Source organism: Oenanthe melanoleuca, chromosome 24, assembly GCF_029582105.1.
Source record: "Oenanthe melanoleuca isolate GR-GAL-2019-014 chromosome 24, OMel1.0, whole genome shotgun sequence".
NCBI classification, from domain to species: domain Eukaryota; kingdom Metazoa; phylum Chordata; class Aves; order Passeriformes; family Muscicapidae; genus Oenanthe; species Oenanthe melanoleuca.
In genome coordinates, this window is record NC_079357.1 from 1,368,830 (window position 1) to 1,512,706 (window position 143,877).

General features: G+C 46.3%; 1 protein-coding gene across 6 annotated transcripts; it reads right to left on the minus strand.

Moving 5' to 3' along the window:
* Positions 1–4,617: 4,617 nt before the first annotated feature.
* Positions 4,618–97,037, minus strand: NCAM1 (neural cell adhesion molecule 1). 6 transcript variants are annotated; one of them, XM_056509646.1, is made up of 20 exons: positions 96,838–97,037; positions 51,166–51,240; positions 50,043–50,261; positions 49,566–49,709; positions 48,199–48,336; positions 47,092–47,209; positions 46,368–46,537; positions 45,453–45,595; positions 41,835–41,864; positions 37,266–37,416; positions 35,977–36,161; positions 35,487–35,583; positions 34,301–34,471; positions 33,584–33,715; positions 20,689–20,813; positions 19,397–19,577; positions 10,366–10,573; positions 9,092–9,208; positions 7,538–8,254; positions 4,618–6,594 (listed from the first exon to the last, which is right to left on the minus strand). In XM_056509646.1, exons 1-20 carry the CDS (start codon positions 96,899–96,901, stop codon positions 6,480–6,482), a joined length of 3,300 nt encoding a protein of 1,099 aa, XP_056365621.1. In that variant the 5' UTR covers positions 96,902–97,037; the 3' UTR covers positions 4,618–6,479. The 6 variants fall into 6 exon arrangements, with proteins under 6 accessions (XP_056365621.1, XP_056365622.1, XP_056365623.1 ...); XM_056509647.1 differs by lacking the exon at positions 41,835–41,864 and having other exon boundaries at positions 96,838–97,020; XM_056509648.1 differs by lacking the exon at positions 7,538–8,254 and having other exon boundaries at positions 96,838–97,005.
* Between the last annotated feature and the right edge of the window lie 46,840 nt (positions 97,038–143,877).

Genomic DNA, 143,877 nt, shown 5'->3' on the forward strand with positions numbered 1-143,877 from the left:
AGAGGGGTGCTGAGCTCCAGGGGCAGCCAGAATCCCCCATCCCTTCACCCCTTGGCTGCAGGAACAGCCAGGAAATCCCTTTTCAGGCACCAAATCCGAACAATTCCCTTCCCTCCATCCCTAAAGGGTTTTTTTGGCTCTAATGAAGACGTTCCCTGCCCAGTGTCCAATTAAAAACACCCACTGGGGCAGTGGGATGTTCAGGAATTTGGGGTTTATTTGTTATCCCACAAAACCTGGGCAATAAAGTGCAGAGGGGAGAGACACCTTTAGTACCTGAAAAATTCAAAAAGCACTTAAAATGCTGCTCTGAAGCTCATGCACGATATTCATATACTGATATCCGACAAAAGGCCAGGTAATTTTGGTTTCTAGAAGGGATAGGAGAAAGAGGCAGCACAAAAATCTTCCTCCACCTCCCTCCAGCCCCCCCTGCCCCGCTCAGACTTACCCCAAATTCAGCCCGGGGGAAAAGGAGCCACACTCAGCCAAGGTGACACTGCCAGTCGGGTGCCACGGCCTTAACAGAGGGAGAGACGAGGGACAATTAAAATTAAATGGAAATTAAAAGGTCTGAGGGGTGAGAAAAGGGCTGGAGCAGCACCGAGATCGAACAGAGGATCCGTCAGTGGTTTTGTCACTGAGCACAGCCCCGGCTCCAGGGGCACGAAAATCCCTTTTTAACTTCTCTGGGAGAAAAGGGAGGAAGCCCAGGGGTGCAGCAGGGAGCCAGGCAAAGGGAACAGGGCACAGCTGGCACAGGGACTGGGGGGATTGAGGCACCCCCGAACCCAGACAGGACAACCCCAGCACCCCCTTCAACCCCAGCCAGGGATTTGGGCCAGCTGATGCTCCCCCCATTGAAAGCACTTGGTGGTTTTTACATCACAAGCTCGGGGAGTGACTTAAAAAGCTCATTTTCAGCTAAATGGAAACTCCTGTGTGAAAATCAATTCTGTTTTGGCAGAATTTGTGAAGATAAGACAGCCCTCCCCTCCCCATAATCCCCAGAGTAAAAAAAAAAAAAAAAAAAAAAATTAAAGTTGGGCATTTGGTCAATTTTTAGCTAGAATTTAGGAAAAAAAAAATCAAGGTTTTAAAATTAATTAATTGAATAAAATTAATTCCATTCTAACCTCATTAAGTTCAGGCAGCCAGTTCAGGCTGGGCAGAGGTCACCTCTTAAACCCAACACCCCAGCCCCACTTCCCACAGCCAGGCAACACAAAAGTGCCTTTTTTTGGGGGGAAAAAGTTTCACAGCAGCTGTGAAACTGCTTTTGGTGTTTGCTATCTCCAGGAAATAAGTAAATAAATATAGAGGGACAAAGAAAGAAACTTTAAAGGGCTTTTAGTGCCACTCAGTGGGGATGAGAGCAGCTAAAGAAGGGCAGACTGCAGGCATCAGCTTTTTTTTTTTTTTTTTTTTTTTTTTTTTTTTTTTTTTTTTTTTTTTTTTTTTTAGTTTTTATTTGAACACAGTATTCTGACAGAATGCAAAGTCAAAATCCTCAGTTAGTATCAGTATTTACACCAGTGAGAATGGGGATAAAGGTGGAGTCGATGTTTCACTCGGTAAAAAGATTTTTTGTTTTTTCGTTTTTTTAACAAGATAGAAGGCCCCCAAAAGTAGGGAATGCTGGGGAAAGATGGCCATGGAGGGGCTGAGAACAACTATCAAAACAGCCTGGTGGTGAAAAACGTGGGGTTTGAAGGCTCCATAGAAAAGTGTGAACAGAAAAGCACTCGGGAAGCCGACGGGCTGATGCACAATTGTCACCGGTACGAATGGTGCAGCACGAGATGGCAGCTCCTGTGGCACTGGGGACGGGCACGGGGGCACGGCAGGGCCACCCAGAGCCACGGCAGGGCCACTGACCTGGGATGGACACCCAGAGCCACGGCAGGGCCACTGACCTGGGATGGACACATGGAATGGCCACAGCAGGGCCACCAACCCAGGGATGGACACACAGAGCCATGGCAGTGTCACCAACCCAGGGATGGACACACAGAGCCATGGCAGTGCCACCAACCCCAGGAATGGGCACATGGAATGGTCACAGCAGTGCCACCAACCCCAGGGATGGACACACAGAGCCACGGCAGTGTCACCAACCCCAGGGATGGACACACAGAGCCACGGCAAAGTCACCAACCCTGGGGATGGACAGATGGAATAATCACAGCAGTGCCACCAACCCAGGGATGGACACATGGAATAGCCACTGTGCCACTAACCCCAGGGATGGACACACAGAGCCATGGCAGTGCCACCAACCCCAGAGCAGTCATGGCAGTGCCACCAACCCCGGGGATGGACACACAGAGCCATGGCAGTGCCACCAACCCAGGGATGGACACACAGAGCCATGGCAGTGCCACCAACCCCAGGAATGGGCACATGGAATGGTCACAGCAGTGCCACCAACCCTGAGGATGGACACACAGAGCCATGGCAGTGTCACCAACCCAGGGATGGACACACAGAGCCATGGCAAAGTCACCAACCCTGGGGATGGACAGATGGAATAATCACAGCAATGCCACCAACCTTGGGATGGACACATGGAATAGCCACTGTGCCACTAACCCCAGGGATGGACACACAGAGCCATGGCAGTGCCACCAACCCCGGGGATGGACACACAGAGCCATGGCAGTGCCACCAACCCTGGGATGGACAGATGGAATGGCCACAGCAGTGTCACCAACCTGGGGATGGACAGATGGAGCAGCCACGGCAGTGCCACCAACCCCAGGGATGGACACAGAGCCATGGCAGTGCCACCAGCCCCAGGCTGGTCCCTCCCCAGGGACAGAAGGGAGCTGTGAGGCTGCAGCTGGCTGGGAACAGGGCATTATAAATCCAATATTAAATATTCACTGTAAAGCCACCCCAGGTGTGGGGAGGGGTCAGTGGGAGCAGCTGCTGGACAGAGCTCAGGGCTCCCTCCTGCCTCGCTCCGTCCATCCCACAGAAGGACCTCAAAGCCCAGGCAGTGCCACCCCAAAATGTGCCTGGGTGCTGGGCTGGGCTCTGAGCTCCTCACCTTTGGGACAAAACCCAATCCAGGTGGGACAGCCCCCCTGTGCTGGTGGAGCTCCCTGGGCAGGTTTTTGGGGATGCTGCTGTGTTTCCTACCAGCTGCTCAGCTTTGGGCTTACAGCACACACAGGTGACAAAACCAGCCAGAAGTGGACACAAAAAGGGACAAACTCTGCTCAGCTGCAGCCACAGCTGCCTTGGATGGAAAACAAATGGGAGCAGGAGCCTGGGGTCCCCAGAGCTCAGGGGCACTGCTGTGACACCCCCAGGTTTGGGCACAAAGCCCCATCCTGCCCCAAACCCCCCCAGGACGGGCAGGGCAGCCCCAGCCTGCACCCCCAGCGCCCTCCCCGTGCACCCCAGGAGCTGAGGAAAACAAAATGCAAGAAACCCCACAGTCAGCAAATGACAAGCCCACTGTTTCTCACAGCTGGAGACGGAGTGATGCCACGGAACACCTGCACCTTCCCACGGAATGCAGGGACACAGCCCCCACACCCTCCTCCTTCACCTCGGGTTGCTCTCCTCATTTAAAGGCTTCTGCTCTTTGTAAGAGTTGTTCTCTTTCTCTTTTTAAATTATTTCAATTCCTGAATATTTACTTTTTTTTTTTTTTTTGTTTGTTTCTTTCTCAAATCTGAACTAGCGCTACACCTTCCACATCCAAACTATGTTGAAGCTTTTATTATTTCAATACTATGACAAAAAACACGGTTCACACTAAAATAGTCACGCACCCACAGTGCACAAGCTTGCAGATCTAAAGTAGAATTAAAAAAAAAAAAAAAAGAAAAAAAAAAAAGAAAAAAAAAAGGGAGAATAAAATTAAAATAAAAAAGAAAAAGAAATAATACCCAAAACCCCAACAGGAGGAACATCTCTATACAATGGGCTGGTCTCTCCCTACACTCCTCTGCCTTCCTTCTGCTCAAAGCTCCTTTTCACCCCCAAATCTCAGTTTTGCTCCACGATTCCTGATGATAAATCCCATTAATCAACTCTCCCACCCCAAATCTCTGTGTTGCTCCACGATTCCTGATGATAAATCCCATTAATCAACTCTCCCACCCCAAATCTCTGTGTTACTCCACAATTCCTGATGATAAATCCCATTAATCAACTCTCCCACCCCAAATCTCTGTGTTGCTCCACGATTCCTGATGATAAATCCCATTACCCCAAATCTCAGTGCTGCTCCACGATTCCTGATAATAAACCCCATTCCTCAGCTCCCCCATCCATAATTTAATTAAACTCTGGTGCTGCCCCAGCTCTGCCCAGGGATGTCCCTGGCACAGAATTCCAGCTCCCAGTTCCAGGGGTTTGGGATGGAGCAGGAGGGTCCCTGGGAGGGATCCCCAAGGATCAGGACCTGCAGGAGGGGTCTGGAATCTGCCCAGCACCTTGGAAAAAAAAAAATCTTTCCTTTTGGTTTTTTTTTTTTTAGGGTCATAGAACATGGTATTTACTAAAATTGGTGTTTACTGGAATTGGAGTTTATTGAAATTGGTATTTACTGGAATTGGTGTTTACTGAAATTGTTTGGGTTTTTTTTTTCTGAAATTGGTATTTTTCTGAAATTGGGATTTACTGAAATTGGAGTTTTCTGAAATGGGGATTTTCTGAAGTTGGAACTTTTTGAAATTGGTGTTTACTGAAATTGATATTTTCTGAAATTGAGATTTACCGAAACTGGTATTTCCCAAACTGGAATCTGCTGAAATTGGTATTTTCTGAAATTGAAATTTATTGAAACTGTTACTTTCTGAAACTGCTATTTTCCCAAACTGGAATTTCTGAAATTGGTGTATTCTGCAACTGATATTTTCTGACATTGGAATTTACTGAAATTGGGATTTTCTGCAACTGGAATTTCCTGCCCTCATCAGGAGGGATCCATTTGGTCACACACCTGAGCCCAGACCAGCCCAACCTGCCCAAGCTCCCTCGAGCTCCCCAGAGCCCAGGGAGGTTCTGTGAAGGAAAGGGGAGAATGTCCTAAAAAAGCAGAGATGATATTTCTCTTATGCAGTCAGGCCCAGGTCCAGCGAGGGACTTCAAACTAAATTTAAGCACTGAAGGATTTTCTCCAGCAAATCCCTCACCCCAAAAAGATTTGGGGATTTGCTGGACAAAGCCCTTGACTGGTGGTGAGTGGTTTGAGCACCCCCACCCCCCAAAAAAAACCCCAAACCGAACCCCAGCATCGCTTTTCTTCTTACTCCAGTAAGAAATAATAATAATAATAATAACAATAATAATAATAATAACAATAATTAAGAAAAGAGAAAAGGGGAAACGACTACTGTAAACATCCATGGTTGAAAATGTCTCCCTTTGCAAAGCAAGCATGCTGCTACCCTAGTGTCTACAGGACTGGATGGACTGAAAAAACAAAACAAAACAAAAATAAAAACAAAAAAAAAGAAAGAAAGAAAGAAAGAAAGAAAGAAAAAGGCAGCTATTTTACACATCCATTTCAACACAACAAAAGTTAAAAAAATATCTGTCAATTGTAAACACTGGAAAGAACCAAAGTTGGCAAAAAAAAAAAAAAAAAAAAAAAAAATTTGAACGTAGGATTGAAAAAGAAATGTAGAGTCTGAATACTGCAAATTGAAATACATCCCCCCAAGCTGCAATTTTGGCATTCTTCCTAAAAACCAGAGAATAATAAACCCCAAATAAAAGGTCTAACAGGGTGAGCAGGATTCAGTCACAAAGAGCTCCAGACACTTTGCATACTGACCAGATACAAGGTGAACAGAAATTATAACTTATTTATGAGGCTTTACATATTTCAAACTCGACTGAAAAGTATAAAAATAAATTGTGGACTTTGTTCTTTAAGCACCAGCTGTGCCCAGCAGCACACTGGTTATCTCTGCTATACTAACAAAGGAAACAACAGGGTCTCTTTGCATTTTTTTTTTGTCTTTTTAGTGATTTTTTTTTTTTTTTTTGTGTCTAGGACTACTTGATTTGGAGCTTCCCAACCACATTGCAACCAGCATTGCAATGTTTGTTTGTCTGAATATACACAGGGCCAGCTGAGCCCTGATTTGGTGATGGGTTTAACCCTGTTTTTAACATGTTTTACTTTTTAAAAGCAAGTGCACGACGAATAGAACTTTTCTAGAAATCTCAAAGAAACCAAAAAACAGAAATCAAAACAAACGAACAAAAAAAAAAAAAAAAAAACAATAAAAAGAGAAGAAGAGGAAATTAAAAAAAAAAAAAAAGAAAATAAAAGGAAAAAAGAGACATTCCCTCCCTCCCCCCATTTATGCATTTTTCTGGTTGGTTGGTTTGTTTGTTTTTTTTTTTCTTTTTTAAAAAAAGGCAACAGACACTAGAGGAATGAGATGGGTGTGTGGGTTGTGATTTCAATGCTCGGGTGAAGGTTTCTCCGCCCCCTCTGCCGGTGCCGATCATGCTTTGCTCTCGCTCCCGTTTGTTTGTGTGGCTTCGTTGGGCACCGTCTTCACTTCTGCCGGGGGGCTCTTCCTGTCCTGCACGGCGCCTTTCTCCTCTGCTGCCGTTTTCCTGGGGAGAAGCACCAGAGGGACACGGTTTAGAGGCACAGAAACGCGGGGAAGGAGCGACTGTCTGCGAATAAATCGCTTTGGGACACCAAAACCAGCCTTTTTCCTGATGCAGGGATAAGGAAAACCGAGCTCAGCTCCCCCACACCCTGGTTCGTTTAGTCCTGCATTAATGGTTTTCTTGGTTTTTCCTGCCCTGGCTTGGCTCAGGGCTCACTGCAAGGTGCAAAAAGCAGCAGCAGCAAGGAAACCTCACGCAGCTGCAGGAGGATTTGGCACCCAAACTCCCTGATAATTTAGCAGCAATCCTGTTTTTTTTTGTGTGTGTTCCTGCAGGAAGCCAGTCCTGAAATCCCCAGGCTGCTGGAGAAAGGGGAACACAGAGGACAGGAATTCTGGCACAGACGTTTTCCCAAGCCAGAGGGAGGTCAGGACCCCCGGCCCAGCCAGAGTCCAACATCTGCAGCACAGCTGGGACCCTCCCCAGCCCCCAGGTGCTGTTTGCTCTCTCCTGCCCAGCTCAGGGCTCTGCTCCAGCTTGGGGACAACTCCAGATGTTCCAGTGCTGCCACCCTGGCCCAGGGCACTGCTGCCCAGCCTGACCCGAGGCTCCCCTGTCCTGCAGGGATCTGCTCACTGCCCTGCAGAACCTCAGCACCAAACTGCACTAATCCTGCTCTTCTTTACCAAAGAACACCCCAAAAGCCTGACCACCGCCACATTTCTGACAAACCCCCAGCCTCCTCTCCTCTGCCTCTCTGGCACAGCCCAACCCTGCTCTCCTGCTGGCCCAAGCCAAGCCCAGCCCCGTGGGCTCTCAGGGGAGTTAGTCGGCCAAGGAAACAGTGAGATCAGTCAAGAGAACACCCAACAGAGGACACAGCACGAGCACCAGGGCACGAGGACACAGCACACAACCAACACAAGAGTAAAGGCGGCCGTACTCGGTCTTTGCGGGGGCAGAGCTGTCTGCAGCAGCAGCCTCGGGGGCCTGCCCAGCAGCAGGAGGAGTGGCAGTGCCAAGAGCTGCAAAAACATCCTTGGCAAGGTCAATGTCTGGTGGCTTGAAGGTCCCTTCGTCCATTTTTAAGTCCTCATTCTGCGAGGGGTTGGCGGCGCCGCCCGAGGCGGCCTCGCTCTTGGCGCCGCTCGGGTTCTTGGGGGTCTCTGCCGGGCTCTTCACCGTGCTGGGCTCCTTCTCGGGGCTCTTGGCCACCTCCTGCTTGGGCTCTGAGGCGGCTGCAGGGCCGGCAGGGCTGGGGGCGGCCGGCTTGCTCCCGGCGTCGGCCGCGGCGGCGCTGGGGCTGAGCACGGCCTGCCCCGGCAGGACGCTGGGAGATAAACCACTGGCGGCCGGAGCAGAGCTGGGGGTGTCGCTGAGATCAACCAGAGGGGCCACTTTGGGGGTGGAGGAGGGTGGCGGTGACGACGCCGAGGCGGTGGCCGCGCCTTTGGCCGGGGTGGCCTGGCCGGCGGCCGCAGCGCTGGCGTCGGCGCTGGCCGCGGCCGGAGGGGCAATGCTGGAGGTCAGCGTGGTGCTCTCGCTGGTGGGGCTGTTCTGGGCAGTGGCAAAGGTTTCAGTGATAGTGTCAGAGTTAGTGGTGCCCGTGGTGACAGAAGGCAGCATGTCCTCCACGGTGGCCGCGGTGTCGGCAGGGTGCCTGCGAGGGGACACGGGGACGAGAGAGAGAGAGAGAAAGAAAGAGAAAGAGAGAGAGAGACAATGAAGCCCCGAAGTGACAGCAAGGAGAGGGGGCACAGAGGGAGAGAGAGGACAGCACACACACGTGACACGGAGCAGAGACGTGCAGAGGTCGGACATGCAAAGGGATGGGGTGGCTGAGGATCACCAGGAAGAGAAATAAAGCCAAGAGGACCTGCAGGAATGGCTTGTTCACGTGAGGCAAGTGGGATCCTGTCAGCTCACACAGACTCTTCTCTCCTGGCCTGAGTCTCTGCTCTCAGCCTCTCTGTGCTGACTGTCTGCCAGCCCCCCGAGCCTGCAGCCCTGTGCCACCTGCCACCAACACAACTCGGTCCCAGCTGGGACCCTGAACCCGGCCCTCGGCAATTCCTCAATTCCTTCTCTCACAGGCACTGCAATGCAGGCTCAGGCCCTGTCAGCTCTCACTCTCTGAGTGCCCAGCCTTGCTGTGATCCACATCCAGGGCCATCCTGGGGATCTCTCTCCTGGCTTCAGGCTCTCACCCAGCACTGCTGGCACATTCTCGCTGCCAGCTTCGCTCTGGATCCTTTGCAGTGAGCCTGGGCAGTGCTGCATCTCCACACTGGCACAGCCTTTCAGGGAACACTGCTTCCTTCCCCTTTCCCTTCCAGGGCTGGGAACAGCAACCACTGAAGCTCGACAGGAGGCACTTCCTCACTGGCACGCGGAGATTTTACCTTTCTTCCTCTCCTCCTAACTCGTGCTGCTGAGGGGCTAGGGCAGCTGAGGGCAGTGCAGTGACCCTGTGCTAGGGCTGCCTAAGGCCACGTACTCAGGCTCAGTCAGCGGGGTGGTCTCGTTGGGCTCCGTGTGCTTCCCCCCGTCGTGGTTGGGGGTCCTCTCCTCCTCGGTGCGCACCTCCACGATGGGCTCCTTGGACTCGTCCTTCCTGTAGGGGGGCAATGGCAGGGCAGTGACACGGGGCACAGGGAGCACAGGCACGGGCTGAGGCTCCTGGGGCCACTCCTGCTGCCAGCACGGCCAGCACAGAGCTCTGGGTGCTGCCACAGCTGGGCTGTCCACAGCTGGGGTGAGTGGAGTGTGCAGCACTGGGATGTCCAGCACTGGGATGTCCAGCACTTGGGATGTCCAGCACTGGGATGACCAGGATGATCAGCACTGGCATGTCCAGGATATCCAGCACTGGGATGTCCGGGATGACCAGGATGTCCAGCACTGGGATGACCAGTACTGGGATGTCCAGCACTGGGATGACCAGGATGTCCAGCACTGAGATGACCAGGATGTCCAGCACATCCAGCACTGGGATGACTGGGATGACCAGCACTTGGATATCCAGCATTGGGATGACTGGCATGTCCAGCACTGGGATGACCAGGATGATCAGCAATGGGAATGTCCAGTACTGGGATGACCAGCACTGGGATGACTGGGATGTCTAGCACTGGGATGAGTGGGATGACCAGCACTGGGATGAGTGGGATGTCTAGCACTGGGATGAGTGGGATAACCAGCACTGGGATGACTGGGCTGTCCAGCACTGGGATGACCAGGATGATCAGCAATGGGATGACTGGGGTGTCCAGCACCGGGCTGTCCAGCACTGGGGCCACCTATCTGATGGCCACCAACAGGAACAAGACAAAAACCCAGACAGAAGAACAACTCCACCAACACCTTTGTGCAAGCACCACCACCACCCCAGCCCCTCCCCAGCACCACGAGGGCCCCCAGCCCCCGGGGCAGCTCCCTGCCTGTGAGCTGGGCACAGAGGGGAGGATCTGGGGGCACAGAGGGGAGGATCTGGGGGCTCAGAGGGCACACAGGGAGGATCTGGGGGCTCAGAGGGAGGATTTGGGGGCACAGAGGGGAGGATTTGGGGGCACAGAGGGAGGATATTTGGGCACAGAGGGGAGGATTTGGGGGCTCAGAGGGAGGCCCTGGGGGCATACAGGGAGGTTCTAGGGGCTCAGAGGGGAGGATTTGGGGCTCAGAGGGGAGGTTTTGGGGGTACAGATGGGAGGTTTTGGGGGCACAGAGGGAGGTTCTAGGGGCTCAGAGGGAGGCCCTGGGGGCAGTACTCACGAGAAGGCCGCCTTGCCCTCCTCCATGTCCTTGCCCTTGGCCCCCGGGCCGGATTTCCCGCACAGGTTGACGGCGATGCACATCAGCAGCCCACACTTGTTCAGGAAGTAGCAGGTGACATCCACGGCCACCAGCAGCGCCACAAACACCACCACCAGGATGCCAATGATGGCAGCAGTGCCCAGGCCCGAGGTAGGGCTGCTGCTGGCTTCAGAGACCGAGGGAGAGAAGAAGAGAAGGCGGTCGGGTTAAAATCTGGGGTTTAGGGCTCAGATTTGGCTGCACTTCAGTTGGATTTTCAGCAAGTCCACCCTGTGTGCCAGCCCCGTGCTCTGTCCTACAGACAGTCTGCCTGAAGGATGGATGGAGCTGCTGGGGCTTCTCCCATCCCTGCTGGGATAGAGCTTGGGAAGCAATCAGCAGAATCCCCTCCTGCTCCCCTCCTCCTCCTCCTCCTCAAGAGGAAGGTCCAGAGTGGCTCTGGCACTGCCCAAGCCTGGCCCAAGGAGCAGTGGAAGCAGAGCCCAGGCTCTGCAGCAGGATTTTTGCTGGTGGGATACAAATCACTGGGCAGTGCTCTGTGCTGGTGAGCCCCGAGGGGATGGAAGTGAGTCAAACCCCTCCCTGGAGCTCTGGGGAGACCCAGCTCTCCAGAACGTGCTCACAGCTCCCCAGCCTCTCACTATCCCTGGAGCCCCAAACCCTTGGAATCTCTGCTCTGCAGAACCCCCAGCAGAGCCCCTTCATCCCCCCAGCCCCATTTCAATCGACTTCAGGTGAGAAAACCCTCCCAGACAGAGCCACGCCCTCTGCCACACCTGTTTGTTTAACAACAGGAGGCACAGAGCTGCTGTTTCATTCTGTGACCCCGAGGTGGATCTAGGAACGCAGATTCCAGCAGGACAGTGCAGAAGAGCCCCTGTGAGGCAGCTGGCTGACACTGGGACCCCAAACCCACTGCCCCCCAGCCCAGCCCCTGCCAAACTGCACAGTTCCATGGACCCATCACCCTCTGGAGCCTGCAGGGCAGGGATTTCCCTGTGCTGGTGTGCTCAGGATCCCTGTGTGCATGATTCAGTAATTCATCTGCTCCTGGGGCTGGTCACACTCCCCATCCTCCCACATCAGACACCCCTGGGTGCCTCCAGAGCTGTAATCTTCCCCTTCTGGCAAACTCCACTCACACCACAGTGCTGCTCTTTGCCTCCTCTCTGCCCCCCTCAGCTTTCCCAGGAGCTGTCACCCCCCAAATTCCTGCTGTGACAGGCACAGACCCCTCTGCTCCCCAAAAACCCCCCTCAGCCCCTGCCCTGCCCCAGCAGGAGGAGGAGGGAGGTGGGGAGAACCAGGGCAAGCCTGCAGAGGAATGTCCCTGTTTTTGTGCTATTCCAGGGTTTTACACCTCAGAGAAACTGGGCCAAGGTAACTGCCTGCAATTTGGGTTTCTAGGCTGGTAAGGGAGCCCTGAAATTTGTAGGAGCTTTCAAACCTTTCCCATTAGCTGTGGTTTCATAAATCCCACGGCAAAAATTTCATAAAGTTTCATAAATTTCATGGCATGAATTGATATTTCAAACCTTCCAGGGACTGGCAGCAAGGAAACATAATAGAAAAATCCTCCACGACCCCATGAACTTGGGAGGCTCTTGGTGCTGCCTTTCTTTGTCCTTGTAAAGGAATTTTGCTGTTCCTATAAAATGCAGGAATCATAGTGGAGATTGTTCTTTTCACAGACTGCCCCATCTGATTCAATTAAATTGATCTACAGATGCTTTCAAGAACCATTCCCTCCACCCTGTAGCTGGATTTATGTTCTATTTAATTAAATGAATATGCAGACATCCCTAAAACAACTCTGTGTACAAAAGAAATGCATAAAGAAATGGGCTGTGGAGCAGCTGCTCACACTGTGTGCATGAAATAAATGTAATAAATTGATGTTGGACACTTCTGACCTGATCCACATCCAACCCTTCCATTAATCCCTTTCAGCCACTCTCAGGACTAAGAGGAATAACATTTCCACCAGTTAAATAAGGAAACACAAACCATTAAAGAACTTCTGGAGTCCTTAATTCTAAAGAAGTGAAGAATTTATTAATTACAAATTATGTTTTCCAATGGAAAATGAGCTTCCTGCAAGACTGGCTTTTTCTAATCCCCCTCATTTTACAGTGCACAGGAAAACCACCCAGCAGCTTTAGTTTCTGTACAAAAACTGCCCTGGCAGAGAGAGCTCAGCTGTGCCTTCCTAAGGGGGTCTCAGAGAATGTCCAGGCACAGGCAAAGAGACAAAAAGGATGGAGAGAAGCAGGTGGGACTCCAGGCATTCCAAAGGCCCTACAGGATTTGGCAAAAGAAAGAAGAATAAAACAAACAAAAATCCATTCTGTGCATCCAGGAACAGAAGCCAGGAGGAAAAGCTCTTTGTTCCCAGTGATGCCACAGCTGCCAGTGGGGAATTTCCTTTGCAGGAGGGAATTTTCCTTCCCAAGATCCCCCCAACCCTGCACTGTGCCAGCTTGAAGCCATTCCCCCTTTTCCTGTCCCTCCATCCCTTGGAAACAATCCCTCTGCACTTCTCCTTTCAGGTTCAAGGGGCAGTTGGGTCACCCCAAAGCTTCTCCTCCCCTGAACACACAGTGACCCCAAAATTTTCTTTCCAGCAGTGAATCAGACCCTGCCCCAACTGCTCCAGCAGCTGCAAGGGTCAGGAGAAGCTGTTTGAAAAACCTTTTAGACAAAACCTTTTAGATAAAACCTTTTAAATAAAACCTTCTAGACAAAACCTTTTAGATAAAACCTTCTAGACAAAACCTGTTTTTTATCCCCCAGAACCTTGCAGGTGCAGACACCTGCACTGCTCCTGGTGGAGCAGGACATTCCCAAACCTTCCTGCCCATGAAAATGCTCTGACAAACAACTCTGAGAACTTTATCAAACCCTGGGAATCCTGCAAGGCTCTCACACATGGGAACTGCAGGTGCCATGAAAATCCCAATGTTTGAGCATCCTCTGCTTCCAGATGTGAATCTCTGCCTCCTCTCTGAGCTGGCTTTTTCTAAAAACTCTTTTAAAATTTTATTTTGCTCACATCAAGACCTTGAACACGACACCTCAAAGGACTGACAGATCTCTGTGTTACAATTCTGCACAAATCAATGCCAAAAAAAACCCAGTTATGGTCCTTATTTTATCAAACAGAAAAAAGCACTTTTTGTCCATTTTCCATGCTGGCTGGTTCCTGATTGCTGCTGAGTTTGGGATTAATTTCAACCACATTAATGATGTCTGTTTGCCCCAGAGAATCCTCCCCTGCCCTAAACCCCAGTCCTGGGACAGAACCCCCTCCACAGGTGCTGCCCTCTCTCCACACCACACAAAGTTAGAGATCATTTTAATAACTGATTATGATTTTAAACTGATGATTTTAATTAACTGGTGATTTTGGTGAGAATCTCAGGCAGTGATCTCCCTCTGTGGGTAAGGGGAAACCACAAAAAGCTGATCCCAGATCTACAGTGAACAGAATTAATCCAGTTAGAGAGGAATTCACACCATTTTTTAGTACCAGGGTTATTTTGCTGCACTCCAGCAAACTCCAAAGCTCTAACAAAGTGTCTACACTCTACAACACTGGAAATGAGGGGGTTTTGTAAAAAAAAAAACAAAAAAAACCAAAAAAAGAAATCCACAGGCTTTGTGTGTGACACCTGCAGCAAGGTTTCATTTACAATCCAGAGAGAAAAGTTCATAACTCATAAAGAACAAGGTGTGAACAAACACAGCAGAGCAGAAAAGGCAGAGTCAGGCATGAGTGAGGGCAGGATTTTGTTTGTCCCTGTGAGAATTTTGTCAGGAAGATGAAACCCACCCAGCTGAGAGGGTTTGAGACATTCTGGACAGACAACTCAGGGGAGAGACCCCTGATTTTAGGAGGGCAGAGGGGATGGATTTTCTATCCCAAAGGATTTTCTATCCCAATGGATTTTTTTATCCCAATGGATTTCCTATCCCAGTATATTTCCTATTCCAGTGGATTTTCTATCCCAATGGATTTTCTATCCCAGTGGATTTTTTATCCCAATGGATTTTTTATCCAAATGGATTTCCTATCCCAGTATATTTCCTATTCCAATGGATTTTCTATCCCAATGAATTTTTCTATCCCAATGGATTCCCTATCACAAAGAATTCCTTGGGGTTGCTGTACTGGATTTTTTGTGATTTTTTTAGTGTGGGTTTGTGTTGTTTTTTTGGGATGAGTGAGTTCTGCTGTTTTTTAAAGAAGCAAAGCAAAAATCTGAATTTTGTTCAAGGAAATTCCCAGGATTTGACAACAAAGCTGGTCCTACTGCAGCAGTTTAGCCCATGGATTAATCCTGTCACACACACAGTTAAGCAGGAATATCAAGGATCAATAACAATAATTCTGCTGCTTGGGAGGCTGGATCCAAGCTAAGATTTTTCTGTTAGAACAGCAAGGAAAGGGATCTCTGTGGAAATCCAGGTGTTAGAGAAGCCCTGGAAATTCCATTCCAAGTGTCCACGGGCTGTGCCCAGGGCTGTGCCCAGGGACAAAGGAAAAGCAGCAGAGCCCCCAGGGGGATCCCAGCAGGTGTTTACAGGCAGAGCAGCACAGCAGGAAAAGCTTCCAGACATCAGAATCCACAGCAAGAACCCCCAGAGACAGCTGGGCACGACGGTCTCTGACAAATCTTCTCTTGCTTTTCTACAGTCTCTGGGCTGGGGGTGTGGGTGGGGCCTCCTTTTCCACAACATCAGCACCAGATGTGCACAGAAATCAGTAAAAAGCAGGATCTTAAAGGCTTTCAACATTGCACCTTCCTTTGATGAAAACAGCAAACAACACAAAAAAAAAAAAAAAAAAATCCTTCTTTACATCCGTTTAAAAGGGCAAATTCATTACAAGTAACAAAAAAAAATGTTAAAGAGAAAAAAAAAACTTGACTTAAACCTTTTTTCCTTGTTACAAAATACTGACTCTTTCAAATTAAACTTTTTTTTTTCAAGTGTTCTGCGTTTGTTTCTTTTCTATTTTTTTGTTTTGTTTTGTTTTTTCTCTGAACTGACACGATCCTCTGGAGCAAAATTATCTCCTTTCACACCTTGGTGGGACCCAAGCCTTCCCAAGCAAATATTGCTTTATTTGACTCTTTTTTTTTTTTTGTTTTGTTGTTTTGCTTTTTTTTTTTTTTTTTTTTTTTTTTAATTTCTAACAGAGCAAAAGCAGAGTCACTGCAGAGAGAAGCAATGAGACAAAGGAGGACGACGTTGATGGACTTCCCAAGGTCGCTGCAGGTGCCAGACAATGGTTCCCAGGAGGGGGGGACATGGTTGTTTTAAAAACAAATTTGGTGCATGTGGCAAGCGTGGATGTTCCCCGTGAGATCCAAGGTGACCATGGATGACAGACAGAGGAAAGGAATTTGGAAGGGGGGAAAAAAAAAAAAGGGAGAGAGAGGAAGGAAAGAAAGGAAGAGAGGAAGGGAAAAAAAAAAAAAAAAAAAAAAAGTAAGAAAGAGAAAGAGAGAGAAAGAGAGAAATAGATAAAAAAAATTAGGTCATAAATACAGAAAACATAAGAATCCAAGGTTTTATTTAATCTTGTAAATTAAAATGGCTCAGGGTTCAAGGAGCAGCACATTCTCCACACGAGGGGCAGAAGCTCAGCAAAGCCCAAAGCTGCAGAGCAGGGTCCAAGGCAGGGTGGGAGGGGTTGGCAAGCAAATGAGATTAAAAATGAGGGGACAGAAGGGGCTCAGCCAGAGACAGGGAGATGGTGTCTGGACTTCAACAGGGAAAAAAAAAGGAAAACAAGAAAAGCTTTGGTGCAGCAGAGAATCCACCTGCCTGTCCAAGCCCTTCCCCAAAGCCTGGGTAAAAAAATCCACATTTTCCTGAAGGGGCACCAAGGAATCTCTGACTTTGCCATTCTTGAACCACTCCAATGCCACTGTGATTATTGTTGTTATTATTCCTGAAAACAACACCCTTATCATCCTTCCAGCCTCCCAGGCCTCTGCACAGGTGAGGGGAACAAAGGACTCCACACAATAAATTCACATTTTCCTGCAGGGAACCCCTGGTTCCTGCTGTCAGCAAATGGCTCTGCCTCCTGCTCAGCTCATTCTGAGATAAAAACACAGAAATGCCACAGAAACAGAAAGGAAAGGAGCACACAGAGCCTCTCCCCAGTCTGGCAACAAAACCTGGGGCAGAGGAAAAACCAGCCCTGGGAATATTTTCCTCAGTGTTTTCAGTCTGAGCACCAGGGAACACCTTGGAAAGCCAAAATGACAAAACCCCAGGAAAAAAAAAGAGTCACAAATAAACATTTCAGTGCACAAGGACACAGCACTTGCTGAGGAAAGCTGAATTCCAGCTCCTGGGGACACCCTGCACACCCAAAAACTGATTTTCCAAGGGCAGCATTTGAGTGGCAGCCTCAGATCCCGGCTCCTCCTGTGCTGCACACCAAGCCAAGCCACGAATAACTGCAGAGAGGTTCCACCTCTGTCACAAACTGCCTTTTCCCTGGTTTTTAGAGGGTTCCTGCATGTGTTACATGGATTTAAAGGGCTCAGGGGAGCAAGGGTTAGAGCTGCTGACAATGAGAATGAAAATTAGAGTGAGTTAATGAGTTACTGAGGGTCCTCCCAGCCAGAGCTACCCCCTGCTCAAGCAGTCTCTCCTTCATCCCATCTCCCTCCTCCTCACTGCCAGCCCAAAGTCACCCATTCCGTGCTCAACAACGTGATTTTGGGGAAAAACTGGAGGAAACTCTCAGGTTTCAAGGCAGAATGAAATGGAGTCAGTCCCTTCAGGATGGGCTTGACTCAGCATCCCTGCCTTTAACCACCACAAATCCAATTTACAGCCACTCCTGCAGTCCCATCCTCAAGTTCTGGTTGCTTTGTGTGGGTTCCCCCCCTCCTTTTTTTTAAATGTCCACGTGTAGAAAAGAAATCCTAACTGTCCTTTCAACAGATTGCCACCAACTGCTCAATTCCAGTTTCCCAGCTGAGAGTTCTGGGTTTTTGCAGTAATTGTCCTTATCCCTCACTTTATGAGCACACAAATAAGTGCAGTCTGTCTTAAGAGCTTCCAGCAGCATCCTAAAGCTTTTGAGTTATTTTTTCCTAATGTCCTCCTCAACACTGAATCGTTGCTGTTTGGAAATTACTGTCATTTGGCAATTTGTATTGAAAAATGCTCAGGGAGAGATTTTCACTGTCTTCTCATCCAACTGCCAGCAAACTCCTGATGCCTTTATTCCTCCAGAGATGGACAAACAAGCAGGGAGGGAGATTTGGGAAATCTGAACTGGGAGAAGCATCACCCTGCAGAGCTGAAGGGAAATCTGAATTGGGAAAAGCAACACCTGAAGGGAAATCTGAATTGGGAGGAAAAACATCACCCTGTTGAGCTAAAGGGAAATCTGAATGGGGAAAAACAACATCTGAAAGGAAATCTGCATTGGGAAAAGCATCACCTGAAGGGAAATCTGAATTGGGAAAAGCATCGCCTGAAGGGAAATCTGAACTGGGAAAAGCATCACCCTGCAGATCTGAAAGGAAATCTGAATGGGGAAAAGCCTCACCCTGCACACCTGAAGGGAAATCTGAATGGGAAAAGCATCACCCTGAAGAGCTAAAGGGAAATATGAATGGGGAAAATCTGCCTGGGAAAAAGCATCACCCTGTACATCTGAAAGGAAATCTGAGTTGGGAAAAACATCATCTGAAAGGAAATCTGCATTGGGAAAAGCCTCACCCTGCACACCTGAAGGGAAATCTGAACTGGGAAAAGCATCATCTGAAGGGAAATCTGCCTGGGAAAATGCATCATCCTGCAAGCCTGAAGGGAAATCTGAATTGGGAAAAGCATCACCCTGCACATCTGAAAGGAAATCTGAACTGGGAAAAGCGTCATCCTGTAGAGCTGAAGGGAAATATGAATGGGGAAAAACATCATCTGAAAGGAAATCTGCATTGGGAGAAGCCTCACCCTGCAAACCTGAAAGAATATATGAATTGGGAAAAGCATCACCTGAAGGGAAATCTGAATGGGGAAAAGCATCACCCTACACACCTGAAGGGAAATCTGAACTGGGAAAAAGCAACACCTGAAGGGAAATCTGAATTGGGAAATGCCTCACCTAAAGGGAAATCTGCCTGGGGAAAAGCATCAATCACCCTGTACACCTGAAGGGAAATCTTTGTGAGAACCATCACCCTGCACACCTGAAGGGAAATCTGAATGGGAAAAGCATCACCCTGAAGAGCTAAAGGGAAATATGAATTGGGAAAATCTGCCTGGGAAAAAGCATCACCCTGTACATCTGAAAGGAAATCTGAACTGGAAAAAGCATCACCCTGCACATCTGAAGGGAAATCTTTGTGAGAACCATCACCCTGCACACCTGAAGGGAAATCTGCATTAGGAATAGCATCACCCTGAAGAGCTAAAGGGAAATATGAATTGGGAAAATCTGCCTGGGAAAAAGCATCACCCTGTACATCTGAAAGGAAATCTGAACTGGAAAAAGCATCACCTGAAGGGAAATCTGAACTGGAAAAAGCATCACCCTGCACAACTGAAGGGAAATCTTTGTGAGAATCATCACCCTGCACACCTGAAGGGAAATCTGCATTGTGAAAATCATCACCCTGCACACCTGAAGGGAAATCTTTGTGAGAACCATCACCCTGCACACCTGAAGGGAAATCTGCATTAGGAACAGCATCACCCTGCCCACCTGCAGGACCCACCTGCTCTCCAAACCCCACCTTCTGCTCCCAGCAAGCTCCCCCTACCCCAGACACGGAGCCAGCATTCCCCGGGGAAGCGCCAGGCAGGGATTTGCCGGGGGGGGAGCACTCCCACATACCTGCCCACAGGTATGCACACAGCCCTCAGCTCCACGGGGGCACCAACCATGAGAGGACGGGCTGCAAGCAAGCGAGCCGGGGTTACCCGCGGCGCTGGGTTACGGCAGCAGCGGTACCTGGGATCACCGTGGGCTGCGCCGACGTGCGGAACGCGTAGTGGGCGGGCTTGGACTTGCCCTGCTGGTTCTCGGCCACCACGTACACCTCGTAGTCGGCGTTCCAGTCCAGGGATTTCAGCATGACGTGGTCGCTGCCCGACGGCAGCCGGATCTCGGGCTTCCACTCCGAGGAGTGCTTCTGCAGCAGGGACAGACAGCCCGGCCTGAGCCCCCTGCTCTGCACACCTGGCCACCAGGGTGGATTCTGGCACAGTGACCCTGGTCTCCTGGCACATATTATCTTTAAACCAGCTGGGCAATCATCTTTATCTTCCCACAGCCCATCTTCCCTCCAGGAGATATCTCCTGTTAATGGGCCATGTGTTAAAAAATCAGCTGGGGCAATCATCTTTATCTTCCCACAGCCCATCCTCCCTCCAGGAGATATCTCCTGTTAATGGCCAGTGAGTCCCAGGGCATGACTGATAAAATTCCATCATCCCACTGGGAGATGCTCCAGCCAGGGGAGAAGCCAAGCCTTTCCTACCCAGATAAAAACTGACATTTTGGACACCAAGGCACCTTCTTTCCACTGGATTCCAGAGGAAAGCCAGACCTTTCCACATCATCCCTGGAGCTTCAGAGGAAACTGCACCTTCTCCAGGAGCACTGCTCCAGCTGAACCACATCTGCCCCTGCAGGAGGATGCAGCCACCATGGAATGGGACTGTGCCAACACCCTGACTGACTGACGGGTGTCAGCTTGGATTCTGACTCTGGCAGGGTTGGGATTGTTCTGTGTAATACTGCATTTCTATTTTAATTTTCCTAGTAAACAACTGTTATTCCTAATTCCCATATTTTTGCCCGAGAGCCCCTTAATTTCAAAATTATAATAATTTGAAGGGAGGGGGTTTCCATTCTCCATTTCCAAGAGAAGCTTCTGCCTTTATTGGCAGACACCTGTCCTTCAAACCAGGACAATCCTGTACTGCCCTAGGACAGAACTCTGAACTTTATTATAAATTCTCTTTGCAGTTTAGTTACCAACCGTTTCCCAGCCCCAGAACCAAAGACACCTCTGCAGCTTCAGCCCCAAAAAGTGTAATTCATACAAAAAAAGTGCAAACAGCAGCGAATTGAGGACAGAATCTGGGAGGGTGGGACTGCAGATCCTGGAATTGGACAATGAACCTCAATATGTAACTGAACAATTAATCCCAATATGTAACTGGACAATGAACCCATCTCACTGACACCGTGGCAGTGACAGAGATTTGTCCCCTCCACTCCCCCTGTGCCACACTCACAGCTTTGTACTTGATCAGGTAGTGCCTGATGGGGGAGCCACCATCGTCCTGCTTGATGACGTTCACCTTGATGGAGTTGCCATCCTCTCCTATGTGTCCTTCCAGCTTGGGGGCACTGGGTTCCCCTGCAACAACGGGGCACTCAGGGTTATTTGTGGGGAGAGAAAACAAAAAGGCATTATCAAGGAAAAAGAGCTCCCAGAAATCGGAAGAATATTAATTATTATCCTGACCCACACTCAGAGGACACTGTGTGTCTCAGGTATTTGCCACACCCAAGTGCTTCTTGCACTTGAAACACCAAATTTCCATTTTTGAGTGTGCTGGAATGGAGACAGAGTGAAAAAAATCCCTCCTCCCCCAGGAAAATCCCAAAGCATTGAGCACCTTGCTGCTGCTGTAAGAATTGCTGTGGAACACCTGCAAACATCAAACCTCTGGGGCTGCTCCTGTGCTGGGATGTGAAGGAACCTGGAAAGGACTTTGTGCCTCTCACACACACCCAGGGCTGCACTCTGGGTTTGCTGAGGGTTTCAGAGTGGCTGGAGCACTTCAATGAGAGTGAGAACCCCGAGCACATCCCCTCACTCAGCCTGGAGAGGAACTCAGAGGAACCCCCTGACCCTTGTGGAATTACCATTTTTAGGGAGAAATGCCATAATTCCCCAAAGTGCATCCCTGCCACAGCAGAGAATGGGAATGTCCCTTCCTCCTGCAGTTACAACCCACAGCTCCCAAACTGCTTTTCCTGCCCAGGAAACTCCTCCAGGCACAGGAGGATCCCAGTCCCACCCTGCAGCTCTGCTAAAAAATCCCAGAAGGTTCCAGATTTACAGCCCTGGGTCTGTGTCCTCCTGAGTCCCACAGGAAGGTTCATCTCCCAGCATCCTTCCCAAGTTCATCTTCAGAAGGAATCTGAAAACCTTTCCCTTCCTCCTCCCTTCCACAGGAATATGAGCACAATTTTTTTTGGTGAAATACCAATGGGAAAACTGCTGAAACTGTGATTTAAGATGAATTCCCTGTTGTTGCACATTTCCAAGAAGGGAATCAATCACACTCCAGCAGTGTGGGACACACACATCTGTGTCTGACACCCCAGCAACTCCTCTGACTGATGCAAAGAGGCAACACTCCTTTTTTCCAGGTCATGTTTTGCTTTTCCAGGTTCTGTTTTGTTTTTCCATGTTCTGCTTTGCTTTTCCAGGTTCTGTTTTGCTTTTCCAGGTTTATGTTTTGCTTTTCCAGATTATTTTTTGCTTTTCCAGATTTTTTTTTTGCTTTTTCTAAGTTATATTTTGCTTTTCCAGGTCATATTTTGCTTTTCCAAACCCTTTCCTCTGCCTCTATCCCCACTGCAAGGCTCCCAAACCCCCTGCAGGCTCCAGATGTGGATTCCACCCTGGGACAGCTTTCTCTCCTGTTCCTTTTGAACATGAAAAAAATTACACAAATGTGGTTTAAGGCACAAATAAACAGGAAAACTCCATCCTCACCTGGCCATGTTGAACAGATCAGCCAAACAATCAATGATTTTTTTTTCCCCCCAATCCCAAAAGGCAAACACCAGCACAAAGACCCTGCTCTGACTGAGGGGCTGCCTGGCAGGAGCTGCTCTGCAGTGATTTCCTGGTTAATAATTCCTGGTTCTGTCTCCCTGGGCTGAGTTTTGCTGTGTTTGTGGCACAGGGACACAAGAGCAGCATCCCCCTGCTCCTCCCCACCCCTCCAGCCTCAGAGAAATCAGAAATGAGAACAGAGCTGCAAGTGCTGCACTGACAGAATCTGACCTTTTATCTAACACAACCTGGGATTTTTTTTTTCCAGTGATTGAGCACCAGGACTAACAGGAACATCCTTTGAAAAGATGCTTATTCTTGATTTTAAATGTCAGAGATGCTGCTGTGCTACACACAGCCATTCCCATGATTAATTACCTGCTCTGCTGAAACTTCTCTTCCTTTTCTTCACTTTGAATTATCTAATTCCTAGCTCCTGATTCACTCCTTCCTCCCCCAGTAATTTAAAATAATTTCTGGTTTGAGAAGCATTTCTCTTCAAAGAGAAGAAAGTGCTGAAAACCAAGAGGTGGAGCAGTGCAAGCCCTGGTAAAACACAGTTTTCTCTCCAGAAATACAAATTAATTTCATTTATCTCAAGCAGGTGGATGCAATCCAGACACAGAGCTGTAAAATGAAAACTGGGTTAGTGTGTCAAACAGAGGAGGAAGAAGTTTAGTGGGGGAAGTTTAGTCCAGCAGAATCAGCAGCCCTACAATGAGTGAAAATGTGAGTAGCTGGAGAGAGAAGGTGGGAGCAGAGAAGGGCCCATGCTCAGACATGCAGGGCTGGTGCTCCATGCCAGGGCAGCAATCAGCCTCCCCCAGCCCCAAAAACAGGGAAACCCTTCAAAGACCCCACTCTGGGTGCTGAGAGCCCAGATTTCCTCTGTTTCATTATCAAATGTTTTATTAAAACCCTCTCTGGCCAGGAGGGATGCAGGACCTTGTGCTGCCCCCACAGGGCACTCAGCTCCCCAAATTTTTAGGTTTGGGGAGCTCAGCCATCCCTCCCTGGGCTCCAAAGGAGCCTGACCAAGGAAATAAAGATTTTTCTCCAAAGCTGATGGTGGCAGGGGAGCTGAGGGCAGTGTTCAGAGCCATCACATCCCCAATTTTTAATTTTTTTACACCCACTCCCTGCTTATCCAGCAGCACACCAATTCTCTGCTGCTGCAGGGAAGCAGGAAATGTTTCCTGCTGCCCTCTCAACACTTTGGTTTCTATTCAGTGCTTCCTTGCCCCAACACTGGTCTGTTGGATTTCAGAAATTCTGGTTTTTATTGTTTTTTTTCAGAGGGTGCCACGAGCACCAGGAGTGGGTGCAATGGGCAAAACAGAGAAAATGAAAACCCAGCACTTTAAACTGAGATTAAATCCTCACCCAGCTGGCAGCAGGGAAAGGTCCTGCACCCTCCCTGTGCTCAGAGAGCAAAAATGGAAAATTCTGCAGCAGAGGAAGGAGGAGAGGGGCTGATTGCTGCAGTCTGAGCACCACACACAGGACAGAGCAAAAACACAGAGCAAGGACAGCCTGGGGGTCGGGGGGCACGTGGGGGCAGCAGGAAAAAGGAACAGAACAGGAGGAGCAGGACGAGACAGGCACAGCTCCTCCCAGCAGGGCTCGGTGTGCATGCACTCACGTGGGGATTACTGGTGTTAGTCTGGTTTTCCTGGCAAACCCCAGCCTAAACCCTGTCCTGGGGGTGGCCCCAGAACTCCTGGATGGTAAAACTGCATTTTTTAAAATTTTTTTTTTAATTGCTTCTCTCAATTCCTCCTCTGGCTGGGGCAGCAGAAAAGCAGGAGCTCCCCCTCCCTCCCCTGGCTGAGACTGTGCACAGAGTGAAGTTGTAAAAATCACAGCAGGAATTGCTTCCTCACCACCCTAGACTCTGCTGCAGGCTGATTCCACCTCCAGCAAGTGCCAGGCTCCATCATTTGCTTCTTCACTTGCAGCTCTGGGAGCTGAGCCTTGCCAGGGAGCAACGAGGGGCTCTGATGAGAATTTTGGAGGTCTGGCTCCCACCACCAACCCTGTGTGTGCTGTTCCACAGGATTTAGATGGAGGATTTTATAGAGAGAGAGGATTTATAACAGCATTTTATAGAGAGTGCTTCATAGCACAGCTCTCATTCTAGCCATGCTTAAGTTTTACTCACAATAAAAAAGGAAATTATTTCTCAGATTGTGACAGACTCCAAATAATCAGATTCCAGAGGAGTCAGGATTATTTTGGAAGGCTACCAAACATGTACAGTGTGGATAATATAAAATGTGTATTTTATAGGCTCAAAATGCTGCTGAAGCAACAAGAGAGAGGGTGCCCCCAAAATCTGAGCCCAAATTCCCCATCAAATTTGGGTCTGAGACACAAAAGGATTTTTGCCTTTGGTGCTCATTCCAGAGGTTTTTTGGCACCTCCCTAGGACAGTTCCATGCTGGACTCTGAGAATGAAGAAGCAAATGACTGAGCCAGGTGATTTTTAGGTTTTTTTTCCTATTTTCCCTTGAAGTTTTTTCCAACTTAAGTTGAGTTCTTCCCATGCAGACAGTGACGAGCAACTCCTCCAAAAGGTGAGATTTTTTTTCTTTCTTTTTTTTTTTTTTTTTTTTTTTTTGGGGGGGGAGGAATTTGGAGATCCCAGAGGGGAATCCTCACCCCCCAAAAAAATCTAGGCAACCAATCAGAACAAAGTGTTTTACCTTCTGTTCACCAGCGAGGACGACATCATCAGCACCATGCAAGCCACATGACAAATTCACATGAGCACGCACATGAGTTGGGTTGAAAGGAAAGTGGAGGAGGTCACATGGAAAATACAAAAAAATTAAAAAACTGATGTGAACAATGGGGCAAGGAAAAGGAAATAAAAAAAAAAAAATCAACAACAGAATTACAGAGTAAATAAAAATAGGAGCAAAATTAAATTAGCCAGCATATATCAGAAACACTGCAGGGGGGAACAGGAAAACTGCCTGGAAAATAAATATATTAAACCACAGCAAGCACTGAGTTATGGCCTTGTGTTAGGCACAGCTGAGTCACTGCTTAGTCATACAAAGAACAAAAGGGACAAAAATCACTGGAGTGGGTGCCAGGACTGCTGGAGGAATCCACAAAACTGCTGGGAAGAAAAAGGGAATATTGTTATTGTGAGGCAAAGGAGGTGAAAGGGTCAAAATCAGCCCCAGATGAGGACAAACCTTGGCACCCACACTGGGGTGTCCTCCCAAAAAACAGTAAGCACTGCAAAGAGAAAATCCTGCTGAGGTCACCATTCCCAAGGACACTTTTCCAACAAAAAGAGAAAAACCTGCTCAGGAAACCATTCCATCAAAGAAAAAAGAGAAAATCCTGCTCAGGTCACCATTCCTAAGGACACTTTTCCATCAAAAACAGAAAATCCTGCTGAGGTCACCATTACCAAGGACACTTTTCCATCAAAAACAGAAAATCCTGCTGAGGTCACCATTCCCAAGGACACTTTTCCATCCAAGTGGTGGCTGGGCTGGGGTGGGTGACAGTGACACTGAGGTTTGGGGGTGCAGGGGGGGCTCTGCCAGCCAGGACAGGGAACCCAGAGGCTGAGGGAGAGGGGGGAGTGCAGGGGGAGAGGCAGGAATGAGGAAAAATCAGCTGCCAGAGCACTGAGCCCAAATTCCCTTCCCAAACCACTCCAGAACTCGTTTCTCACGCTCCTGCCTCTGTCTCATCCTAATGAGGCCACTCCAGAGCTCTGGTAGTTCCCTGTTAATTTGATGTATAGAGAATTAAACCCTTCATCTTTTGGGTGCTTGTCTCTGACAAGATTAAGGACAGGCCATTACTGAGGGAAAAAAGTGATGGCACAAAATGTAAAATCCATTTGTTACTCTCAGTTTGAGCTCTCAAGCCTTTCTCTTTAACCAGGCTCTCAGAACTCTGGGCACTCAACAAGGGAGCTTCAGGAGCTGCTGTGAGATTGCCTGGAAGGAAAATCCAAAATCTTCTGCTCAGGAAGAAACATCTCCCAAATTCCACTGAGCTATATAAGCTGAGATTTCAACCCAGGCAGGAGAGGAGCTTCAGGTAAGGATCAAGAGTTAGCAGCATAAATAGAATAAACTGGTTTGGGTTGGAAGGAAACTTCAAGATTATCCAGCCCCAGGCAGGGGCACTTTCCACTAGACCAGGCTGCTCCAAGCCCCTGAAAACCTGAAACAAAATCCCTTTTTCAGTGAGCTCAACCACTGTGTGGCAAAACAGGTCCCAGAGTGGAGAGAGCTGCAAGAAAAACATCAAATCTGGTAGAGAATGATTTCCTGCAGCAACCTCAGGGGGCTAAACCCAAGGAGGGACATTCCTAAAGCTCCTCCAGGCCCCGTGAGATCTGATCCCAGGGAGCCCCTGTGGGGCTGCATTGTTGGACAGACTCAGGAGCTCTCTATTTTCTGTTCCTCAGGTTTGTAGTTTATTATAAAGGGGTGGGTGTAAGAGAGAGTGCAGAGCATGGAGAGTAAGAGAGTGAGAGATAAGAGATAAGAGCAAGGGGGTGAGAGATTGATTTCCCACTTACAATACAATAATTATTCTTCTATGATGAATATTCTAATTTCCAATAACCAATCTAATACAGTATACTAATCTCCTAATATTTGCATGTAACCTATAGGAACTACTAAATCACCATGTTTTATGGCTTTCTTATCTGTAACCCTTATCTTCAAACCTTCCCTGCCAGCCTTGGGACAGGATGTCTGTTGGTTCTTTGGTGTTTGTGACATTTGGTATCATCTAAACAAAGGGAGAGGCCTCAAACCTTCCCATGGCTGTTTTCAGCCTCTATATCAAAATATGCCAACATCTCTATTTCATCTGTTGTTTCAGAATTACTTGCTGGGCACTCATAAGATTTTTCTATTCCTCCCCAACAAGCCCCAAGGCCAGGGAGGAGAAGCCTGCAGCCCCTCAGGTTTCCATCCCTGCCTCTGGGGAGCCCCAGAGCAGCTCCTGGTTGCTGCTGGTTTCACTCCCTGAGCCCCGGGGTGAGGCCAGGGGAGGCACAGATCATTCCCAGAGCAGGAATTAAATGATAATTTAATGGAGCAGCCTCTGCCCCGTGCATTTCTCATTTTCAGAGCCTGCAGCACAGCCCAGCACACCAATGTGGGCAGCATTTGCATAACTGGAGTGCACACACCAGTCTGAACTCAGTGCAGGTGAAAAGGGACATTTTCACCCTCCTCCTCCTCCACACACAACCCCCTCACCAACAAAACAAAATATTTATCTTTCATTAGCTCTTAGCACCTTTTCTGAGTAATTTTTTTAAATTTTTTTTTTTAAGAACAAGCTGTTCTGTAAAACATGAACATTTTCCCTCCAAGGGGAGCTGTCTCCAGCCCACACATGAACAGAGAAGGGAGTCTCTGCCTGCTAAGGAATACAGGATGAGCAGAGCCTGCCCCTCCAGCCCATCCTCCAAGGCTGATGGGAATGGAAAGGTCCCTTCAGCCCCTGAGTGCAGCAGGGATTGGGGTCTGGGACTCGAGAAATAAAAATTGGGCACTTCAGAAATAAAAATGACTGCACAAGGAACACCCTGCTTGTGGCCACTGACAGGTAAAGGACATCAAAGACCATGAAACGTGCCAGTCATAAATGCAGTATTAATTATAGTTAATTATAAATTCCTCTGACTGGCCATACTCTCCTCTCCCTCCATCCCAACCCCCAAAATCATCCCACACTTCATGCTTTTAGTGTTTTTCCATTCAGCAAACCATTCCTAAGCCACCCCAGTTACCCCCCATTCCCACAACCACACTTTTTATTATTGCAAACCACAACTGGAGCACCTGGCTTTGCAGAGATCAGGAGTAACTCAAAACACACACGTGCACCAGGGAAATCCAAATCTTCACTGAGGGCTTTTCCTCTCCCTTGAGCACCCAACCAACTGCTCTGAACCCAGTTTCATCTGATGTGGGGTTTTTTGGAAGCCTGAGGGCTCTTTTAAGGCAAGCAGGATATTCTACCTCATCACCTGAATCTTCTTCCAGCATCCAACAGCCCTGATTTTAATAGGGATGATTTAAATTGCATCTCTCTAGATTCAAACACAGCAAGGCAAGGCAGCAAGAAAATGATTTAATCCACATTTCCTTGGCAAAGGCAGCTTTCAAACTAAAAAGGTGAAAGGAAAACATTCCTTTGGGAAAGGATAATTTCATTGGGGGGGTTATTCCTCTTTCTCTCCCTCTCCGTGCTTTTCCCAAATCTTTTATTCCCATTGTTCAGCCCGTGCTGGGCAGAAGGAGAGAAGAGTTGGCACCATGCTGGGCTCTGAACATGCTCACACAGCAAAGTGCAGACACAGAAACCCAGCAGGGCCCAGAGCCCTGAATTCCCAGTTACAGGATCCAGAGCCCTGGAATTCCCAGTTACAGGGATCCAGAGCCCTGGAATTCCCAGTTACAGGGATCCAGAGCCCTGGAATTCCCAGTTATAGGGATCCAGAGCCCTGGAATTCCCAGTTACAGGGATCCAGAGCCCTGGAATTCCCAGTTACAGGGATCCAGAGCCCTGGAATTCCCAGTTACAGGATCCAGAGCCCTGGAATTCCCAGTTACAGGGATCCAGAGCCCTGAATTCCCAGTTACAGGGATCCAGAGCCCTGGAATTTCCAGTTACAGGGATCCAGAGCCCTGGAATTTCCAGTTATAGGGATCCAGAGCCCTGAATTCCCAGTTACAGGGATCCAGAGCCATGAATTCCCAGTTACAGGGGTCCAGAGCCATGAATTCCCAGTTACAGGGATCCAGAGCCCTGAATTCCCAGTTACAGGGATCCAGAGCCCTGGAATTTCCAGTTACAGGGATCCAGAGCCCTGGAATTTCCAGTTACAGGGATCCAGAGCCCTGGAATTTCCAGTTATAGGGATCCAGAGCCCTGAATTCCCAGTTACAGGGATCCAGAGCCCTGGAATTCCCAACTCCAGAGATCCAGAGCCCTGGAATTCCCAGCTCCAGCAGTGCCCAGAGCCCTGAATTCCCAGTTCCCTAAAGCCCTGGAATTCCCAGCTCCAGCACTCCCAGAGCCCTGGAATTCCCAGTTCTCTAAAGCCCTGCAATTCCCAGCTCCAGCAGCTCGCAGGCCTGGAATTCCCAGTCACAGTTCCCTAAATCCCTGGAATTCCCAGTTCCCTAAAGTCCTGGAATTCCCAGTTCCCTACAGCCATGCAATTCCCAGTCACAGTTCCCTAAATCCCTGGAATTCCCAGTCACAATTCCCAAAATCCCTGCAATTCCCAGTTCCCTAAATCCCTGGAATTCCCAGTTCCCTAAATCCCTGCAATTCCCAGTTCCCTACAGCCCTGCAATTCCCAGTTCCCTACAGCCCTGCAATTCCCAGTTCCCTACAGCCCTGGAATTCCCAGTTCCCTACAGCCCTGCAATTCCCAGTTCCCTACAGCCCTGGAATTCCCAGTTCCCTAAATCCCTGCAATTCCCAGTTCCCTACAGCCCTGCAATTCCCAGTTCCCTACATCCATGCAATTCCCAGCTCCAGCACTCCCAGTTACTCACTCGGTGCCTCGGAGCTCTGGGATGCAGGAGGAGCCGGGGCTGCCATGGAAACAAGGATGGACAGCACAGTCAGGGTCAGGCACTCCAGGCAAGCAGGGCTGTCCTGCTTTTTTGGCTTTTTTTGGGGTTTTTTTTTTGGCTAATTTACATGGTAGTAGCTTGGTTAAATTGTTAGTGTGCTCCCTAGAATGATTTAGTTTTTGTTGTGAGATAGGGTTATAAACTAGGCTTAAACTTTTAAAGGGATAAAGGAAAACTTTGTGAATAGAAATTAAAAGAGAAAAAAATAGTGAAAATTAGAATAAGACATTCAGAACACTTTTCCGCCCCTCACACTCTCCTCTATTACACTGATAACACAGAGAAACAAATTAGTCTGTTTATTATCTCTAAATTAGTCTTTTTCTAATTAACTCAGGGGGAGGAATCTCTTTTGTTAGTTTAGGAGACTTTTTAATAAGAAAATAGGGGTTTTTTGTGGCTTTAATTTTTATGGATGGCAGTTGTTTGGGAAATTTGTAACTGGGAAGTTTTTGATTTTGTGCACAGGACAAGGAATGGCTTTGCTCCCAAAAATCCTGGAGGGACATGAGCTGGGAGTGATTTCTCTGTAAAACTGTTAAAACCAACCACAAAACATTTTTTTTTTTTTTTTGGGTTTTAAAACCCAAAGAATTCCCATTCCTGAGTTGTTTGGGACCAGCCCCACAGAGTTCAACACTTTGGGGTTCAAACCACCCCCTGGTTCTCTCTGTTTGTCAGGAAAAGGAAAGGAAGAAAAGCAGCAAATGGTTAAAATGAAAATGCAAACCCAGGTCAACTCAGACTTCTCATCTGTGCCACTGTAATCCACAATTATCACTAATTACCTCATGCAGAGGCAGCCTAAGATAGAAAGAAACTTCTTTTTCTTATTGAGGGAAATTAAAAAAAAAATCAAAATGACTTCAGACTTATCCCAGCAGGCATTAAAAACTGTGTCAGCTTTTACATCCAGACAGAAACTTTAAAGAGCAGGGCAAGGAAAACAAGTGGCTTTGATTAATCTGAGCTGTAAAATTCCTGAAATGTCTCTGGGACCTTCAAATCACACCTGAGGGGACAGAAATTCCTCCTGCCCACAGAGAGGTGACTGGAATTCCAGCAGAGATGGGAAAAGGGAATTTTTGTGGTGCCATAGGACTGATCCCAGCAGCAAAGCTTGGAGGAGCAGGATGGATTGGTAAATTAAAAATGGATTTAAGGAGGAAAACTGGAACTGGGGAGCACAGAGGGACTGGCAGCCTACTGCCACATGAAAATTAAAATAAAATAAAACAAAATAAAACAAAATAAAACAAAATAAAGTAAAAATTTTAAAAAAGCAGGAGACTCCAGTGAGAAGTGCTGGAATGTTCTGCAAAGCCACCTGCCTGTCCCCAGGTGATGGATGGGGCTGGGCAGAGCTCTGGGGCTGCACCAGAGCTTTTCCTGTTCCATTTCCTCTGCTCTCAGCTGGTTTTTCCTGTTCCATTTCCTCTGCTTCCAGCTGGCTTTTCCTGTTCTATTTCCTCTGTTTTCAGCTGGTTTTTCCTGTTCCATTTCCTCTGTTTTAAGCTGGTTTTTCCTGTTCTATTTCCTCTGTTTTAAGCTGGTTTTTCCTGTTCCATTTCCTCTGTTTTAAGCTGGTTTTTCCTGTTCTATTTCCTCTGTTTTAAGCTGGTTTTTCCTGTTCCATTTCCTCTGCTCTCAGCTGGTTTTTCCCCCTTTTCCTGCAGCCCTGACCCCCATCCCCCCCATTCCATCACTGCCCCTGGAATTAACCCCCTCACACTGCACAAATGCTCTGGAAGTGCCTCCCTAACTGGTCCTGCTGTCCATCTGTCCATCCATCCCTCCCCTTCCTGCTCCACTAAACCCAAGTTTTTATCCAGTGCAATCTTCCGGGGGAAACGGCGCAAGCGCGGTTCCAAAATTTAAAAAAAAAAAAAAATTGGGTTCAAAACAAAAATATTAAAAATTCCCCTCCTGTTTTATCACTTCAGGAATATCAGAGAATGTTACAGCAGCTTCTTGGAGCTTGTCCTTGTAATCTGGGCAATAAGAGCAGCTCCCCAGGAGGATGCAGGGATAAATGGAATAATGCTCACTGGGATAAAAAGGGATTTTTAGCTCCATTGATCAGTTTTGATTGGAAAGGCACAAAGCTGTGGAGCAATCTCAATATTTCACTCACAATTACACCAACCCATCACATTCCTGACTCATTTGGCACAGGGAAGGGGGGAACATGCCATTATTTTCAGATTTAGTATGAGGTTCATTTATTTCATCACACAATCTACACAAGTGCTGGAAGACTGTCCAGTGGTAAAGATCATTAGTGAGAAGAGGAAAAAAAACTGAATTTTTTTTTTCTTCAATTTTGTGCTTTCAAAATTGTGGAGATATTTAGAATTTTTAAGTTTTTGGTTGGTTCTGGTCTAAACCAGACCTGAAATTTCGTTGAATTGATTTCCCTGAATTATCTCAATATCATTAAAATTGAACAATTTTTAATGGATTCATAAATATGAAGCCTTCCACTACTCCACTCTGAGTCAACAAGCTAACTATTATTATTTTGATTATTATTATTATTAGGTAATCACTACATTAAATATTTCAACTGCATGCTGTAGAGCACAGACAAAGAATTAACCCTAATTCTGTTCTAAAAAAGAGCAGAGTCAGTGTTGTTAGGGAATGGACACTACCAGTTACTCCAATCCTAAAGCCCCTGAGAGGAAAAAGGCACTAAAAATTAAAAGCTGGAATTCCTGGGTGTTAGAGGAACACTCTAAAAACACCAAGAGAGAGTGAAAGAAATGCAGAGAGCACTTACGTGGGTGAGGGATGCCTGCAGTTTATCCATGGATGGGACACAAAAACCAAATAAAAAGAACGGAGATAGACACACACACACAAAAAAAAATAAATGTAGAAGATGAATAAATAAATAAATGAAGAGCAGACAGAGAATGTGGAGCTGGGAAATGGCCATCCCAGGTGTGTCCTGCTCAGCAGGGATGGGCAGAAGGTGGAAAAGTCGAGCCTGGGCAGAGCTCAGGGGCTCCAGACATGCTGGGTCCAGCAGAGAAATTCCAGCAGAGGCTGGGAACAGCAGCCAGGGCTGAATGCAGGGAAAGAACCACAGGGGAAGCAGCTCTCCCTGCCTGCTTTGCTCACACCTCCCCACTTTTTAATTGTCCTCCTCTCCTTCCCACCCTGAAGAGCTCCCTGGGACTGGATTCTTTCCTGGAACAGGATGCAGTGCAGGGTCACAGCAGGACATGGCAATGGCCCAGGCAGAGCAGGAAGAGCCTGAGGAATCCATGGGATCCCCTCAAAGATCTCACAGAGCAGCCCTCCCTCCCTCCCTCCTTCCCTCCACCTTGCCCTGTGCTGAACACTCAGTCTGGAAAGCAAACCAGCCTTGTGACAGTGACATCACACTCTCTGGGACCAAAACCCTCCTCAGCTGCTCCTTCTCATTAAAATTCTCCTTCACACAGCCCCTTCCCTCTGACACCACCAAGGTTAAACTGCAAACACCAACCACAGCAAATAAAACCGCTCCTCTGCCTCCCCCCGCTCCAAAGAAGATTTTTTAATCCTCAACAAAATCCACTCCAAGCCAGAACCACAGAGGGTGCAGCGAGGTCTGTGAGAGAGAAAAGGTGAGATGCATGCGTGGCAGAGATGCCAGGAGTGGGGAGCAGAGGGCAGAGCAGGCTGGGCTCTACTTACGGACTGGCTGGGTCTTGAACTCTGCGGGCAGGCTGAGCTCCCCCACGCCCTTGCCATTGACTGCTGACAGCCTCACTGCATAGGTGGTCTCAGGCCTCAGCCCCGTGATGGTCACCATCCCCTCCACGTTGGCTGGCAGGGGAAAAAAAAGCAAAGGGAAGCTCAGGATTCAAAAAAAAAAAAAAAAAAAAAAAAAGGAATAAAGAAACTTCGTTTTCCCCGCGCTGTGGGAAAAAGGGATAAATAAACCTGACTCCACTCCAGTGGGGAATTAAAATAAGAATTTCAGCTTCACATGGGATTGGTGGTAGAAAATTCAGCTCTGGAGTAAAACTCTCCTTTTCACAGCCCTCCCCAAATCTAAGCTCTTTTGGCTTTATTTGACTCCAAGATGGATTTTTTGCAGTGGGCACTGCTATAGATCACTTCAACAAGACAGGTTTGCTGCTGGAACAGCAGAGTTTATTTTCCAAGGGGTGACAGACGAGGGCTCAAAAGCCTCCTGTGGGAAGCAGCAAGTGAAATCTGTTATTCCAAGGGGGTTCTTCCTCTTGCTCACACAGAGCTCTCAGCAAACTGAAAATTCCAGCAAATGTTAAAAAACTTGTCTGGGCCCCCCAGCCTGAACCCTCCACCCTCCCTGGCGTTTCCCCAGTGGAAAACCAAATTTGTTTTGGTGCTGGGGGGGAAGGAACTGGGTTTTTTTGTCGCTCCTACCTTCCTTGGCATCGTAGAGCCTGGCGTGCCAGTCCCCCTCGCCCAGGGCTCTCCACTCTGCCTTGTACCTGAGGATGGGCACCCCGCCCGTGGCCTCGGGCTCCTCAAACTCCACCTGGGCACTGCTGGAATAGGGCTCCACCCTGCCGATGGAGGGCGAGGAGGGCGTGTCTGGGGACAAGGGACAGCAGCCAGTGAGACACAGCGGCTGGGCAAGGAGCCTGGGGACACCCAGCAGCACAGGGCAGGAAGGGATGGGGCTCTCACAGTGTCCAGGCAGCTTTTAAACAGTCACACATGTGGGGATGTGAACAGAAATGTGGATTCTGTCACAGTGACCCTGATCTCCTGGCACACATTATCTGCTCATGGGCCATCTTTAAACCAGCTGGGCAATCATCTTTATCTTCCCACAGCCCATCCTCCCTCCAGGAGATATCTCCTGTTCATGGCCAGTGAGTCCCAGGGCATGACTGATAAAATTCCATCATCCCACTGGGAGATGCTCCAGCCAGGGGAGGAGCCAAGACTTTCCTACCCAGATAAAAACAGATTTTGAACAGCAGGATACCATCTTTCCACTGGATTCCCGATTTCGTTGCTGTTTAGAACTTTGTTGTTTACTTTTATTTTAGGTTTTCTAATCTTGGTATGCTGTTTTTTTAGTTTTTTTTTTTCTTTTTCAATTTAGCATAGTTTATATTTTAGTAGTTTTGAAGGGTCTTAACAAGTTGCAGAAAAACACTTAAAAATGGCTTATTTAGTGTATTTGTTATAAACATTGGTTTAAACTTAGAAATATGCAGAAAAACAGGCACAGGAAAATACAGCAAAATATGCAGAAAAACAGCTAAATATAGTTTGCTTGGTGCATACAATACAGACCTTGTTCAGGCATGTCACTATGGCCCAGAATTGTTTAGCACTACTACAAGACCATTCCCAAATCTGCCTCTGCAGCCCTCCTGGCAGCTCTGAGGTTTGGATCCTGCAGCACAGCTGCTGTCAGGGGGGTCTGGCAGGTTTGGGGTGCACAAAGCAAAGAGCACAGGAAAGAACAAACCCCTCGAGAAACAAGGGAACAGAGATGCTGAGCAGCTCCCACCCAGCAGGAAACCCAAGAACAGCCTCTCTGGAGCTGCTCTCCTGCCAGCCCAGCAGGGCCCCCCTGTCACCTGCTGCTCACCTGCCTGCACCAGGATGAACTCGGAGGACTCCTGCCCGATGCGGTTCACGGCCGTGCAGTTGTAGTTCCCAAAGTCATTCTCCGAGTCTGGGGTCACCTGTGGGGGGCAAGGAAGGCTCAGGCTGGGATCACAAAACCCTTTTCACTCTGCCAAGGCACCCTGGATCTAGCTGGGGAGAAGCTGCAATAAAATCCAGATCTGCTCCCAGGGCTGTCCGTGGGGGAAGAGAAGTGCAGTGGGCAAAAAGCAGGGGCTGTGTCTTCTGTTACCTGATTTTCTTTATCTTCCATTTCCTGATTTTCTTTATCCTCCATTTCCTGATTTTCTTTATCCTCCATTTCCTTGCTTCCTTTATCTTCTACAAGCTGATTTTCTCATAATTTATATGCCAGAAACACCACCCCAACTTCATTTCTACCGAGAGGACAAGACTGAATTCCCCCAACAGCAATTATTTGAAGGCACTGAGCCCTCCTGGCTTTTGCTCACCTCCAGGTAACTGGCTGAGGGGGTGTTGTAGATCTTGATGTTGCTGTAGTTGGAGCTGGGGAGGAGCTGCCCGTCCCGGAACCAGGAGATGACAGCACTGGGGTAGGCAAACACCTCACAGGTGATGTTCACCTGGTTTCCTTCCCACGTGTACACGGCCACAGGGCCCTGCAGCTTGGGGGCATCTGAAAGACACATTTGGGAAGGCAGTTGGAGCCAGCCAAGCTCCCAGAGCAGCCCAGGCAGCCTCTCTGTGAGGATCCCTTGGCTGGAGTCCACCTCAATGCAGGAAAGGGAATCTAATACTGGAAATGGGAACTGTCCTCTCATCCAGGGGGTGGGGATGGATTCTGCTGAAGGGCACAAAGAGAAAACCTGCTCAGCCCCACAGCTGCTCCTGTGCAGGATGGATCTGGGATATGATGCCAGCAAAGCTGTTCTAGGGGAGAGCTTTGATTCCCAACAAACGGGACTGCAGCAGATCCGTGGTGAGGTGCAAACACCTCATTGGATACTGCTGGGAACCACCCGGGGGGGATCCAAGCCTTTCCTACCCAGATAAAAACTGACATTTTGGACACCAAGGCACCTTCTTCCCACTGGATTCCAGAGGAAAACCAGACCTTTGCACATCATCCCTGGAGCTTCAGAGGAAACTGCACCTTCTCCAGGAGCACTGCTCCAGCTGAACCACATCTGCCACTGCAGGAGGATGCAGCCACCATTGAATGGGACTGTGCCAACACCCTGACTGACTGACGGGTGTCAGCTTGGATTCTGACTCTGGCAGGGTTTGGGATTGTTCTTTGTAATGCTGCATTTCTATTTTAATTTTCCTAGTAAAGAACTGTTATTCCTAATTCCCATATCTTTGCCTGAGAGTCCCTTAATTCCAAAATTATAATAATAATTTGGAGGGAGGGGGTTTACATTCTCCATTTCAAAGAGAATCTTCTGCCTTTCTTGGCAGATACCTGTCCCCAAACCAGGACAGATTTTGGCGCCCAACGTGGGGCATGAATCCACGATTGAGATTTTCATGCTCTTCATGACATGGGACGTTTTCTCCTGTTGCCCAATGAATTGCTATCCTGACTTAGATTCACAAACCCTCCTATAAATATAGGCTGGTTTTGGATAAAGTATTGCTTTAGTGTGTTGCTGTTATTCACCACTCCTAGCAAATAGCGACAAACACCCTTCAACACCTCAGATTTCCTCATCCCCACGCCCATCCTGGCCCGCAGGGAGGGGAACAGGGAGCGAGCCAGGCTCCCCAGGGCACTCACACTGCACTTCCAGGTACATGGCCTGCGAGTCCTGGCCGATGGTGTTGCTGGCCGTGCACACGTACTCGCCCGCGTCCGTGTACTGGATGTCCTTGAGCGTGAGCGAGGAGACGCGCGCGTGGCTGCGCACCACGATGCGCCCGTCCAGCGTCTGCACAGAGCACAGGGCAGTCACACGGGGCACAGGCAGGGCACAGAGCCCGGCCCCAGCCCCCGGGGCAGCCCCCAGGGCCGGCACGGCCCCTGCCTCGCCGCAGCGCCCGCGGGGATCCCCCGGCCCGGCCGCGACTCCTGCCACGCGGGGCTGGGGCAGAACTGGCAAGAGGGACCAGAGGATCAGCTGCTGCACATCAGGAATGCTGAGAACAGAGTCAAGCTCCTCCCCAGCATGGCAACTGCAGAGAGCCAGCTCTGGTTAAAAAGTTTTGCCAGCATGCAAAGAGGAAAAAAAAAGAAAAAAAGGGAATCTCCCCGATAGCTTCCAGTCAGAATCCAGCCCTTCCTGTCCTCTCAGCAATACTGGTCTTATCCCAGCAATACTGGTTTTATTCCAGCAATACTGGTTTTATCCTAATCCTCTCAGCAATACTGGTTTTATCTCAGCAATACTGGTTTTATCCTAATCCTCTCAGCAATACTGGTTTTATCTCAGCAATACTGGTTTTATCCTAATCCTCTCAGCAATACTGGTTTTATCTCAGCAATACTGGTTTTATCCCAATCCTCCCAGCAATACTGGTTTTATCTCAGCAATACTGGTTTTATCCCAATCCTCCCAGCAATACTGGTTTTATCTCAGCAATACTGGTTTTATTCCAGCAATACTGGTTTTAGCCCAGTCCTCTCAGCAATACTGGTCTTATCCCAGCAATACTGGTTTTATTCCAGCAATACTGGTTTTATCCTAATCCTCTCAGCAATACTGGTTTTATCTCAGCAATACTGGTTTTATCCCAATCCTCCCAGCAATACTGGTTTTATCTCAGCAATACTGGTTTTATTCCAGCAATACTGGTTTTAGCCCAGTCCTCTCAGCAATACTGGTCTTATCCTAGCAATACTGGTTTTATCTCAGCCATACTGGTTTTTTCCCAGTCCTCTCAGCCATACTGGTTTTTTCCCAGCAATACTGGTTTTATCCCAGTCCTCTCAGCAATACTGGCTTTATCCCAGTCCTCCCAGCAATACTGGCTTTATCCCAGTGTCCCTGCAGTGGGTAAGGAAGAACAGATCCAGAGCTCAGAGCTGAATGAGGCAAAAAGGAAGCTCAGAACTTCCACCTGAACGTGGCACACGAAGAGAGGGAAGAGCAGTTAAAAGGGCAAGAAACCCTCTAGAGACAGCCCTGCCTCAAGAAAATTCCAGAACCATTTCCCACACACAGGGGAGTGTGGGGATGCCACTGACAGAGAGAAACAAGGGATGTAAAATCCAAGGGGATTGCCAAGTGACTGCTCCCACCCCAGCCCACCCCAAGCTGTTTCTTCCTCCCCAGTTTGTCACCAAAGCTCCCCCAATCCATGAAAACACAAAGCCATGGCCTCCTCTCTCCCTCCTGGTGCTTCTGCCTCACCCTGGCAGCTCCACAGCACAGCTCCCTCCTCTCAATTCTGATTCTGCAGCACAAACACAAGGGAGGAAATTTGGCACCCTCGAGGCTGTGCCTGCTGCTGCTCTCCAGGAGCATCTGTTTTCTTGGAAGGTACAGGACAAGTGCTGATGAATGAGTAAAACCCTGAGGATTTCCAACAGCCAAGTGCACAAAAAACATCTCTGCTATCTCAGGTGCCAGACCTCTGGGCCTGAAGCCTCTCTCTGTGCTGAGATAAAGTCTCAGGCCCTGAGGCTGACAAAGTTTCTGCAAATAAATGTCTTTTGTCACCTCAGTAAGTTCCAGTATCAGTCCACGGGCACCAGGCCAGTTTAAAATGCACAAAAATAGAATCTTCTGATGACACATAAACAACTGTGTGTGTTTTCCTCCTCTCTTCTCCCCTGCTGCAATCCCTGGCCAGTGCCATGAGCTCCAAACTCCATCCCTGCCCTGCCAGGACAGTTATTCCATGGACACGTGGTGCTGTGGCCATCATTTCCTAGAGCCTTACATGGAGCTTCTGTGGCTGTTACCTCCCTCCCCTGGCTGACTGCTCTGCTCTCCTTCTGTCTGGTTCTTTATTTCCCTCCAAACCCCAGCTCACTGCCAGCAGCACCCATGGGTGCCAGGACTCCTCATCTGGGGCAATATTCTCAATATTTGTCTCTGTGACCTCCCCAGAAGAGTGCAAGGGACAAAACAGCAGTGCGGGATCACCACAGGTGATTCCAGAAAAGGCAATTTTACACCCAAATGTCTCCTGCCTTTCTCCCCCACTTCCTCCAGGTCCAACACAAAGGAGAGCCAGGAAATCATGGTCAGTGATGATTTCTTGAGCAGTGCAATTGATTCTGGAGATTAAGCTGTTTTTTAATGCAAAAAGGCACAAGGGAGGAAAAGGAGAGATCAGGAAGAGAAAAACGCCTACCCAAGAAAGCACAGCACAAATTTCCTATGGCTGCTGGAGACAGGACTGGCAGGAATTTGGGAGCCAGATGTTGACATCTGTAACCCTTTTACTCAAATCTCCCTGATTGCAAGGATCTGAGCTAACAAAATGCTTTTCTTAGGGGAGAGCAGCTCAGGGCCATGGGCAGTGAATCATTCCTCAGAACAGAGTAGAATATTCTCTATATTGCCAATTACTGCCATTCATCCTCAGCTGCTGCAGGTGTTTTCCCCCAAATTCTGGCCCTGCCCTGGGGCACAGCCTGTGATCACAGCTGGGCAAGAGCTCAGGAGCTCAGGGGCAAAGGGTAGAGCAGAGACAAATAAAAATGCATTTATCCCCCTTCCCTTCTCCTTCTGGAGCTTTCAGCCTTTCCCAAACAAGCACCCACTAATAATTCTGCACAGTCCTGTCTCCTCCTACCCACATCTCCCCAAATCCCCTGAAAATCCTGACCCCAGGCAGGAATTCCACTGCAGGAAGATGAGGGGTCTCTCCTTGCTCTGTGCTTGCACTGCAGTGTTTGATATTTGTATTTTACTGCAGCTCTAAACCTTTCTAGGGCTGCACCCATTCCCAGTCACCAGCTAGGGGTGTGACTGAGGGTATCCAGAGATGCTGCCAGGACTGACTGCACCTCCTCACCCCAGATTCCTTTAGCAAAAGTGAAATATTTAATACCAAACATTCCCTGACCTTCATCCTGCTACTGGAATCCACTGCTAAAAGCCCCCAGGCAACTTTAAAGCAATTTAAAAGCAATTTTAGAGAGCTATCCTGCACCCCACTGGGGTATTTTAAGACACAGAGGCAGTAAGAAATTTAGAGACAGCAAACTTAATAGTATTAGTGCTCATATTAATGAAAAGCTGGAGAGAGAGAGCACAGAGAAAACAGTGGGGGCAGGGAGGGGACAGCTGTGACAGGAATTCCTGTGAGTCCTGGAGAGATGCAACCACTCAAATTCCAAATTCTTCAATGCAAAGTGCTCTGAGTATCTGATGCCTCCACCTGCCACAATCCAATATATCATTCTGCAGGAAAAATGGGCAGGATCTCCTCAGCCCCCCATGGAACACAGCTGGGGGTGCTCAAGTTACAGCTTCACTTTGCTCAGTCTCTGCCATTTCAGATGGCTTAAAAATAATTTAGAAAATCAGAGCCTCCACAAAGTTGATCCTAAAAATACAAATCCAAGTCACCCAGTTCTGACAGCTCATTTTGTTCTCTACCTGACCCCTGTTATTTGCTTGGGAACTTTCCTTCTGGTCCATTTTGAAGCAAGAGTGCTACAAATCAGCTGCATTATCATCATTATTATTATTATTATTGTTATTATTATTATTAAAGCACAGCACTGAATGTGAAAGAAAATCAAACCCCATTTGCACCAACCCCAGCCACTGCATTATCCCACCTCCCCCTCGCTGACCCTTGCAGATCAAAGACAAATGAAAATAATTGAGCAATTGGGAGCATTTTCTGGAGAAATGCCCCTTGGGAAAGGTTTCTCTGCATTGACTTGGAAATGGAACATGATGCAGTTGTCCTTTAAAGAGAAGGTCAAACTGACAGGGTGCCATGAGCAAACAGGTGAGTTGGCTGGAGCAGAGGAGGCTTTCTTGGGGAAAAAATGACTTTCCCAAAATACAGGTTGGAGTTAATCCTTTCCTCTCTGAAAGAGAGGATGATTCACTCTGGCAGCATAGGAAAAATGGTGAAAACAGCATTTGACATTTGCTTTTAATTTTAATCACCTTTTCTTTAATTTTTCAGCGACAAGCAGAGTTCCTCACTCCCAACACAGCCACTTTGCTCATCCCAAAAAAAATGCATCACTACATGCCAAGCAATTTCTACCTCTAGAAGCTGCTTCTTTTATGTACTGATAATTAACTGGGTCAGATTAATGCTCGTTTAGTTGGTTACTGCACTAGAGATTGGTTAATCTGTGATGCTTAGAAGAGAAACCAAAAAAAAAAACCAACAACCTAAGAAGTTTGCTAAAGGTCTGGTAATCTTATACCTCTTGTTTCTCGGGCCGGGTCCACGAAGCCTGGAGAGAACAGATATAGAACACAACAACAACAACAGAAAAAAAGCAATAAAAGTTTATCAAAGGTTGCTTTCAGGCACCAGTGTTTGCAGCACGTTGAGCTGTGTGCACATGCAGGCTCCAAGCTGAACATCTCCTGTGTGGGGGGGGGTCACAGCTTCCCTTTCCCACCAACTGAGGTTGGCATTCAGCATTTCACAGCCTCTGAGTTGCTCTTTAATGATTGAACAAAGGCTGGGGGCACCTCAAGGCTGACTGATGGCACAGCAGTGACTGTTTCCTTGTCACCTCACCTTTCCTGCACACCCATGCTCAGCAGTGACTCTGGCACTGAATTGCAGAGCACAGAGCTGGTGCTGTGCCCCTGCTCTGCCTGCCACCCCACACCGGTTCATTAACACTGATTAATGTGCTCATCATGCATTTGGAGCCCTGGTTCCATGCAGAGCTGCAGAGGAGCCCCAGCTCCCTGTGCTCAGGGATGGCAGCACTGGGGACAGCCCCACAGCAGTGAAACATGCCCAGCCCTCACTTTAAAGCAAATATTTCCCACTCAGAGAAGGCCACCAGCAGCATGGACCGTGTTCCTGTGCCTCACAGGGAGCCAAGTTGCTGTGCTCCATTTCCCCCCCTAGAATTGATATTTCAGGCATCTCCTGGTCTCTGATATTTCAGCTGATCCCCTTTACTGAGGAGTCAAAAATCACCTGCTGACACAAGAGCCAGGATGGCTCAGTGACACTGTGGGGATGTCACAGCACACAGAGTGACAGGGATGGAGATGGAGGCTCAGGGAATGAGAACCAAAAACAGAGCACTGCTGCCAGTGAACACTGGGAGACTGAAATACCAACAGATGGGACACACACCTCCTCTGACAATGCCTCTGGTGAAAGGAAATGCTCTGTTTGGGACTGCAAGCCTCAGGTGGAGCTCACCAAGCCCTGCAGGGGCTGGGACACTCCCAAAAACTGCTCATTTCTAGGTGGGAATGTCCTGCTGTGCACAGGCAGCCAAATAATTCAGAACAGTCCCTTGCTCAGCCCCAGTTATGCCCAGGGAGCTCCCCTGTGTGTCCACCTGCTCCCTGATCTCTGTAGTGCCAGCACAGGGAGACACTTTTTATCCCTTGGTGTCAAGAGAAGAAGGAGAAAAGCCCATTCCCAAAGCCTCAGAATTTGCTGTTTCTCTGCAATGGCCAGAGAGAGGCAGAGCCACCTTCCCCATCCCAGAGAATTCCAGACTGACTCTTCCTGACAGACAGAGACAGAGCAGCCCCACCCATGAGGGGGGATTCAAGCCTGCTGCACCCTCAGATTCCTGAATCACTCAAAACTCATCCCTTACAGAGCTGGGAGAGGCTGCAGGGCAGCACCAGAACCCAGAAAACGAGGGGGAGGATGGACTGGGCTGTTTGTAGGACAGCACAGGGCAGGGATGGGATTCACCTGTGACACCCAGAAGCTCAGACCCCTGCAGAAATCTGCATTTTCCTGCTCGAGGAACAGCACAGGGTCAGACTGTGCTTGGGAGGCAGCAGCAGAAAGCAGAGCTGGTCCTTTCCTCTGCTCTGTGACTCCTTTGGGGAGAAGCTGCTCCTTTGTTTGCTGCCCTCCAGGGAATGGGGAGAGCAGCTCCCACCTCTGGTAAAGGATCAGGGACCTGCAGAGTGTTTCCCTCCCACCCCCAAACCCAGAAATGTCCCCACAGCTGCTCCATGCCAGGGGGGTTGAGCACCCAGAGACTGGGACACCCCAAAATCTGCCAGGGGACACAGCTGAACTAAAACTTCCTTTTTAGGGGGGTTTGGGGAGGTTTTTCAGAATGGTTTAGGAGTTAAGGGATCTCTACACCTCTAAAAATCTACACTGAGGGATGACTACAAGAGCAAACATGAAGCAAGAGAGAAGCATCCAAGCAGATGGATAATAGAAATATTCAAAGGTAGGTTTGATAATTCTTAAAATAGCATTGTTTGCATCAAAGACCATTCCTGTGCTGTCCCAGAGAAAGAAAGTGGAGAATGAACTGAATATATGCAATTGCAACAGAATATTTAATAGAATTAAATATTCTAGTAGAATTTGTAGTAGAATATTTATGGACCTGTTCTGACCTCAGGATTTTCTGGGCATCTGAAACATTCACCTCAGCTTAGAGCACAAGAGAGAGAATGAGAAAAGTACAAGACAAACCAAAAAAATGCCCACACACACACACAAAATAATCCAGCCTAGAAAGTGCATGGGATGTGATAAATAATGTGTGCCCTGAAGGTTTGAACCAGCCATGAACACATGGCAGTAGCTCAAACCTTGGCTTTTCCCCCATCTCAAAGTGTCAGAGTATGAACATTTCCCTTGCTATTCATCACCAACCTGAGAGCATCAAGCAGAGTCTCAAAAATCAGCAAAAATTAGTTAGCAGTTTTCCCACTGAGCTCTTGATGGTCTAACTGGGCTGCAGGGGGGGGCTCTTCTGCCACTTGGTTTGGATTTTCCATTCTCCTCCCTGCCCATGGCTGTGATCCAAACCCCAGAGCCAGCAGCACTGGAGCCCTTGGCACCTCCCAGGGCTCTACTAACAAAGACAAACCCTTCAATAAACAACCTCAAATCCTGCCCAAACAGGTCCCCCAGTCAGGCTGCAGCTCCTGCAGGCACTGGAAACCTCTCCCTGAACATTGCAGGGATTCACAGCAGCCCTGGGATCCAAAAGATGCTCAGAGAGAACTGAAGCTGGGAAACTTTGGCACCCTGATTAATAAAGTCACACATGAACAACGAGGGGAGGGGCTGACGTCATGGGGGCAATTAAAAAAGCTCATTTAGGAGCTGCAGTGCAGGACAGCAGCTGTGGGGACAAGTGACAGTGGACACCTCTGTTGCTCCAAGACTTTCAGAGTGTCACCTGCTGCCTCCACTCTGAGCCAGAACCTCTGGCATGGCCAAGGCAGCTGAGCCCTGAAGCATCCTGTTATTAGGAGATTATTAATTAGCAACAACTCCTCACTCCTCCTTCTGTCTGAGCATTCTCTGGCTCCAAATTCTGCCTCCTGACCACTTATGAAACATCTCCAGTACAGCAGCACATCCTAACCTCGACTAATTAAAGGAGCTGTCACCAACAACAACACCAGCACTCTTCTCTTTCAAGGAGAAAAAACTGCTAATTATTTTTGCCTTTTAAGAACAAAAATGGTATTGATGGGATCAACAGAACAGGTGAGCACAAAAAGCAGCCAGGCTTTTGTGCTTGAGGGATGTGCAGTGTCAGAGGACAGCACGGGGAAAAATGAACAGGCTCATTTTGGATCCACTGCATCCTGGACAGGGATGGACAGCTCTGGCTCCAGGCTGCTCATTCCACCTGCCAGAAACTCCTCTGGAGAGGGTTCAGGGTCTCTCCCACTGAATTTTCCCCCCAGTGAGTACAGCAGGAATGACAGAGCCTCCCCAGCTGCTCCAAGCCCAGGTGGCTCTTCACAGAAGGGGCAGCAGGAGCTCCACGTGCATCCACATGCAATTCCAGGCCAGGGAGGAGCTGTGCTGACCCCACAACCCCGGGGGGCTTTGGGAGGGGCTGTACCTTCTCCTCATTGCTGATGTTCCTGGTGGAGGTTCTCCAGGTGATGGAGGGGATGGGGTCCCCCGAGGCCTCGCAGGTCAGCGTGATCTGATCCTCCAGCTCCATGGCTGTCTTGTTCTCCACGTAGGTGATTTTGGGTTTGGCTGAGGAGGAGGACAAGAGGGAGCCTTTGCTCAGGTGGGGCTCAGGGTGAAGCCTGCCTGCACCAGCAGTGTCTGGGGAGAACTGGGACCATTAATGCCAGGGGGGGAAGGAGCAGAGTGACTTTTACCAGGGCACCTCCTGGCAGAAGAAAAAACCTGAAAATCCTCTCTGCTCATTCCCAGAGCTGAGGCTCCTGAGAGAGTGCACAAACACTCAGCCCCTTGGATCACCAGCTCTTCCACCTCCCTGGCCCAAATTAACCTTTGCTAAGCAGCTTTGTCAGGTGGCTGCAGGGAGAATCCCATATTCCTCAACCCTTCCAGATTCCTGGGAGGAAGGAAAGTTCCTGATTCCCTCCTGGAATGTAGGAGTGTGACCAACACCCAGCTGGGCTCCAGGGGGTGCTCAGGGGCTGTCTGGTTACTGAAAAAAGGAAAAAAAAAAAAATATCTGCCTTTACAAACAAACTGTAGGTTTGCTGATAAATGAAACCAGATATTGAAAGATGAAAGGAGCAATGGGGAAAAACTGTGAATTCTGTAAGAATTAAAAATTAAAAGGGAGGGTTGTACATTAGAGGGGTGACTTGGGTGACTGGGAAGTCTGTGCCTCTCACATACCTCAACCAATGGGGAAAGAGAGAGACAAATTGGGATTAAAAACTGGAGAGACCCCAGAGGATAACCGCAATTGTAATAAAATAAAGGCCTTGCTCTGTCTCCTTTCCAGCCACGAGCCCTGGTGAGGGGAGCTGGCTCTGCTGGCAGTTACCAAAGACTTTGAGGTGGATGGTGGCGTCGGCCTCGCCCGCCTTGTTCTCGGCGATGCAGATGTACTCGGCCTCGTCGCCCTTGTCCACCCGCCGGATCTGCAGCTCCGACCCGTCGGGGCTCAGCCGGTACTTGTCCTCCTCCTCCTCCTCCTCCACGGGCTCCCCGTCCCTGGGGGCAGAGCACACGGGCTGTGCTGCCAGCAGCCACCCCAGGCTGCCCCATGCAGGCGCCGTCCCCTCTGCCCTGGGCTCCAGGGCTCAGCCTCGCACCCACTCCCAAATTTCCTGCCTCAGGGCAGCTGGAGCTGTCACCCCCCCGGCACAAACCCCACCATACTCCAAGCTGCCATCAGCTCTCCCATGTCAATTTGTGCTCCTAACCTTCACAAAAACTATGGAATTCCAAGAACAGTGTCCCTGGAGAGTGAATCACTGCCTGCCAGGGAAATGCAGGGAGCTGGGAGGGGACACAGCTGACCTGTGGGGAGCACTGAAAGAATTCCTTGATTGCTTTGCTTTTACCTCAGCCAACAGGATTTTCACCCTCCGACTCTCCTCCCTGCGTGGGCTCTGTGCCCCCTGCCTAACCCACAGCACAAGGTGACATCAGCCCCAGCACGAGGCCATTCTTGGGAGAAAAACCAACTCCCTCCCCTCCAGCCTGGCTTTCCAGGCCTGGGGGATCCACCCCAGCCCAGCAGGACCCTGCACACAGCATCTCACTTGGTCCACGTCACGGTGGGCTCGGGAAAGCCGTCGGCGTCGCAGGCCAGGGTGACAGACTGGCTGAGGCTGGCGGTGGCATTCATGGAGCTCTGCCTGGCCCGCACCGAGGGAGGGACTGCGAGAGGAGAGAAACACTCAGTGAGCCTGAGGCATGGCCAAAGTCATCAGCACAGGTGTCTTGGGCTGCAATACAGGATGTGAACAGAAATGTGGATTCTGTCACAGTGCCCCTGATCTCCTGGCACACATTATCTGCTCATGGGCCATCTTTAAACCAGCTGGGCAATCATCTTTATCTTCCCACAGCCCATCCTCCCTCCAGGAGATATCTCCTGTTAATGGCCACTGAGTCCCAGGGCATGACTGATAAAATTCCATCATCCCACTGGGAGATGCTCCAGCCAGGGGAGGAGCCAAGCCTTTCCTACCCAGATAAAAACTGACATTTTGGACACCAAGGCACCTCCTTTCCACTGGATTCCAGAGGAAAGCCAGACCTTTGCACATCATCCCTGGAGCTTCAGAGGAAACTGCACCTTCTCCAGGAGCACTGCTCCAGCTGAACCACATCTGCCACTGCAGGAGGATGCAGCCACCATTGAATGGGACTGTGCCAACACCCTGACTGACTGACGGGTGTCAGCTTGGATTCTGACTCTGGCAGGGTTGGGATTGTTCTGTGTAATACTGCATTGCTATTTTAATTTTCCTAGTAAAGAGCTGTTATTCCTAATTCCCATCTCTTTGCCTGAGAGCCTCTTAATTTCAGAATTATAATAATTTGGAAGGAGGGGGCTTCCATTCTCCATTTCAAAGAGAAGCTTCTGCCCTTATTGGCAGACACCTGTCCTTCAAACCAGGAGAACAGGGGAGAAAGGGCAGTGGGTGGGGAGACACAAAGAAAACCTCAGTGTGGTGGCCCAAACACCTTGTGGGTGCTACCCAGCTCAGCTCCTTGTTCAAGTTTCTCAATGTGTTATCCTGCAGGCAAACACTCACTGCATTCCATGGGCATTTTCATGGGACACAGCAGAGGAAGAGGATGTGAGAAGTGAGGCAGCACCTCCAGAGCAGCCTGGGCTGAGTGCTGCCCTGAGCCCTCACCGTTCACGATGACCTGGATGTCTTTGAAGTTGATCTCCCCACGGGCCAGGATCCTCCCCTCACACCTGTAGGTGCCCTCATCTGTCTTCTTGATGCCCCTGATCTGCAGGTAGTTGTTGGACAGGACGATGAACCGCACTGCAAAGCACAAAAGCAAGGGGAGCTCGCTCCAGCTTCTCCTCTCCTCGCCCCTCCTGGGCTTGGTGGAACAAAATCTCCTTCCCCACCATGAAAAGGAGCTGGATGTGCTGGAAGAAACATCTGTGGAGAGCAGCCACAGCTCTGCTGTGCTGGGCTCAGGGGGATGAACAATATATGCTCCCACAGAGTCGTTTCCATTGAGCAGTTTGGGACTCATCCCCGCTGCCCAAGAGCTCCAGCCCCACCTGTGCCAGGTGGGAAACCTGCTCAGCTGGAGTCAGGGCCTCTGCCAGCCCCTCTGGACACAGCTGGAGTGCTTGGGAAGAAAGGGAAAAGTTCTTGCAAGGAGCTTTCAGCTCCTTTTCCTCTTAAAGGCTGGGGGGTGCCACAACACCCAGCTTTTCTGTCTGATGGCACCATTTTGATCTGTATTTTTTTCCCAGCATTCCTTGGCTGATTCCAGTGCCAAAACTTGATGGCCATTTCTGTAGGAGCATCACTGCCCTGCCACTGGTACACCACAGCAGCTGGGATTACTGAATCCACATCCCATGGCCTCGTGTCGGGCACAAACTGCTTCTCCTGGTGACCACCAGTGTTGGGGAAGATAAAACAGGAAAATCTTACAAATATGAATGCTCAGATTCTGGGAATACATAAACCATGAACGAAATTCAAATGAAAGCCATGTTTGAGATGCCAAGCCTTAGTTAGTAAATAACCATGAAACAACAGGATGGCCCCTGAAGGTAATCCCCTCTGGATAAAACAATGCCCTTGGCCAGAGAGCAACTCCAAAGGTCCAAAGAGCTGTTTTTTGAGTTTAAAGTGTAACACACTATGGTAATATAAGGATTCCTATAGGCTGTATGTAAATGCTACAGAATTTGTATCTTGTGTTACATTGGTGAGTGGAAATTAGAATATTCATCATGGAAGAAGATTTATTGTATTGCAAACGGGAAATCGCTCTCTTACTCTCTTTACTCTCTCTTCTTACCCCTCTCTAACCTCCCTCCTGCTCTTCCTCTCTCCCTCTTCTATTACCCCACCACCCTTTTATCCCATTGCTCTTTCTCTTTCCCCTTTTATCTCTTTGTCCTACTCTGGGCTGCACTGGCAGCTCTTAGCAGGGCTCTTTACAATAAACTGCAACTGTAACTTTTAGCATGTGTGTGAGGGAGATGGACATCTGACCCCAGAATGGACAAGAACCAAGCCCTTACCATCCTTTTTCAGGATGACATCCCTGCCTTTGTGCTTCCAGATGATGGTGGGGGGCAGTGAGCTGACCACGTCACACACGATCACGGCATCGTCCCCTTCCTTGAACTCCTGAGGCGTGGGAGCGTTCTTGAACATCAGCTTTTCTGCAAACACGGAAAGGACAAGGTCACTGCAGCCCTCCAGCACACCTGGAGCTCCAGCCTCCAGCCTGGGGGAAGCAGGGAAACCCCCAAAATCCTCAGGAATCTTGAGTACAAAGGTCTGAGTGAATGCTCTGCCCACAGCACGCCCACAGTGGCTGAATTCCCACTCAGAGCAATAATTTCTACTCCTCCACATTCAAAGATCTTTCTGCCATACAAACACACCCATGAGACCCTCCTGTCCAATCCTTATCCTTCCACTTCCCTCCTCCCCCTAGGAAGGTGGCACAGCTTGCTGCCTGGCCCTGCCCCAGGAACGCAGTGCTGCCTTACGGAAAATCTTGACGTTGACGGTGGCCTCGGAGTCGCCCTCCTCGGGGCTGCTGACCACGCACTTGTAGATGCCAGCGTCGTCGATGTTGGCGTTGTAGATGGTGAGGGAGGAGGAGAAGTCATCGTTGCGCACCACCGAGATGCGCTGCTGGTTCGGGCTCAGCCGCTCCCCGTTCGGGGAGAACCACGAGATGTCCTTGAACGTGGCCTCCCCTGCCACTGTGGGGGGAGAGGAGAGCCAGGTGAGCCAGCCCAGGTGGGCAGCACTGACAGACCCCACGTGCTGGGTTGATGTGGCCAGAAATGTGGATTCTGTCACAGTGACCCTGATCTCCTGGCACACATTATCTGCTCATGGGCCATCTTTAAACCAGCTGGGCAATCATCTTTATCTTCCCACAGCCCATCCTCCCTCCAGGAGATATCTCCTGTTAATGGCCAGTGAGTCCCAGGGCATGGCTGATAAAATTCCATCATCCCATGGGAGATGCTCCCCCCAGGGGGAGGAGCCAAGCCTTTCCTACCCAGATAAAAACTGACATTTTGGACACCAAGGAACCTTCTTCCCACTGGATTCCAGAGGAAAACCAGACCTTTCCACATCATCCCTGGAGCTTCAGAGGAAACTGCACCTTCTCCAGGAGCACTGCTCCAGCTGAACCACATCTGCCCCTGCAGGAGGATGCAGCCACCATGGAATGGGACTGTGCCAACACCCTGACTGACTGACGGGTGTCAGCTTGGATTCTGACTCTGGCAGGGTTGGGACTGTTCTGTGTAATACTGCATTTCTATTTTAATTTTCCTAGTGAAGAACTGTTATTCCTAATTCCTGATCTAATTCCTAATCTCTTCCTGAGAGCCCCTTAATTTCAGAATTATAGTAATTTGGAGGGAGGGGGTTTCCATTCTCCATTTCAAAGAGAAACTTCTGCCCTATTGGCAGACACCTGTCCCCAGACCAGGACACCCCAGTGCTGCACTGTCACAGCCCAGCCCTGCATCACTGACAGACCCCAGTGCTGCAGGGCTCTGACTGCCCCCACAGCAGCAGTCCCACCCCAGCAGGGTCTGTTCCATTTTTAACTAAATTCAAATTTTAACTAATTCAGCCACCACGCACCTTGACATAAGAAGAACTTGGATTCTCCAACGCTGATCTCGCCCTGGCTCGGAACGATGTCCACTTGGAGAGAGGCTGGGAAGGGAATGAGCACAGTTAGACAAGGGCTGTGGTCTCCAGCAAAAAAAGCTTTGCCACCCTTACAGTGCCCATGGAACCCTTATTCAATTTACAGTCCAGGATAAAACCTATTTTCTGACCTGAATTGCTGGTTTTAAACACCATGAGAAGGTTTCAAACAAAAGAAAATATTTTAAATACTAGAGGAATATTTTAACCCAGAGAGGCAGGTCCTGAACATCAGAAGAAGATTTTAACCAAGAGAGGAAGGTTTTAACCCATAGAGGAAGATTTTAAACACCAGAAGAATGTTTTAAACACCAGAGGAAGGTTTTAAACACTAGAGGTATGTTTTCACCAAGAGAGGAAGGTTTTAACCCAGAGAGGAAGATTTTAAACACCAGAAGAAAGTTTTAAGCACCAGAGGAATGTTTTAAACACTAGAGGAAGGTTTTCACCAAGAGAGGAAGGTTGGAAACACCAGAAGAAGGTTTTAAACATCAGAGAAGAAGGTTTTCACCAAGAGAGGAATATTTTAACCACCAGAGGAAGGACAGCACCCCTGTCCTCCCCATTCCCAGTTACCAGCAGCCCCTCCCAGTGCAATCCACGCAGCCCCAGTGCCCTTTTCCCCCAGCAACATCCCTGCCTCCTTCTTCATTGCATAAATTATGACCCATTAGGCAGAAAATGTAATTGGATTCTGGCTCTCCTCCAGCTATAGCTTAATTCCACGGCAGATCTGTGGCCTAACAAGCCTGGGTCAAGTTGAATTTGAGGACGCCAAAATAGGTTTTCTTTGGAAAACACCCTCTGTGTTTTCATGCAGCGCGTGAAAATCCGAAAATCTCTCCCCCAGAGCAGCTAATTTTACCTCCAGACCACAGAGGCATTATTTCAGCTGCCAAGCACACCTGGGGTTGTAAGAAACCAGCACTGCTCCAGGAATGAAAACCTGGCTGTGCATGCCAACGCCAGCATTCCTGGGAGTGCTGGGGAACAGATGGACTGGAGGCCAGGCACTGCTCCCACAGCTGAAGGAGCACTGCCCTCATCAGGAAAGGAATACCAGGATCTTCTGACCACATTCCTTCAGCCAACATGCTCCCTGACACAGCACTTCTCTCCAGAAGAAGACTAGAAGCAATAATTGGAGCTGGGATAATCCCAGTGCACTCCTGTCTGGAGTTGAGCAGGCTGCCCTGATAAACGCTGATAAATGTCCTGATAAATGTCATGATAAATGCTGATAAATGTCCTGATAAATGCTGCTATTCCAGCCCAAAGCATGGCTACAAGAGCCCCAAGAACCCAGCCAAGCCCCAGCTGGAAGCAGAGCTTGGGAGAGCAGAGTGCTCCAGTTCTGGCCATGGTCACACAAAGGGCTGAAATCCTGCAGGCATTTCAGGAATGGAATTTTTAAAAAAAAATTTAAACCCCTGGACCTCCTGAATCATGGAAAAGAGCCTGGAAAAGCAGCCCAAGGAAGGGACTGCAGAGCAGGGTGAGGGTGCTGCTGACATGGCTGGGAGTTAATTGAGATGTAATTGAGATTTAACACAAACCCAGCCCTGCTCTTCTCCCCACTCTGTAAATGCAGCCCGGGCTCCCTGCTGCTCTTGGGGCTGTTCATGCCTTTCCTTCCATCCTCAGGTGATTTCTGTGTCAGCCAGGAAGGAGAAGGAAAGCTCTGGGGAAAGCACTGAACTCCCCATCACCCCAAAATTCAGCATCTGGGCTCCACCTCACAGCTTTTGTTAGACCTGTCTGTGCCACATGAGCTGCACAGAACAGGAGGAAATCACAAAGCCAGGGAAGGTCTCACTGGAAATACAGCCAGAAGGGCCAGGCAGGAGATCTGAGCCCAGCTCTCACATTCTCCTGTTTGGTTGTTTTTTGTGTGGTTTTTTTTTTTTTTTTTTTTTTTTTGGTTTTTTTTTTTTGTTTTTTTTTTTGTTTTTTTAGTTTTTTTAGGGTTTTTTTTTCCCCAGGGCTCGGCTCCTTCTGTGCATTGAAATGCTGGGTGGATGTTCAAGAGAATGAAAGCTGGAAACCACCCCTGGGAAGGCAAAACTTTTAGAAAGGAGAGAAAGGAGGAGACTCCTGGTTCTGCCTCATTCAGTCAATGCTCCCTTTGCAAAGTCACCTTTAAATCTGATGGAATAAAGAACAGCATTTCTGCAAAGGCTGTGCAGCAATTCCTCCACTGAGCACCAGCACAGACCCTTCCCAGCGTGAAGGAGGAACTGGAGGAGCCTCCTGGGAGTGTTTTTAACTCCAGAAAAGCACTTTTCAAACCCAGGGACTGCCACGAGACAGGAGCTGTGACCCCCAGGATATACAGACACACTTCAGAAGTGTGCCCAGCCCAGGGACAGGGTGCTCAGGTGCCCTGAGGTTGATCCCAAAAGCAAATTCCCTCCCTTTTCCATTGGGATTGGGAGCTCAAACACACCCAGGGGAGTTATTAAAGACACAAATCTGAGAAATCCCAACATTTTCCTTCTGCCAGAGATGCTGAGGAGCAAAATTCTGTTTGTTTTTTTTTTTCCCCTCAGTGTCCTGTGCTTCTCCTGGTGGCTCTTTGGAGGACTCTGGACAGGCTGTGGGGCTGCCCCAGCCCTGCTCTGCAAACACTTTGTCCCCCAGATGAAATCAGGGACAGACTGCAGGTAACTCCTGGAGCTGAGCTGCAGTGTCACCCGTGTCCTCACTTCACCCCGGGACAGCTCAGCCCTGCCTGGGTCACCTGCACTGTCACCTGGACCAGCACAACAATGGGGTCTCACAGCCCCACCCTCACCCTCTCTGCTCAGCCTGTGATCACACCAACAAAGCCAGCCCTGCTGATTTTAATCGCTGTTTAATCGTTAGTTTTGCTTTGCTGTTCAGGGAAATGGGGACTATTTTTTCCACTCTTCATTTAATAGACACTGTGAGCCCATTTGTATTCTGCTTCCAACTTCAAGCAATAAAGGCCTTTTTAGCATCACATAATAACTGCATTAAAAGGCCTCTTCATAATCACACAATAACACTTTTTATAGCTCTGCCCTCCCCCATATCTTTTATCTGCTTATAAAGTTCCCCAGCGCCCAAAAAATGCTGAATAATTCCCCATTGATTAAAAAAAAAAAAAAAAAAAGAAGAAAACAACAAATTTGCTAATGCAACTTCCTGTTCATCTGTAGTTCAATAAAATTAGTTTTGCATCTCAACAAAAGAAATTAACTCAAATTAAGCTGTGATTTTGGTAATAGGCAGGGAGGCTGTGTCCCTGCTGGGCTAAGGCTGAGGTTTAGGCAGGAGGCTGTACCTGGGCAGTAAATAAAGTGACATTTAAAAGTGGGGTGACTGTTGGCTACTGGCTCTGTGCTGCCCAAATTGCAAAGGTGGCACACCTGAACAGCAGTCTGGCTCCACAAAAGGGATGTCTTGGAGCATTAAATACGCTCAATTATGGATTTACTGCGGGGTTCCATTCCCCCAGATAAATGGGAGCTCATCCTTCCCTTCCCACAGAACCTCTGCTCCCTTCCAGCCCCCACCACCTCACCCAAAAGGTCCCAGCTGGAGCCTGGGAAGGAAATAAGGGCTGAAATCCAGACTGGGATCCCTGTGATGTGTCCACGCTGCAGCTCCTCTGACAGGCTAAACCCAGTTCTAAGGGCTCTGTGCCCAGGGGAAATTTGGGGGTTTTGCCTTGGAGGGTGTCTCCAGCAGCAGGAACCCCTGTGCTCCTGTCACAGGCAGCTCATTACTGCAACAAAGCCCAGAGAAAACTCAAAATAAAAAGAAAAATTCAAAAATATTGAAAATAAAGCATAGCATGGATGAACTCAGCTGCGACTGAATCCTTGACTCCATCCTCGCGGGCTGTCCCTTTAATTTCCTTCATTTCTAGCCACGATTCACCAATTAAAACTCAACTCCAGAAATAAAACCCATCAGGGAAGAAATATCTCGCGGATCTGCCGGCCACAGCTCGAGGAGCAAGGGCGGGATTTGCAGGGCAGAGCAGCTTATGGCCAAAGCCCTGGGGATTTAATACACAACAAAGGCTTAACAAGACAAAGACAAGGCTCCTGCACACGGGCACTCCATTAAAAACCCGCTGGTGCTCGGGAGGAGGAGGAGCAGCAGCTGGGATTGATCCCAGCTGGGCTGCGGATCCAATTCCTGCCATCACCATGGCAACCGCTCCCTAAATCTGCCAGGACCGGGCAGGGCGCTGCTGCTGCCTTGGGGATGGAGCTCAGCATCCTCAGCAGCCCTGGGGAGGGACAGGAATGGAGATGGGAGATCCTCACCCTGCCCTGAGCAGCCCCTGCCTGCACCCCAAAACAAACCCGGGGGGTTGTAAAGGACTCAGCACATTCCCAAATTCACAGGGAGATTGGGAAGGACTCAGCTCAAACCCAATCCCAAAGAAAATCCCAAACCCAAATTCACAGAAGGGTCTGGGGAAGGACTCAGCTCAAACCCAATCCCAAAGAAAATCCCAAACCCAAATTCACAGAAGGGTCTGGGGAAGGACTCAGCTCAAACCCAATCCCAAAGACAATCCCAAACCCAAATTCAGAAGGGTCTCGGGAAGGACTCAGCTCAAACCCAAACCCAAAGACAATCCCAAACCCAAATTCACAGAAGGGTCTGGGGAAGGACTCAGCTCAAACCCAATCCCAAACTCACAGAGGGGTCTAGGAAAGGACTCAACCCAATCCCAAATTCACAGGGCATTGGGGAAGGACTCAGCCCAACCCCAAACCCAAATTCACAGAAGGGTCTGGGGAAGGACTCAGCTCAATCCCAAACCCAAAGACAATCCCAAACCCAAATTCACAGAAGAGTCTGGGGAAGGACTCAGCCCAAACCCAATCCCAAAGACAATCCCAAACCCAAATTCAGAAGGGTCTAGGAAAGGACTCAGCCCAATTCCAAATTCACAGGGAGTTTGGTAAAAGACTCAGCCCAACCCCAAACCCAATCCCAAACTCACAGGGCACTGGGGAAGGATTCAGCCCAAACCCAATTCCAAACCCAATCCCAAACCTACAGAAGGGTCTGGGGAAGGACTCAGCCCAGTCCCAAACCCACAGGGCACTGTGGAAGGACTCAGCCCAAACCCAATCCCAAACTCACAGAGGGGTCTACGAAAGGACTCAGCCCAATCCCAAATTCACAGGGAGTTTGGTAAAAGACTCAGCCCAACCCCAAACCCAATCCCAAACTCACAGGGCATTGGGGAAGGACTCAACCCAATCCCAAACCCAATCCCAAAGCCAGGGGAGTCTGGGGAACGACTCAGTCCAATCCCAAACCCATTCCCAAACTCACAGGGCACTGGGGAAGGATTCAGCCCAAACCCAAACCCAAATTCACAGAAGGGTCTGGGGAAGGACTCAGCCCCATCCCAAACCCACAGGGCATTAGAAAGGACTCAGCTCAATCCCAAAGCAAATCCCAAACCCACAGCAGGGTCTGGGGAAGGACTCAGCTCTGGCACAGCACCCCTGAGCCAGGGGAGCTCTGGCCCTGGCCCCAGCCATCCCCCACTCCAGGGGATGAAAATCCCCATTTCCAGCAGGATCTGGGGGTGGCAGAAGGACAATTCACTCACTGCTGTGAGGAAACCAACAAAATTCAAATTATTCTATCCAACAGCACAGGGAGGAAACTCTGTCTGTGGGTCTCACCCAGCACACCCTCCAAGGGACAGGGGGTGTCAAAAATCCCTCAAATCCCAGTCAAAACCCAGCCAGCTCTGCCCTCTGCAGATCCCTGGGGAATATTCCCAAACCAGGCAGCTGTGGCAGCACAAAAACCCAGGCAGGAATTCAGAGAAGCTTCTCCTCTGCTGCATTTCAGCCAGGATTATTCTGCTGCTGAACAAAGTGACATGTCCAAGCTGATGCAGGGAATCTGTGCAGGGAAAAGGGAATAATTCCAATTATGCGACCCCATCCTTCCCATGTACCAGATCTGCTCACAAGCACTTTTAAATTTTAAATGACCACAAGGCACATCAAAAAGTGATACTAATAATTCCTTTCCCTACAGAAATTTATGAATCACAGTAAAACTTCCCAGACACCTCAGTATTTTTACATGGAACACAATTTTATGCCTCTTTTGATGACATTCTTGATAAAAGCTTTTTACTGCTATGGATCATAAAACTAATAGTCCTATTTACCACAGCAAATATTTTCATTCACCTGAGGCAGGGTAAGCCAGGATGCTTTATAGAGCCATTAAATCAGAGTATGGACAATTTTAATTAAAAACCAAGCAAGTTACAATCTTCCTGCAGAAAGAGAAACCTGGGTGGGTGACACTGAGTTGTGGGGAGAACCTGGAGAAGATGAGCAAAACATCTTTTGCAATTGAAAACAATTCTTCCCCAACCTTTTTTTTAGGTGCTTGTTTAGTTCAGGGGGTGTTTTCAGCAATGGTTAAAAGCTGAACCAGGATGCAAAGCCTGAAATTCAGTGTTTGCTCCACAGAAATCATAAACTCCAGCAGAACATTCTCTCCAGCCCAGCTCCAGCACATTCATCCCATCCCACACTGCAGAATAATTTCTCCCTTTGCCTATCACAGCTTCACACTGGAATTCTCAGGAGGAAAATAAACCTCTCTCTTCTATTCCTGTCAAAAGGAGAGAAAACATGGAATGCAGTTTTTATCTCTTTCCTCTGTTCCCAAAGAGGTCAAACCACACAGAATCAAAGCCCTGAATTGCTGCTGTTGAAGCACCACCGGGTGTAAATGCACAAAAAGTGGATTTTGGTCTCAGTGCTCATGCAGGGAGTGGGATTTTCTGAGCAGAGACAACAGGACTTGGCTGATGATGGAAAATCCATCTCCAAGGCAGCCAGGCTGTGGTTTTGAGGTGCTCTAAAAGGGAAGGGACTCCTCCACCTTCCACTGTCCCAGGGGGAAAACATCAAATATTCCACCTGCTTTTCCAGCCTCCTGTGAATTGTGGCTCACAGAAGTGCTTTGGAGACACTACAGTAGATTTTAGAAGTTTAAATTCATATCTGGAGCTGTCTTCTGCCCAGTGTCAGAAATCAATAGTTTATTTAATGTGCCAATTAATCTTTCATACCTGGTGGGACCTGTGGTAGCTGAGTATCACTGCAAAGTTTAGACTGAGCTGGAAATCACAGACTTAGCCTGGTTCTTCTATAACAGCAACTACCAATGCTGTCTCACACTAAACATGAACAGTCTCATCTTTCCTTGCCATGTGAGCTGACAAAGAGATTTAATTGATAAATTAACTGATATTAAAAACATGGGGGGGCTGCTTCACTGAGCAAAGCCACGTGGAGAGAGCTGGAGGCACAAGGAGGTGAAAGAACAAGAGCACATGTCAGTATTTACCATTTTTACTGGTTTTTAGACAAAGAAATCCACCTCAGCCCATTGCCACACAGGGCAGAGCATGGAGATGTTTCTGGGAATTTGCTAAAAACATCAGTGCCTCTGGAAATGCCACTGGAGTTTGTGGGTGACTTCCCAGGTGTGGGTTAATTGCACCACACAGAGAGAACCTCCAGAATATCACCAGGACTGTAAAGAATCCTGAACAGCATCCACTGAATAAAAACTGAAATATTATTACAACGAAAACAGAAGGCAAAAGACTGGGAAGAACAATGTGCTAATAAACTGTCCTATTTGCTCAGCAAGCAGAGGAACCAAAATTCCCTTCAGGCAAGAGAGAGCTGAGCTTGTCTGCTGCTCACCACGATTAAAACTCCCTGGCTGGCAGAACAAAGCCAAGGTAAAGGCAATAAATCAGAGCCACTCCTCACTCAGCCACCCTGCATGGACCAGGAACAGCTCACACAGCCCCAAATTCAGACATCATTTACAGCTCCAGAAACTCCAAAATAAGTGATGCCAAGGGAGAAACAAAAGGAATCTGAAGCCAGCCAGGGGATCCAAAGGCCTCGAGCATCAGCTGTGAGTGACAGGATAAACACTCCCCAGATTGCCAGGAAAGGCTTCATCCATCTCCTCTGGGAAGTCTCCTGGAAACCCAGGGGGAATTCAGCCCAGCAAACACCAGAAATTTAATCACTGAAGCTCGTAAGTTATGCAAGGCAGACAAAGAAGGTTTCAGCTGAGCATTTGTGCCCTAAAATTAAAGGGAGCTGTCAAGAGTTCAGCTCTGAACCTCTCCTGGCCTCTACAAAAAATAACTTACTCCTACTTGCAAGAATTTACTCCAAGACTCGCAAGAATTTTCTCCAAGACATGCAAAAAATTACTCCAAGACCTGCAAGAATTTACTCCAAGATCTGCAAGAATTTACTCCAAGACTAACAAAAATTTACTCCATGTAAGCACCAAAGAAAATCTCCAGTGAACCCCAAACACAGCTGGATTTTCACACCTCTCCCCATGCTGTAAAATACAGGATAGAGAGAAAATTCAAGAAAAGGGAACCAGACTCCTACTGCTGGGTGCTTGAAACCCCAATAAAATAAAGAAGATTCATTCTCTGCACACAGACCCAAACACAAATATGGCTCAGGGTTGGCTCCTTTATTCTTTTTAGTGCCATATTCTGATTTCCATCTCCTCAGAGCCTTGGTCTCTCTGGGTTTGGCTGCAGTCACAGCAGTGGCCTCAGGCCCCACGTGCCCAGCATATTTAATTTCTGCTGCACACAGAACTCAGCCCATCAAAAGGAGCCCTGCAGGAGGAAAATCAGGGCTGCAAATCCAGAGAGCACAGCCTCAGCCACAGCCCAGCCCTGCCTTGCACTGAACCCAGAGAGGTTTTTAATCTGTGCTAAAACCACGACCAAAAAATGTGAGCACAGATCTGCAGTCCCAGGGAACACCACACACACCAACCCAGCTCTGCATTCTGCTGCATTCCCATTTTTCCTGTCTCCTCCAGAACTTCTCCTCACAGGAGGGGAATACCAGAACAATTTGGTCCCACTGCTGACAGAAAAAGCTTGTAATTAGTAGTACTACAATTAAACAGAAAAAGCTAATAAAATTGAGTGTTAACCACGATTTTCAGAATACTGGGGTGCAAATTAAAGGTCAAAGGCAGGATTCCCCAATGAAGCTTTTCTCCTTTAGGTTCCAGGATGAATTTCACCCCCCAGACCCACATCTGGAGCTCTGCCAGTGGAGATCCTGCTCTGATCCCAGCCCCTTTTACTGGGATATCCCTGGACAGGGGGATCTCCCAGCCTGGAACCCCAGCTAAGCCCTGAAGGGCAGGAGCTGCTTCCCTGGCACTTTAAAGAGCATTTTATACCAGGGCAGGGATGAGCCAGGGGCAACACCTGGGCAGGAGCAGCTTTGGAAATAGCAGCAGGCAAGGTTAATCCCTGGGATAATGAAAATCCAGGCACAGGCTGCACCTGACCCCTGCTTGCCAGAGGGTTTGTGTCTTCTACAGCTGCCCTGGGAACGTGGATTTCCTAAATTCTGCACCTGAATTTCCCCAATTCTGGCAACAGCAGCACTGCCAGGCACAGGCTGGGGCTGCTGGGCTGCCCTGCAGTTGGATTTTGTCATCTCAGTCCTTTCCAGCTCAGGATATTCTGGGGTGACTTTTGATAAGGGATACAAGTGCCAAAATCTCAGGATGACTTTGAACACTGATGAGTCAACAACAGAGCTCAGCTTTGCCAGGTTTTCCTGCTTTTTCCAATGTTTTAATTGGAATTGCAGAGTAAAACCTCTGGTTCCTCAGGTTTACCAGGTTTTCCTGCTCTTTCCAGTGTTTTAATTTGATTTACAGTGTAGGAACTCTGGTTCCTCAGGTTTTCCTGGTACTTCCAATGTTTTAATTTGAATTACAGTGTAGGAACTCTGGTTTCTCAGGTTTACCAGATTTTCCTGGTACCTGCAATGTTTTAATTGGAATTGCAGTGTAAGAACTCTGGTTCCTCAGGTTTACCAGGTTTTCCTGCTCTTTCCAATGTTTTAATTGGAATTACAGTGTAAGAACTCTGGTTTCTCAGGTTTTCCTGGTACTTCCAGTGTTTTAATTGGAATTGCAGAGTAAAACCTCTGGTTCCTCAGGTTTACCAGGTTTTCCTGCTCTTTCCAGTGTTTTAATTTGATTTACAGTGTAGGAACTCTGGTTCCTAAGGTTTACCAGGTTTCCCTGGTACTTCCAATGTTTTAATTTAAATTACAGTGTAAGAACTCTGGTTTCTCAGGTTTTCCTGGTACTTCCAGTGTTTTAAATTTAAATTACAGTGTAAGAACTCTGGTTTCTCAGGTTTTCCTGGTACTTCCAGTGTTTTAAATTTGAATTACAGTGTAAGAACTCTGGTTTCTCAGGTTTGCCAGGTTTTCCTGCTACTTCCAGTGTTTTAATTGGAATTGCAGAGTAAAACCTCTGGTTTCTCAGGTTTACCACGTTTTCCTGGTACTTCCAATGTTTTAATTTGAATTACAGTGTAGGAACTCTGGTTCCTAAGGTTTACCAGGTTTTCCTGGTACCTGCAATGTTTTAATTGGAATTACAGTGTAAAACTCCTGGTTTCTCAGGTTTACCAGGTTTTCCTGGTACTTCCAGTGTTTTAATTTGAATTACAGTGTAGGAACTCTGGTTCCTAAGGTTTACCAGGTTTTCCTGGTACCTGCAATGTTTTAATTGGAATTACAGTGTAAAACTCCTGGTTTCTCAGGTTTACCAGGTTTTCCTGGTACTTCCAGTGTTTTAATTTGAATTACAGTGTAGGAACTCTTTTCCTAAGGTTTACCACACTTTCCTGGTACTTCCAATGTTTTAATTTGAATTACAGTGTAGGAACTCTGGTTTCTCAGGTTAACCAGGTTTTCCTGCTCTTTCCAATGTTTTAATTTGAATTAAAGTGTAACAACTCTGGTTTCTCAGGTTTACCACATTTTCCTGGTAGTTCCAGTGTTTTAATTTGAATTACAGTGTAAAACTCACCCCATCGTTTCAGGCTGAAAAAACAAAAGGAATTTGATCAGTTCAAAACTTAATTTGGGACAGTGCAAAGAATGTGTGGACAGGCAGCATGAAACCAGCCATGGCAGAAGGTTCTGGATGGGATGAAACTAAAACACCTTCTTCCCAACAATTCCCATTAAATAATAAATAATAAATAATAAATAATAAATAATAAATAATAAATAATAAATAACACATAACAAATAACAAATAATAATTGATAAATAATAAAGTATAAATCTATAAAATATAAAAATATAAAAATATAATATATAATATATAATATATAATATATAATATATAATATATAATATATAATATATAATATATAATATATAATATATAATATATAATATATAATATATAATATATAATATATAATATATAATATATAATGTATGATATATAATATATGATATATAATATATATTGTGTTTTTCAGCACCTACAGTCCTTTGGTAATTTCATTTTCCCACCATCTCCCAAAAATCAGAGTTCAGGATGTCCCTCTTCACTTGGCTATAAAAACCTTGCCCTATCAGATCAGGGAAAAAAACCCCACACAAATCAAAACCTACTGAGTTTATTTGACTGAATGTACAGTAAAAATGCAGTTTTTTTGGTTTATAATTTAAAAAAAATTACTGGTGGAAACTGGGGCAAATAAGGCCAGAAAGGACAAAGAACAGATCCAGGCTGCAGCAGAAAATCTTGACAGGATGAGAAATGTCCCTGACATTCTTCAGTGGCAATAAAAGTGAAGAACTGAACATTTCTTATAGAAAAAGAAAAAGGAAAACATGTCTCCAGCCTTCCTCCCTTCATCCCCTGCCCACCAAGCACATGAAATAATCCTTTGTAACTGTCCATGAAAACTGGGATTCCTGCCAGTTTCCTGAATTACACATGGCTGGGGTTTTTTTCCCTCCTAAACCATATATTTTAAGGTCAGAAAGCACCACTCTGCTTATCTGCTCCTTCAAAGGATGCAAAAGGAATAAAGGCAAAACCTGCCAGGAATGGTTTCACTCAGCCCCAATATTCCCTGTGGATAATCTGGGTTCTGATAGATCAGGACAGCCAAGAAATCACCTTTATTTCAGTGAAATTAAACCAAATTTCCTTGTGCCTACAAGTCTGGCACTCACAACCAACCCTGCCCTCTTTCATTTAAATTAAATTCTCCAAAAATCCAAACACAAACTGGTGCCAAACAGAGCCAGGAATTATCCCTGCCCTCCAGGACAGGAGTATTTTCCACTCACTCAGACAACACAAGGTTAATGGCCATGGAAGGGCAAAAAGGACTTTGTGCTCCCATTTTCCAGGATGGAAATGAAGAAAGGACTGACATCAAAGCAAATGGAAAAGCAATATTAATTTCCTGCCACTGCAAGCAACAGGTTTGAGAAGACACTAAAGTCCACAAACTTTCACCTCCCACCCAAATAATCCAAATTACAGCATGGATTTTGTGACAGAAAAACTAATTTTTTCAGTTCTCCAGTCTGTGACTTTCACAGGAAATCAAGGCAAAGCACAGCTTCAGCTTCTTCCTGAAAAAATCTCATTATATATTATTATTGCATTATTATTATATATATATATATATTATTACTGCACCCCATCATTTCTGAGCTCCCCAAGAGGTGCTTGGGAATCTCAGGGTAAATCAGAATTTCCTGCAGCAGCAGGACAGGGATGCTGTGGGGATTTTGGGCCAGCACCTGGATTTGGCTCAGGAGATCCTGGAATTCTGGGGAGATGCAGAAAGGGAGGAGTGGAAGGAGGCAGCAGCACTTCCCCAAAATTCCTCTCCCTACATTTTTGTCAGGAACAGATGGGGCCCCAGCCCTGCCACTGCTATTTCTGCAGCTCTGGGACAGATTTCTCCTGCCACTAACAACTGCTTGCTCTGCTGGAATGGAGACCACAGAGGGGCTGGGAAGCTCCCTCCCAGCCTGCAGGGCTTTATTTTTATATTCCTGGATCCCACAATGAAATCCCACAATGAAATCCCACAAAGAAATCCCACAAAGAAATCCCACAATCTCCCCAGGAGAGAAAAGCAGCAAGAAGCACGAACACAATGCAGCCCAGAGAGGGAAAATAATCAACATTCCTTATCCTAGAGCCACTGGATGGGAAAAAAAAAACTGGTTCACTCATCCCAAACTGCTCCTGTTCAGTCCTAAATGAAAACCAAGAATTTCCAAAGCAGCACAAACAGCAAATCCTCTCTGAATAATGGCCTCAGTTTGGGCATGGAGACCCCAAAAATGCCACAGCAGAAACACTGGAAACACATCAACATTTGCAACAGCAGGAAAAAAAAAGGAGGAAAAGCCAACCCAAGGCAGCCCAGCTGAATCCAGCAGCACTTTCCTTGCTGGATGTGCCCACCCACCCTTTGTGGGATCAGGAACTGGGACAGACCCTGCTCCACTCCCCAGGTCCCACTCAGAGTCTCAGCATCTCTCTGTGCCACCCCACAACCCACCAAAATTCCTTCTGGCTCCCTGACAGCCAAATTTCCCCAAGACACAAAACTTGGGCACTAACTCATCATTACCAGGGGTGGGTTTGGGTTTGAAGCATTTCCTTTCCTGCACCCACAGGGTGAGCATTCAGGAAAAACATCCCTGGAAGTGTCCCAGGCCAGGCTGGACAGGGTTTGGGGCACCCTGGGGTAGGGAAAGGGGTCCCTGGGGGGGTTTTAGGGTCCCTTCCAGCCCAAACCATTCATCAATTCCCTGATTTCCACCCCAAATCCACAGGCTGCCAGCTCCCAACAGTACAGGCCCCCAAATGGAAGGTACAAATGGGAAGGGAAATCCCTTCCCCAGCCCTTTTTGGGGTTATTTTCCACTTCTCTCTCAGCACCAGGGTCTCCAGCCCTGCTGCAGATGCCACTCACTGAGAGACCCCCAAAAATGAAGGCCCTGCCCTGGGGACAGATCCATTTTTCTCCTTTAGCTCCCTGCAGAATCTCAACCCCCAGATGCAGAACTGGACCTGAACACCTCATGTGTGGAGATTTTTGCATCCTCAGATCCCAGCCCCGTTTATTGAGATGTGTTCCCTAATTCCCAGATGAAGATCCCAGGAACAAGCTCTGCTGGGATGTTTTTTCACACATAAATCACCAACCCAAACCCTGCTTGTGCTGCCTTATTTCAGGTGTACAACCATCTGGAAATGACCTGGATTTCCAGGAAATCAGGATATGAAAAAAAAAAAATAAACATGGAATATGGAGCAGGAGATGCAGTTTACAGACCTCTCACTCCACATCTCCCCACTATGATCAAGTACCCCAAATTCAAAGTGGTTAATGAAGTCCAGTCTCTTGAAATCATCCATTAAATCATCAACCTTTGTAATATTCCCTCCTTTAGAATCTTTGCTCTTTCATCCCTAAGGAGAAAAGGCAGTGCAGGCAAATAAAAATAATTCCACACCACAACCCTGAGCACCAGCAAAGCAGAGAGCAGGGATGAGGTAAAACCAGGAAATCTCAATGAAAAACCTGCAGACAATCTTCTATCCCACCTTGGATTGATAATAAAACCAGGAATGGTTTATCCAGCTGTGTGTGGGGCTTCCACAAAGGCAATAAAACAGCTCAATTCCAGCCTGGAATAAAGCAGGGACCCAGGTAGGGAATAATCTGCCCCAGGAAGGGGAGCAGAGCTCTCATTGGGATGTTAATGAATGCAGCATCATTAACACCAAACCAATCTTTGAACCCAGCCAAGCAAGTTAATGGCTGCACCAAACAACGAGGTCAACCCTTCCCCTGCCCCAGTTATTAAAATGGGAATTCTTGTTGTTATAGGGTGGCATTAAAAGGAATTTAGTGGCTCTTTTATGTTTTGCATTCCCTCGTGCAGCGCTACAGTAATTCAGAGTATTTGGCACAGCCACAAAGGGCGTTTTGTTTCTGCTGGAGTGAAGGACAAGACAGACAAGGAGAGATAAAAATAAGAGGAAGAAAAGGAGACAGAAGATGACAGAGCAATGGCAGTGCCACATCCCAGCTGAAAATCTGAGAGGAAAAACTTTATAAAACCACAGAGCACAGTGAGGAGGAGATTTCTCTGCCAAGGGTAATTCCAGCACTTTGCAGTTTGAGTTTGTGCTGCATGCCAAGCATAATAAACAGGGGACATTTGCAGCAGCCCTCTGTCCTGACCCTCCACACCACACTGAGAATCTGCAAAAAAACTGCATTTTCATCTTTGATTTCAGAGCTCCAATCTGGCTGAAAGCAGGATAAAATATCAGCAAAGCAATGTCACACTCTGGGCACTCCATCCCTTTCAAGAAAAGGAATAATTTTTTTTTTTCCCCCATTCCAGTTTTGGCTTTTTTTTTTTTTTTTTTTTTTTTCCAGGCAGCACTTTCCTTCTTGTCCTGAGCTGAATTTATATTTCCTGCAATAAAACAGCTCCAGGGAGAGGTGGAATTCCTCAAAGCCTGATCAGTGCAGACAGTCACCAATTAACCAAGGTTTTAATGGAATTTCTATCACATTCTCACTGGGGACAGCAGGCAGCTCTGCCTTCCTCCTCCACCACCTGCCAGGGAAAAAGCAGATCCCACAGAAGGAAAGAAAAAACAAGGATTTAAAATTAAAAAAAAAAAAAAAAAAAAAAAAGGAAACTCCAAAGCTCACCGGGCACCAGCCTCACTGTCCTTAAAACACAGAATATTTCAAGTGAGAAACACTCCTGGGCTTTCCACAGAAAACATCTTTGGGAGAAATGCTGTGAGAGGAGGAGGTGGAAAAACCCCAGATTGTGATACCCTACAAAGCTCCTGCCAAATCCACCTAGAAAATCAGCTTTTTCTGCAAGGAGCCCAGCAGGGTCCAAGATGTGTTGTAGTTAACAAATCCTAGAGAAGGAGCCAAATCCTGTGCTGGGCTTGGTGCTTCTGGGCACCATCTGCATTGCAGGGTTTCTGCTGTGCTTCACCAGAAAAATAATGGGGTTTTGTAGGGTTGATTTCAATAAAGAGAATTGCATGCCCCTCTGTGAAACACCCTGAAAATATTTTATATTTTATAAAAATTTCTGGCTGCAAAGAGAAAAAAAAAATCTGTTCTGTGTAACTTCTGTCCAAAATTACTGCAAAGAGCCAGGGACAGCAGGTGCACCCCAAAAATGCTACAGGGGAAGGAAAGAGCTGCAGGTCCTTTGTTTGGGTGGATAAAAGTCTAAACCAGCTCTGAAAATCTCTGCCATGGGGACAGGAATGGTTGAGGGAATGGAGCTGGGACAACCAGCCTGAATTATTATTAAAATTATTATTAAAATTATTAAGAATGATGAGCAGCTTGCTGGGACAGAGCATTCCCAAGCAGCCCCACTCCCTAAGAAAATCCAAAATAAATCTAGGAGTTGGTCAATTAAAATAAATAAATCTGTGCCCTTTTCTTCACTGGATGAAAAGCCAGGGGGGGTAAAAAAACTGCAAGAGGCAAAGGAAAGGAAGCCCAGCAAGGGCACTGGGAAAAGAACTACAGCACCCATGGGATGCACAAAAAAAAAAAAAAAAAAAAAAAAAAGAAAAAAAGAGAGAAAATTAAAGGAAAAAAGGAAAATAAAAAAAAGCCAGGCTGGCTGTAAATGAGAGCACTCAGGCACTCAGGTCACTGCAGTAAATCACAGCCCTTAATTTCATGTGAAAGGAGGGAATGTTACACGACCACAGGACCCTCAAAGAGCCCTTTGTTAGGAGGGAACCCTGTGCATAAATACATTTCAGAAGCCTGGAGAAAGGAGGCTTAGAAAGGAAAATGCCTCTGCATTTTTTGGCCTTATTTTATCACCTTTCAGAGGGTAAAGAAGCTGAAAATCAAGAAGAGCTACAAGTGACAATTAACCTATTAGCACACACCAGGAACCATTTCACTTGCATTATTTCAGCAGCAAAAGCTCCTCCAAAGGGCTCTGCTGCACCTTGGGAGCCACAAGGAGGAGAAAAAAAAAAAGGAAACAGGAGTTATCCATCCTTCACCATTCCTGCAGATCCCACCACCACCATGTGGATCAGCAGCTCAAATTCACCATCAGACCTGATAAATTATCATTTCAAATCCCACAGGCAAATGAGACACCAGGAATAAGTGGAGAGAGCATTAAAATAAAAGCTGGGCATTTGCAGCCCATTAATGGATGAAACTGAGGGGGAAACAATCTCCTGCAGGAGGAGCATGTGTCAGTAATTCTGCAAAACCAGCAATACTGGATGATTCCAATGGACTCTGTGCTGCTTCCCAGTTTGGATCTCATGGATTCTGTGCTGCTTCCCAGTTTGGATCCCATGGATTCCATGGACTCTGTGTTCCTTCCCAGTTTGGATCCAAGGATCCCTTGGACTCTGTGCTCCTTTCCCAGTTTGGATTCCATGGATTCTGTGCTCCTTTCCCAGTTTGGATCCCATGGATTCTGTGCTGCTTTCCCAGTTTGGATCCCATGGACTCTGTGCTCCTTTCCCAGTTTGGATCCCATTGATTCTGTGCTCCTTTCCCAGTTTGGATCCATGGATTCTGTGCTCCTTTCCCAGTTTGGATCCATGGATTCTGTGCTCCTTCCCAGTTTGGTTTCCATGGATTCTGTGCTGCTTCCCAGTTTGGATCCCATGGATTCTGTGCTCCTTTCCCAGTTTGGTTTCCATGGACTCTGTGCTCCTTTCCCAGTTTGGATCCCATGGACCCTGTCCTCCTTTCCCAGTTTGGTTTCCATGGATTCTGTGCTCCTTTCCCAGTTTGGATCCCATGGATTCTGTGCTCCTTTCCCAGTTTGGATTCCATGGATTCTGTGCTGCTTCCCAGTTTGGATCCCATGGATTCTGTGCTCCTTTCCCAGTTTGGTTTCCATGGACTCTGTGCTCCTTTCCCAGTTTGGATCCCATGGACCCTGTCCTCCTTTCCCAGTTTGGTTTCCATGGATTCTGTGCTCCTTTCCCAGTTTGGATCCATGGATTCTGTGCTCCTTTCCCAGTTTGGATTCCATGGATTCTGTGCTGCTTCCCAGTTTGGATCCCATGGATTCTGTGCTCCTTTCCCAGTTTGGTTTCCATGGACTCTGTGCTCCTTTCCCAGTTTGGATCCCATGGACCCTGTCCTCCTTTCCCAGTTTGGTTTCCATGGATTCTGTGCTCCTTTCCCAGTTTGGATCCCATGGATTCTGTGCTCCTTCCCAATTTGGATCCCATGGACTCCGTGCTCCTTTCCCAGTTTGGATCCCATGGATTCTGTGCTCCTTTCCCAGTTTGGTTTCCATGGATTCTGTCCTCCTTTCCCAGTTTGGATCCATGGATTCTGTGCTCCTTTCCCAGTTTGGTTTCCATGGATTCTGTGCTCCTTTCCCAGTTTGGATCCCATGGATTCTGTGCTCCTTCCCAATTTGGATCCCATGGACTCCGTGCTCCTTTCCCAGTTTGGATCCATGGATTCTGTGCTCCTTTCCCAGTTTGGATCCATGGATTCTGTCCTCCTTTCCCAGTTTGGATCCCATGGACTCTGTGCTTCTTTCCCAGTTTGGATCCCATGGATTCCATTAACTCTGTGCTCCTTTCCCATCCTGGATCCCATGGATCCCATGGATTCTGTGCTCCTCCCCACTCTGCAAACCCATCATGGATCAATCCCTGCCCAAATCCAGAAGTCCTGTGCCTGTGTGACATGTGGGATTAAACACAACAACCCTTGGAAAGGGCAAGGAATAAACCCAAGCTCTGCCTGACTGACCTGGCTAAACTTGCACAAACCATGAAACAAACTGGAGCCTCCAAAGGAACAAACACCTGCCCTCAGTCCATAAAAACAAAGCAGAAATCTCCATGTAAATAGCAGGCAGCTCCTGCAAACAAGAACTGGCACCAGCCCAGAGCCAAAACTGGGCTGTCAGTACAGAGCAAAATTTGGAACTCAGCTGAGGAGAGGCCTGGAACAAGTTTGTTGCCATGCAATTAAAAGCACTGCTTTTTTTAAATGTTAATTTTTTGTGCAGCAAGAGCAGAACTCCTGCTCCTTGCAGGATGGATGGACAGGAACAGGCAGCAGGAGGAAGCACAAGTCCATAGGGAATGGATTATACATGGCTTAAATGGCCTAATCCACTTTGCTTGCAACAGGTCCCACACAAACAAGGCTCCAGTGCACGTTAAATAAAAGCCCCATGAAATTTTAATGAAAAGCAATATGCAGTTACAGAAACTAATCTGCTAAATGGAATCATTTCATAAGTGGCAAATTCTGCCAGGCAAGAGGAGTCAATAACAACTTCAGCTAACACCCAATATCTGAGAGCAGCCTGAGGAGCAGCAGGTTCTTCCAGCCTGAATTCTGGAAATGGTGAAGCTGCTCTGAACTCACCTTGAGCAAACCCTGCCCATCCCTGTGCTCCTGCTTCAGCCTGAATTGTGATTTGTGTTTCCTTTAGCTGGGCACTGGGGATTCCTTCACCCAAACCATGGCAGTGATGATTCCTGTCCCACTTGCAGTGACTGAGATGAACACACAGAAACAAAACCTCCCTGCACTTGTGACAGCACAGCGAGGAAAATCAGATTTCCCTGCATCACATCCACCAGGCATCTCCAAATCCCTTTTTTTTCCAAGACCTGGGGGCAGCACTATTGAAACTCAACAGATGCAAAAATAGATTTTGCCACGAGGTAAAACAGGATTAGGAAAAAACCCCTCAGTCTTTCTTTCCAGGGCTACTCCCCAAGGCTGGAGCCAGCCTGGGTGCAGAGCAGCAGCAACAAGCAGCACTTGTTGTCTGCACAGCTTCCTTCCACACACATTGATCTCATTCCTCACCCTTGGAAAGGAACTAAACACCAACCTCACTGCTCTTCCAGGCAGCTGGGCTGAGAAAGGGTGAGGTGAGAACGTGGCAATGGTGTAAAACCATTGTTATGTCTATGGTTATTATAATTAAACATCATCATTATTATTATTATTATTATTATTATTATTATTATTATTATTATTATTATTATTACCATTATTACCATTATTATCATTATTTATTATCATTATTACTATTATATTATTACTATTATTACTATATTATTATTATATATTATATATATTTATATATTATATATAATTATTATTATATTGCATATTATTATTGCTATTATTATTATTGTTATTATTATAACTATTATTACTATATTGTTATTATATATTATATATATTATATAGTATAATATATATTATATATTATATTATTATTATTGCTATCATTATTATTATTACTGCTAGTATTATTATCATCATCATTATTATTATTACTACTAATATTATTACTATTATTATTCAAACCAGATCATCAGGGAGCTGTGGCACAGGTAAGCCCAGCCCAGCCCCAGCAGCCTCCCTTGGGCTGTCAAACATTTGGGTTTTCCACGGCCAGGAGCTGGTGTGACCATCCCTGAGTGCCCAAATAAAAGCTGATCAATGCACTGATCAATCAGTGAGCCCTGCCAGCACCAAACCAGCTCATTTCTCCTTTTTTCACAGAATGGATCCAGCCCTCACCACCTTGGAATTGCCCAATTTTCCTGGGTAGGATCAGCATGATGCAACAATACACAAGAAATTCACACCCTACCTGCCTTTCTTTAATCACTTCATGCAGATCAACCAGTAATAAAAATGCCTGTTTGATTTAAAAACATATATTTGTCAAAATACAAAAATAAAAGGCAAGCTGGGATTGCTGTTTATTGAAAATTTCCCTGGATTAAAGGAGAGGTTTGCTTCATAATCAGAGAGGCTTTGGTGTTATTCTGAAATGTGTCCTCACAATATCCCTCAAAATCCACCCCAAAAACTGAAATGCTACCACAAAATCCATTCACAGATGCAGCCAGCCAAGCAGAAATATTACAGGGATGAGAGAGAGAGAGAGAGAGATGAGGGAGAAAAAAAAATATAAATTAGATTAGTCTTTTGTTCACTGTGTCATATCAGATTCTCTTGAAACAACTTGAAAAATGAATGTGTCAGGAAATTGGGGCTGCTTATCAACTCTGCAAACTGCAACACCAAAGCAAGCAGACAAACTGAGTATTTCCCCCCTCTAATGTGCAAGATAATTGCCATAAATCATATGTTTCATTCCTTAATTATTTTTGAAAAGGGAACAGATGATAAAGAAGGAAACACCAGGAAAAAAATGAGCTGCAATAAAAATGAGGAGGGAAGGGAAAAGGCTGTGCAGGATTGATCCTACAGGAGCTCTGCTACTGGAACTGCATTTTGCTCATTGATTAAAAATGACAATAAAAATTTAATTAAAAATTAAAAATGTGTGTTACCCAAGCCCACGTGTGCTACCACAAATATTTTCTATCTATGTCAAAACCTAAAGCATCTCTGGGCTAATTTCAGGCCATTTTTCATCATTCCTTCCCTTCAAAAATAAATAACACATAGCTGGGTTTGGTTTTCAATGAATTCAAGAATTCACTGCAGAATGCAGATTTCTCACAGAGAAATGTCACAGTCAAGGACCCAACACAGCCACAAAAAAATACAATTTTTTGCAACAGCAAAGCATTGAATAGACATTCTATTATTTGAAAATGTTATGCAGCTCTTGGGAGCAACCAAAAAAAAAGAAGAAAGAAGAAAAAAGAAAGAAGAAAAAGAAGAAGAAGAAGAAGAAGAAGAAGAAGAAGAAGAAGAAAAAGAAGAAGAAGAAGAAGAAGAAGAAAAAGAAAAAAAAAAGAAAAAGAAAAAGAAAAAGAAGAAGAAAAAGAAGAAGAAAAAGAAAAAGAAGAAGAAGAAAGAAGAAGAAGAAGAAGAAGAAGAAGAAGAAGAAGAAGAAGAAGAAGAAGAAGAAGAAGAAAGAAGAAAAAGAAGAAATAGAAGAAAAATAAGAAAAAAGAAAAAGAAGAAAGAAGAAAAAAGAAGAAAGAAGAAATAGAAGAAAAATAAGAAAAAAGAAAAAGAAGAAAGAAGAAAAAAGAAGAAAGAAGAAAAAGAAGAAAAAGAAGAAAAAAAAAAGAAAAAGAAAAAGAAAAAGAAAAAGAAAAAGAAAAAGAAAAAGAAAAAGAAAAAGAAAAAGAAAAAGAAAAAGAAAAAGAAAAAGAAAAAGAAAAAGAAAAAGAAAAAGAAAAAGAAAAAGAAAAAGAAAAAGAAAAAAAGGGAGAGGCAATATGATTTATAAACCAAAATTCAAACTGAAACATGTTTTGGGATGAGAAGTGACACAATTTATCTATTTCTATATTGTCTGTGTAGGGAACCCTGGCCATGAATAGGACTCTTGTTCACTCTGGGGCATCACAAGGCACAAAGTGCAGCCAAATCCTGCCCTGGAACACGACGGGAATGGGGTTTGTCTGTGTGGGACACTGGCACCTTCATCAGAGTCACAGGCACTAATTACGCTAATTACAGCAGCCAGGGCTCCTGCCAGCCAGATGTGCAGAGAATCCCCAACATCTGGGTTCAGCAGGAGGAGCTTGGTGAGAGGGATTGGGAACCCCAGTTCCCCCAGAAATAGTAATACTAATACTAATACTAATACTAATAATAATAATAATAATAATAATAATAATAATAGTAGTAGTAGTAATAGTAATAATAGTAATAGTAATAGGAAGAAGAAAGAAGAAGAAGAAAGAAGAAGAAAGAAGAAGAACAAGAAGAAAGAAGAAGAACAAAGAAAGAAGAAAGAAGAAGAAAGAAGAAAGAAGAAAGAAGAAAGAAGAAAGAAGAAAGAAGAAAGAAGAAAGAAGAAAGAAGAAAGAAGAAAGAAGAAAGAAGAAAGAAGAAGAAAGAAGAACAAGAAGAAGAAAAAGAAAAACAAGAAGAAAAAGAAGAAGAAAAAGAAGAAGAAGAAGAAGAGGAAGAAAAAAAAGAAAGAAGAAGAAAAAGACGAAGAAGAAAAAGAAGAAGAAGAAGAAGAGGAAGAAAGAAGAAAGAAGAAAGAAGAAAGAAGAAAGAAGAAAGAAGAAAGAAGAAAGAAGAAAAGAAAGAAGAAAGAAGAAAGAAGAAAGAAGAAAGAAGAAAGAAGAAAGAAGAAAGAAGAAAGAAGAAAGAAGAAAGAAGAAAGAAGAAAGAAGAAAGAAGAAAGAAGAAAGAAGAACAAGAAGAAGAAAAAGAAAAACAAGAAGAAAAAGAAGAAGAAAAAGAAGAAGAAGAAGAAGAAGAAGAAGAAGAGGAAGAAAAAAAAGAAAGAAGAAGAAAAAGAAGAAGAGGAAGAAAAAAAAGAAAGAAGAAGAAAAAGAAGAAGAAGAAGAAGAAGAGGAAGAAAAAAAAGAAAGAAGAAGAAAAAGAAGAAGAAGAAAAAGAAGAAGAAGAAGAGGAAGAACAAGAAGAAGAAGAAGATAGAAAAAGAAAAAGAAAAAGAAAAAGAAAAAGAAAAAGAAAAAGAAAAAGAAAAAGAAAAAGAAAAAGAAAAAGAAAAAGAAAAAGAAAAAGAGAAGAGCAATAATAATAATTATTAATATTGTAATAATAATAACAATAACAATAATAACAATAATTATAATAATAAATTATCATTAAAATTATTAATATATTAATATGAATAATAATAGTAATAATTCCCAGAGTGACAGGTCTCAGTACAGCACCATCAGTGGCAGCACTCCTTCTCTCTCTCTGCTGATTTAACAGGAAAATCTCATTACAGAAGAAAGAAAACACCTTTGGCACGATGTTAAGTTAGGTGAGAGGGAAGAAACCAACTGGAAATTCAAATGGAAATTTAAGAAAAATATTTTAAACAGAGCACAACCCCTGTGAGTCTTCCCCACACACACAGGGCACTATTTATAGCAATTAAAAATCAATCAGGAAGGCAAAGACTGGAATTCTGAGAACAGGCACGTTGTGTTCCCTGCACAGAATCCTGCTTCCTTCACAGCTCAGTGCTTGTTTTGTGAGCACAATTATCACTTCTAAACCACAATTTGTATTAAAAGGGGATTTGGGGGGTTGAATTGGGATTTTTTGGGGGAAAAGTTGGGAATTTTGGGAAGGAAAGTTGAGAATTTGGAAATTTTGGGATTTTTTAGGGAAAAATTGAGGGGTTTTTTGGGAAAATTTGGGATTTTGGGGGAGAAAATTGAGGGGTTTTTAAGAGGATTGGGGGGATTGGGATTTTAGGAGGGAAAGTTGAGATTTTTGACAGAAATTTGGGATTTGGGGGTGAAAACGGAGATTTTGGGGGGAAATTGGGTTTTGGGGAAAAAAATTGGGATTTTGGGGAAAAAAAAGTGGGATTTTTTGGGGAAAATGGGAATTTAAGGGTAAAAATGGGATTTTTAAGGGGGTTTTTAAGGGGTAAACTTGGGGGTTTGGGGAAAAATTTAGGGATTTTGGGAAAAAAATATTTGTTTGTCCCTGGCAGACTTTGGAGATGCAAGGAAGTTCTGTGGCCTTCCCACACCTTGGGAGCAAAAAATTCCTTCCAGGGTTGTGCTGTCCCAGCACAGAGCAGGAAAATCTGGTCCCACTGTGAGGGCTCAGAAATGTTTTTTTTAATCAGGGAAAATTTGTAAAATCAGCAAAAAAACCAACTGAGACCCCAAAATGCTGCAGTGGAGGTTTCCCAAACCCCCAGGGATGGAATATTTCCTGGAATATTCCAATTATTTCAGGGTGTGCTCCCAACTCCTTCAACCACACAACTTCCAAAAAAAAAAAAAAAAAATATATATATATATATATATATATATATGTAAGGACAAGCTTCCCACTCATGGAAAATTCTAGCAACATCACGTTATTGGGGGAATAAAAATAATAAATCAAATCCCAGCGCTGCCAAAATCCTCCCCCAGTCAAGGATTGACAGGGATTTGAGCTGCTCACATCCAGTGGGAACAGCCTGGTGTCCCTGGTTTGGAGAAGCCTCAAACCAAGGATTGTCTGCAGGAGATGATAATTTAACTGCAGGACAAACCCTGGGTGTTCAGAAAAATTTGATTTTGGGCTGAACCTGCACAGAAAAATTTGGATTTTCTGATCTGGTGAAGGATTGCCCAGGTGAGAACATCACTCAGGTACACAGACACTTCTGCAGGAGATGATAATTTAAATGCAGGACAAATCCATGGGTGTTCAGAAAAATTTGATTTTGGGCTGAACCTGCACAGAAAAATTTGGATTTTCTGATCTGGTCGCTGCTAAATGAAGGATTGCCCTGGTGAGAACATCACTCAGGAACACAGACACTTCTACAGGAGATGATAATTTAACTGCAGGACAAACACCTGGGTGTTCAGAAAAATTTGATTTTGGGCTGAACCCACACAGAAATATTTGGATTTTCTGATCTGGTGAATGATTGTCCTAGTGAGAACATCACCCAGGAACACAGACACTTTTCCTGCAGGAGATGATAATTTAAATGCAGGACAAATCCATGGGTGTTCAGAAAAATTTTATTTTGGGCTGAACCTGCACAGAAAAATTTGGATTTTCTGATCTGGTCGTTGCTAAATGAAGGATTGCCCTGGTGAGAACATCACCCAGGAACACAGACACTTCTACAGGAGATGATAATTTAAATGCAGGACAAACCCGGGGGTGCAGGGCAAATACATGGGTTCTCAGAAAAACTCAATTTTGGGCTGAACCTGCACAGAAAAATTTGGATTTTCTGATCTGGTCGCTGCTAAATGAAGGATTGCCCTGGTGAGAACATCACCCAGGAACACAGACACTTCTCCTGCAGGAAGGAATCACTCCCAGCTCCCAGACTTTGTGCCTTCCACACTGAGACCACCCAGTGAGGCTTGCAAGTGTTTTTTAAAAAGAGCAGTTCCTCGCTGTTCATCATTTTCCTCTGACTAACGCTTTCCCTATCACCTCCTGCACCTCAATAATGCTCAGCTTGTGGAGTTCCCACTCAGCAGCAGCAGCCAGGTCTGCTCTCCCCAGAGCTGTCACTGCTACACTGATTTAATTCCTCTACCCAGGCCAGTCCAAGGGATATTCCAGCAAATAAAATCATCCTGAAGGCGACTCCAGTTAAAGCAAAACCCTCAGGCCCCACACAACATGCAGAGAAGCACTAACACATTTCTGACACTGTGCAGCATTAACATTTCCTTTAAACAAGGGGATTAGGTGCTGGATTTGGTGGATTGGATGCTCAGCACAGCTAATTAATGCCACACAGGGGGCAGAGCAGCCAAAGCTGATCTGTGATTGTCATGGCCATTATTCCCTGATCTGCGTTCTCTGTCCTGGGTTACAATGTAAAAATGTGCCCAAAGTTTGTATTCTGCCACCATCTGTTAAACCAGCGATCCTTTTCTCTGTGGGAGATATCTCCTGTTAATGGGCAAGATGTTATAAAAACCAGGTGGGGCAATGATCCTCACTTCTGAGGGAGATATCTCCTGTTAATGGGCCATGTGTTATAAACCAGATGGGGAAGTGATCCTGATCTCTGTGGAGATATCCTCTGCTAATGGGCCAGATGTTATAAACCAGCTGGGGAAATCATCTTTATCTCTATGGGAGATATCTCCTGTTAATGGGCCAGATGTTATAAACCAGATGGGGTAATTATCCTCATCTCTGTGGAAATATCCTCTGCTAATGGGCCATCTTTAAACCAGCTGGGCAATCATCTTTATCTTCCCACAGCCCATCCTCCCTCCAGGAGATATCTCCTGTTAATGGCCAGTGAGTCCCAGGGCATGACTGATAAAATTCCATCATCCCACTGGGAGATGCTCCAGCCAGGGGAGGAGCCAAGCCTTTCCTACCCAGATAAAAACTGAGATTTGGGACACCAAGGAACCTTCTTTCCACTGGATTCCAGAGCCACCAGACCTTTCTGCAGGATCACTGCTTCATCTGGACTGCTACCACCACCCAAACTAGCAGGCTCTATTCTGACTCTGTCAGTGCTTTTCTTTTTGTATTATTCCATGTATTTTATTTTTCTCTCTCTTTTTTTTCCTTTTTCCCCTTTTTCTGACTTGAGTCTCTCCCTGGTTTTGCTTTCAAACCAGGACATTCACTGATACATCCATGAGGTGACATGGAATTCATCACATGGGACCAGCTGAGCTCCACCTGCTCCTGTTTCAGGTTTAAACACAATTCCACTTAGAGATACCCAAAATAATCCCTGGTTGAAGAAACAGCCAAAACCATGACCCTGAACCAGAGCTGACCCTCACATCTGGGGCCAGATGTGCCAGGTGAGGTCACACACACTTCATACAGCGAGGGGAAAAAGGATTTGGTGCCTAAGTGTGGTCAGGGAATCCAAACTGCAGCTGGAATCTGTCTGTGTGACAGAAAAAGATAAAAATCAAAGCTTGCTAATTGAATATTTGAAGGAAAAGATTAAAATGTTCTGTTATAAATTCTTCTTTACAGAAAGCAGAGCTGTAGGCACAGTTCTGCCTTCAATCCTGCAGCTGCACAGATAAAAATACCCACAGTAACCCAAGATAATTTCAACTCTGGAGTAGCATCTACGTAATTCATGTCCAATCAACTCCTTCCTAAAATCAGCCCTGACTCATGAATGACGGGGATTTCAGTTTTAAGAAACATTTTCTTCCCCTGTGGGAAAAAAGACACAAAGTGTTTGCTCACCCTTGTTCAGAATTCTGCTTCAAGCATCACATAATGAAGTATCACTAAAACACAAATAATTAAATATGTATTTGGATTTTTTTTTTCCTTTTTTGTATCTACTGAAGAAAAAGCCAAACTCAAAGGACAATTCCCACAGAATCCAAGAACTCTGCCCAAGCAGAGAACTCCAAACAGCACAAGCCAGCAATTGTCAGTGCAGGGAACAATGGATCTTTCCACGGGCTGAGCTCATTAAAAAATGCACTCTGGGACTCTGAGCTCACATGCAAGGTGATTTTTGTTATCAGCCAGCACCTCCTGGGACATCCTCACCCCTGCCTTCATCACAACACAGATAATGAGCTGCAATTACAGCGAGACACAACTGAAAATAAAGAAATAAATTCCAAACTGGTTCATGACAGGGTGAATACAGGGAGTGACCTGCAGGTTGTGTCAGAATATCTCAGTAAAATCGGTTTTTTACTGAAGCCCCACAGCAGAAATTTTTCTTTTCCTGGTCATTACACCAATGTTTTGCATCACTTGAATTCTCCTTTTAATCACCTGCTCTATTTCCCCTACTCTCCCTCAAATTGCTGCAAACTGGGAAAAACAAAACCCGCAAAGTTTGGTAACAGATGGCACCAGAAATGTGGGATCTCCTACATGCCTGGAAGCAGGAATTCAGTCACTTCTGTCATTGAGTGAACAGCAACAAAAAACCCTCGGAGAAGGTGACTCACTGCGATCCTGACACAGAATTATGGGGGAAACAGAAATTAGAATGTAATCTGAACTTTAAAGAGCCACAGTTTTGGGGTGTATGTGGTAAATAATGGGAGATTTTAGGGAGAGAAGAGAAAGAAACATATTTTAGAGTTATTTTACACCAAATCTTAGCCCAAACCAATGGGATGGTGCCTCTGTCACCCCATCCCTCCCAATTCCCTCCTCCTCACAAACACAAGGATCCTCCACCTCTGCTTTTCTTGCTGGTTTTAAAGCACCTCATTTCAGAAAAATTCAAATTTCCTGCACAGAGACACCTCCTTCGCTGCACAAATCAGGAGGGAATTACCCAAAATTTCTGGGTGTCCACTTCATAAAATACCCCAGGAAAACGTGGGCACGTTCTCCAGAAAAACCCAACGGAAACAGATAAATTTCATTTGTGCACAAGAACTCCTCCTGCAATTTCACAGCTCTCTCCATCTACGCCAGAAGTTTTCTCCCCCTTAATTACACTTTGCTCTGAATTAAGCTGGATTTTCCCCTCTTCAGTGAGGACAATTTTCCCCTTCATCCTCATTTCTCTGCCAGCATTAAAATTCTGCTGCCTTCCAAGCGCATCCCCGCTAAAATCCTGACGTTCCAGTGATGCCATTTGTGAGCAATTTCCTGCCAGAGATTTTGACATCCCGTGTTGCCCCTCACGTCTTCCCCACTCCCAGAGCCCCGAAACAAAGAAAACAGCGAGGAAAAGCAGTTTGGAGCTGCAACAGTGATCCCATTGTCCTGCTGAGACATCAAAGTCCAGCATGCAGCTGCTCCTAATGGGCACCAGAACAAGGAACACGCCTGCTCTGATGGATTGGCAGCGGCACCAGGATTTAGAACGGGATTTTCTGATCCTGCAGCAGGAACCTGCAGAGGATCAGGCAGGAGCTGCTCCTTTTCATGGGGAATCATTGCACTGGCATCTCCTTCTTCTTTTTTTTTTTTCCTGCCTCCTCCAGGCAACACAGGAAGAAATTCAGGGATGAAATTCAGAGATAATGGGCCCTGCTATGATGGAAAAAAGGCAGAGCTACAGAGATCAGAATTAACACTCAGATGGTGAAAATACACCAAAAACGAGATTGATGGATACAAGTGGTTGATGTAAAAAAGAGAATGTACTATTGAAACATGGATATGAGTTTCCTATTTATCTACAGCCACCGTTCATGCCATGTTTGATTTGTTGGTTTTTTTTGTTTTTTTTTTTTTAATTTAGAAGGGAAACCCAAACATTCCCTGGAGCTGCAAGCGAAGCTGTAAATGGAAATTTCCCAGCCAAGCAGGTTTCTGCTGGGATTCCCCAGATCCTTGGTGCCATCTCCTGATGCTGTGAGCAGGATTTTCCCCTGCAGAGGGACATCTCACATAGCCCTGGACATGGAACAGCTCTCACACACCTCCCACAGAGCCTGGGCCAGGTGTCCCCGGGGAATCCAGGGGATTTAGGTTAAGTACCCATCTGTCTGATTCTTCCATTGCCTTCTCCAGGATTTTTATTTTGCAAGTCCAGCCACAGACATAAACACTCGCTGCTGTTTCTGAACAATCTGAGTCAGGACAGCACAGGGCACACCCAGCCCATCAGCAAAATCCTAATTACCAAGTGCTCTTATCCACCCCTCCCTAACCCACAGCCCCTTTCTTATCCTTGCAGGGTGACAACTCCCTGGTGTGAAACTCGCTAAAGGCAAAAAAAAAAACCACCAAAACAAAGAAACAAGTTAATTAATTGCCCTCTTGAAAAAAAAAAAAAAGATACAAACAAAGGCAAACTGCAACACAAACATGTCACTGCTGCAAAGGGCACGTTCACTGCTCGCTGATCCTGAGCCATTTATTCACCTGCTCCTTTTTAATTAGATGTTTGTAGCCTTAACATCTCCTTTCTTCACCAGATCGTTATATCCAGCCGAGAGGGTTTTTTTTTCTACAGTAAAAAATGCAAATGTGGCATGAGAACCAAGCAGAACTCGCAGAGCTCATTGTACTCCTCAGCTGCTAATTTATTCCCATTTCTCCCATCCATTTCCCATGTTCAGAGGGGATGGTTTGGGGAGTTTTTATCCATCTCAACAGCAGGAGTGGGAACACCACACAAGCTCCCTTCCAACAGCAAGGAGTGACTTCATTGTTGTTTTCCTAAGCATGCAAAAAAAGCAAGGGGGGAAGGACATATGCAAAGCCTGCTCCCAGAATCCTTTCCCTTGCAAATTCACAAGCAGAGTGGTTTCCATCTGTTTTACAAGAATGTCAGATAATAAATTACTATTCCACCTTCTGTGCTGGAAAAACAGAACAGCAAACAGAGCCTGGAGTCCCCAGCCAGCCTGGACTGGTTCTCTCACCAAATCCAACAACCCTGGGCACACTCCAGTGAATCTCCCATTTTTGGGGGATTTAAAATCAGATCTGTGAGATCCAGGCTGTACCCAAGCACTGCCCGTGATCAATGTATTAATAATCCATTTATCCAGGGATATCAAAACTTCAGTATGCAGCAAACAAGAGACAAACGTTCAGAAAAAGAAGAATAAAAAAAAAAAAAAAAAAAAAAAAGGCAGCGGGGAAAAGTCAGGAAATAATGGAATTAAGGATGAATAATGCATAAATCCCAGAATTAAATGGAATAGATATAAATCATGGGAGTTAGGAAACAATGGCATTAGGAATTAATTCAAAGCCAGGACACATCACCTAATAGTGCCTCACCAAGGGTTACATTCATAAATTTCTGTAAAAATTCACGGCGTCAAGAGGAAAAAAAGAAAAAAAAATATATTTAGAAAAACCCAAAAAGCCAGTGCTGTCAATGTCACAGGAAGGATCCCACAGACTGCAGTGAGCAGCCACAATTATGAACTGCAGGCCACACCAACAACTGAATCTCCAGCTGGAGAGAAAGGGAAAAACACCAAGAATCCAACATCTCCAGGCAGTTTTGGAGAGGGGAAACACAAATTCCCCAGGGGATGCACAGAGCTGCAGAAACCCAAAAAGCACAGCTGAGGGAAGCAGCAGCAGCATCTCCAAAATCCTGAGTTCTGGAGTCACTGCTGGATTTATCTGAAAAGTTTCATCCCTCCAACCACAGGCCATGCAGGAAAAACATCTTTCCCATGGAAAAAGCAGGCTGATCTCCTTGGAAAACCATTGAATTCCAACCCCCTTGCAAGGAAGGGAAGGAAAGAGCCAGGCTTTAATTTTGGGAGAGCTGCACACTCTCTGTAGGAACAACTTCTCTCGTGAGGAATTAAAAAAAAAAAAACAGATTAAAACACCCACGAGTGCTGGAGTCAAGTGAGGCCAAACTGCAGCACTGCTCAGCTGTGAGGAACAGGAGATCAGAGGAGGAAAACAAGGTGGAAAAGAGTTTTATTGCAGGTTTTATTCTTGTGGAGCATCCTAAAGGCTGAGCAGAGCATCTCCTGCTCCCTGTGAGCTCTGGGATGATTTGAGCACAGGAGAGATGGAATTACAGATCCCTGGCTAACTGCAGCAGGACAGAAAGTCCTGGGGAGAATCTGGACACCAAATTTACCAAAAGAACTCTCATGGCTGTTTCTGCCCCTGAGCTGGAATAATTCATTGTGTGCTCACACCCTCCAGCACACCACACTGAAATCCCCTTGGTGGAACCAGAACTGGCACTGGGTGATTGTAACCCATCAGAAATACTCTTGTCTCATCAGAAATGAAAGAATTTATATTTATCCTGGATTCTGTGATGGTTTACTGCCTGCACTGGCTCAGCTTCTTCCTTCAACAACAGAAGTTCTCACAAAGAGGATAAAAAAAAACAGGTATTTATTTAGAGATGTCTTCCCAGGGCTAAATATTTAAAATATATGTTCATAATTGGCCTACCCCATCCAAAATTCCACTGCAGAAGCAGGAGGTCATGAAAACTCTCAATGCACCCAGCAGACAAACAGATAAATAAATACTCAGCATCCTCATCACCTCCTTTATGGCTCCTGTTCGAAAAATAAAAGTCTCCCACTGCATCTGATGGCTTTTTATCAACAGCACAATAAATCAGTGCCATCTAGTGGAGTCCAAAATGTTAACCTGGGCCACAGCTTCCAAATCTTACCTGTCTGGAATTTACCACCTGTCCAAGAGCCTTCCCTGCAGTGCAGGCAGCTGATCCATCAAACTCAGCTCCCCTCACCTCCCCCAAACCTGGAGCCCAGAACACACCTCCAGCATCAGCAGGAACCCACCTTTAGAGCTCCTGAGTGTGCAGCCAACAGCTCTGCAGGAAATATGGGCCAAAAATCCACAGAAACGTTCAGCACAAGGGGGAAAATTGGGATTTTCCAGCAGCTCAGGAGGATGTTTAATGTGGTGGTGCCACCACATTCCATTAAAAACTCCCCCATCAGCACTCTGGGGTTCTGTATTCCTCTGGTTCAGCCCCTCTGCAAGGGCACTGGGATCCTTTCACTGCTCCAGGAAAACCAAATTTGCCCAAACACAGCAGGAGCACACGGCACAGGTTCAGCCCAAGTCCCTCCCCTGTGGCAGTGGAACCCCAGGATTTCAGATAAGCACAAAATGTGATTATTTCCCTTTCCATTGGTAAATGCCATTTCTGCTTTCTGGGATTATAAGGAGTGCATCTCAAGCCCTAGTGCAGTGTTCACACACCACTATTAACAAAAAACCCAAAATAAGAGCTGTGAGTGAATTAATTTGCAACAGAATTGACCAACAAGGTGTGGACCAGATGCTGCAAGATCCCACCCCAAAGCCACAAACTTATTCCTATTAAGGCTTCCACATGTGCAAGGAGAGAATTCCACACCCTGTCTGCAACAAAAATCACCTTTTCCTCCCCAAATCCTGCTTCTGTGGGCTCCCACTTAGGAACCTTCAAGTGACAAGAATTTACAATTATTCCCAACACTGCTGCTCCAGGGAAGGATCCTGGCTCCCACTGAGCCCCAACCTTTGGAAATTGCCATCCAGCAGGAGATGCAGATCCTCTGCAAGGCTCCTCTGACGCAATGCCAGGCTGGGATATTTTTAGTTCTAATCCATTTAAAGTGCTAAATTCCACGGGAATCAGCAGCACTGCTGCCACTCACCACTCCAGCTGAACTCCTCTGCTCCTACCACTGCAAGCTTCAAGGGAAAGGAGATAAGAGAACCCTCCACCTGATAAGAAAATCCCTTTGTCTTTTGTTTCTTTAATGCTTGGAGGGACAGGATTCTGCTTGTAATAAATGGCACACAATAAATCTGGACACTGCAGGGATCCATCAATACTGAACACCCCAAACCAGGAGGGTGGGATTTGCTATTTTTTTAATCTTTTTATATTTTTATATATTTTTATCTCGAGGACCAATTTAGGTTGATTAAAAAAAAAATAAATAAAAATAAAACAACTCCTGGGAATACACAGAATATTTGGAATTAGGCACTGATCACCCCCAGACCTGCCTGAGTGACTGCAGCCACAAACCAGAGCCTGAAACAACAAAAAATGATCCACAACGACTTTGTGCTTTCATTTCAATCCAGATCCAGTCTCAAAAAAGCAAGAATTCCTCATCTACAAATGGTTTCTTTTAACCAAAATAATGGGGATTTCAAAATATGGGACTTTCACCTGCAGGTAACTGGCACAGTCAGACTTTTCTTAGGTAAAAAGGAACTGAATTAAGAGGAAAACTGAACAGGTGAATTAAACAGGGAAATTAAACAAGGAAATTAAACAGGTGAATTAAACAGGGAAATTAAACAGGGAAATTAAACAGGTGAATTAAAAGGAACTAATTAACAGGTAAAAGGAACTGAAATACAGACAGGTTCTCAGAACCTGAAGCACACAGGTATAAAAACCAAAAAAAAAGCTTTAATTTGTTGGTATTAGATAGCACTACCTAAAGGACAGATTTTTGCTTCTCCCATCTCCCACAAGGTATTTTTTTCACATTAAAATCATGCTTGTGATTAAAGCATTTATTCCTACTACTGTTTTATCAGCAAACACCAACCTCTGCCATTGATGAAAGCAGAAATAGCTGAAGTGTGTTTGCCCAGAACACAAAAAAACCAAGGCAAACACACTCCAAGTGCTCCTTTTCACCTGGAATATTCAACAACTCCTCACTGCAAGAATGGAAAAAGCTGCTCCAGAAAAAAAAATTTAAAAATAATAAAAAAAAAAAAGCTCAATTCAAAGGCTTTGAAGTGCAGTTTTCTCCTGGAAGAGATTCTGAGTGAAAAAAAAAAAAAAAAAAAAAAAAAAAATCTCAGGGCTGGGTTTGCTCAATGCTCTGCTGATGATGTCGAGGTTTGAAAAGGGAAAAATTTTTGTTCTAGCAACAGAAGCTGAGTGTGAAACAGCACAAAATGTTGACAGATTGGTTAAACCTTCCCCCTTCAGCAGAGCTGAGAGCTTGCAGCAAGGAAAAGAGCACTGCTGGTAGGAATTTGCTGTTTTTTCCCTCCCCACCCACAGCAAACCATTAATGAGCAGCAGGTCACGTTAATTGCAGTGTGAGCAGCAAGGCAGGGCCTGGCTGGGAAAAATATAAAAAATAAAAAATTTCTCTTGCAATTAAAACCCTGTTTTTTGGTTTGTTTTTTTGTTTTTTTTTTTTTTCACTGGGTGTAAGAAAGAAAGATCAGCACAAGTTATTTATTTATAAATAAATGGTCCTTTACTCATTTGGAATTTTCACAGGGATTCCTCAGGAGCAGGTGAGAAAAATTCCTGCCTGGATATTCCCTGGGACTGGATAAAAGCAGCATTTACCTCCTTGTGACTGCACACCAGCATGGCCACAAAAATCATATTAACACACCTTTTTTTTTTTTTTGAACCAGGAATAAAAGCATCCTACCAACAGAAGCACCCATTACTAGAAAAAAAATAACTTTTATTCTATTAAACTGAAATATTCCACAGCATTTCTTGCTAGCCTGAAGTAGGAAATTAAAACCACAACCAACCACTGCAGCACCATTTTTTGCCCATGCAGCACAAACTACTCCAAGTTTGCTTGTGTTTCATGAAATATTCATTGTGCAGAGAAATGGAGAAAAATTAAGAGAGCAAAGCAGCCAAAGCCCATCCCCAAATAAAAGACAATGGCAAAGCCAGAAGTGAATTGATGTGAAACTAAATCTCTGATGCTGTAGCTCTTCTTCTTAATAAATAAATAAATAAATAAATAAAATTAAAAAAAAAAAAAAAAGTTGTTCCAGGCTAAAATAAATAAAATAAAAATAAATAAATAAATATACACACTTTAAAATAAATAAATAAATAAATAAATAAATATACACACTTTAAAATAAAAAAATAAATAAATGTACACACTTTAAAATAAAAAATAAATAAATTTACACATTTTATCCTCCTTCCTTCCTTCCCAGAGATCATGGAGAGATTAAAGTGCAGGAGGATTTAGGGAGGGTGCAGTAATTCCTGCTGCACTTGGGGGGATTATCAGCTGCAAACACAACTGCAGCACACTCCCAGCTCTGCTCTTTTCATCCTGCAGCCTCACCACAACTGAAGAAATCCCTTGCCCAAGCAGCTGTTGGTTGTATTTTATTAAAAAATCCACACACAAATGTGTTAACACAGTGAAAAAAGCAAAATTAAGCCCTCAAATGTCAAAATTAGCCAATAATAAGTGAGAATTTTGCTCACTGAATCCTGGACTGCACCTGAATAAATTTCAAAGATTTAAAATGGTTATTTTGAGGTTTTAAAGAACACCCAGGTGGGTCCTGAGTGCTTCATCAGTGCCTCACCTTGCACACAATTAATACTAATGAGATAAAACAATTAATATTAATGAGATAAAAACAATTAATATTAATGAGATAAAAACAATCCCAAGGGAAATCCCAGCATTGGCTGCATTTGGTATTTCCTGCCACACTTCACCTCTAACTCCTGCTTTTTGTGGGATCAGGAGGGAAATAAATGGGAATTTGGCATGGCTGGTTTGGGTTTTTTCTGACTGCAGTGCCACAGGCAAAGCTCTGCTGCCCCCCAAAAATCACCCAAAAATCCACCCAAAAATCCACACACCAAGCCAACAATTCCCCCCAAAACACAGCAAAATGAACATTCAGCAGAAAAACATTCTCCCTGCCTTGCTGCCTTAACAGCAGCACCAAATTACACAAAAATTCCTCAAGCTCCCTACAAAAAACACCCTGAAAATAGAATTTTCACTGCCACAAAATCCTCCCCAGGTTAAACCAACCTCATCATCATCATCATCATCATCATCACTCAGAACTTTCTGAGCTCCTTGGATCTCCCTGTTTGGAAATTTCTTTCCACAACTGCAAAATAACTCCTGAAATTCACACTAAGAGGGAACTCTCTGCCTGTTTTCAGTTTGGTTTTTTTTTTTTTGTTTGTTTGTTTTTTTTGTTCTGCCAGTTTTCTCCCAGAACAACCAAAAAAAAAAAAAAAAAAAAAAAAAAAAAAAAAAAAAAAAAAAATCCAGAGTAAGAAAATGTGCCCAAGGAGTTGATCAAAGGAGGAAAAGCAGAAGCAAAGAGCCACCAAGGACTCCAGCAAACAGCTCAATAATATTGATTAAACACAATAATATTGATTAAACAGAAGCACAGGAGAGCAGCTCTGGATTTGGGGAGCACAGTGATGCTGCTTGTCTGAAATGCAGATTTTTTTTTTTTTTTTTCCTTTTCCTTGTGCAGGTTTTCCTCAGCACAAGCAGCACCAGTTTTCTCTGATCAGTGAAATTCTCAGTGACAATTTGCAGCCCAATTCTCCCACTCACTGCAATAAAATACAGTTCCCACTATCCTGCACCAGCACATTTGTATGTAAATCTGTGGTTTTCCATATATTTATTTTTTTTTTTAATCTGGCCATTTTCTCCTTCAGAATACCAATTGGAACATCTCTGCTCACTGAACTCCATGTTTCAATATCTAATTCTTTTGTACAAAGAAAAGGATTCAGGATTTTTATTTTTTTTTTATTTTTTCACCCAGCACAGCTCATAAACATCTCACCCCACCCTGCCCCTGCAGTCACCAAATAAAACCAGAGGAATTCTGTTATTCCCAATTATTCCCATCTGACATTTCCCCTTCCCCAAGTTCCCCAAAGGGATCAAAGCCCTGCTGTGACCCCAAAAGTCAAACCCACAGAACGTTTGGCCAATATTTTAATTTATTTCACACCCCAACCTCCCTGGAAATGGGATATTTGTGAATTCCACTGGGAATATTTGGCAGGAGAGGAGCAGAGCTGGGCTGTCCCTGCCCCAACACTGGCAGGATCCTGCAGGAATAAATGGAATAAATGGAATAAATGGAATAAACACCCTTTTGAGCACAACAATCCCAGTGGCTGCACAATGCAAATCACCCTTTGAGAGGGTGATTAAGATGCAGGGACAGCCTGAGGAGCTGCACAGAGCATCCCCCAGCCTGAGCTGCCCTCAGTTACTGCAGAATGCCACAAGTTCAACCCAATTTGCCAATATTGTGCAAACAGCACCAAAAAAAAAAAAAAAAAAACCAAACCAACCACCAAAAAAAAAAAAAAACAAAAAACAAAAAAGCAAAAAACAAAATATCACCAAATAAAAACCCAAAACAGCACCAAAAAAAAAAAAAAAACCCACAAAAAAACCCAAACCACCACTCAAAAAAAAAGCCACAAAAAAAACCAAAACCACCACCAAAAGAACACCAAAACTCAAACCATCACCAAAAAAACCAAAAACAAAAAAACCAAAAACAAAACATCACCAACTAAAACCCCAAAACACCACTCCAAAAAAAAGCCACAAAAAAACCCCACCAAAAAAAACCCCAAACCACCACCAAAAAAACCCAAAACCAAAACACCACTAAATAAAAACCCAAAACACCACAAAAAATAAAAAAGCAAAAAACAAAACATCACCAAATAAAAACTCAAAGCACCACCCAAAAGAAAAGCCACAAATAAAACCAGAAAAACCCCCAAACCACCACCCAAAAAAAAACCAAAACACCACCAAAAAAAAAAAAAAAACAAAAAGCAAAAAACATCACCAAACAAAAACCCAAAACACCACTCAAAAAAAGCCACAAAAAAAAACACCAAAAAAAAAAAAACAAAAAAAAACAAAAAAAAAAAACAAAAAGAACCCAAACCACCACCTGAAGAACCTCTAAACAGATTTACTCCCATTCACATCCTTGGAGTCAAATCTCAAATTAATCAATGCAATAAATTACAATTAACCATCAACTCACAACAAACAATTCACATTCTTGTTTATCTTAAAGATTCCAGGGTGATAAATACCATGAAGGAATAGTCAATTAAATATTCAAATAAGCTTCTATTCTAATTATTTTTTTTAGGGGTAGAGGTGGGAAAATCACAGAATAATTGGGGTTGGGAGGGACACCTGGAGAATCTCCAGCCCAGGAGGGGAAGGCAGGAGGTCACCAGGAGAATCCAAAATCTCTCCACTCAACCTCTTCCAGGATTCATAAAAAAAAAAAAAAAAAAAAAATTAAAAAAAAAATTAAAAAAATTAAAAAGAGGGATTTTGGTGTTTTCACACATCCAGAGAGGGTTTGCTGTATTCCAGTTTGTTCTGTCACTGGGGAGATCCTGGCTGTCTTCACTCCTTCCCAGCAGGAATTTATCCACATCCCCTCCAGCCTCAGCCTCTCCTCACACCAAGGATGCTCCTCCAGCTCCTCTTCCAGACTCTCTGCAGTAAATCCAGATTTTTTTTGGGGGAGCCCAGAACTGGACCCTGCACTCCAAATGTGGCCTCAGCACTGAGGAGCAGGTGGATTTCCAGAAAATTAACCTGATTTTAATAACAAATTGTGGAAAATACCCACCCTGATCTACCCAATGGATTTAACAGTCTTAAAAATTCAGCTACACAAAAAATAAATTAATATTTCTGTCCAAGCCATGATGAGATTGACAATTCTGCAGCAATTAAAGTACTCAGGAGTTCCTTTAAATACATTTTATCCTGGCCAATAATGCCCTGGTGAAGTGATGCAAATTCAAAACAAATCAAATGTGCTGCCTGTTTTAAGAAATCAACCATTTCAATGGATTTCCCAAATATTTTTCCCACGTTTTTCTGCCCAGGATGCACTGAACCAGCTCCCATTTCCCCAACACTCCCTGCACGTTCTGGGATGAAAACAGAGGATGGATCAACCCCACCATGGATCCCATTCCTGCCACAGCCTAAAGGGAATTTCTTGTACCCCTGCCTGGCAGGATTTGAATTTCTTAGGTCATTTAACCACCACACTTATACTGCCACAGCATTCACAAAAATATTGTTGCAATTTTTTTTTTTTTTCTTCTGTGACTGTGCTATGATTTCTCAGGCTCTCACTCTGCTCATCAGAGGCTGAAAACACTTTGCTGGTTTTCCCTTTCCACTGCAGTGTGTTCATGCTAAGTGTGTGTAATGTTCAGAGGTGAATTAAACATTATTAAAGTTTTAGAAGTTTTGCATAAAGAGATGTGTCTTAATTGTGTTCTTTCTCTGCTTCACGTCCAGATTTTCCAATATCTATTTAATTTTTTCTCAAATTTTACTCTTCTCGTGTGTGCATGAGGAAGATAACACAGTGTTTGGGAATCTACAGCTGAAGAATGTTTTGGCTCTGGGCTCTGTCCCCTCCCTGTTTTCCAGCTGGATCCACCTGGGGACACTCAGCCTCTGCTCATCCCTGGTCCCTCCATCACCTGCACAGAACCCACAGGGAGCAATTCCCGATTTAAACCTCCCCCATCTCCCCAGCCCAGCTCTATTTCTGCACAGGCAAGCTGAGACACTCATCTCCAGGCACAAACACCTGACTTTTTCCCTTGTTCAAACCCCACACAGCTCCATCCTAATTATCACTCCCTCTGAAGAATTGGGGTAATTCCCCCCCTGCTCTTCAGCACAGCTCGATGTGACTCTACCCCACAGCTGCTGCTCCAAGGAATCTTACAGCAATTTGCACTTGCTTTGCAGGATAAACCTCCCATTGTGTGCTGTTCCCCAAAATTCAGCTTTTCCGGCAGCTGCCTGCAGAGCTGCAGCTCTCCACGCCCCACACTTGTCCAAGAATTTAGTTAAAGAACCTCCAGTACAAAAATTCTTGGGTCCAAAGCAACCTCAGAAGGCAAAGCTGTGGCAGGGTCTGGAGGAATTTTCAGGTTGGGGGTTTAAAATGCATCAGCACCTCCCTGGACACCCCAGAGTGTTCTGGCACAAAGTTTTCCATGGAATCCACCCAGGCTGGAAAAGCCCCCAACTCGTCCAGCAATTCCTTGGACACCTCAGGGATGGGGAATCCAAACCCTTTAACCCTTCCCATGAAGAAACTCCTTCTAAAATCGCTTCTTGTGAAACTAAGGTTGGAAAAAGAACTTTAAATCACCAAGTTTCACTGCCAGCCCTGCACCACCACCGTGCTCAGCCTGCCCACAAGTTCCACATATTTTCTGGGATGGTGGCTCCATCCTGTACCTGTCACTTATCCCTGGAAGGTCTGGGATCTGCAGGCACCACTGCATGGAGAGGGATTCTCTGCCTTCCCATATATAGAGAAAATCCATCAATATAGGGATAGAGGAATATACCAATACAGAATATACATCAATATAGGGATATAGGAATATACTAATATAGAATATCCATCAATATAGGGATATAGGAATATACCAATATAGAATATCCATCAATATAGGAATATACCAATATAGAATATCCACCAATATAGAGATATAGGAATAGACCAATATAGACTATCCATCAATATAGGGATACAGGAATATATCAATATAGAATATCCATCAATATAGGGATATAGGAATAGACCAATATAGAATATCCATCAATATAGAGATACAGGAATATACTAATATGGAATATATATCAATACAGGGATATAGGAAAATACCAATATAGAATATCCATCAATATAGGGATATAGGAATATATCAATATAGAATATTCACCAATATTGGGATATAGGAATATACCAATATAGGGATAAAGGGATATACCAATATAGAATATCCATCAATACAGGGATACAGGAATATACCAATATATAATATCCATCACTATAGGGATACAGGAATATACCAATATAGGGATATAGTAATATACCAATATAGAATATCCATCAATATAGAGATATAGGAATATACCAATATAGAATACACATCAATATAGGGAAGTGCTGGATTTTACATCATACATTTATTTCATTACATTCAAGTCATACATTTATTTCAACCTGAATTTTACCCTTGATTTTCACCTGTTTCTCTCCATTCCACGCACACTGCAAACCCCAAAAAACCCAAAAAAACCCAAAAAAACCCAAAAAAACCCAAAAACCCCCAAAAAAACCCAAAAAACCCCAGCAAAGGCTGCCTGAGCCCACCCCAAAGGCAGGACAGGCGCTGCCATTGGGCTCCCAGGTCACTTCAAAAGGCTCCTAATGCTCCCACTGAGCAGCTGCATTTCCCCACCAGGACCTGCTCATTTCCATCCCTGTGCACAGCCAGCCCTTCGCTCCCTGCTAATGTGTTTTCCTAAACAAAAGGAGCCACAGCCAGCCCAGAGCTGACCTTCAGATTTGCTCCTGTGATTTGGATGACTCCAAAAAAATCTATTTGCCTGGTGGCTTTTTTTTTTTTTTTTTTTTTTTTTTTTTGGGGGGGAAGGCGGTTTTTTGGGGTCTTTTTTTGGTTTTTTTTTTTTTTTTTTTTTTTTTTTTTTTTTGAGTGTTAGGATGAAAAGCGACACATTAATTCCTATAAAAAGGAAGCATCCAGGAGCTGCCGGGAGCAGTAGTTCCCTGCCAGACACACCCTCAGCCCAGTAATTCCCATTCTCCCCGTCTATAAACACCGTTCTGTTTCCTTGTCGTTTTCAAACTCCCGATAGTTACAAATCATTCACATTTCACAGCCCTGGGAAGGGGCGGAATTGGGAAACAAACAGAGAAATAAACATTCTCTTTTCAGCGCTAGACCCTCGGACTTTGCTCAGAATTCCCCAATTCCAAAGGGAGCAGCTTCTCCCAGGCTGCTCAGAGGCGTTTTTGGGGAAGTTTTAACACCCATCCTAAGAGGAATAAACTGCAAAACCGATGCTGCCAAACCCACCAAAAAACCCACTGCCAGGACCGTGCCTTTTTAATGTCACCAGGTGCGTAAAACAATGAGAAAAACCGCAGGATGGCCTTTTAAACGAGGAAATAAAGTGTGCTTTGTCTCCTCCCCGAGCCATCCCTCCGCTCCTCGCAGACTGATGGCAGCAGATGCAGGATCCCCTCCTCCTCCTCCTCCTCCTCCTCCCCCAAAAATTGGTTCTGCTTCCCTGGCAGCATCGCCCTCCCACCCCAAAACAAACAGGAAAACCCCCCAAAAAACCCCCCCATGGCATCCTCTATCCACGAGGAACCAGCGCTTGCACCCAAGGCAGAGCAGTCTATCCTTAAAATACATTTCTGGAGAGGAGCCAAGGAAAGTGAAGGCACTTTCAGCCTGGAGAGCAGCCACAACGTTTAACACTTAAAAAACGGGCATTCATTAAGTTACTCTTGTGTTAAATGTCCTTAAAAAAAACCTCTGATTAAACCCACACGCCGAAGACCCAAAACAAAAAAAAAAAACAGCACAAGAGTCAAGTCGGGAATTTTCAAGTTCATGTGTCAAAGGGATAAAGTTGATACAAAATCCTCTCTATTCTTTAGGAAAGCACAGTTCTCAGGATGTACATGAAAGGAGAGGAGCCATCTGCTGTGTCTATAAATCAGCTTCTAAATTATCAGAGAATGTTTTAATTTTGCAGCAGACTAAATAAATCATCACTATCACAGGCCACGGGAATACTCACAAAATGTGGAATTATTCTAAAAGACATAAAAGACACGGTTTGGTTGTGAACCTACCCCACAGCTGTGCTCACACTACAGTTTCCTCAGGGATTCCTCACTGATAAATATCTCTCTCTTGTCTCCTCTTATATTAAAGCATCAGCTTTTTTTAGCAGCACAATCATAAAATAAATAAAAATAAATAAAACACCCTCTTGCACTGACATCTCCACTGCTTTCAAAGCAAAATTCCTTCTCCCCCATCACAGACTGGTGAGCTCAGCCGGGAAAAAAAAAAAAAAAAAAAAAGAAGGTACAAAACTAGAGCATCATTTAGGGTGGAAAGCAGAGCTGGATGTGCTTGCTGCTGCTTTCACCATAAACACTGCTGCTGCTTTGTTCTAGCTTTTTAATATTTTATTTGGTTTTTGTGTTCTCCATTTTATGCTGATTTAACAGTTCCAGCTGTGCAGCTCCCTAGGCAGTCTCCATATTCATAATTATTATTATTGGATAAACATGCATTCGAGTGGGGCAACAGATGATGTGCAGATAATTTTTTCTTTTGCTCGCTCGCATTTATTTCCCCCGGAAAAAAATAAAAAATAAAAAAAATAAAAAAATCCCCAAACCAACGGGCTTCGCTGTGCCCTCCCACAGCTGAGGAAGGCAGTGTGGATGTGTCAGGGCTCCGAGCAGGGATGTGCAGCCACGGGCAGGGACGGGAGGGTGTGGCCGGGCCAGATGCGGAGCTGGGTAAGGAAAAGGAGCACAACCCCTCCTTCAGACAGAGCTCTGATAAACGCTGTTATATCGCGTTTTTAATCCAAGAGAGGCTCAGCAGCAGCGCTTTGCCGCGGGTGCCGTGCTGATGCTAAACAGGTGGCTCCGATTTTGGGGACACTGGTCCACCGCGACAGCGACTGTCACCGCCAGAGCACAGAGAGCCCCAGCAGCGCTAATTGCTTAAGGAGATAAAAATCGCTCAAGGGAGGGGTGGTGGGGACGGAGCCAGGGCAGGGATGGAACGCGGCAAGGACACCGCGACAGCGCCGGGGACCGCGGGGACACGGACACGGCACCGGGGACACGGACACGGCACCGGGAGCCAGCCAGCCGCGGTGACAACTGCGAGGTGGCGGTGGCACAGCCAGCCCCGCCTGGAAGGCTCCCGAGGGACGGGGAGAAGGGGATGAGGAGCACAGGATGGGACAGGACAGGGAGCAAACAGTGCGCGGCTCCGGGAACGCTCCCCGGGGAGCGCCGGCACGGACGGACGGACGGACAGCACAGGGATGCATCCCGGAGGAGGGATGGAGCCACAGGGATGGATGCAGCTCGCAGGAGGGATGGATGGCACAGGGATGGATGCAGCTCGCAGGAGGGATGGATGGTACAGGGATGGATGGCACAGGGATGGATGCAGCTCGCAGGAGGGAGGGATGGTACAGGGATGGATGGCACAGGGATGGATGCAGCTCGCAGGAGGGATGGATGGCACAGGGATGGATGCAGCTCGCAGGAGGGAGGGATGGTACAGGGATGGATGGCACAGGGATGGATGCAGCTCGCAGGAGGGATGGATGGCACAGGGATGGATGCAGCTCGCAGGAGGGATGGATGGCACAGGGATGGATGGTACAGGGATGGATGGCACAGGGATGGATGCAGCTCGCAGGAGGGAGGGATGGTACAGGGATGGATGCAGCTCGCAGGAGGGATGGATGGCACAGGGATGGATGGTACAGGGATGGATGGTACAGGGATGGATGGTACAGGGATGCAGCTCGCAGGAGGGATGGATGGTACAGGGATGCAGCTCGCAGGAGGGATCGATGGCACAGGGATCGATGCAGCTCGCAGGAGGGATGCTGTCGGGGCGGGGCCGGCGCAGGTGTGGCCGCTCCATCCCACCTGCCGCTGCCGAATCCGGGCGGTGGCGACCCGGGCGGCCACCGAGCGGCCACGGCGGGGCCACCGCTCCTCCGCCCGCGCGCTCACAACGGCAGCGCCCCGCGCCCCTCCTTTTTTTTTTTTTCTCTTCCTTTTTTTTTTTTTTTTCTCTTCTTCTTCTCCCTCTCCTCCTTCTCCTCTCATTATTCCCCCGCTCCACGGCCGCCGCACCCCTCGCTCGCTGCCCGGCCGGCGGAGGGCGGCGGCCGCCAGAGCATCCTCACGGTGCGCACCGAGCGCTCCGCGGCAGCGCATCCCCTGCGCGCCCATTGTCCGCGCTCCCCGCGCACCCACCCGGCCCGGGGGCAGCGCAGCGCAGCGCAGCCCATCCCAAATTCCTCCTCCTCCTCCTCCTCCGTGCGCGCAGCCGAGCGGCGCTCCGCGCGGGGTCCGCCCGACCCCATTGTTCGCGGCGCGCCCCCGCCCCGCGCGGCCGGCCGTACCTGCGGCTCGCAGCAGGACGAAGGCGCAGGGCAGCACGGCGAGCGGCAGCAGCATCGCGCCCATGGAGGCGCTGCGGGGCCGGGCCGGGGCCGGGCGGGCCGGAGGGCGCAGACCGAGCCCGAGCCGCTCTGGCCGCTCCGCTGCGCTCGCTGCGCCCGGCGCGTCCCGGCGCCGCCGCGCTGACTGACAGCGGCCGCAGCGCGCCGCGATCCCTGCGCGCCGCCCGCGCCGATCCCTCCGCCGCCGCAAGTAGTGCCCGCCCCGCGGGGGGGGGGGGAGGGGGAGGGGGATGGGGGGGGGAACGGCTTTGTTTGTGCAACAAACCGCCGCGTGGATAAAATGAGTGAACAGGTAATTATTAGTTGTTATCACATTGTTATTAATTATCGTGGCATTATTATTGATTATTAGCACGTTGCTATTAATTGTCATTGCATCATTGTTAATTATCACCACATTATATTATTATTAGTAGTATATTTTATATATAGTATAATATATATAGTATAGTATATATATTATATATATATTATATATATATTATATTATAGTATTATATATAGTATTATATATATAGTATAATGTATATAGTATTATATATATAGTATAATATGTATGTAGTATTATATATAGTATAATATATATAGTATTTTATATATATAGTATAATATATATAGTATAATATATATAGTATTTTATATATATAGTATAATATATATATAGTATAATATATATAGTATACTATATTTACAGTATGTATAGTATACTATATAGTATATATACTATATATATGTACCATAGTATATATATTATATATATACACTATAGTACATATATGCTAAATATAGCATATATAGTGTACTACATATAGTATATATATATACTCTCTATATATGTACTATAGCATATATAATGTATATATATTATATATAGTATATATATTTTATATACTATAGTACATGTATACTATATATAGTACATAGAGTATATTGTATAGTATAGTATACTTACTATATATATACTCTATATATGCTATATATATACACACTATATATAAAACATGATGTCCTGGTTTGGGGACAGGTGTCTGCCAATAAATACAGAAACTTCTTTTTGAAATGGAGAATGGAAACCCCCTCCCTCCAAATTATTATAATTTTGAAATTAAGGGGCTCTCAGGCAAAGAGATGGAAATTAGGAAGAACAGTTCTTTACTAGGAAAATTAAAATAGAAATGCAGTATTACACAGAACAATCCCAGCCCTGCCAGAGTCAGAATCCAAGCTGACACCCGTCAGTCAGTCAGGGTGTTGGCACAGTCCCATTCAATGGTGGCTGCATCCTCCTGCAGGGGCAGATGTGGTTCAGCTGGAGCAGTGCTCCTGGAGAAGGTGCAGTTTCCTCTGAAGCTCCAGGGATGATGTGCAAAGGTCTGGCTTTCCTCTGGAATCCAGTGGAAAGAAGGTGCCTTGGTGTCCAAAATGTCAGTTTTTATCTGGGTAGGAAAGGCTTGGCTGCTCCCCTGGCTGGAGCATCTCCCAGTGGGATGATGGAATTTTATCAGCCATGCCCTGGGACTCACTGGCCATGAACAGGAGATATCTCCTGGAGGGAGGATGGGCTGTGGGAAGATAAAGATGATTGCCCAGCTGGTTTAAAGATGGCCCATGAGCAGATAATGTGTGCCAGGAGATCAGGGTCACTGTGACAGAATCCACATTTCTGTTCACATCCTGTATTGCAGCCCAAGACACTTATAAACATATAAAGTGAGAGGTTTCCATGAAACCCCAGTCATCTTCTCTAGAAAAACCAAAAAAAAAATTTCACAAAGCAGGAGTAATTCCTCAGTGACAAACAATAGTCGTGGAGAGAACATCCCATCAGTTAAAGCAGCTTTTTTCCCCTGCAAAATGACATCCCCAAAAATCAGAACAAGAGATGTGAAGAGAGAACACTGCACACAACAAACCCCAGGAATTGTGTGTGCTGTGGGGAAGCAGTTGTTTTGTTGGAGGAATCAGCAGATCTTTATTCCTATTAAACAAGATTTTAGTCCACGATGAGGGGGTGGATAAGGGGAACAACTCACGTGGAATTCAGCAGAGGAAAAATCCCCCCAAACCCCCTCCAGCTCAGGGATGGGGCAGAATAAAGGAGAATCTGGAGATACCATTTCAGAATTCCAGAAATGTGAGCTTTTCTCTTAAAAATACTTGAACAGAGCAAAAACACCGAGTGCCTAGCCTGAATTTAAACCTCCAAGTAATTTAAAACAAAATCATGGATTTTATGATGAAAATCCAATGGAGATGAGTCCCAGGCATATCCAAGTGGAATGAGGTGCTCCAAGTACATTACCTGACACATTTCCCTTTTTTTTTGGCCATTAACAGAGGTTTATGGGCCGTGCCTGTGCATTTCTTTTTTGTTAATATATAAAATGGAAAGGGTGGGAAAAAAAATCCCATCAATCAATAACTGAAGTGCAAGTTTCAGTTATTGACTTCACTGGGTACTTGGCATAAAAGTGAGCAGGAAATTTGAAGTTTTCTGCCACATTTAAAAGCAGCAGCGGTGGAATCTGTCAAATTAATTCCACTTCTGCTATGCAAATATCATAAAAGTGAATTTTAACTATGCAGGCATTTCACAAATACTAGACCCAGATTCCTAAGGCACAAAGCAGAGTTCTCCCTTTTTTGTAGGCTCTGGAAAAGTGGCATAATTAGGGAATGCACCTCAGAATCCCCCCTGGTCAGAGGGGGATTATCCCTCTGTTTATCCCTATTATTCCCTTATTCATTATCTTATTATTCCCTTATTAATTATCCCTGTTATTCTGTGCTCTGCAGATGTTTATGGTGATGGATAACAGCACCATGCAAAACGACCTCAAATCAATATTCTTCACAGCCAGGCAATAAAAGCAGAGATAGTCCCTTGAAACATCCCTCTCTTTGTCACAGATTATTTTTGAAAGTCTTAATATAGAAGGAAAGTGAGAGTATCTCCCTTCCCTTGTTTAGACAACGTGGCTCACAAAGATATTCCTGTGCCCTGGTGATGTCACAAACCAAAGGAATGAGGGTGAAGTCATCAGAGAGGGAGAGGTAATTATAAATTACAGCCCAGAAATTCTGAGAAGTTCTGGGGTTTGTCCATACCTGGAGGCAGCTCCAAGTTTCTCCTGGATTTCTCCTGCTTCCCACAGCCAGGGCTTGGTTCCATGGCCAGAGCTGGGAGAATGTGGATGTTGGTCAGGGAATTATCCACACTCTGCCAGCCTGACTCAGAGCTCATGTGTCACCCTGGAATCACCTGGCACTTGTGGGAAAAAGGGAATCTTCCATCTCTGAAGCTGAAATGTTCCATTTAATATGCATGCTTCCATGTATAAAACCATCACACACTGCCAGTGTGCAGTAAATGTCTCATTTTAATATTTTTAACCTAGCCAGTCAACTCTGGTGCTTCAATTCAGAGGAGAAAAGGATTCTCAGTTGAGCAGAATCACAGAAATTAAGAGTACATGAGGATTAATTGACTGTTCTCTTCCACCCTTCCCATGGTGTCACTTGTTTCTGTTTTAATTTAAAATATTGAAGGTATTTAAAGCTCCTCCATCACCCAGTGCCTCTAAATAGCAGACATCAGCATCACTAATACCTGGCTATTTTAAAAGAACAGCTGTTCTGGTTGCTGTTTTTATTTATAATAGTAGGAATTCCAAGCCTCACCATCTCATCATGTGAATTAATGCAAGTGTAAAACCAGTGTGTGCAAAATTAACAGAGAAGAGACTAAAGCAAGAGGCTGTCTCATGGTAGCAAGCAGTAAAGGATTGTTTTAATTGAAAAAATCCATCCCTCAGTCTGCTTTGATTTAAAATAAATATAAATATGCCTGGCAGGAATGCTGAAGCACATGTGAAAGTTCTGAGGAACCACATTCTCTGCACATGGAGCTGCACTGCCAGACCCACACTCAGCAGATTTATTCCAATTTATTCCACAGAACTGCCTCAGTGACCAGAAGACTCACTTAGAAACTTAATGAAGGTTCTCCCATCCCCCTAAAGTAATGAGCTATCCAAAAAAAGGCAAAAAAAAAAGAGTAATTGGCAACTTTTTCCTCCTCTCTTTCCTTACCACAGGGAGCTCCTTGCCAGTCAAACTCCAGAAGAATCCACTGGAGCAGAACTGTGCTTTAAACTTTCCTCTTGCTGAGACACAACCAAGCAGGATTATGCTGATTGCCCACAAGGCAGGCAGGTAGGCCAGAGAAAAAGGAATATTTCCACTTTTAAATCAGCCCAGAGCAGAGCTGAATGTTTCCCCAACGCTGGCTTTTTTTTTTTTTTTTTTTTGGTTGTGACTGGATTTGAGGCACAGAAGAATAAAACTTGTAACAGAATCTCACTCTCTGATTCTGTGTTATGTCAGCCTCACATTTCTCCAAAAATATTGTGGAGAGGATAAAAATATGGGTAAAGGAGTGTTTCTATTTTTACATAATGGTCTTAAGATGGTGCTGAAATGCAGTGAGAAAGAAAAAGATCCTGGAAAATTCTTGCTGTTCAGGCAAAAATCTTTTTTTTTTTCCTGGAACTGAATACATCCTCTGCTTTGTTACCAAAGCCTGGATGGTGGCTCTGGGATTTACAACACCCAGGTTGTTTTCAGGCAGCTTCCCAGGCACATCTGGATGTTAAAATTCAGCCATGAAACCTTTGGGCAGCGCATTTGGAATTGAATCTTTGCCATCACCAGTCTGGGGGTCTGAATTCACTCCTGAGCATCTCCCCCAGACCCCAGTGCAGCCCTGACCACGATTCCCAGAGCTCTGCCTCACACATCCATCCTTGATTTTTAAATCAGCTTTTATTGCTGCTGCCCTTGTGCTCCAGCCTGAATTCAAGTGGTTTTAGATGATTTCCTAAACAAGCTGCTGCTCCACAGACAGGTACTTGATGCGAAGCCTCCAACAATAATAATGTGGTGGTTTTCATCTGCATGGAAGGGCTGGGAGGTCTCAGGTTGGCATGAACACCACTCCAGCCACCCAGCTGGGATCAGGAGAGCACCTTTGGTGTGGCTTCAGCTCTCCCCACCCCAGTTTCATCTCTGCTGGGCTGTGTGCTGGCAGGAGCGCTGCCAGATGATGGAGGATGATGCATTTCCCTGGCAGATGTCTGCCAGCTGCACAGCTGCTCCTGCCTCTCTTGGAGAAGGGCTGTGCTCGTCATGGAAGGGCAAAAAAACCAGCACAAAGCCCTTTGCTGTCACCCAGGATCCTCTCTGAAGCTGTTTGGAGCCCAGTCAGGTAGGACAGGCAATCAGGGGGGTCCCCAGGGCCTGGAGCTTGAACTGATAAATCTGGAGACAAACACATCATCACCCCTAAACAGAGATCAGCTTGTGCAGCTCTCCAGCCCTGGCAAGGTGCTGGAATTCAGCACATTCCCTTATTTCTTATTTCTCATTTTACAAATCTCGGTTTCTCCAAGCCCTCGTTGTTTTGTCACCCCAAATTTGGTGCATTTGAGCAGCACAGCCCTTGCTCAGGGCACAGCCAAAGTCACCTCAGCTGAACACACCCAGGAATTTGATTTGGAGATGGGTCTTGTGCTGCCCTGTAGGAAATCTGCCAAATAAAAGTTGAGAACAGAGCTCCTGAGCCTCAGCTGAAACCACAAGGCCAATCCTTGTGCAGTAGGATGGAAATAAATGCAAGAACAACAAAATCTCCCTTCCCCAAAATCACCACTACAATAATGAGAGTAATTAAAACCTAGGCTGTGATTTGTCCTTTCAAATGTATTTAATGTCACAAAGCCTCTGGAACTATATGATCTTGCCTTTTTTTTTTTTTTTTTTTTTCTTTGCCATTTCAAGGTTTGTTTCTTGTTATTCCAGTTCCAGATTAGAAGGGATGTAAATATTTTCCTTCTCAAAGCCAAGCTATTCTGCAAAGATGTTTTTTCAAATGAAAGTCATTGCCATTCCACAGCCCACACTCCCTTTGTATTTCCCCTTTATATATATATATTTTTTTTTTTTTGAAGCCTAAACCAGCCCCTTGGGCATGCTAACACTCAGCAGTGTATCAGAGGAAATGACTCACGATTCCAGAGCTAATCAATATCCACAGTGCACTTCATTCCCAGCATGGCTCAGAGTCAGATCCAGCCCCAGCACCAGCCCCCTGAGCACAGCCATTTGTGCTGGGGTTAACTTTGACATCAGCTTTTATTGTATAAAAGTTGTTGCACTGAAGGAAACCCCTCTCAGTATTTCAAATTTCCATCTCAAGTGTCTGACCAAGCTTCACTTCTGAAACAGCCCCACCACAAAAGACCCTGCAGGGGAAGGATTCTGTACTAGTGTCAGGCTGGAGTTTCCTATTTTTGCCACCAAAATATTCAGCAGAAGGAGCAAATCTATTCATTTATAGGACCTTTAAAATGCATGTGGAACGTGCATCTTCCTGCAGGACAGTGGCTGAACACTCCAACTGCATTTTTAAACTCCATGAACCCCTTTCTTCCTCTTCTCACTCTTCCTCAAGCTCTGTGTGATGTCTGTGAAGATGGAAATGTGAGAAACAAAACAAAGCAAAACAAAGGGGTAGAAGCTCAGAACCCTTCCTGAAGTGAGAAATATTTTATAAACCAAAGTTTGTTTTCTACTGGTTGGGTTTTGGTCAAGACTTTGCCAGCTTGTCCAGCTTGAAGACTTAAAACTGGGAAAAACATGGAAAAGAAAATCCTGCTTAATCACAGGTTCATCATCTGCCCATTGCCCCAGTTTATGATTTCACAGCATGGAAAAGGCTGAAAAATGATTCATGTTGGCACCAAGGGCGTGTGGCACAGGGCAATGTGCCAAAGTGTGCCTCTGTATAAATCACAGAGCAAATGGAGCAAGTGAAAGGAAAATCCACGAGCAGGAGATCCTGTTCCATGTTCCTGTGCTGTGTTTCCAGTTCATTTAAGGGATGCACAGGGTCAGGTGTGCTGAGCTGGCACGGGGCACCTTCCTGGGGGAGAATCACGTTTATGGTCAGCCAGGTGACAACACTGTCACCTGAGACTGCTGGGGCTGTTTTCCTCACTCTTTTCCAACTTCAGGAAGGAAAAAAAAAAAAAAAATTCAGCAATTTCAGCAATAACTTATGGAACTTCTCCCTAGATTTTTAGTTTGATATCTGATTCATTGAAGCTCAAAGTACATCCCACCATATTTTTTTCTGCAGTGCAGAAATCCCCAGGATTGGGAGGATTTTTTGCATAACAATCTTTTGTACATCAAGACCTGGTTTCTGCTTTCTTAGCTGAGGGGCAATTTTGTATTTCTGGCCTTTCTGGAGTAAAATCCCAGCTGGAAACTGGTGCTTCCCCACGAATAGAGGCATCATTTTCCCTGCTGTCCCCCTGCACCCCCAGCAGCACAAAGAGCCCTTGTCAGGGCAGAGCTGGATGTAAACAACCCCAGATGGGGGATCCAGCATTCCCCCCTGGAATACTGATCCAGCTGAGATGGCACTCGAGGTCAAAGATGTTTTTATAAAGGGGAGGGGGAGAACCCTCAGAGGTGTCGTGTTTGTGTTTGGGGTGGCTGCCCAGCATCAGCACAGAGCATTCCAGAGCCAGGGAGGCTCAGGGGCATTACCAGGCTTGGGAATTGTCCCAACAGCACCCTTGTCATGTGTCTTGGATTGCAGTACAGGGTGTGGCCAGAAATGTGGATTCTGTCACAGTGACCCTGATCTCCTGGCACATATTATCTGCTAATGGGCCATCTTTAAACCAGCTGGGCAATCATCTTTATCTTCCCACAGCCCATCCTCCCTCCAGGAGATATCTCCTGTTAATGGCCAGTGAGTCCCAGGGCATGGCTGATAAAATTCCATCATTATATGGAGTTTGGAGCTCTACACTAAAGAACTGCAGGATTACAAATAAATGAAAAATAGAAAAGCTGAAATCCTGCTGGAACGAGCTGCTCAGGGCTGGAGCAAAATCCAACTCTGTTCTCTGCTGGGGAATTTCCATGGATTCCATACAGGATGCTCCAGGTCTGTCTCCTGCCTTGTTCCAGCACTACCTGATCACTGCAGGTGAGGCATGGAAAAAACCCCTCCTCAGTTCCAAACTTCTGCATTTCCAGGCCATGCTGTGCTGCTCCAGGTCTACACAGAACGTGGTTTTGCTGTAAATTCACCCAAACTCCGGGCACTTGCTTCTCAGCTCAGACTGGCAGCTTTAAGCCTCTTCAGAAGGAACAATTTTCACGGTCTCCTCACCATAATAATCATTATTCACTTTTATTTGATGTGGTTACAGGTGGAAAACCCGGGGCTGGGGAGCCGAGGCAGTGGGATTTCAGAGGCTGAACAGACCTGCTGAGTGCTGCTGCTCCTAATCCATCGCCTGCTGCCTTCTGCTGTGACCTTCTGCAGCTCTTCACAGCGCCCCAGCCTGTGAAATGTTCCCAGACTAATTAGCCAAAGTGTTTAATAAAGAACTGGGCCATTGCTGGTAATTTAGCATCTCATTTCTGATGTATGGCGTTGCTGCGTGTGTTCCTGAAATCAGCCATTAATTCAGGCAACACATTTTCTGGCATTGGGAAGATAATGGCTCCCAATTTTCCTTGGTTTAACCTCCTGCAAATCTGCAAGACTTTCTGCAAGAATAATTTCCATTAGAACATTCCCTGACTGAGTTGTCTTATTTTCCAGAGAAACCAATAAAAATAAAGGAAAAAAAAAAACAGAATGGTTTTACAAATGAAGGGTTTCTGCAGAAAGTGACAGAGGCCAACTTGGAGAAGTTCAGGATTTGTTACAAGCTGCATCCTGGCAGTAAGACCCAATTCCAAACAGTTGCCTGAGCCAGAACTTTGCTGTGTTATTGTGGGGGTGCTCAGAGCAGAAAATTTGTTGGATTTATCACAGCCACAGCCAAAAGTTCCTGCAAGCAGCTGCACCCGAGGTTCCTGCCATTCCAGCATCCCCAAATAAGGGGATGGGGCAACTTCCCACCCAGATCTTGGGGCTGTGTAAATCCTGGGATGCTCAAAGGTTTTTTAGGGAAAATAAAAATTCCCACTGGAGCTCTGAGCTCTGCCAGGGCTCTCTGCTGCAGGAACAGTGGAAATTGCTGCTGCTGGAATCTTCTCATGAAGGTGCTGAAACAATTTCCCATCCTTCCTCCTTGATGCTCTTTTTAGGAACCATGTTTTGCCTTTTCTGCTCTGGTTTTTGCTGATTTACGCCCTGGCACATCTGTGAATGCCCAAACAGGGAATCAAATCCCTGGAAAATAGCTGGAAGCCCTTTGGAAGAATCAGAATTCCTCTCTGTCAGTGAGCCCACAGCTGAGTGGGCTGAGGAGAGGGGCTCAGGGGTTGGACCTTTGCATTTGGGGTTTGGAACTCACTGCCAGGAAGGGTAATGGCAAAACCAGCCAAGCTTGAAAAGGGAATGAAAGATGTTTTTGAGCTATGGACTCTGCAGGGGTGAAGGGATTCTCCTGGCTGAGGAAAGAGGACAGATTAATTCCCAATTCTGCTGCTCTGCAGCCATTGCTGGTGTTATTCCCAGCTCCTCTCCTGGCCTGGAGCGTGCTGCTGGCTGCAGAGGAGCAGGGATTGCTCTTGGAGGCAGGAGCTGCAAAAGTGGGGCAGCAGCCACCACTTGGATCAGTAACTGAGGAACCCTTTGTTCCCTGATCCTGATCCACTCCCCTCCTCTGGGAGAGGAAAATTCTGGCTCTGGCAGATCCCTGCAACGATCCAAGACCCTGTGGATTGTTCCAGCCTCAGCTGGTGCATGGATTGAAGTGTTTGGAGGTGAATATGGGCAGGAAAACACCCATCATCATCCCCTTCATCATCCTCTCACTCGGTCCCTGCTGTGCTGAGAGATCTCAGCTCTTGGGCTGGGCTGAGGCAGCTTTGGGAATGGGAATCCCTGAGGAGACTCGGGGTGTCTGATAAACCCAAATTCCCTCCTCCAGCAGGGAATGGGCTCTGAGATGTGCAGGATACGAGTGTGGAAGGAACAGGTTCTGAATTGAGAAAATGAGAGAGGTCTGATGAATGTCATTTTTATTTTGACATGGAAATCCATTTTTTTCCAAAGCCCTGGCAGGGAAGGGCAGCTGTGATTTGCACCATCAGGGTGGAATCCAGTTTCCTGCAGGGACACCCATCAGTTTTCCTGTGATATTCCTGTCATCCTGGTCCTACTGTGCTGCTTGCATTTGTCCCAAGAGGAGCTCAAAAGAAAGAAGAAAACTGGGACTTTACATTTACAGCCCTTTGTGTCCTTGTTGTTATCTGTGAGGGGAAAAAAAAAATCCATTGAAATTTGGAGGTGGGAGATAAATAAATGCAATTATATTTCTGGATATCAGCAGCAAACTCCTGACAAAGTTCCAATGTTGTTTTGGTGCTGGGGATTAGCTGATAGTGTTTAAAAACAACGCTGATATAAAGAAGCCTTTAACTGACAAAACACAAACTTTCCCTTCCTGCTGCTGCCAAATGTTTGGGAATAAAGGGTGCAAACTGTGATTAGGAGGCAAAATATTTGGCTCAGAGCAGGTCTGAAATTTACCAAAGACGGGGTGAAAGTTGGAGTGTTTGAGTGTGAGTGGTGATTATGTCCTGGTCAGTAATTACAGCCTGTGAGCCTGACAAAACACTGAAATTCCATTAAATCCTCAGATTTAAGGTGGACTGGGCCACATTTTCCATTCTGTTCATCATCTGGAAGCACCTGCAGATCAGAAAAAAGCTCCTCTCTTGAGGAAAACCAGCAGCACCACCTGGGCTCGGAGTTCTCTCACAAGAGAGGATTTTCTCCCCCTTTTATTTTTTTTTTTTTTATAATGTTTGCATTTCAGTTGTGGTTTCTTTTGATGAGTTCATTTGCCTTTGTGTGGTTTGTCTGATTGCGAGGCATTCCTCCACTGAAAGAACATAAATATTTACAGAGCACCCTCCATCAGAAATGTCTTTTGTAGCGAGATTCCATCACTCACAGCCTGCAAGGAAAACTCGCAATTAACTGCGACGGGTGGCTGGCATTTGCATCCAGGAGACAAATCCAATTTACTGGGTTTGATGGCACCAGCACTGGAGGCTTTCTCAGGAAAATGTGGAGCTCTCCTGTTGCTAAAAGGCAATTCTGGCCTAAATTCCCCATTGAACACGTTGTGATCAGAGGATATAAAAGTGAGCTCTGTAAAAACGTCCTGGCTTTCATTTGGTTCCAAAGCGTGGCAGCTGATGGGACAAAGGGAGCACCTGCAGGAGCCCATCCCTGGGGAATCCACGCATTTCTGAGCAGCTTCAAAGGCTGCTGGCTGCAGCTCCTGCTCCTCCTGCCACAACAAAACTTGGGCTGGGGTGGCAGCAGCTCCATCCTCACTCAGCCCCTCCCAAGCCAAGCACAATTCACACCAGGAGGTTTTTACAAGCCCAAATCTCCCACTGACAGGGATGCAGGAATCCACTAATGCCTCTGTGTCCTGGGTTACAATGTAAAGATGTGCCCAAAGTTTGTATTCTGCCACCATCTGTTAAACCAGTGATCCTTTCCTCTGTGGAGATATCTTCTGTTAATGGGCAAGATGTTATAAACCAGCTGGGCAATCATCTTTATCTTCCCACAGCCCATCCTCCCTCCAGGAGATATCTCCTGTTCATGGCCACTGAGTCCCAGGGCATGACTGATAAAATTCCATCATCCCACTGGGAGATGCTCCAGCCAGGGGAGGAGCCAAGCCTTTCCTACCCAGATAAAAACTGACATTTTGGACACCAAGGGACCTTCTTTCCACTGGATTCCAGAGTAAAGCCAGACCTTCCTAGAGGATCAGCACGTTGCCATGTTCTATTCTGATTCTGTCAGTGGTTCTTCTTTTGTACTATTGCATGTACTTCATTTTTCTCTTTTTTTCCTATTAAATTGTATCTCTGACTCGGAGTCTCTCACTGGTTTTGCTTTCAAAAGCATCACACTCTGTATCTCCAAATATCTCTTCCCATGTCCCCATCCCATCTTATTGTCACATGAAATTTTGGGTTTGGTGAAAATCTCCAAGGAGGGTTTGGAGACCCCATCCCTGGAGGATTCCAAGGAAGGACTGGAGGTGGGCTGGGGAGAGGTGGGGATTTGGCACAGCTTTGTGAAAAACAAAGTTTGTTTGTTTGTTTGTTTTTTGAGATTTAAAAAGGTTTAAGAGAAGATAATAAGAGACAAACAATAAAGCAAAAGGTTATAATTGCTGGGTGCTTGGTATTTAGTTAAGAACACACTTGTTTTGGAGACACTTCTTAAATTTATTAGTTTGTTGCATATTCATAGACTTATTATTCATTTTAAAATGAATACTTTTTCATAAATTATTCTTACTATTTTAGGAACTGTTTTATATGGTTATTTTTGAGTCCATTTTTTTAGAGCATGCGTGTTATTTTGCTGTGGTTTTAATTATTTTATTTTCTTAATCTTAATTTGGGCTGTGGCCTTTAATTTTTATAGATGGCGTTGGTAACTGATATATTAGTAGGAGGTGTCTTTACTGGGTGTTATTTAACTAAGGAGATAGTTTATTTACTACAAAGATATTTCATTAGCCTATATTACTTCTAAAGAAAACTATATCTTAAAACCTATTTCAACATTATATATATAGTATCTATTTAAATATTTGCAAAAAGCCAATGCTTTAATAATATGCATTTATAACAGCTTGGACTCTTGGTGTCAGAGGGCTTTTCCAGCCTCAGTGGTGCTGTGATTCCATGGCAAAGTGATGGTTTAAGGCACCAGGGATGAAGGCTGGAGAGCAGTCAGCCCCCTCAACACCGGCCTTGCTGTTGCCATGGCAATGTGGCACTGGGCTCACAGCTAAAGTTCAGCTCAGCTGGGCTAAACCTGGCTTTGTTCAGCCTGGGATGCTCTGGGAGCAGAGCCCCAGATGTGCTGGGTGTGGGTGGCAGGAAGGGCACCCCTGGCTGGGGACACCTCCAGGGCATCCCCCCTCCCCGCGGCGACCCCGCAGTTCCTGTGCCTGTAATTCATTAATTGAAGTGGCACTCCAGAGCACAGCCTGCTCATTCCATTGTTCCTTTTGTTTGGCCAAGCAGGGAAATCCCAGCTGCGTCTTTCCTCACTGTTCCAGTGCTTTGCCATGTTTCTGTGGATTTCTCCACGGGATCATTGAAACTGCAGAGGAGCCCTGAAACCATTGAGTTCTCCCAGCACTGCCAATGTCCCCAAGTGCCACATCCACATCCTCTCAAACCCCTGCAGGGATGGGGACCCCACACTGCCCAAAGCACCTTTTGGAAATTGTCCCCAGCTCTGTGAGCACGTTTCCTGCCTCTTTGCTGAGGTTTTTCTCCTCGGGGAGTGCTGTGGATGAGAGGTTCCCCTGCAGGCTCTCCTGTGCAGAGCGCACGGATCTGACACGGATCCAGCAGGGAGGTGAGGTTCAGCTTCCCCCATGTGAAGATAAACCTGTGTGCACGTGGAACAGGGACCCAAAATTCCCCTCCAGGGTTGAAATAAAACCATTTTGTGCCTCTGCTTTCTGGCTAACACACAGTGCCACTTCCCACTGCCCCCTGGATCAGGAAATGCCTGATTTGCACAGGCACAGCTGTCCTGCTGATCCGTGGCTCCCTGGGAGCAGAATTCCTCCTTCCCCCAGTCCCTGATCACTGAACTGGGCTGGATTTCTGCCCTGCTCATGGCCTGGCAGTCCTGCAGGGGCTGGTAGTGGCTGCTGGGGTAACCCACCCCACAGAGCAGCACAATCAACGGAGGAGAGATGAAAATACTGACAGGAAACCAGACAGGATCTATTATGGAATCAGGGGGTGGGTTGGGTGGGAAGGGAACTGAAAGCCCATCCTGTTCCAAACCTCTGCCATGGGCAGGGGCACCTCCCACCATCCCAGGCTGCTCCAACCTGGCCTTGGACACTTCCAGGGGTGGGACAACCACAGCTTCACTGGGAAATCCATCCCAGGGCCTCCCCACCCTCACAGGGAAGGATTTTCCCCTAATATCTCATAATTACTGTATTGAAGAGAGCTGACTCACAAAACTGAGTGTTTAGAGGCCAAATCTTGAAATGGTTAGAAATGGCAGTGAAGCATTGCCTGGTGTCCGTGGGACCCCAGTGGGACAGGACTCTGCTCTGTGTCACAGGCACCAGCACTGCCCTGCTCTGTCACCTCTCTGCTCCCAAAAATCCCTTCCATGCCTCGGCTGCAGCCTGTGGCTCCTGGTGCTGTGTCCTCTGGAGTGCCAAAACCAACCCCAATCCCCCCTGCCCCTGCTGCTGGCGGTGCAGGAAGCCTTTTTTGCACTTCCAAATGAAAATCCTACTCAGGACGCAGCAAGGGAGGCTGTCAGAGCCTCTGTCCTGCCTGGCCAGAGTTCAGCCATGGGCCAAAGGAGTGCAAAGCCTTTCCAGCAGCCATCAGGCTGAGCTACAGTGACACACTGCTGCTTCCCCTCCTGTCAGCACTGCACATCTCAGTCCCTTTGCTCTCTGTGTGTCCTTCAGACAGTGCCCTGCATCTCCTGCCTGCCAGCTCAGGTCTGGATGCTCTGCAGGTCTCCTTCCCCCGGGATGAGGGAGGCTGAGTGGGACAAGGGGTCACAAACCCCACAAGGAAATGCTCAGTGCTGGAGCGTGGACACTGCTGAAGGCTCCTGGGGAACTCAATCTGTTGGTTTTTTTTTCTGTTGACTTTCCTCAGCTCCAGCCTGGATCTTTCCCATTCTGGGAATCTTTCTCAGAGACAAAACAAGGGAAGGTAGAAAGGAAACACAGGCAGACACCTGGAGCTGACCTCAGAGCCGTGTGAGTGTCTCGTGGTATTTTGCACAAAGCATGTTTTCAAAGAGGTGTTGCCTTCTTTGACCAATGAGTCTTTTCTACTTTGTTTTTTGTGATTTCCCTTATACAAATGCCATGGTTTTTCAATAAATCACTGCTTCTTGCTGCTTGGAAGAGGAGTTGTGTTGCTGTATTCTTCCTAGCCACAGCGACAGTGGAGTCAAGCAGGAAGCTTGGAAAAGGCTGGGGGAAAAAAAACTAATTTTCTCCTTGCTGTCCACCCACCTGCCCCAGCAGGGCAGAGAGGATCCGATGTCGTGTGGGTGAGGAATGCTCAGCCACGAAAACAAACACGGTCTGGTGATGAAAGCCTGGGAGGGACCCGCAGGGGGACAGGGCTCTGGGAAGGGAAGTGGGAGCTGGCTCCTGCTCTGGAGTGTGACCTGGAGCACATCCCAGCTCCTTTCTGAGCCTTTTCTCAAGTGGGACGCTGGCCCTGCCCGAGTTCCCAGGCAGGAGAAAGGCAGGCTGGGGCTCTTTCCCATGTCACAGCCCCCTGGCACTGCTGGGACATGGGGACAGCCCTGGGCTCTGGGCAGGCACAGACAGGGGACAGAGCCTCAGTGGTGCCATTTTAACTTCCACATTTCTCACACTCTGTGCTGACTTGGTCTGACTTGCTGACCTGAACTTCATATAAAGTGTTTGCAAGTTCTCCTCACAGTTTAGTCACCAGTCCTTCTGCAGCCCCAGAACCAAGGGCGCCATTACAGCCTCAGGCCCCAAAATCACAAACAAGAGCAGCTGAAGGAAGCAAACCAGCAGGATGGGACTTCATGACCTGGAGCTGTAATTGGACAATTAACCCAAATGTGTGACTGCACCAAAATTTATAAAAGTGTGAAAATCTGTGACCTGGATCCATCCTGGGTGGAGCCACGGCCTGGCTCTTGCACTGCCCAAGGCGCATCCTTTGGATATTTATTGCAATAAATATCAACTTTATTCCTTTAACTCTGTCCAGCTCTGTTCCAGGTCAGCCTCCCACAGGCCCCAAGAGGAGCTGGGTGCTTTTCCAGCATTTTCCAGAGCTGGGATGGCAGTGCTGCCCAAAGCATCCCCCCAGGCTGCTGCAGTGTTGGGGCAGTGCCACTGCTGCCAGCTCTGCTTTTGGGCTGCCACCTGCTCATCACCCACCCCAGAGAGAAACTCTCAGAACTGAGAAGCCTTCACAAAGCTTCTGAGAGCACCAGCAGGGTGGTTTTGCCTCCAAGCTGTGAAGCTCCTGTTCCCTGGCACAGCTGCAGTGCTGCAGGTCCCTCTGGAGCTCCAGGTGTGCTCAGGTGCTCCCAGGGCACTGCCAGCTCCTGCTGAGGTGTCCCTGTGTCTCAGGGAGTGTCTGGCAGGGTGGGGATGAGAGACAGCAACACAAAACACAGACCCTGGCAGGGGGATGAAAAGCTCCCGTGTTTTGGGGCAGGAAAAGTGGCAGGGCTTGGGGCAGAGCACGGTGACTGATGTGGGGATGCAGAGCTGTTTGCAGGGTGGGAGGGCTGGCACAGGGAGTGGAAGGTGCCTGGGAGAGAGGAAAACCCTGCTGGGCAGAGATCACTGCTGCTCCTCAGAGCCAGGGGCATGCAGCTCTGGCAAGAAACAAACACAGGAACAGCCAGCAGGGCTGGGGGAACGTGTGTGCCCCACCTCTGCACAATGTTCCTGAAGCTGGAGGTGCCAAAATGTGCCCATTGCTGAGCTGGGAGAGGCTCAGCAGGGCCAGGGTTTGTGGGGAACACCTGAGAAGGCAGCAGGAGGATCCCTGCAGGTGGGAGTGCTCAGCCTGGGGTGGTGACCCGCTCAATCCTCCACACCTTAAACGGTTCAAATGCTTACAAATGACTCCCCCACACCTTTTGGGCTTGGGCTGTTTTTTGTCTGCACACGGAGATGCTGCTTTGATAAAGGTTTATTTTCCCTGTCTGGAGGAGAGAGTCCATGGGAAAACAGCCCAGCTGCCTCCTGCAAGCTGAGATGGGCACAAGGAATTCAAGCCCAGGACAGTTTGGGGGGCAGAGAGGAGCCTTCCCATGGAAAAATGCTTTTTCCTGGGCCCAAATCCTTGCTCTGCACCCAGCCATCCCACAGTGGCAGTGCTATCCCGTTTTCTGCATCCCTCACCCCCTCCTGCCTGAGGAAGCACCTTCCCCTCTCCTTGGCTGTGTTTTATGGCATCAACACTCACCTCTCCATGGCTGTGCTTTAATTCCCTCTCCCCCCACATGCTAAATGCACAGAACCCGTCCAGGGAGATAAAAACAAAGGGCTGGCAACAAAACTGGTATTTCCTAATTCTTCCTCACAGACTCCTGTCCTGCAAGAACTCATCCCAGTGCAGGGAGGATTTGAAAGCATTCAGATCATGCACACCTTATCAGCTCGGGAAGTCACAAATAATAACAGCAGCAGTAATTTGCAATTACTTCCCGGTGTAATTGAGTTTTTTAAAGAGGAGCTGCAAGTGCCCTTCCTCACTCCTGACCCGGGCCCAGAGGGACTGGCAGGATTTAATTGTGGCACTGGGTAATTGCAGGGATGTGGAGCACAGCCAGCAGCACCTTTGTCCCGTGGGAGGTGATTTTTTTCCCCTCTTCAGGTCTCACCTTCACTGGTTTGAAGCCCCATCCTGCAGGTTCCCACCCAGGGAGGGGCCAGCAGTAAAATTGCCAATTTCCTCCCTTTTGAGAAGAGCAGAGCAGCTGCTCTGTCACTGACATTTGCTGCGAGTTTGGCCTCCCCCCCTCCTTTGTTTCTCACTTTCCTGTTCAGCAGAGGAAGCAGAATTGGCCTCTGAGGCATTAAAACCTGAGAGATTTGATATCTGGGGCTGCAACTGCACCAACAGCCGCTGCTTGAACCCATCCTGAATTAAATTTGGGGTTGGTTTCTGTGCTGAGGCAGAAATGAGGGAGGCCTCTTCCCTTAGGAGATTAGATGGAGGTCTCTGACAGATTTAAGATCATTGACCTTCTCTTACTTCTCAATGTGGCTGCAGCACAGACCAATCAATTCAGTTTTTGTATGAAAACTGGCTTTGCATCTCTCTTTATTTGATTGCATTTCTCTACCAAAATGTAAAGTACCAACAAGAGAAAATGAAACACTTTTTTCTGCAGATGCCAAACTAATGTTTCCATGCAGCCACGCAGAAGATTGGGGATGTCTGGGGCAGAGGGTTTAAATATCAGTGCAAACACTTTCCAGAGGTTTTCTAAAGATCTGAGATACAAAAATCACCCTTAGCTGCTCTGAATTCCTTTCTTCTCTCAGAAATGAACTCTTTTTGCCTGGTGAATGCTGAATTTCCCCCAGGTGAACACGAGGAGCACAGGACAAACTCCCCTCTCCCTTTCTAAACCTGAGCAGTTCCTCTGCTGGTGGCTCAGCTGAAGGACTGGGAGTGTTTGGAGTTTGACAGATTCACCTGTGCCTGTGTTTTTCAGTCCTGAGGAGAAGCTGGATGAACTGCAGAGTGAATAATTCTTCCTCCCTTCAGAGCCTCAGGAAAGCTCCCAGCTGCCATCAGGCATCATTCCCTGGGCAACACCAGGATCCTGTCCATGCTGAATTCAGACTTTTTTTTTTTTTTTTTTTTTTTGTATTCATGATAGAAAGGTGTGAGGGCAGCAGAGAAACTGGGCTGCCAAAAATTCAGAAGGGGAAGAGACACGAGGGGTAAATTCTGCATCTTCCATGTGAGTATCCAACCCCTTCCCTAGGAGCATCACAGATCTTGGCAGGTTATCAGCCTGATAAATGTCATTTATAGATTGACAGATGATTGCAGCTCATCCTCTGCACTCTGCTGACCCACAGCAGCTGAAAATCCAGGGCAGATTTTTTTTTGCTCCCCTCTCTGCTCCCTCCCCACCCTCACCACCCCTCTGACTCCTTGCTCCTCCCAGGATTCTCCTTTCCCTGCTTTGTGGCCCACTTTGCAGCACTATTTTTGAGAGCAAACCCTTCTCCACTCCCACATTGGGATGGATTAAGAGCTTGTAATTGCTGCTGCTTTAACTCCTCGTTAAGGAGCTGCCCAGAGCAGGTTTAATCAAGGCAGCAGCTGCCTGCCCCGGGAGGGCTCCGGGGTGACAACAAGCACTGGGACACACCCCTGCTACCTGGGGCCTCTCAGGTGTGAAAACAACGCTGCTCCCCACGGAATTCCTGCCCCACAGGAGCCTGAGCTGCTGCTGGGGTTTTTCCTGTGCTTCACTCCCAGCCCAGAGCTCTCCCTGTGAGCAGAGCCCTGCCAGCATCACTCCTGGCTCTGCCAGCACACAGCAGACTCCACAGAGGAGGGACTTGGCCACAAACACTGCCTTGGATTTCCCTGAAAAGAAAGAAAGAGGAAAAAAAAAGAAAAAACCCCTTTAGAAGTTCTCATTCTAAATCTGCAGCTCTGAGAGGTTTGGAATTCTCCCACTTCTCCCTTTCTGTGCTGCCAGGCTGGGCAGGGCTGTGGAACTGCCCCAGATTCCTGCAAGGAGAGCCCTGAGCAGCATCCCCACAATCTCCTGTCCCCTCTGTCCCCACCCTGCTGTCCCTCTCCCTTCCAGGGCTCCATCCCAAACCCTGGATCCAGCTGAGCTGTCTGTGAGGAAGCAGCACAGCAGTACCTGAGGAAGTGGAAATGCTGTTCAAACTCTCTTTGGGGCACAATCCCTCCCTCAGACTCCTGAATCAATCCCCAGGGAAGGGGAGAAGGGAGAGCTCACCCCCCTTCCCCAATGATTTCTCCATCCCTTGCTCAATCCCTCCCCTGCAAGGACTTTTTGGCAGCTGCTGCCAGGATTTGTAACTTGAATTTTTGCTGCCTGCTGCTGCTCAGTGACTGTCTCCAGAGCAACCCTCAGTTTCTGTGTGGCTCCAAATCCAGGTCTGAGTCCCAGGAATCTCAGCTCCTTTCCTCTTGGAGTGGCACAAAGTGGAGGAATCCCAGAGTCTGAGCTGTGGATGGAAACGTGGCTTTCACACAATTTGCAAACAGGGAACTCCTCACAAGTCCAGAATGTGGCAAATTTGGGAGCTGAGACAACCCACATCTGAGCTGTTGAGTGTCCTGTTTAAAACCAGGGTCTGAGTTCCAGCAGCTCTGAGCATCTGTTACCTCACACCCTCCAACAGGAGATTTTCCTTCTCCTTGGACAGAGAACAGGGGCTGGGCTGCCTCCAGAGGTCTGAGACACCTTCCCCTCACACAAAAACATGATTAATTTGCTTTAAAGAACAGAGAGTGATTCTTTTAAGTGATAATGTTGTTTGTTGTAAGAAAAGCAAGGTAAGGACGCTCTGGAAAGCTCCGTGAGGAGGATGAGGCACCCAAAACTTCACAGCAGTTGTTGCCAATAACAAACCTGTTAGAGCACTGAAAAAGGCTCAGCAATTGAGACTGGAGGAGTTTTAAGAAGGGGAAAATGTGTTTGGAATGATGAGATCTCAATTTTAAGATTTTTGCAGTGGGATTTCTGTAGCTGGACAATTGGCACCTCCTGGGGCCAGAACAGCCAGGTGAGCTCAGCTCAGAGGGATTTTCCTGCACTGACTCATTTTTTGAGTTGAGAGTCAATTGAGCCTGTTGGAATGGCAAATCCACAGGGAGAGCAGCTCTCCCCAGGCTGGTTCTTGGGTTAAAAACAGCAAACATCAGCTCAAGTTGGTGCCACAGGAACGATTCTGGTCCAAACCTTTTGTGATCAGCAAAACTCAAACCAAACTTGTGGTGAATTTCCTCCTAAAATGCTGTGAGCTTCCCTCTGGAAGGAGAGCAGAGCTGCAAGGATTGTTTGGATTAGGAACAGCCTGACTTTGAAACACCAAGGTTTGGAAGGATGGGGATCTCAATATTCACTAATTAACCTATTAATTTGAATTAGAGACCACCACAGCCCCTTAATCTGGAAAACGAGCATTCCAGATGCAGAGGAGATCTTTCCTTTCCTTTCCTTTCCTTTCCTTTCCTTTCCTTTCCTTTCCTTTCCTTTCCTTTCCTTTCCTTTCCTTTCCTTTCCTTTCCTTTCCTTTCCTTTCCTTTCCTTTCCTTTCCTTTCCTTTCCTTTCCTTTCCTTTCCTTTCCTTTCCTTTCCTTTTTCCTTTCCTTTTTCCTTTCCTTTTTCCTTTCCTTCTTTCTCTCTCTTTCTTTTCTTCCCTTATTTCTTTCTCTGCTCGGCAAATGTTGCCTTGTCAACACAGGAGAAACACGATGAAAGATTAAGGAAAACGGGGAAGATTAACAAAGCTTGACAGGCAGGCAATTAAAACCGAAGTGAAGGATCGTTAGTATTCATTACCACAAACCACGGGCAGGGAGGATTGTGCAGCTGCTGGAAATCCCCAGGACCTGGCTGGGGAGAAGTCATCCCAAAAACCCACTTGCTCTTTTGGCTGCTGGAGTTTCCCCTGGCAGTTAAGTGGATTAGCTGCTTTTTGTTGCCTCCTCGCCCTTCAAGCCTTATCTGGGCTAAGGAGGGTTTGAAAGGCCTTTGAAAGGTTTTCTTGTCAGGGCTTTCAGGGAGGTGAAGTGTTTAATAAGTGCCAGCCCTGAGTGAGTGCACAGGGGCCAGGCAGGGAAAAAGGGGAGTCAGGGATTCAGGGCTCTCTTTGCCCCAGGTATCACCAAAAAATTAAAAGAAGAGGAGCAGGATTGCTGCCTGGGCTTCTGTTTCCTCTGCCTTCACTCAGAGTCAGGATTGAAGCACAAAAAAAGGATTTTTGTGTTTGGACTTGGTTGTTTATTAGTTCTTCTCTATAGTACAGTGAGTTCTGCAGCACCTCCAGCTAACAAGCTAAAAAAGACAGAGTGGAGATGGATCTCACTCATTACAAGGCCTTTTAAAGCTTAACTATCCAATTAAAAGCTAACATCTGGATTATTTATACTTTTGACCCAATGACCAAACACCTGTGACCAGCAGTGTGGTACTTTCTATCCAATTAAAAACTTCCTAAAACCAAGAAGAAGGAGCAAGAAGGGAGAGGAAGCCAATGCTCAATAATGTCCATCTTGCCCTAAACCTATAGAATATAGTTATTCTATATATTCTATATTCTATATCTATTCTATTCTATTCTACATCTATTCTATTCTAATTCTACATCTATTCTATTCTAATTCTACATCTATTCTATTCTATTCTATTCTATTCTATTCTATTCTATTCTATTCTATTCTATTCTATTCTATTCTATTCTATTCTATTCTATTCTATTCTATTCCATTCTATTCCATTCCATTCCATTCCACTCCATTCCACTCCACTCCACTCCATTCCACTCCACTCCACTCCACTCCATTCCACTCCACTCCATTCCATTTCATTCCACTCCATTCCACTCCATTCCATTCTATATTGTGTGTATATATATTCTATTTAGAATGTAATTACTCTAGAATCCCAAATTCCAAACCCTTCACCACTTGATTCACACACTTCTATTTGACCACACACCAGTGCTCCCAACTCCATCACCCAAATTTGGAAACCTTTTCCAAGGCCTCAGGTCACAAGCAGTGTTCCCCTGGGGGTCAGTGCCAGAAAACACAGAAATCTCAAAAATCCCAGGCCTCAGGGTTCCAGCAGAGGAGGAACAGGGAAGGTGGGAAGGGTGGAGCCTGCAATCATTTCAGGCTTAAAGACAATTCTGAGTGTTTGTGAGAGGAACCTGCAGGAAAAGGGAACCAGGAGTGGATCCTTGCAGCTCCAAAGCACCTGCAGATCCCAGAGGAGTCAGGGATGGATGCCCAGCAGCACATCCCACCCCCAAAAACCCCCAAAAAAACCTCCAGGACCAGAACACACCATGGAAACCTCCCTCAGCTGCAGCAGGGGAGAGGAACAGCAATTTCAAACAAGGCACCTTGAATGTGAGCTCAAAAGTGCTCAAAAAAATCCTGCCAGGATATCCTGAAGCAGCTTGAATTCACAGAAAAGTTGTTTTCATCAGCACCTTCCAAGGCACCACAAGTCAGGAGATTGGGAGGGTTTGAAGCCTTTCCTTCTGAGGGAGGGAGTCAAACCTGCTCTGCTCCTTGAGGGAAAATGAATTAATTGATCCTTTGGGCTTCCTGTAGGTTCCTGAAAGTCTGGATGGAGAAAGAGGGATTTGTAAACTTTGTTTTAGTAGTTGTGGGTGTGGGGAGGTGAAGTTCCACCTGGTGTCACCCCCCTAGGAACCCACCAGCACTTTCCTGGCACCCAGCTCACTCCAGCAAACTGTTAATCACCAAACAAGTGCTAATGGCAGGGGAAAAGGAGCCAGAACGCTTTGGGAACCCTCTCCTGCCCTCAACTTGTGGTCTTGGGAGAGAAAAACAGCCCAGCCCTGTGTCCCTGTGGGAAGAACCCAAGTGGAGGCAGGAGGTTCCACTGGCAGTGTGGGCACTCGGGAGCGCTGCCAGCCCCTGGGCTCAGCTCTCCCTGCCTTTAATTGGGGACTTCTCCAGCCCAGGCACTGATTTGCTTCTGGAGAGCTCCAGGCTCTTGGCTTTCATGTTGATAATCTGTGATCTGACAGGTTAGGGGGGTTATTTAGGGCTGGAGCCCCAATTAATGATGCTCCTGACGGGCAGAGCAGAGATGAAAACCACCCCTGGCTTTTCATCTCCCTGCTGTAAACACAAGCTCTGTTCTAGGAGGGATTTTGGAAGGGAGGCACAGCCTGGACCAAGCCCTGGAGCTGGGGGCACTTAACTCTAGCAGAGGATGAAAGGATCTGGAGAAGGGGCAGGTTTAAATCCCACAAAAATCCACATTATTCCATTATCCCTGTACCCCAGAAACTCCCTTTGAAGAGACACCTTTTATAAAACTTGTCTGCCAGGAGGGGTGTGACGAGTGGCAGGACACAAACACGGCTTTCCCACATTTGGTTTGGGGTTTTTTTGCCTTTTAACATTTCAGCTGCCAGGTGACCTTGCAGTGGCATCGCTGCTCCTCCCTTCCCTCAGCTCCAGGTGGCTCCAGGTGCCTCTCACTCCAGTTAATCCTCCCCTGCCTGCATCAAGCAGAGCTTTGGGGACAAATTGGTGCCTGGGGAGCACAGGGATGTGTGGCAGTGCTGGTTTGCATCATCCAAGCATCCAAACAGCCAGGGCAGCCCATTCCCACAGCAGAGGGCTTGGGGAGAGGAGCCTGAGCCTGGGATCCACCTGAGACTCAGCATCATGAAGCCACTTTTGGGGCTTCTCTCTGTGAGTTTTGGGATTTAAAGCCCCTCCATCCCAAAGCAGGTCAGGCTCAGGTGGCTCTGAACACGCTGCAGCCCAAGCACAGAGCTCAGGCAAGAGGGGAAGGTGTTTGCATCACTGGGAACCTTTAAAAATTGCAAAGCTGCCTGAAAGATTCCTTAAATACTTGAATATCCTTCCCTGCTGGCTTTGGTGGCTGCCTGGCAGGCAGCTGGGGATGGGAGCAGTGTCCCAGGGTCAGTCTGGCATTCCCTGCCCCCAGATCCATGGAAAATATATCCCTGGGGAGAGATGAAAGGTGTCCAGGCATAACCAGGGGCTCAAAGGCAGCACAGTCTGATTTCCACCCCCAGAGTGTCTCAGTTGGGAAGAAATCTCAGATTTCATCTCCTACAATCAAGACCAACACGAGGATTGTGCCTGAGGGGTCCCCAGTGGACCAGGAGAGAGGATGCCCTGGTTTGCCCCAGGATGGATTTGGCTGTGATGGATTTGTGTCCTTTCTGAAATGAGGCTGATCTGACCTGCCACGAGAACATTCTGAGCTCAGCCCAGGTTAATTCTGCTCTGTAATTGCAGGGTGAGCAGAGGGAAGGTGCAGGATTCCTGCTTTGCTCACTGTTTGTTTCCTTCCCCAGCTGCTGGGGATATGGCAGGAGCCCCCCAGCAGCTCCACAAGCTGTGAAGACCTGAACTCCTTCCTTCTGCCACCCCTCCCACCTGCCAGAACCCACAGCTCCGAGCTCTCCCCAACATCCTCCCTTTGCTTCCCGTGAAAATCCCCACGCCTGCCTTGCTGGATGAGCACCAGACCTGCAATCCAAACCCCTCCTGCTCCACAGATGGAGAGGGAACCTGCAGCCAGCAGAGGGGTGGGGATGCCTCAGCTCCCCACAGCTCCTGGGGATCCTTTTTTCACCGAGGCTGCAGAGTTGGTCCAGAATGTTAATTCACTGCTGTTCCCTGGCCCAGGGGAGAGCTCCTGACAAGGTACCTGTGCTTTTGTCCCTTTGATAAATGAGGCACCGTGTTCAGAGCGTTTTCCTGATATCTCTTTCCTGAACTGAAGCATCCAACACGTTCCTTTTTAATATCTGGGCTGAACTCTGCAGCCTGGACAGCCCCAGAAATCACAACATTTCCCTGTTCATCACTCAGCTCTTGCTCCATCTGGGAATGCCATCCATGCCCTGCTGGCTGCTCGGTTCCTGGCTCATATTGGTCACTTTATCACCAGTGACAGCCCTGGGGATGGAGCAGAGGAGTTCAGAGCTTCTGGACAAAGGGTTGAGCCCTGGTGGCTCACAGCTCCTGGTTTGTATATTGGGATAACCAAGGCTGCAGTTTTAGCTCAGTGCTCCTGATCTCCTGTCCAAAAGTGGGAGAGAAATGCTCCTAATAATCCTCAAACACAGGATTCAGGCTACCTGAACATCCTGAAGGACATCCCAAGTGAGGATCGTGGAGGTCCCCTCTACATCCTCTGCACTGGAGGGTTTTTAACCCCTGAGCATCTGTCACAACCACCTGTTCTCCCCTTTCCTGAGGCCAGCTTTGGAAGGAATGCAGCTGGAATTGGAATTGCTTGGCCATTTGCTCCAGCTGGGCTGGCTGGAGAGCTCAGTGAAGCCAGGAGCCACTCACACACAACAAAACCCCTCTTCATCCCCCGAGGGATCTGTGCCAGCTCATCCTCCCAGCGCCAGGAGCTGCACGTGATTCACCAGCAATTTCTGCACAGCAAGGCCAGGACACGACTCCTGGCTGCAAATCAGGGCTGGGAAACTTCCCACAAACCCGACAAGCCTTTGCAAGGGCTTGTCCTCAGGTGTGAGGGCTCCCTCAGGTTGGGATCTGCTCCCTGCACTCCAAAGAAATGTCCAACATCCCCACTGAGATCTCTGGGTCCAGGCTGCTCCCATGGGAAATTTGGGATTGGCACTTTGGTTCCTGGCTCATCCTGGACTCAGCTGCCTGAGGTCTGGCCTGACTCAGCTCCATGATTCATTTTTTCATTGATGAATTGGGAGAGCTGCTTAAAAACAGAAACTTGGCAGCAGCGAGGCAAAAGAAATATCCCTTAGAATGAACAAGTGAGACTGGAGGTGAGTGGGGCGTGAGGAATGAGACAGAATCTGTCTCCTGCCATTGCAGGTGCTGTTTATTCTCATCTTTTCCCTGCATGGAAAGTCCTGGCAGGGCTGGAGTGGCAGAGCTGTCCCTGCTGCTGCAATCCCCTGTGAAACTGAGCTCAGCAGAGAAAAATGGTGAATTTCCAGCTGGGGAGGGCTGGGTGAGCAGCAGAGCTGGGATGATTTACTCTGACCAAACACCAGCAGCTACAAGAACTCCCAGCGCATATTATCTGCTAATGGGCCATCTTTAAACCAGCTGGGCAATCATCTTTATCTTCCCACAGCCCATCCTCCCTCCAGGAGATATCTCCTGTTAATGGCCACTGAGTCCCAGGGCATGACTGATAAAATTCCATCATCCCATGGGAGATGCTCCAGCCAGGGGAGCAGCCAAGCCTTTCCTACCAGATAAAAACTGACATTTTGGACACCAAGGCACCTTCTTTCCACTGGATTCCAGAGGAAAGCCAGACCTTTGCACATCATCCCTGGAGCTTCAGAGGAAACTGCACCTTCTCCAGGAGCACTGCTCCAGCTGAACCACATCTGCCCCTGCAGGAGGATGCAGCCACCATTGAATGGGACTGTGCCAACACCCTGACTGACTGACGGGTGTCAGCTTGGATTCTGACTCTGGCAGGGCTGGGATTGTTCTGTGTAATACTGCATTTCTATTTTAATTTTCCTAGTAAAGAACTATTATTCCTAATTCCCATCTCTTTGCCTGAAAGCCCCTTAATTTCAAAATTATAATAATAATTTGGAGGGAGGGGGTTTCCATTCTCCATTTCAAAGAGAAGCTTCTGCCTTTATTGGCAGACACCTGTCCTTCAAACCAGGACACTGGTGAAAGAGTTATTACCTGCCAAGAGGCAGCTGGAGGTCTGGAAAAGGGGGGGCTCTGATCCTCAATCCCATTTTTTTGAGCTCGAGACAGCTTTCCAAGCCAAGCCTTGTCTCCTTGCCAAGCTGTCTGTTAAATATTGCGGAAATATTCGGAGCAACAACGTATTTATCCTTTCACAGCAAATGATGGGTTTGTTTCCAAGCAAGCCCCCGTTCTGCCGTGATTTATTCCTGCAGCCTGCACCTCTCATTCCCTTTTAAAAAACTCCCTGAATGCAGGTGATGTATTTTTGACATGATTGATTTTGACCTGCCTGGGTCCTGAGCTAAATGTATCAACACTGGCAATTCCTGTGCCTAAGGAGGATCAGGATCAGAATCCTCATTCCAACTGGAATCCAGCTCAGGAATCATCTCCATCACACCAAATGGAGCTGGGAAACGATGGGAATCTCACACAGCAAAACCAGGGGTGTTCACACCCTTTGGATTCAGCTTTCTCTCATTTTAAGGAACTTTAAGCCAGGCTGACAAAGAAATTTAAGTGGGGTTTAGTGGCAACTTGTAGAAGTTGCAACATTAGTAGAATGTTGCATTAATATTTCTCATTTCTATTTTTCATTAGTGTTTTCCATTAATATTTTTCATTAGTGTTTTCCATTGATATTTTTCATTAATATTTTCCATTAGCGTTTTCCATTATTTCCCATTAGTATTTCCCATTAATATTTCCGTCTTAGCTTTCTGGTGAGAAATCCTCTGGTCTTGCAACAATTTCCCCTTCACATTTCAGCCTGCAGAGGCTCAATTAAATGACTCAACCCACTGCTGCTCCCTGGAGCTCAGATCCTCGGGGGTTTTGTTTCCTGCACCTCGGGGATGCTCAGGTGTGCCTGGGTTTGTGTTTATCACACAGTTACAGACACAAGGTTCCCAAAAATCAGGGGTTTAGCAGGAAAAACATCTCCTGGAGCCAGCCACTGGAGGGAGCCGCTGGGAGGAGGCTGGGCTTGGGCAATTTAAACCGGTTAAAATGTGATTTAAACCCTTGGTTTAAAAGCTGAGGAGGGAGGGAATGCACAGGTGGAGAGGGAGGGGCTCCAGCCCAGGTGTCTCCACTCTCCAGACCTGCTGAGCCTCTACAATCCATTGAAAACTCCGAAAGGTTTTGTCAGAACGTGTGAAACACCCTGGTGTGGGGGTGAAGCCAAGGCTGGAGGAAATCCCCACACTGGAACAGCAACAAAACCTTGGCCAGCACCCCCTGAGCCTTCTCTTGGCAGGCTCAGCCCCCCCTGCCTCTCCAAACACCAGGAATGCTCCAGTCCCTTCACCTTTTTAATTATGTGAGATATCTCATTATTAACTCTACAGACAGAAATTTTTTGATTTCCAAAGGGCACATTTATTTCAAAATTTGAAAGCCATGACACATCCAAGGGACCCCCTGAGAGGGAGCAAAATTCACCATCCAGGAGCTTTAATTCCCCTTGAATTTGTGATTCCAGGAAAGCACAGCTCATGAGAAATTATGAATTTTGTCATGGAGAAATTTCCAGGGACACTTCCAGGGACAGCCAGGTCCTCACTGGGAAGGACAGAGTGGCCCAAGTGGTTTGTGTCTCATCCTGGGGTGGGCAGGGAGCCTCAGCAGAGCTCCTGCAATTCCCAGCCAGGGTGCTCTGTATTTCTGGGAAGGTTCTTGGTTCCCTTTCCAGCCACTGGAGCCTGCTCAGGCAAACTCTGCTCAGAGAATTCTGCTCAGACAAATTCTGCTCAGACAAACTCTGCTCAGAGAATTCTGCTCAGATGAATTCTGCAGAGGGTGAGAGATGTTAAAATGTAAACGCAGGTCAAAAGCACAAATGCTGCTGTAACCTCCCCTCACTCCTGTGCTGCCCTGGAACCGACCCAGCCTTGGCTTTTATTTTCCAACTCCAGCCCCCAGCTCCACAGAGCTTTCAGGGCAGCTCCCTTCTGGCCTCTCCTGCAGCCACTGGGAGCAGATGGAAATTCCTCTTCTCCCCCTCTGCTGGAGCTGAGCCCCTGCAGGGACCCAGGATCTTTCAACACCCTCCATAAATAAAATAAATCAAATGTGTGCAGGAGAACAAAGCAGGGCAGGGCTGGGGGTGGCACAGGGACACCTGGCCCAGGCTGGATGTCACCCCAGGGACACTCAGGGACATTTGCTCAGCTCATTCACAGCTGGCCCGGTCCTGGAGCAGGGTGTGGGCTCAGAGCTGATCTGATCTAACTGAATTATCTCCAATTATCTCCTAAGGAGGTCTGTGCTCTGTAGGGGCGTGAGGGAAAGGGGGACTGGAGAGACCAGGGTTGTTTAGGGGAAGAAGAGATGAAGAGAAGAGAAGAGAAGAGAAGAGAAGAGAAGAGAAGAGAAGAGAAGAGAAGAGAAGAGAAGAGAAGAGAAGAGAAGAGAAGAGAAGAGAAGAGAAGAGAAGAGAAGAGAAGAGAAGAGAAAGAGAAGAGGAGAATTATTCAGAAGAGAATTATTCAATAGGCTGTTGAATATTGAGATTTTTCTCACACATGCCATGCACTGGATGTCACCAACACCTTCCTCTGTCACTCAGATTAATCCACTTGTCCAGAGCTTGCCCTGGAGCACTGCTGTGAACTCCTGGGAAAGGGAGAAGGGAAGGGAAAGGAAAGTGAAGGAAAAAGAAAAAGGAAAAGGAAAAAGGAAAAAGGGAAAAGGAAAAAGGAAAATGAAAAAGGAAAGGAACCTTCCAAGACCAGGAAAATTCCTCAGCACAACCATCTGGAGGGCTGGGTGCTCACAGGCAGAAAATGACAAAAAATCGTTCCTGTAATGAAAACTCTGGTGGAATCCTCCCTCCTGAAAGCTGCTCCCTGCCAGCCTGTGCCAATTTTCTATGGGAAAACAAATTATTCCTATTGGACCAGCACATTAAAATGCTGGATTTCCAAATTTCCTACTTAAAGACTTGGATGGGAAACAACTCACAGGAGGTGCCAGCTTGTTTTTTTTTTTTGTGTGTCTGACACTCCATGTGCACTCCTGGTGACCTATAAATAATTAATAATAATAAATTTGCATATGCAGAGCTGCAGACAGAGCCTCTCCCATGCCTGTGCCCACACAAAGAGTCAGGCAGAGGCTTTTAGAGCAAAAAAAATTCCATTTCTGCCTGGCCTGGGTCATGAAATTATATAAATATATATATATTTATCAGAGTTACAGTCCCAAAATTTTGCCAAGGTTTTGGGCAGAAAGAGGAATTGCCTTGCCCTGTTCAAGAGGGATGAAGAAAAGGGTGTTTGTCTCATTTTTCCCTCTCCAAGCTGCCTCTGCCTCTCATTCCCACATTATTTCCCTCCCTTCCAAACTGCACTGTCAGGAAAAATCGTCCCCATAAACCACACATTGTGTGCAAGCTCATTTTGGGCTTTCCAAATAATGGCAGAGTGGGACTTCACAAAACCCTGAGTTTTCAATGCTTCATACATTCATTTTTTATTTTATTTTTTTTTTAGAGGGGGTTTTATTTCCCATCACAAACGGTGCATTCATGCATTGACAGAAGTTCTGCCTGGGTTCCCTGCACTCAGGAATCCACATGGATTTATTCACTTGCTCCTCTTTTCCCTCCTGCAACTCTGGTTTTCTCCAAGCAGTTTCCAGACCATGCCTCTACACCAGGATTAAATAAAAAGTTGATTAATTATGAGAGATATCTCATGATTAGCTCTACAGACAGAGTAATTTTTTGATTTCCAAAGGGCACATTTATTTCAAGATTTGAAAACCATCACACATCCAAAGGAGGGAGTAAAATTCACCACCCAGGACTTTAACAACACCCCCACCCCAGAATTCTTTAGAGCCATTTGTAAGGACAATGGCCCAGATCTGCATCTCAGAAAAGCCAAAATCAGCTCAGTTCCACCGAGCCAGAGCAGGAGGAAAGTGTGGCCCAGCTCCAAAAAAATCAGCAGAGCTGTGAGCGTTGACACCAAGCAAGGATCTGGCCATATGTGGATCTGCAGGAATATTTTGACTTTGTGTTTTCCCCACAAAACTTTGGCTAATTGATTCCCTTCCCAAGATCTTATCCTTAAATTCCAGCCCCTTTCTTTTCAACCTTTCTTTTTTTTTTTTTTTCTTTTTTTTTTCTGGGTATTTTATTTTTTTCTTGTTCTTCTTATTTTTTTTTTCCTGTTGATTTATTTTATCAGGGGGCTGGGGGCATTTTTTGGTGTGTTTGGAGGCTGGAAAAGGGAGCTCAGGTGCTCTGAGTGCAGAATTCAAGACTTTGGAATGGTTATTAAGAAATATGAAAATGCTAAATACTAATTAGAAGTATTGAAGCACTAAATAAACTAGTCAGTGTTACTGAGCTTATTAATGTTCTCCCCGTGCCCAACAGAAATGTTTATGGGGCAGCCTGTATTTTATACTTTAAAACCTGCATTAATTTCTTTGCTCTTACCAGTCAATTTTTTTTTTTTTTAATTCGCTGGTGTATCAAAACCACTGACATTTTATAAGAGTATTTTTAAAATTATTTTTATTATTTATTTTTATTATTTATTTTTATTATTTATTTTATTAATTATTTAGATTCTTTATTTTTATTATTTGTTTTTATTATTTATTTTTATTATGTATTTCTATTAATTATTTATATTATTTATTTATATTATTTATTTTTATTAATTAATTTTATCAATTATTTTTATTCTTTATTTTTATTACTTGTTTTTATTATTTATTTTTATTATGTATTTCTATTATTTATTTTTATTATTTATTTCTGTTATTTATTTATATTATTTATTTCTATTGTTTATTTTTATTATTTATTTATATTAATTATTTTTATTATTTATTTATAGTATTTATTTATATTATTTATTTTTATTATTTATTTTTATTAATTATTTTATTGTTTATTTTATTATTTATTTATTTATACTATTTATATCTATTATTTATTTCTATTATTTATTTTTATTATTTTTAGCTGTTGTTTCACAGATGGTGCCACGAGCAGACACAGCTCCACCAATGAAGATTTTTTGGAAGATTTGCTTTCAGCCTTATTCTGGATTTTTTGGTGCAGATTTCAGAGCTATTTTACTGCCTGAAGATGCAATCTTTGTGACCTTGGTGCTTTATAAAAACATCCCATCCTTACCTGGCTTTGGTACCAAAATCTCCCCCTTAATCTCTTGGCTTCTCAGCTGTCAAATATTTCTCCTCTTTTTATTTTTTTGCATCTTGGGAGCTCCAGAGATTAATTTGTTCACATAAATGGTGTGAGACACAGGGAGGAAAACATCATTAGTAGGAGAGGACAGCAAACACATTTTAAGCAAGAAATGTTTTTTTGATGCTGTTACCTTCAGATGGGAGGGGAAGGAGGTGGGGGAGGCAGATTTTCCCTTTCTTTGGAAAGGCAGCAATTAAAACCTTCACATTTCTGTGCATGAAGGGAGTGAAAAAGTTTCCCAAATCCGCCACAACAATCTCCAGGCTGTCAAAATTTCACAGATGATTGCGATGTTGAGAAAACAAATCCCATTTTGAGACAACCTCCTGAAAGGAGCCCCTCCAAGAGCTCTGCAAACATCACAACAGGATGTTTTGACACTGGAGGCACTTCACCCCCGTCGTGAGGATGGGGAGAGTTGTCAGAACTGACACAAATTCCTACAACACATCAATTCCAGCAGGCAGGGAAGCGTTTATTGAGAGTGGAATGGGAAAAAACCTCAGAGTGCCCCATGGCAGGGGAGCAGCTGAGGATGCAGCAGCAGCTCCTGGGGTGCTGTGGCCCAAAAAAAACCTGCCAGAATTCCTGTCTGATCATTACTGACCACGGTCACGGGTGTTTGGGGCAGATATGAGTTTGGTGGATTTGCATATCAGGGGTTAATTGTCCAGTTAAAGCTTCAGTTAATGAAGTCACAATCCCCCAGTTTGCTCCTCCCTCTGATTCACTTTTGCTTCTCTTTTCAGGCCTGAGGTGCTGATGATGACCTTGGTTCCCAGAAGGATTGTTTCAGTCTGACCAAAATGTGAAGAAATCTAACCAGCATTCTGTATGGACTTCAGAGTTACTCACTCTGCACAGAACCTGAAAAATAGAAAAGTCAGAAGCTTCAGGCGTCACCCAAACACTCCCAGCTCCTGTCCCCTTGCCAGGGAGGTCACAGTGACAGCCCCAACCAGGCAGAAACAGGGCACCAGTCCCAGTCCACGTGAGCAGGGGATGGCAGCCCCTGACTGTGCCCATCCTCATGCTCCTGATCAATCCAGAGCCAGCCCAGAGCCCGAGGGATCGATGGGATTTGTGACACAATGGAAAATCCTGCCCTGCCCTGGGCTCTGAGCCACAGCAGCAGCAGCAGCTCTGGCTGGGTTTGTGCTCAGAGCCTCACCTGGGCTGCTGCTGCTGCTGCAGAGGGAGCCAGGCAGGGCTGGGCCGGTGTTGGAGCTCCTGGGTGGCCACTGAAGGCATTGACTGTGGCTGTGCTGGCTCTGGGTTTGGCACTGTCCTGGTTTGGGGACAGGAGTCTGCCAGTAAAGGCAGAAGATTCTCTTTGAGATGGAGAATGGAAACCCCCTCCCTCCAAATTATTATAATTTTGAAATTAAGGGGCTCTCACGCAAAGATATGAGAATTAGGAATAACAGTTCTTCACTAGAAAAATTAAAATAGCAATGCAGCATTACACAGAACAATCCCAACCCTGCCAGAGTCAGAATCCAAGCTGACACCCGTCAGTCAGTCAGGGTGTTGGCACAGTCCCATTCAATGGTGGCTGCATCCTCCTGCAGGGGCAGATGTGGTTCAGCTGGAGCAGTGCTCCTGGAGAAGGTGCAGTTTCCTCTGAAGCTCCAGGGATGATGTGGAAAGGTCTGGCTTTCCTCTGGAATCCAGTGGAAAGAAGGTGCCTTGGTGTCCAAAATGTCAGTTTTTATCTGGGTAGGAAAGGCTTGGCTCCTCCCCTGGCTGGAGCATCTCCCAGTGGGATGATGGAATTTTATCAGTCATGCCCTGGGACTCACTGGCCATTAACAGGAGATATCTCCTGGAGGGAGGATGGGCTGTGGGAAGATAAAGATGATTGCCCAGCTGGTTTAAAGATGGCCCATGAGCAGATAATGTGTGCCAGGAGATCAGGGTCACTGTGACAGAATTCACATTTCTTTCACATCCTGTACTGCAGCCCAGGACAGGCACACACCTGCCAAGAGGAGCCCACTGCTGTGTTTTAGGGGGTTTTCCATTCCTCTCCCTGCCCAGAGCAGCTCAGTGCCTGTGTGCTGTGTGTGGGTGCACAAGCCTTGTCTGCTTCTCATCAGCTCTTTGTAAAAAATTCAATTTTCTTCTGATTGGAAGTAAAAACAAAACAAAACAAAACAACCCAGCCTCAAAGCAGTGCTGTTCTAAGGAGCAGTGCCAGCATTTCCTGAGCTGGACTGCAGGAGCAGAACTGCCCCTGGGGGTGCTGGGGTGAGCTCTGCACCCTGAATTTGGCTCAGTTTGTGCAGCCTCAGGAGCAGCCTGAGCCCATCCTGCTCTGCGTGTTCAGGAGCTCAGCCCAGCTGCAGAACTGTGACCTGGACCTGCCCCTTTTATTTTATCATTCCTGTGCCACACAAAACCAGCCCAGCCCAGTCCAGCACGGAGCTGCCAGCGTGTTCTGTGAAGAATTCCTCCTGGAAAGGGACAAAACAACCCCACACCAAACCCTGAGCTGACTTTCTACTTCATCCTCCCATTTTTCCACCCACTCTCTCCTCCTCCTCCTCCCATGTCACATTTGGTTTACATTTAGTTGTTACAGAAACCCACAAGTTTTGCAAATGTAAGAACAATTTTCCCTCTAGAATATCGAGTTTCCCCTGGCAACTGCCTCGGCTCCTGGATTCAAAAATGTTATTTTCTTGACATATAAATAGGAGAAAGAGGCCAGCTGTAGTGCAGATGAAACGTGTCCTGCATGGTCTGGGATTCTCTCCCAAATCCTGGGAGCTGGAATCAACTTTTGTTTCTCTTTTCCCTTTTCCACCTTTTCTTTTTTTAAGAGCTGAAATGTGATTTAACCACGTGGGGAACTCCAGGAACCTGCACTCCAGGTCTGTCAAAGCTGCTGTTAAATGTCACAGATGATCCCTCTGAGCTCAGCAGCCCTTGCTGTCGCTCCAGCAGAGCACAAATCCAAGGAACAGCTTTTTCCAGTCACTTTTCTCAACGTGAGTTTTTATTCCCTCCTGAGCATCACCCAGTTTCCCGGTGACAAAGGGAAATTCTGTGACTTCATCTCACTCTCAAGCAGATGCTGTGTGGGCTATGAACAATCCTCTAAAAAAAAAAAAATGAAAAAGTAAAAACTTCTCGGTTTTATATAATTTAATAAAAGCCAGGCTTGCTGTTCTGGTTTAGGTGCAGTGGGGCTGTGTTCTGGAGAAGGGAATAAAACAAAACTGAGCCTAAATAAGAGCCCAGGGACCTGAGGAGGAGGGAGCTGCTCTGGTGAGAACAGAATTAATGATTTCTGAATCTGCAGCGATTCAGGAAGAATTGTGTGGAGTTTGCACCAAAATCTGCTTTTGTTTCATCACTCCCAGCAATTTCCTGAAGTAAAACTCATCCTGGAAAAGCTGGGAACAGGCAGGACTCAGCAGAGAGGCTCCTCTGGCAGGATCTGAGTTCCAAATCCCGAGGAAAAAAGGGATTGACCCCTGAGGAATGGTTGGTACCTGCTGCTCACCCCATGGAAACTCTGGAGTTTCCCCAGGATGGGTTGATCCCTGGGGGAGCCCAGCTGGGCTTTGCACAGACTTTTAGGAGGGTTCTGATCTCAGATTGAGGCAAATCCAGCCACGGATCCCGCTGGTGCCAGCCTGGAATTCCTGTGAGCCCTGGGATGATCCCATCAGCAGCCCCTGGCACGGGGGAAAGGGAGCTTGGAGTGCTCCCAGCTGGAACAGGGCTGGGACAAACCTGGGATTCCTCTTTCCCCTCCAAGGACAAGCAGCAGAGCCATCCCACAGGCTGAGCAGGGCTGCTGTGATCCCAAAGAAACAGGAATGCTGCTGCACATCCACCCCAAAATCCAGCAGGAGCTCCTCCAGGTCCTGCCAGCAAGCCTGGGATAATAAAAGCAGATTAAGGCAAAGCCCTTAAGGGATGGTGCTGAAGATTATTCCTCTGAACCAATTAAGCACACAAATTAATTTCCTGAGGGGATGGTGTTTTATTAGGAAACAGCTCTTGCAGAGACCCTGCAGTTTGCTTTGCTTGTGATTATTGTGATTTTTTTTTCCCCCCCGAGTTTGTTGTGGATGCTGCCATCACAGCAGGGAGAACATTTGCTTAGTCAGGCTGAGCTCCTCAGTGGTTTTGCTAGAAGCAGACAAATCCTAAATTGGCTGAAAAGGAGGATTCACCACCAAAACTTAACAGCTGCCCCCTAATGCAAGAACAATGAGGTTGTTGTGTGTGGGTTCTGGATCAATACCTGACTCCATCAGAGGCACCAGCACCTCCTGAGTGCTTTGCAAGCTGCATTAATGCATCCTAAAGCTGCCCTTTATTCTTTAGACCCCAAAATTCTGTCCTGGCCAACTGTAAATGATCTCCTGTAAATGCTGTAAGAAGCAGGGATCTTAATAAGACTAGTTTATATATTTTTTTTTTCTTTTCCTCTCCACACCACCACAAATACAGATTTTTTTCTTTGCCTCACAGGTGGGCCATTTCCAAAGGATCTGAGCTACCCTAAGATCCCCTGAAAAGCTAAACTTGGTATTAAGAGCTCAGGCTGAGCCCATAAAAGAAAAGGAAAGGAATTCCTTGTTTTCTGGCTCCCTAATTCCATATATAGGGCGATGTGGGGTGAGTGCAGCTTTGGCTGAGGATGGTGTTTAGCCAGAACGACCTTCTGGAGGGATTTCTATGAATGAGTGATTCCAGCAGGGCTTTCCTGGGAAGCTTTTCCCCAGTGGGGCCGAGCTCCTCAGCAGCCTGATGTGTTCCAGATGAGCAGCACTCAGACTGGGAGCTCTAATTGGAAAGACACCAAGGAAAAGAACAGAGCGGGGGGAAAAAAAATAAATTAAAGTTCTTCTCTTGCTCGTAGCCCAAACCTGGTGTTTTTCTGCAAATTGCACAAAATGAGGGGCTGATAAGGAGGCTGTGCAGCCCTAATGAAAGGACAGGCAGTGATGGATGGATGTGTCTCCAAGCAAACAGCCAAGGTCTCTGCTGGGGCAGACTGGGAAGGAGATCTGGCACTTTTTCAGACCACAAGTTTATTTTTATGAGCTGGCCTGCACGGGTCAGCAGTGTGCCTGCAGGACAAGGAGGAGCTGCTCCTATCTCAAAGGACTTCTGGACAAATGTGAAATTTCCTCATTTCCAGAGCTGCTTCCTGCACTCCGGTCGCTGTCTGCAGGAGGGGCAGCTGCTCATCAGATCAATCTCTTGCTCTGCTAAACACTGGGAATTTTGGCCCCAAAATCTGGGAATTCCAGCCCCAAAATCCAGGGAATTCCACCCCAAAATCCTGGGGATTTCAGCCTCAAAATCCTGGGAATTCCAGCCCCAAAATCCTGGGGATTTCAGCCTCAAAATCCTGGAAATTCCAGCCCCAAAATCTGGGAATTCCAGCCCCAAAATCTGGGAATTTCAGCCCCAAAATCCTGGGAATTCCAGTCCCAAAATCCTGGGGATTTCAGCCTCAAAATCCTGGGGATTTCAGCCTCAAAATCCTGGGAATTCCAGCCCCAAAATCCTGAGAATTCCAGCCCCAAAATCTTGGGAATTCCAGCCCTAAAATCTGGGAATTTCAGCCCCAAAATCTGGAAATTTCAGCCCCAAAATCCTAGGGATTTCAGCCTCAAAATCCTGGGAATTCCAGCCCCAAAATCCTGGGGATTTCAGCCTCAAAATCCTGGAAATTCCAGCCCCAAAATCTGGGAATTCCAGCCCCAAAATCTGGGAATTTCAGCCCCAAAATCCTGGGAATTCCAGTCCCAAAATCCTGGGGATTTCAGCCTCAAAATCCTGGGGATTTCAGCCTCAAAATCCTGGGAATTCCAGCCCCAAAATCCTGAGAATTCCAGCCCCAAAATCTTGGGAATTCCAGCCCTAAAATCTGGGAATTTCAGCCCCAAAATCTGGAAATTTCAGCCCCAAAATCTGGGAATTTCAGCCCCAAAATCCTAGGGATTTCAGCCTCAAAATCCTGGGAATTCCAGCCTCAAAATCCTGGAAATTCCAGCCCCAAAATCTGGGAATTTCAGCCCCAAAAATGTGGGAATTTCAGCCCCAAAATCTGGGAATTCCAGCCCCAAAATCCTAGGGATTTCAGCCTCAAAATCCTGGGAATTCCAGCCCCAAAATCCTGAGAATTCCAGCCCCAAAATCTTGGAATTCCAGCCCCAAAATCTGGGAATTTCAGCCCCAAAATCCTGGGAATTCCAGTCCCAAAATCCTGGGGATTTCAGCCTCAAAATCCTGGGGATTTCAGCCTCAAAATCCTGGGGATTCCAGACCCAAAATCCTGGGAATTCCAGCCCCAAAATCCTAGGGATTTCAGCCTCAAAATCCTGGGAATTCCAGCCCCAAAATCCTGAGAATTCCAGCCCCAAAATCTTGGGAATTCCAGCCCTAAAATCTGGGAATTTCAGCCCCAAAATCTGGGAATTCCAGCCCCAAAATCCTAGGGATTTCAGCCTCAAAATCCTGGGAATTCCAGCCTCAAAATCCTGGAAATTCCAGCCCCAAAATCTGTGAATTCCAGCCCCAAAATCCTGGGAATTCCAGCCTCAAAATCCTGGGAATTCCAGCCCCAAAATCTGGGAATTCCAGCCCCAAAATCCTGGAAATTCCAGCCCCAAAATCCTGGGAATTCCAGCCCCAAAATCCTAGGGATTTCAGCCTCAAAATCCTGGGAATTCCAGCCCCAAAATCCTGAGAATTCCAGCCCCAAAATCTTGGGAATTCCAGCCCAAAAAATGCAGGAATTTCAGCCCCAAAATCCTGGGAATTCCAGCCCCAAAATCTTGGGATTTTATGGCCCAAACACCAGGAATTTTGGCCCCAAAAACATTTATATATATATATATATATATTATATAGGGACCGTAATCAGCAGCCCCGCCCCCCGATAAAAAGCCCCGCCCCAAAAGAGAAGGCCACGCCCCAAAAGAGAAGGCCACGCCCCAAATGTGAGGCCCCGCCCCCAGGGGAGGAGGAATTTCTCTTTGAACCAAAAAAAAAAACCTTTTCTCTGAACAAAGCTTCTCCATTCCGCAGACTTTATGGGCACAGGAAACCTTGGAAAAGAGTTCAACAGATGGAGGAGTTGGATTTTGTTCCAAAGGTCAGCGGCTTCTCCCTCTAAAATTTATGACTGGACTCAGCAGTTGCTTTAAAATCACTGAGCTCTGCACTGGCAAAGGGCTCTGGAATCTGATAATGATTTATTTATTTTGTGGAACCCTCAGTGAGTTTCCAGCAGTGCCGCTTTTAATCTGGGAATGCTTAAACCTGTGAATAAAAGTGAGAGGGGCTGAATCCTCTCAGGGATACCCACAGACAAACTGGGGTGCCCAGCTCTCCTGGCAGCTCGTTTTTTGGGAAAAAACGAGAGCTGGAATGGTCACAACTGCACTGAAACACAGAGTGACTCCTGTTTGTTGTTGTAGTTGTAATGGTTTCCCATTTAGGAAGGCCTGTATCAAATTTATACTCACTTAATATCTAATATTATTTTATTTTGGTTGATATTTTATTTTATTTTATTTTAGTTTAGTTTAGTTTAGTTTAGTTTTTAGTTTATTCTGGTTTATATTATTTTTTATTATTTTATTTTTGTTTATATTTTATTTTATTTTATTTTATTTTATTTTTTAGTTTATTCTGGTTTATATTATTTTTTATTATTTTATTTTGGTTTATTTTATATTTTATTTGATTTTATTTTGGTTTATTTCATTTAATTTTATGTTTGTTTTATTTATTGGAGGGTTTCTGGTGAGGGAAGGGTTTCTGGAGAACAGGACTCTGCACAGAAGACTTTGGCAAGGTCACCTCAAACAAGGGTGAGGGTCTTTACTACCATGGAAAGCAGCCAGGATTCCCTTGGGACCAGCATTTTCCTTTTTCCAGGCTCTGCTCCTGCTCTTTGGCACCAAATTCCCACCCTGGATAATTTTGGATTTTTCATTTCTTTTCCCTTCATTTGTTGCCACCCACCTCAAGTCAGCTCTGACTGCCCATGGCATAAACTGAAATTTAATTGTGTTCTAAATTAAACAAAATCATGACATCACAACTTTTGTCTTCGTCCACTTTGCTCCTGCAAGGCAAGGCTGAGATTCAAAGGCAAGAGGAATTATTTTAACCTAGAAAAAGCTCAAACATCAAACAAATAAAGCCTGAGAAGGAGAGTTGGGCTCTTTTGGGCGGCCAGAAGTCAAAACTGAGGTTTTACAGTTAAACCTCTGATAAAAGTGGCAGTGATTTTTTTATCATCTCCTCTCTTGCAGCAAGGAGCTCTGCACAAGTGTCAGTAAAAATCAAAAGCACCCAAATAATGGCAGTGGTGCCTGGGAGCAGCTGGCACGGCAGGAAACAGGTGAGATTTTGGGACAAGAATGGGAAATTTATTGCACTTGGCTTTCCAGTGGCTACTCTGGGTTCCTGGGGCACATTTTGTCCTTCTCATTTTAATTTGGAGCCCGAAACTCCCCAGGAGGGGCTGGCCAATATTTATTGAGCTGGGCAAAGCAAGCTGGGGGAAAGGTTCAGAGATTTCTGCACTTCCCCCATCCCCATCCTCAGCTTTCCACCTCCTGAACCACAACTCTGGGGTAATGATGTTTTACTCGGGGAAAATTGATTTCCCCATTAAAAAGTTACTCTGAAGTGACTGGGATTTAAAGCAGTGATAGGTGTGAAGGACCCAAGCTGAAAATAAAATGTGCCTGAATGTAATCAGAGCTGAAAATAAAAATGTATCTGAGCATAACCACGTTATGGGTTTGGATTAGAGCTTAAATGATGTTGAGTTCAGCAGCTCTGAAAGATGCTCAGCCTGGAAAGGATCCTTGGATGTTTAATGAACTCCCTGGATGGCTCAGAAGTCACGAGCTGACAGGTGAAATCTGGGACACAGCATCTCCCAGCAATCACTGCCAGGGAGGCAGATAAAATCCCTGAGGATGCAGTGCAGGACTGAGGGAGGGGAGGGGAGGGTCTCCCAGCCCTGGGGTGACACAGGTGACACAGGGCAGGGGGAGGTGATAAAACTCCCAGGAGGCCCTGGAGGAGCTGGGGATTGATTTGATTTCCCAAAAAGTGGGAGGAGGAGGCGAGTTCTTGGCTCAGCTCTGCACTGGTGTCCCCAGAGCCAGAATCACTGGATGAGTGAGGAAAACACCTTGGGCATCATCAAAATGCTGCATTTGGTGCCTTTTATTTAAAAAAAAAAAAAAAAAAAAAAAGAGAAAATTCATTCTGGCTGTTCCCCTTTGCCGCTCCAGGAGCAGATCAGCCCTGCTTGCTGCTGGCAAATCACCAGCACATTTCCACCCCTGCCTTTGGCTCCCTGGGCTTGGATTCTGCATTTCCAATGCACATCTCACCCAGGACACAAAAATATTTGGAGGGGGTGGATTTCTAGTGATTCCCCCCCCATGGACACAAAACTTCCCTGCTCAATCAGATTATTGGGTTCTGCTTTTCAGCTCCTCCTCCAGCTGCAGTACAGGGTTGTGTGGTCAAGACACATTTTTTGGCTCCCCCCAGCTCACCCCTGGTCATTTTGATTTTTCATATCCATCTCCCTGATGCATTTCCCACGAGCTCATCCCTTCACTCTGGGAATCGATGCTGCAAACTGGAAAGTTGTCATTTATCTCCTGCACGTCCCTTGTAAGGATTCCAATAGATCTGTAAGCCCTGGAGTTTATTGGGATGGATGGGCACAGGACTGAAGGATTATCTTAGCAGGAGCTGCTCAGGGAATATGGATGGGTTTCAGTGCAATGGGATTGTGAGATCCATCATAGCACTGAGCAAAGCCCTGCTGATGGATCTGTGCCTTTGGAGAGGAATTTCAACAGTTCCTTTGTATCCCAAGTGTCTGGGGGTGGAAATCCAAGGGAAGAGTTTTCCTGCCTCGGGCAGGTGAGGGCTGCCAGGGAATCCTTTCCTCAGGGGCCAGAGGTGCTCACCCACAGAAAGGTTTTTCCTGCTGTTTGTAGGGAGATGTTCTGGTTTGGGGACAGGTGTCTGCCAATAGGGCAGAAGATTCTCTTTGAAATGGAGAATGTAAACCCCCTCCGTCCAAATTATTATTATAATTTTGAAATTAAGGGGCTCTCAGGCAAAGAGATGGGAATTAGGAATAACAGTTCTTTACTAGGAAAATTAAAATAGAAATGCAGTATTACACAGAACAATCCCAACCCTGCCAGAGTCAGAATCCAAGCTGACACCCGTCAGTCAGTCAGGGTGTTGGCACAGTCCCATTCAATGGTGGCTGCATCCTCCTGCAGGGGCAGATGTGGTTCAGCTGGAGCAGTGCTCCTGGAGAAGGTGCAGTTTCCTCTGAAGCTCCAGGGATGATGTGCAAAGGTCTGGCTTTCCTCTGGAATCCAGTGGAAAGAAGGTGCCTTGGTGTCCAAAATGTCAGTTTTTACCTGGGTAGGAAAGGCTTGGCTCCTCCCCTGGCTGGAGCATCTCCCAGTGGGATGATGGAATTTTATCAGTCATGCCCTGGGACTCAGTGGCCATTAACAGGAGATATCTCCTGGAGGGAGGATGGGCTGTGGGAAGATAAAGATGATTGCCCAGCTGGTTTAAAGATGGCCCATTAGCAGATAATATGTGCCAGGAGATCAGGGTCACTGTGACAGAATTCACATTTCTGGCCACATCCTGTATTGCAGCCCAAGACAGGAGAGGACTTAAGCCCAGAAATTGGCCCAAATGAGATAAAAGTGTCTCAGTTTGAGTCCCCACTTGGTGTTTCAGCTTCATCCAACCTGGCTTTGGGCACTCCCAGGGCTGGGGTGGCCACAGCTCCTCTGGGCAGAGAATTCCTTCCCCACATCCCACCCAAACCTCCTCTCTGTCAGTCTGAAACCATTCCCCTCATCCTGAATTGTAAAAAATCCCTCTCCATGCTCCTTGAAGGCTCCCCTCAGGTACCCCAGGTGTTATTTCCCCCTGTCCTCTTCATTCTCTGTTCATCCCCTGAAGCTTTTAAATGCTCTGGTGTCCATTGATTATGGCCAGGATATTTTTACCTTAAAGTTTTACCTTTTCAGCCTCAATGACAAAATCTCAGTTTTTCCAAACCCATCTGTAGGATGAAAACACATCCAGAAAACCTTGCACAGCTTGGGTTTGTTCCCTCTACTCTTCCTCTTTCCATCTCCTGGAAATGCCAGCCTAGAATCCCACCAGAAATTGTATTTTTAATAAGGGAAGTAGCAAAGGTGTTAGGATTATTCCCAAAATTCCCACCCGAGGAGCAGAGAGCTGTGAACCCTTGGAGGGATGATGGAGCTCCACATGGGAAAATATGTGACAAAACATGGTGGAAAAAAAGCTTCATTTCCATGACATATCCAGAGCAGGCACGTTGGAGGTGATCTAAAAGAGAACACCTTGCCATGCAGCATTAATATCCCAGGAAAAAATAACAGCTCTGCCTCTCAGTGCCTGGCACTTGATTTTAACAGGCCCAGAGCACATAAAAGCTCCCAGAGAGCTGAGACAGACGGGTTTAAATCAGACAGAAACCTCTGCCAGCCCTACAGGAGCTCGTTTATGATCTCATATTTTATTGACGAGGCTGACTTTGGTAAAAGTGCCCTGGCACGAGTGGTAATAAATGTGCATCGTCTGCTCGGGCTAATCCATTAACTCATTAAAATAATTGTCTTAATTTGATTGTTAAAGTGATTAATAGGGCAAGGGGTAAAGGAAATTAATACTCCAAATTGAAGCATAACTGCAGCCGAAAAATAACTCTGTGGGATTGATGTGGTAACAAGGTGCAGGCTCGTGCTTAATGAGCCTTGGGGAGTTAAATATAGAAAAGGGAGACAGGAAGAAAATTCCTCTGTGCAGCCTGGCTGGGGTGGTTTGGGATCTGCAGCCCAAAGTTCTGTCCAATGTTTGCCCAAGCCTGCTGTTAATTCTAATATTGGTAGCTCAGAGAATGGGAATAATTAATATCAACTCCTGGATGATTTTTGGAGGTGTGGGAGTGCCCAGGTAAAGTCTGTGGCTGCAGGATCACTAAATATTCCATAATTGGTAAATTCTTATGGAATAACAACAATAATAACAACAACAACAACAATAATAATAATAAATAAACAAATAAATAATGTGGCTGCAAGTGTTTGGGGTAGAAAGGAAATCTCACTCTGGATCTCTCACAGTTTGGTTTTTTTTGTTTCAGTTCTGTTCACACTCACTCTTTGTTTTTATGCCCTGCTTTATCAAAATCCATTTTTTTTCCTTTCATGTTTTTCGAGTTGGGGATGGATTTTTATATTTTTTTTCCTGCCTGGAGCACAGGGAGGAAATGCCACACTGTAAAGTGCCAGTTAAAATTACCCAGGCAAACACTGCTGGGTTTAGGAGGCTCCTGGCATTTCCCCCCTGGGTTAGGAGTGTTGGTTTTTTGTTCTGCAAACAGAAACTCAAGGCTCCTGTTTGATGAGGGTGGCACAAAGCAGCCCCTGCTCTGCACCTGCTGCTCGGATTTCCCCTCCTCACTGTAATTTCAGGGAGTTTTGGGTTTGGATAATCCATCAAAACACCCCACTTGGCACGGTGGCTTTGGTCTTTAGCAGAGGAAATCTTAAATTTCTTCCAATTCTCTGCTGAACCTGCCACTGGTGGGCAATTAAAGCTGTGAAAAAACCCCAAACCCTGTAATAAATACTGCAGGCAGATGCAGACATTTCCTGTCAGCCCTCCTGCTACCCAAGGCTCGACAGAGCAGAAAAACAGGAGCAATGGAATAAATATTGGATGAAATGAATGTTTGCTGTGATTGCTCCACACAGATAAGGCCTAACAGGGTGGACCAAGGGTTTGCAGAAAATATTGCAGAGCTCCCAGGCTGGGAGCCCTGGAGCTATTGGAGATTTCATAGCTCAGCTTGGACAAGCCCCTTTGAGCAAGTGAATTGGATATAAAAGGGAAAAAAGTGAGAGTGAGAGAAAACCAGCAAAGCATGGGCAGGAGTGAGTGAGGCAAAAAAAAGAGAGAACAACTCTATTTATCTCTCACCCATGGCATGGACAGCCAGAGCACCTTGCCATGAGCTTCGTATTTATTTTTCATGTTTTTCTCTTTGCACTCCTTGATTCCCTCTGACAACAAAATCTGGCTGCCCAGATGTGCAGTGAGGGATGGAAAAAAAAGGCATCCAAAAAAAAAGCTCCAAAAGTAGCTCAGGCTGAGTTTTTAACATACTCCAGATTTCTCCAGGACCAGGTGAGGGAGGTGCAGGCAGAGCACAGATCTGTGTGAAACCTCTGAGAAAACACAATTTGGCTGGAATAGTCTGCACTGACTGCTCTAAAACTGAATTTAAAACAGGGATTTATCTATTTTATTTTTCTTTTTCCAGCAGCCTGAAGGTTTAAGCTGAGTTCCAGTGGGTTTTATGGGCTGCATGGATGGAGCTCTCACTTGGAGTCAAGTCTTTTGTTGTAGCAGAGCAAACTGTGAGGGGAGAGAGGAAATCCACAGAATAGTCAGTCAGCAGCCAGAGTCACAGAATTAATCAGTAAATGATGTGTTTATTGCCCCAGTGGAGGGGGAAGGCAGACTGAGGTCTGCAGCAAGAATAACTTGTCTCTCTTTTTTTTTTTTTTTTTGAGGAAAATGAGGCTGCAGAAGTTTCCCTGGTTTCCTCTGTTGGAAGTGGCTGGGGCAGCTCTCACAGAGCCACGTGGCAAAACTGCTGCTGCTGCTGAGAGCAAATCAATGCCTGCAAAACCACCAGGAGCTGCTCCTAAAAGCAGACAGGACAGTACACAGGGCTGTTAATTCAATTAATGGCCTTGGCTTGACTACCCCTGTGCTGCTGCTGGTGGGCTGATGGAAAATCCAGATTTTGGGTGTGTTTGACCCCACTCTGTGCCCTTCTCCTGCAAGGGGTTGGTGGATCTGGAGCTGCAGAGATATTCTGGAGTGGTTTGAAATGGGAAATGCCAAAGGGGACAGAGCTGGAGTTAAACAAAGTGATTATTCCTAAACTGGAGACAAATTGTGATCACACCCTTGGGATCCTGCAGTCAGCAGGAGCTCCCACCAGCCCCAGCCCTGCTCCTCTGGGGGACATGGAAAATGAGAAAATGTGTTTTCTTCTGGTTCTGGGTGCTCAGAACTTCCAGGGGCATTTTGTTTCTTTAATTTCCTTTTTAATTTAGAGACCTTTTAAAACACCAGGCTGAGATGTTCCAGCACTGCCCTGGAACGGGCTCTCCAGGAAAGGAAAACGCTGAGAGGCAGATCTGTAACAACCTCTTCCCAAAGGCATTCCTAACAACCTATTCCTGTCCTGCTCTCCGTGCTTTGGGTCAGAAAAAACAGAAAAAAAAAAAAAAAAAACAAAAAAAAAAACCCCAGGGCTGGCTCAGTGGAGCTGCCAAAGCTCAGCATGGAAATTTTCCCAGCCCTGGAAGTGTCCAAGGCCAGGCTGGAAGGGGTTTGGGGTGGTGGAAGGAGCCCCTTGGACAGAAAGAAAAGAGAAATTCCTGGCCAGGGCAGGGGGTTCTCCTCTGCCTTTTTGATCTGTGTGCATTTGAGTCGGAGCTGGAGCAGCAGAGGTGTTTATTAACTCACAGGATCCTGTTTCTCGGGGGCCCCTGATGGAAAATAAACCTTGCAGCTTGTTGGGA

What these genes read in the sequence shown, in the direction of transcription:
- NCAM1 (XM_056509646.1), bottom strand. Translation starts at nt 96,901, where the DNA reads ATGGGCGCGATGCTGCTGCCGCTCGCCGTGCTGCCCTGCGCCTTCGTC. An exon ending in CGTCAACGTCAAGATTTTCC is followed by an intron (nt 49,710 to 50,042) that starts GTAAGGCAGCAC and finishes CCGTGTTTGCAG; the next exon opens with AAAAGCTGATGTTCAAGAAC. An exon ending in GCAGCCCACGGTGATCCCAG is followed by an intron (nt 10,574 to 19,396) that starts GTACCGCTGCTG and finishes CGGTCTCTGAAG; the next exon opens with CCAGCAGCAGCCCTACCTCG.